The sequence below is a fragment of the Molossus molossus genome, unplaced genomic scaffold, assembly GCF_014108415.1.
Source record: "Molossus molossus isolate mMolMol1 unplaced genomic scaffold, mMolMol1.p scaffold_m16_p_5, whole genome shotgun sequence".
In the NCBI taxonomy this organism is placed as follows: Eukaryota; Metazoa; Chordata; class Mammalia; order Chiroptera; family Molossidae; genus Molossus; species Molossus molossus.
Genome location: NW_023425388.1, coordinates 45792723 through 45936901, shown reverse-complemented (window position 1 = coordinate 45936901; position 144179 = coordinate 45792723). Strand labels below are relative to the sequence as shown.

General features: G+C 36.2%; 2 protein-coding genes and 1 pseudogene across 2 annotated transcripts; 1 reads left to right on the top strand and 2 right to left on the bottom strand.

Annotated features, from left to right (window-relative positions):
• The first annotated feature begins 52757 nt into the window (after positions 1-52757).
• CCDC39 (coiled-coil domain containing 39) lies at positions 52758-105404 on the top strand. The gene is made up of 20 exons (XM_036243417.1): positions 52758-52904; positions 59873-59992; positions 69169-69315; positions 70511-70669; positions 71268-71360; positions 71457-71585; positions 74902-75093; positions 77611-77714; positions 78021-78153; positions 81714-81908; positions 83083-83247; positions 85582-85719; positions 87720-87928; positions 95272-95395; positions 101324-101483; positions 101873-101979; positions 103210-103350; positions 103500-103676; positions 103823-103905; positions 105187-105404. Exons 1-20 carry the CDS (start codon positions 52815-52817, stop codon positions 105338-105340), a joined length of 2820 nt encoding a protein of 939 aa, XP_036099310.1. The 5' UTR covers positions 52758-52814; the 3' UTR covers positions 105341-105404.
• Positions 100717-100814, bottom strand: LOC118617971 (annotated as a pseudogene).
• A 3046-nt stretch (positions 105405-108450) lies between the features above and the next one.
• TTC14 (tetratricopeptide repeat domain 14) lies at positions 108451-118214 on the bottom strand. Its single transcript, XM_036243463.1, has 12 exons — positions 117898-118214; positions 117304-117428; positions 117000-117199; positions 116179-116263; positions 115896-116025; positions 115439-115594; positions 114884-114955; positions 114362-114481; positions 114135-114257; positions 112313-112430; positions 111290-111399; positions 108451-109796 (listed from the first exon to the last, which is right to left on the bottom strand). Exons 1-12 carry the CDS (start codon positions 118056-118058, stop codon positions 108875-108877), a joined length of 2322 nt encoding a protein of 773 aa, XP_036099356.1. The 5' UTR covers positions 118059-118214; the 3' UTR covers positions 108451-108874.
• Between the last annotated feature and the right edge of the window lie 25965 nt (positions 118215-144179).

The window sequence follows — 144179 nt, the reverse complement described above, 5'->3', positions numbered from 1 at the left end:
AGGAAATGCCTACTACATTATGGCCTCCATTGCTGAGGGTTTGTGGAAGTTGATCTAACCAGGCTCATGAAAATATAACAAGCTCCTATAAGATAAAGAAGTGGGTAAGTGTATTAAAAGTATAGGTAATGTTCATGCCAATATAAAAAATGACAAAGGCAGCTACTGTGAAGGCTATGGAATATTTAGCAATAGCGGCTGATTTCATCACTGATTTGTCTCCTTAAGGCAGAGAATGTATTTATAAAAATGTATTGAGTACCTATGCTGTGCAAGGCACTGGACATGAGAAAACACTTAATACACTGACCCCAGTGTAGAGCTCACGGTATGGTGGGCAGTTTGGGGTATAGTCTGGATTACCTCTGATTATTCTCTCACTTTCCCAGCTTACATGTATTAAGATCAGGGGTAAGAACATTCTGCAAAACTTATAATTAATTTGAGCCATTTAGATATACATATATTTATTCGTCTTAATGGCAAAGAGTAGGAAGATAAACCTCTATTGGATATTATAATTTCGTGCATTACTTTTCTTTGATAATTTTGAAATTCAGAGATAGATGTGGGAGAAAAGATATTTTCCTTTTCAACTCATTTATTCTCCCACCCATGTATTCTTTTCTTTACCCTCTATCTGCTAGAGTATAGTGAGAATTATTTTAATTTCTAAAAGGCACTTCTGTGGGAGAGACACAAGAAATGTTACAGTAGAAATAAATTGTTGAAACAGCAGAGTGCCCTCTATAAAGGACACTGAAGTAGCTAATAGTTCCCCTAAGAGATTACCACTGGAGTGGTGTTGTATGAAAGAAAGGTAGCATGAAAGATCATTGCTTCAGTTATTATTAATGGATTGCTATTCCCACAAAGATCATCTGGGGAATGGTTGACTGGTAGCATCAAAGGTAGTTTGTTTAGCTGTGTGACTAATGCCACTGTTTTCAAGGTCTCCTCATGGTGCTTCAATTAGATGGAGTCTGCGGCCGTTAGAGATGCTCTCTTGAACTCTTTGCTGAGTTTCAGGAAAGGAAAACTTTTCCATTAACTGTGAAGTTAAGAAAAAATCCTGCAAAGTTTTTCTTAACTAGATTAGAAACCAGAACCCTGGTAGGCTTTTGTTTAGCTATTTTGCTAAGGGTGTTCTGCTAAGGCCATGCAAAGAATGAATAATTCACATTGAAAACCTTAGCATTTTACTTAAAAGCCTTATTTTCATTTTTGGAAAATGTGACAGCAAGAATTAGTGCTGGCACTTCTGTCTCAATAATGGTAGTGATGTTTAAATGACAACAAATGCATAATTGGACTTACATGCACAGTTATGGACACAAAAATGTCATTACCTATTTTGGTGGAACATTTTATACTTACTCTATAAACAACAAAAATCAGCTTAAGTTGTTTTTATCTATAAGCAATGAATCAATGTGAGAAAATCTTTGACATACTTGGAGAAAAATGCCCTGTTTATTTTTTATTATCTCATTTTGAAAAGATGAAGTTGTTTATTTTAAATAAGATCCTTGATGAGTCCTTCTAAAATAATAGCTAACTCATTTCATACCATTCCTTTGAATATCAATAATTAGAGACCCTCCCCAAATTAGAAGACAGATTAGAGACAAACTGTAGCAGAATAACTCTATGCTTCCCTTCATATATTAAGCTGAAATTGTCTAAGTATTGTACAAGATTTAGAATTTTATGGTGAGAACAGAGAAAGGATATTAAGAAATAACAATGTTGCCCTGGCCGGTTTTCTCAGTGGTTAGGGCGTTGGCCTGGGAACCAAAGAGTTGCAGGTTCGATTCTGATCCCCTGCAGTTCAGTCCACAGCCTTGGGGTGGGTCATGTGGGAGGCAACCGATTGATGTGTCTCTCTCACATCGATGTCTCTCTCTCTCTCCTCTCCTATCTCCTTCCCTCCCAGTCTGTCTGAAGATAAATGGAAAAATAACCTTGGGTGAGGATAAGAAAGAAAGAAAGAAAGAAAGAAAGAAAGAAAGAAAGAAAGAAAGAAAGAAAGAAAGAAAGAAAGAAAGAAAGAAAGAAAGAAAGAAAGAATTACAATGTTGTTGGAAGAAGGGGGTTACTCACTGATTGTACCAGTCATTTTACCCATGGAAAATACAGGATAAAAATATTCTATAACAACAAAGTAGAAATAACTACTCTTCTTTCAATTACTTGCATAGATTTCCATTTTTAGTGTAGGAATAAAATAAATTTAGGTATTAATGAGAATATGGTTATGAGCACAAAGACTTGCTATGAACTCTGTCCTACTTAACCCCAACTGTGAAATCTGGGTACTTCCATGCCTTCTGGAATTTTCTGAGACATATGAAGAGACACAAATGCTCTTATTATTACTTTTTGTCTGCTATTCTCCTAGCATTACACTGTTCTATTTGTTAACTTGAATTTTGTTTCTTTTTTTATTTTAATTTTTTTTCTTTATTGATTTTTAGAAAGAGAGGAAGGGAGAGGGAGAGATAGAAACATCAGTAAGAGAGAACATCAATTGGCTGCCTCCTGCATGCCCCTCACTGGGGATTTGGCCCACAACTTGGGCATGTGCCCTGTCTGAGAATTGAACTGGCAACCTTTTGGTATATGGGTCAACACTCAACCACTGAGCCACATTGGCCAGGCAATTTTGTTTCTTTTTAAAATGTGATACCTTAGTAGGATGTTTTCCCACATGTTACTAACTTTAAAATTTATACACACATTCAACTTCAATGTGGCCATTAAACAATGTCATGTTTCTCTGAAAGATTATTTTAGTCCACCTATTAATTGGAACATATGGATAAACTGAGAATTAAATACATAAAATGACTAGCTCTAGAGATGTTAAGATTTACTTTCCTGTCTTTAGCATCCTTATAAAATTAATCTGTGTTTCATCTTGTAAGGAGAAGAGAGAGAGCAAGAAATTGAGAATCTATTTGAAAAAATAACAACAGAAAAATTTCATAACCTGGTGAAGGAAATATAGATACAAGTCCAAGAAGTGCATAGTCTCGAACAAAATGAGCCCAAAGAGGCCCATTCCAAGACACATTATAATTAAAATACGAAAGGTTAAAGACAAAGAGAGAATCTTAAAAACAGCAAGAGAAAAGGACTCAGTCATCTACAAGGGACCTCCCATAGACTGTCAGCTGGTTTCTCAACAGAAACTTTACAGGCCAGAGGAAGTGGCAAGAAATATTCAAAGCGATGAAAAGCAAAGACCTACAACCAAGATTACTCTACCCAGCAAAGCTATCGTTTAACATCAAAGGACACATAAAGAGCTTCCCAGACAAGAAAAGCGAAAGGAGTTCACCACCAACCCAGTATTACATGAAATGTTACTCTTCTCTAAGAAGAGGAAGAAAAGAAAACATAAAAAATGTGATCAATAAAATGGCAATAAGTACATATTTATCAACAATTAAATCTAAAAACAAAATATACAAACAAGCAGAACAGAAGTGTAATCCTAGATATAGTGAACAGTTTTGACAGTTGCCAGATGGGAGGGTTTTGGGGGAATAGGTGGAAAAGGTGAAGGGATTAAAAAGTACAGATTGGCATGGTGACAGCCACCTGCACCTCCGAGTGCTTGGGAGCTTTAATAATTAAAGCCCTCTGATTAGATTGACAGGGTCTGTCAGAGTGAGCATATGCAGTAGTGTTTTCTGTATTCCTGACAAATTCACTTAATAGCTTCAATTAAACACGTTTCCTGTGTACTGGGGCCAAAGAAGCCAATGTACAGAACAACCACATGGCCGTATTGCCGAGATAAGGGTGGACAAAACACTCTCCATCTGGGCAGGCTGGGCTCCGAGTCAGGAGGCCGGAGAGAAGATGAAAGAGTGCCACAGTCGGAATGCTTTCGTCCCGCCCCCAAATTCATAGGCCGAAATCCTACCCCCAAAGCCGATGGTATTAGAAGGTGGGGCCCCTGGGAGATGACTATGTCATGAGAGTGGAGCCTTCATGAATGGGATTGGGGTTCCTATAAAAGAGCTCCCACAGAGTTCCCCAGTCCCTTCTGCCCTGTGAGGTCACAATGCAAAGTCTTCGACCTGGAAGAAAGCCCTCACCAATGATGCTGGCACCCTGAGCTCGAACTTCCTGCCTCTGAACCCTGAGCTCGAACCCTGAGCAATAAATGTCTGTTGTTCATAAAAAAAAAAAAAAAAAAAAAAGAAGTACAGATTGGTTGTTAGGACTGTAAAGTACAGGATAGGGAATATAGTTAATAACTATGTATGGTGTCATATGGGTGTGAGAGTTATTGGGAGGATCACTTAGTAAGTTATATAATGTCTAAAGACTGGGGTGTACACCTGAAACGAATATAATATAATTTTTAAATAAAAAATTACCAATTATGAAAAGCAATATAATTTAGATTTTTTCCAAGCACTTTTTCTGTTATTTCACCCACCTCATTGAAAATTGAAATTTTTGTTTTCACTAATTATTTCATAAATAAACATGTATTGTGCAACTATTAGTTGTTAATTATATTTAAGTTTATATGCCCTCCCCAAATATTGCCCTGGTTTTCAAATATTTTATCTTCACATTCACTATTGTCACTTTTTACAACGTCATTTCTGTTTGTTTAAAAAAAGACATTGAAATGAAACTAGTACCCTTGATGTAAACAAAAGAATAAATAACTATTGGGGGGGAAAAGGGGGACATCTGTAATATTTTCAACAATAAAAATAAATAAATAAATAAATAAATAAATAAATAAATAAATAAATAAATAACTATCTTTGACTCAGACAGAAAATAAAAAAATAAAGAAAAATAAAACAACTAACTGGAGATGTTAAGATTGATGTCCTGTCTTTAGCATCCTTATAAGATGAATCTGTGTTTTGCTCTTGCAGTGGCTCAACAAGAATGTTGCTGCTACTGCTGGTTATGTGCGATCCTGTTCCTTTCTTAGGCTCAGGTGATTCTCTATTCTTGTTTTTGACCAGGTTGCTCCACTACTAATGAGCCCTCAGTGGTTCTCACATCAAATACCACACACAATTTCTCCAACAGATGGTTCAGTTTAATTTATGTTTATCTCAGATTCTTTCCAGAAATGCAAGCTCTCTTAATGTAGTCCAGAGTAGACTGATGGAACCTAGAGCCCCTGACTTCTGGATTACCACTCCTCTCCACTCATATCTCTGCTTGGCCATTTAATACTCTCATGCCCTTTTTCTACCAAGTTTAACCCCCAGAAAGAACTTTTTTAACTCAACATGGTCTAAATCAGTTATAGTGTTTAAAGGGTTATATGTTTGAAGGACACCCATATTTACTAGCGCTCATAAATTTTAGATAATAAAATTATTCTTCCTTGGTAGAATTTTAGTTCTCAAAAGACATTGGAAAAGATTTTTGGAGGGTGGAGGTATGGGTGAGTCAGGGGTCTTGCCTAGCACACTGAAAAATACTTGCAGTCTCTTACTTTGCTTACTTACAAGATTAGTTCTGGTGAGTCATAACTCCTCTTCTCCAAACCATCTCTCTCCCCACCCTTATACTGAAGATCAGGGAAACTTCCACTAAGAAGCTTTTCTTGATTAGTTTCACCAGCTTCAGCCAGCCTGTTTCAATTCCAGTCGGCTCTTCCACTGCTATCAGGCTGTTGAAGACCTCCCAGGGCCTGGGCCCTCCCACTTTCCCAGGCCCTGTCCCACATCATATCACACCAGAATGCACCGACATCACACGTTAACTATGTTCATACAGTTTGAAAGGATTGGAATACTTTTACAGGCACAATACTCAGCTCTGTGTAAGTTGGTTATTTTAAGATTGATTATGGTGTCTCAGTACCAACTGCGCATTCTCAGAAATTTTTGTGATGAGAAAATTTACCTTACTTTTAAAAATGTAATGAAGTTCAAATGAATATTCAAGTTCAAAGGCAATAAAGGAGACATTAACATGACAGTTGGTGGAAATTTAATTAAGTACTTATTGATTTACTTTTAAAGTTTTTGTGTGTGTGTGTTTTTGACATTTTTTTTCGGGGTCTCGAACGTTTTTACAAGTTTATGGAAAGCTCATGAAATTCATTTTGGTGACTTCTATGTATCAGGCAAAGTGCTAGCAGCTGGAGTTACAAAGTTGAAAAAACAAAATCTCTGCCCTTAAAGAATTCAAGATGTGAGGAAGATATTTAAGTAAATCATACCCATGCAGTGTGAAAAGTGCACTAATTAAAATAGCAATAGGAAGTTGCAGGTGACTGTGACTAACTCGGCCCAGCCCAGTTCTTAGAAGAGGGGACTTTGGAGTTTAGCGATGACTTACCAATGTTTCTATATTGAAGAATCCCTGGCTCAGGATACTTCATGGGGGATTGTCCCATTGATTATTTTTACATCCTATTTCTTAAATAACACAATCTTAAGTTATTCTAATAGAAATCTGGAGCATCTACCAGAATTGGTCTGACATGATTTTCAACCCATTAGGTCATGTTCTGTTTCCAGACACCTCCCCTTCTAGAATAAAGAGAATGTGAACAGCAGAGTGATCCAGTTCATACAATTTCCACAGATAGCCTTGGAGGTCAGTTCTATCATGGTCCCATTATATAGGTGAGGAAATAAAAACTCAGAGAAGGGAAGTTATCTGACTAAAGTTAGGTGGGTACTAAAATGGCAGAGCTGGGATTCAATCTCCCATCTGCCTAATTCCTCAGCCCCTAACCTAACTCCTCTATAGACTGGGACACGGAATAACTCATTCCCAAGTGCACTCCTGTGGCTGCTGCTGTTCCCTAGGTAACTTGTGTGAGCATTTGCTCGTCAATTTACTTCTCTGATGATGAAGTGTAAAAGGACTTTTAAGGTAAACAAAACGAAACAAAAACCAACCTCTCTATTCCCAGGAAGATGTAAAAACTTGTATCAGGAAAAAATAACTCAGAGAGGAAAAAACATTGAGCCCAAAATTATTCCCCAAATACCCTTACTGCTTTTTCATTAGCTTCTGCTATGCAATGAAGTGACAAGCATTTTCATCTTCACCCTATATTTTTGCCTACCTTAGCAAAAAAAATATTGCGCTTGATACATAATTTTTGATAAGGAAAGATTCGTCAGAATAAATAACTATAATGTTTTATATACTTCAATGAATTTTAGAATGGAAGTTAAACAGACAATAGGAGTATTCATATTATAATAACCATTTTTTAACGATCCAATTTTAAGATTTTGTTAGAAGCTGAGAGTAGAACCTATACAAACACTGAGTAAAAGGTACTAATAGCAAAAACTCCTCAGAGCCATGAAGATTAGTCTTTGCTTTAAGTTAGGATAATATTCTGTTAGAAGAGTTCTGATTTTAGTATTATGTAAGCTGTTTTCTTAATACATATCTACCCTCTGCCTAGGTGATATTCGTGAAATAAGGCATAGATAATGCATTTAGTAACACTGAACTGAATCATGCAAAACATAATTTGTGTGCAATTTTGGAGAGTGTAAAATGAAAGTTGTTTTAAATGTAAAAAAAAAAAATCCATAAAAATAAAGCAGTCTAATCTGAGAAAAATTTCAAAAGCTTGTATCATAAAGGAAAACAATTGTGCTGGTACCCTTAATAAGTGCCCCAAAGCGTTCCAGTGCTGTTACATTCTCTAATGATGTTACAGTATGTGGCACATCTCATCTAATCTGTTAGTAAAATCCTAAAGTCACTTATGCCAGTCTCTAATGCAAGCCAAATGAGTCTTTCTAGTAATAAGAAGCTTCGCAAAATTAGTTTTCGTTTTGTAGAAAATTGCCATTGGGGCTGGCACTTTTATCTAAAAATTTCACTCGTGCATAAGCAAAAAACTCATATATTATTTGGTTACATTCCATCAGTATGAGAAATAACATTGTGAGAATTCTATGCATGCTAATGATATATAGAAATCCACCTGCTTTCAGATAAAATGAGTTTAATTTTCTGTTGCCCACTGCCTGGTTGGCCTTTCATAAATTACTTATGCACAGCTATTATTAAAATAGAGGGAAAGCAAATTAGAAAGTCCTCCTATCTCTCCACTGGATTTAGCCAAGGCAGGGCTGTGACAGCTAGAGTCAGCGTTTTTGAAAAAATTCTGCTCTCTTGAAAAATTTTGCATCTCTATACAATTCTATACCACTGTTGTAAACGTTCTGACCTGCCTTCTTACCAAATTAACCTAAATCCTTTCTATTTTCAACATTAATGGAATCCTCTAGAGTCCTGCTGATATATATTAAAATATATTTATTGGTTAATTTGAATTCCAGCATTTTGTACCTCATTTCCAGCACTCCTGTTATATCTGAACAGCTTTGAGCTTTAGCATTAAAAACTTACAAATTAAGATGCACACAGTACTCTTACAATTATCAGATCAAAACAACTTTTATTGGAGCATAGAATGGCAAATTTAACTTTCTGATAAAATAGAAAACGAGGGCTGTCTGCAATAGTTAATTGGATTTCAAAGAGAGTTTTCTAGCTGATTGGAATGGGGGTGTCGTTATTGGTCAATGAATACTTGACCTCTTGGTTTTAAGGACAGATTAAAAGTTTATATTGCTAGAGAATTTTGAAGTTCAAAATTCTCAGTCACTGAAGACTAATTTTCATTAATTATTTTGCTTTATTCAATTATGGTTACAAATTTCTTAGAAAGTATCAGGTGACCATGTCTTTGAAGGCTGAATAAACACTGATGAGGCTCCACTATTTCAATGGCATGGTGTTAGAAGAGTTACCCAAGCACTATTTTGAAAAGCAACTCCAACTTCAGTTCATAGTGAAAAAGATAAATAAAAAAATGCTTTCAAGCCATTTTATAAGATTATGATACAAACAGGTCAATTTTTAAGACAACTGCATCTTGTATGTGGGTGGATGATTACATTCCTCAAAGGGCATTTGAACATAATCCTGGGAAATAAAATATGCTCATCAATTTCTGTTAAGATTTTCACAATGTTTTGACATAAGCTTTGTATATAACTAAATAAAGTTGTTTTTTTTTCTTTGTTTTTGTTTTTTTAAACCTCACCTGAGGACATTTTTCTATTTTTTGTTCAGGTAGAGTGGGAGGGGGAGAGAGGAAGAGAGAGAGAAACATCGATGTGAAAGGGACACATCGAGTGGCTGCCACCCGCACGACCAACCAGGGCCGGGGACAAACTGCATCCGAGGTACATGCCTTTAGCGGGAGCCGAACCCGGGTCTCTCGGGACCGCAGGCCGATGCTCTAACCGCTGAGCCAAACCGGCCAGGGCTTAAATAAAGTTTTAAAAAGATTATTGATAGTATAAGTCATTAATAAAAAAAAAAATGAGAATTTTTGGTGTTGTGTGTGGGGTGAGAGTTGAGTTGGTTGAATGGGGAAAAGAAACACAAACCTTGTTGTTGTTTTTTCTCATCAATGCCCTAAACCCATTTGTCTTACTCTTTGGGAGAAATCTTTCAAACCAATGTAACAAAAATACACTGATTTTCCAACAGAATACCAAACACACTAGATCTAGCAACACAACTTAAAGACATACAAATGATTTTGGAAATCTGCTGCTGTAAGATATCAGAGAAAAATATAATTTTGAGGTCTGTCCACAGAAATTTTCAAATAGTGTTGGGCTTCTCGCCTCCAGGCAAAGTTGAATGACAAAGTGTTTGTTCCCTGAGAGGACTGGATGAGAAATGCTATGTATGTATTCAGGATTGTTCATTCTAAAATTCAGTGTGTAATTTTATGGTCTTATGATGTCTTCAAAATAAGTCTATTCTGAAATTTGCAAGGTAAAATTCACTAGCAATAGTGTTTCACTCAAATGTCTCAAAAAAGACAAGATACAGTCTGAGATCAGTCAACTACTTGAACCATGAGATGTTAATCCTCTGTTTATAAAATACTCAACTAGCTGAAGCTTCTTAGATGTCTTGTTTTTACCTTGGCAATGGTGGTTCAGCCAAGAAATCCCAGGAAAGACAGATACTGTGTGATTACTCCCCAGGCATCTGCATAAAGACTAACACCTGCAGGAAAAGAGAAACATCTATTCTTTTAGGTAGTTTAAGGTATCAGCATGGTTGGCATTGTGTAAACACAGTTTTCTGTCAGTTCTAAGGGTTGAAGACTAGGAAGAAATTTAAATCTAAATAGAAAATAGAGACCTAGCCAGTTTGGCTCAGCAGTAGACCTCGGACTAATGAGTCACAGGTTTGATTCTGGCCAAGGGCACGTACCTGGGTTTCAGTTGCGGTTCGTCCTGGCCCTGGTCGGGGTCATGTGGGAGGCAGCCAGTCGATGTATCCCTCTCACATCGATGTTTTTCTCTCCTTCCCACTCTATCTGAAGATAAATAGAAAAATATCCTCTAGGGAGCATTAAATAAATAAATAAATTGAAAATAGAAAATAAATTATCAGGATAATTCAGGTGAGAGCCAAAATAGATTTTTGCAAATAAACCTATAACATGTTCCTCAAAAATTATAACTTGCTTTGAATCAATTTGTCATTTAATTAATGTTTTTTTTCTCTGTAAATTGCTTGAAAGGGAGCACAAATTGGGTTGTGAAAAGCTAGGAACTTTGAATCTAACTGGCTTAGAACTGAAACTTAGTGATAGCATTACCTAGCTATGTTTTTATGGCTAATTTAAATTCACTTTCTTTATTTATAAAAATGGGATAATACCTTACTCATAGTTTGTTGGGAGGATTGAATAAAATCATGTTTAAAAATGATTGACTTAGTATGTGGGTGCTCAATAAAAAGTAGGCTTTTTTTTTAGTACATTTAATCAGCTATCAGTATGGAAGACTTTAAAAAATGTACTTCAGATCTTATAAACTTTTTGTAGTATTATAGGTATGATTTCTATATATAACTTCCCTATAGTCGATTGCAGGCATGTAAAAATATTTTGTTCTACTTTAGATCTGATATATGTTTTTACACTGTATTGGTATGATCTCTACATGTAACTAGAACTCCTCAATATGTACAACCATGAATGAAGCAGAGAAGGACTTGTTTCTTAAAAGAGGACAGGGACTTTGATAATACAAAAGTTCACAGTACATTCTTAAACAAGAAAATACTTGAGATGCTCATTGTAGAATATTTGGGAAATATAGAACAATATAAATGAAAAAATTAAAATCTCCTTTCTTTCCATATTCCTAAGACATTTGAATATATTGTCTTTCAGCTTATTTCTCTCTATATAGCCATCTTTTAAAAAAACTAAGATAATATTTTTGCTAAGATTTGATACACATTTTATTCATTAACATATTAGTGCTTCCTCATGACAAATATTTTTATAAGCATAATTTTTAATGACTTCAAACTATTTAATTAAATAACCTTCAATAATTTATCTAACAATTTATTATTTTTGGATGCTTATGTTATTTATATTTAGGGCTTCCATATAAATTTGTTGTTGTTACCCTGGCCGGTTTGGCTCAGCGGTTAGAGTGTTGGCCTGCGGTCCGGAGAGACCCTGGTTCAGTTCCCGCTAAGGGCATGTACCTCGGTTGCAGTTTGTCCCTGGCCCTGGTTGGGTTGTGCAGGTGGCAGCTGCTCAATGTGTCCCTTTCACATCGATGTTTCCCTCTCCCTCTCTCCCACTCTATCTGAACAACAACAACACAAAAGATTTTAATTTTTTCATTTATATTGTTCTATATTTCCCAAATATTCTACAATGAGCATCTCAAGTATTTTCTTGTTTAAGAATGTACTGTAAACTTTTGTATTATCAAAGTCCCTGTCCTCTTTTAAGAAACAAGTCCTTCTCTGCTTCATTCATGGTTGTACATATTGAGGAGTTCTAGTTACATGTAGAGATCATACCAAAATTTGTTGTTGTTTTTTGTTAATCCTCACCTGAGGATATTTTTCCATTGATTTTAAGAGAGAATGGAAAGAAAGGAGAGAGAGAGAGAGAGAAACATCGATGTGAGAGAGACATATCCATTGGTTGCCTCCCACACCACCCCTCCATCCATTGGACCAGGGATCGAACCTACTACCTAGACATGCCCTTGACTGCAATTGAACCCTTGACCCTTCAGTCTGCTGGCAGACGTTCTAACTGCTGAGACAAATGGGCTAGGGCTAAATTTTTTAATTTACATAAATTATTGTCTGTATTTCTTGTAATTTTCTTAGGTTAGATAGTTGTCAACAAATATAAACATTTTTGAGGATTTAATGCCAAACTCCAGAAGTGTTGTAGGACTTTATGTTCTCACAAGTGAAATGCGAGATTATCCTTCTCAAATCCCTTTGCATGAGTTGAGCATGTTATTTTCAAAACTTTTGTGAATTTGATAATTGAACATTTTAATTTCTACAAAAAATGTGTAAGTACCAGTTTCATGTAGACCTCATCAGCACTGAACATCAGTACTTTTAACAAACCAAGGTATTTTGGCTAAATTTTTAAAAAATTAAAGGTATGGGGTAGAAGAAATTTTGTTGCTCCTATACACATCTCAATAAAAATTGTTTATATAAATAAAGCAATTCATTAAGAGTTTGGCAATGCAAGGAGACTTGACTTTGGGTGGTGAACAAACAACACAATATATGGATGATGTATTATAGAACTGTATACTTGAAACCTACATAATTTTATTAACCAATGTCACCCCAATGAATTCCATAACAATTATTTTTAAACTTTGGCAATGAAATAAAAACAACATACACACACACACACACACACACACACACACACACACACAAAATGAAAGGTATATGTGTTTTTACTGGTTATTTTTTATTACTAGTAGTTTGAACATTTTTTTTCTATGTTTATTGGAATTTGAGTTGTCATTTTTGGTGAATCACTTTTTATCATTCTTTTATCTTTTTTTGTGTGTGTGTTTGTGTGTTTATCTTTTTCTTATTGACTTATAAGAACTGTTGCATTTATTGTTGGCTTTTTAACATTATGATATTTTAAAAATTATATAGTTTTACATTTTTATACTAAAAATAAATTTTTTCCTTTGTTTATAATGTTATAAATTGTAATACTTTTATAAATATTACTTTCAAATATTTCACTCCTGGACAGTAGAAATATTATTGCTTAAAATTAATTCTATTTTTATAGTTTTATTTTTCCATTTTACACAAACCATCTGAAATGTATTTTTATATTTATTAAGTGACAAGGGTAGTTTCACTTTTTCCATGCAGTAGGCTGCTTTTTCCAGCCTTTCATATCGGATAAGTCTCATGGATTTATGACACTTTCTGACTTACGTTTCAGTTATCTATCAGATCTACTTACTTGTAGGTACCCCTAATATTGTTCTCTTTTGTGCAATACAAATCTTAATTATGTTATCACTATTTTGATAATAATGAAATAACAATTATAATAAATGATAAATATGATGAAAGTGAGAACTATCACTTCAGTCAATTCAATGACTTCTTAGCTAGGTAACTTTGGGTTAGCTACTTACCCCATTTGTGGTAGTAAAGTGAGAAGGATCTATAACACAGGGAGAATACTATGTAGTGACCCTTATGGTTGACTCCCCCACAGGCGTTCCACTCCAACTCTTCAGTGGCTAATTATCATGTTCTGGTCACCTTAACAAAGATTGATTTAGGTAAGTTCCTCTCTAAACCAATTTTGGTCAATAATAAGACTTGAGAAAAGTCTTGCTCAGGGCGTCTTTCATCTTATAGATGGGCAGGAGTAGTTTCTGTCTGTCTGTCTCCTTCTCTCTCTGACATATACACACATTTCCCCTAAACGTGAACAGGGAATTCCATTTCCCTGTCTACAACCAACAATCATTTTGAGATTATGAGACAAACCAGCCAAAGGACCAACGCTGACTCAAAGAGAAAGAAAATCTGAGAAAATAATATGAATTGGAGCCTGGAGCCCTTATTTCCTTTTGTCTGAAACCCACACTATTTCTGCTACGTTACTGTTACTTGCAACTTAAAGTATCCTGATAGGTACATATTACCTCTTCCAAGTTTATGATGATAAGCACCTAAAAGTGTGATTCCATTGTGCTTTAGAACAGTGATTTTCAACCTTTTTCATCTCATGGCACACATACACTAATCACTAAAATTCTGCAGCACACTAAAAATATGTTACATTTTTTGCCAATCTGACCAAGAAAAATTGGTATAATTTTATTCATTCATACTGGACAGCTATTGTTGAGTTGGCTGTTGGCCTTTTTATTATTATTATTATTATTTGACAGTCTAAGGGAAAAGAGGTCTGTGTCCCTGACTAAATAGTCAGGTATTGATGTTCTAAAAATTCTTGTGGCACACAGGTTGAAAATTGTTGCTTTAGAATATCACCAGAAACATGGCAAAACATGGCTGCCATCATTAAGATGACATTAGGTACAAAACTGTTGTTGTCATTATGTATGAGTTAGTTGCTCATACATCTTTATTAGCAAGAAGTGTTTGAGCATGTGGTTTCAATATATTTATTAGATGTATTATTGTACATGTAAATGTGATATATAGATAAGTGTATATTTGATATAATATATGTAAAGTTGCATATTTTATATACGTGATAAAAATTCACAAAATTAGGAAGGAACTAGAAAAAGATAAAGATAAAATAACTAATTTTAAAATAATTATTTTGTTCACTTGTTTATGTTACAGAAACCTCCTTTTCTCCATTAATAGCATTATTATTACTAAATTTATTTACTTTAGAAATATATCTGTGGGATAGCACCCTAAACATTTATCATCTCAGAATAGGTCAACTAACCTTGAGAAGTGGTCTTTATTATTATTTTTTAAATTTATCTTTATTATCAAAAATATTATAGATTTCCCTCCTTTTTTCCCCATCGACACCCTCCTCCTCTCTCCCACCGCCTCCCTGCCTTCACAGCCCTGTTGTCTGTGTCCATTGATTATGCATATATGCATATAAATTCTTTGGTTTAAAAATATCACAACTCTCCTTTAAGTTCAACCACTCTTAAGTACTTTTTGAAGACTCTGCCAGCAAATATTTTTTATGTGGCATTCTTCTAATGCTTACTCCTAATCTAACTTCTGATATTGTAAAGATTCTATTCTTCGAAGTAACATCCGTATGTATATTTAGCTTCGCACACAGGCTGCAATAGGCCATAGTATGGTGAAAGCTTGTTCATGGATTTGGGCTTTCCTATTATCACTCTGCATTGCTAAAATCACACACTTGCCTCAGCCCAACTGACAAACCTTTTATGCCAGTTTGACCAATTAATGGTGTCAATGTTTGCTATATATTAAATACTAGTGGGGCTTATTTTATTCCTTTTTAAGATGTAGGTAAATATAAAGTCATTCATTATCTCTTCCCACAAGTCAGTGGATTGTCTTATCGCTTCTTGGCACGTGAGTGCCCTACATTGGATTTCACTGGTTAGATACCATAGTGAGCCACTAAAAAAGAAAAAAAAGGAGAATTCAAAAAGCCTATATACAAATCTCCCCCCCAAAAAAACAATCAATCATGAAATAACATGTCAAAACAATTGAAAAACAAAAACAAATCCTAAGCAGCAGTATTTTCTAGCAGATAAAAATGTTATGAATGCAGTGGCTCTTGTTTTCCTGGTCACAGTATTGACTACAACCCTTGTAATCACAGTCGTACGCACAAAACAAGAGTAGCTGATGATAACCTGGAAATTGAAGGAAAGCCATGTTAAATCAATGAGATCATTTTTGCTAGTTAAGAGGTAGAACTAGGAATTTATCGTGGTGTAACAAAACCACATAAAGTACTATCTTAAATTCTTTCCATATCAATAGAAAGTCAATAATATCATTTGTTTGTAGAAAAATTCAGCTGGTTTTCAAATAAGGTAAAAACAGTGGCATCTGGGTATTCTGAACTCTTGGCAAATGAGTTGTGTTATACAGCCAAACTGTACTGCTTCCTAAGCACTAAGCCCTCAACAAGCAACCTTTTCTTTCTATTTTAATTTTTCTAGTATGAGTTTCAATCATTTATGTACTAACTAAGCAAATAGCTTCAAGAGTCTTCTGGAGATTGTTACAGAGGGCTCCTCTGAAGTGTTTTAAGACCATTTGACATATCCTTAAATAGTCCACATTGCTGCCCTTTTTGTATTCTTGCTTTGCTTTACGTGATGTTTCTATGTTTTCTTTTACTTCTGTATTTCCACCTGTTAATATACTAAGGTCTGCTTGTAGGAAATATTCTATAGCCCATCTTTACCTTCCTAACCTGCTGCTGCGGTGTCGGCTTTTAAACAAGTTAAAAATGTCCATTAAAGACTAGATTGATTTTGATAAGGTCTCTCTTATGAGCAGTGTGCGTATATTTTTCTGCCTGGATGTTATTTCATACATTCTGATTACTTAATAGTCTTTATTTTGGGGCTTTGCGATTGGTGAGAAGGCTCCAGACCCATGCTGCAGAACAGGAAACCTGCTTGCTACCCAGGCTCACAGCATTTGCTGCTTTTGACTTGATGGCATTAGGATTCTTTCAAAACTATCACATCTCTGTGTTGATTGTTAACCCTTAAATCATGTAAGGATAATTATAATGCATTTTCTGTTATCCCAGCTTATATAAATTTTTTTTCTCAGAATATGAAATTTGGAAAAACATCTTAAGAAATGTCAGGAAAGAATCCTGCACTGAACACCAGTGACACCCTACTGGATTTTTGCAATTCCTTTAAGACCAAATAACAAAGTATTAATTCACTATGAATTGTTTCTTTTTGACTTCTGGAAACTAAGTTATTGCCTAAAATTTTGGCTGAAATAGAATAAGAAGTAAATGAATGAACTATAAAATAAAATAATAAAATAAAATGTATTTATTGTTTATCTCATAACTTTTAAATTATTTGACCATTTACACAAATTAGAGTTGGCAGTGTTCACTTGATATTTGAAGTGCATTTTATAATAGATTATTTTGTTACAATTTTGAAATTATTTAAGACTTTTATTTTGAGAAATGTATCAATCACAGAATGAAGTGCAATACTGCTACAACTTTCTGTACACTTTGTAGTTGACAATTTCCAAAGCATTCCCTCCATAACCTAATTTTTTGAGTTCTCAGAACAATGGCAAGAGTAAAATGGAGCAGGTGTGATACCGATTTTACAGGTAAGAAAACTGAGCCACTTTGAGATGGGGACTAAGGAACCGACCAGGGCCACAGAGTCAGTTTGTAATTGTTAGAACTGGGATGTGAATGCTGAATCTAGTCAGTGCATTTTGCCCTTCAGCATGCTGGTTGAGGGTACAGTTTATAGATCTCCTGATCTGAAAATGAATGCTTCATAAAAACCTGTTGATTGATTGCTTGATAAGGAAGCAAGCCATCTCTAACTGAATTGAGAAGTTGCCGAGGATCTCAGTATAGGGCTGGAGAGGACCTGGCATGTGCCTATGCATTTTCCTTCTCTGTCACTGCGAGGTCCTGTTGCTTTTGTCCATGAAGTGGCTCAGGAATGCTTCCTTCCTGGCAGTGGCTGTAGCTGCTCTATGTAAACCAGCTCACCACTTAACTGAGGGACCACAGAAGAGTGACAACGAGAGACATCTCCTCACTAAACAGGCTGAAAAAATGTTAAAGATTCATAGCTGTAGAAACAGCAGGTCTTTGGTCCCCTACCCATGTGGAAAAAGAAAATTGAAACAAAGTTCCAGTTGTTTAAAGTTCAAAGTTTCAGGACTTCAAAGTTCTGTTGTTTCTTTGACTCTTGGGAGAGGACTTTAGGATGATGTACCACATATCGATATGTACAAAATTTTACAATACCAGTCCTTTGTCCCCAGAAAGCTAATTTCCTTTTTTATGAAGCACAGGACATATCCTAGGAACTTAGCAAAGGGCATGCTACAATATTAAGAATTCTATAATTAATGTTGGCCAGGATTTGAATTTAAATCCTTTACTTTTCAGGATCTAATTAAACTAAGACATTATTGTGAGTGGAATGAGACATTTTCCTGACCAACCGTATATGAAAGGTTTAATGTGTAAGGATTTTATGTTAAAAGTTTAAAACATATTTGGAATAATGCGTTTTCCTTTGAAGTCAGTAAAAGTGAAAAGTTATCTTGCCTTAACATAAAAGGAAATCACCTTTGATAAAAGTGGCCTTATTAGGGCAAATATTATTTTATCTCTTTATAATTCTCAGTAGCTCTAATACACACCACAAGATTGTAAATATAATTATAGACACTACAACAAGATAACTGCTATAGTTTAGCGGCTTTGCATTCTAAAATACTAATTCATTTTAGATCACATTTTTAGCTGTTAAATTGAATTCTTTGGGGAAAAATGTTAATATTTGCAGGTAGCTTAACTGTAAAATTGTAGAGATAATACAATTGTGTTTAATTTCAGGTTTCAGTTCACTATAAATTGTAGCTTAATAACAAACTTTAGGAATGATCCCTGAAAATATAGCATATATCCTAGAAAGTAAGCAATAAGAAAATAATCATCTGTTGATGTTTTCAATGTACTCCAGAAAGAAAATACTATTTATTTCCTGGCAATCATTTTTCCCCTCAGAATTTTAAATTACATGCATTCACAACATTAACATCTCTGATACTTATAACACTTTTTTCTCTAATAATTCAAGTGTTTTATAGCTATTCTTTAATTGCATCTTAACATCACTATATGTGTTTCATTGTATTTTAAACTCACAAATAAATGTTAATTGAGAATGGCTTTATAAAACTTAAACCTAAAAGAGAATTGCATAATATGAAACTATAAAGTGTAAAAATTATAGAAAGATAAACCTCCAAAGATGCCCCTCTTCCATAAAAGAATATTCTTCCAATTTCACAAAAACAAAAATATTACTTGGATTAGTTAAAACCCAACAAATGTTGCATAAAAATTATCAGGCATAAATAAAACAGCTAGAAATGCTACAAAGTAAGCATTCAACTTTTGTGTAAAATAAAAGTGTTTTCATGCTCATACAAGCTTATAGTCTTCTGCCCCACTTCTGTGATCTTAGGAAGAAAGGATCAAGTTCTCTTGCTTTTTTCTCTGTTTCGTCGCAATAGAAATCAGAGATCTTAGGAGAAGGGGACAAGGAGGCAAAGCAAAGGGCAAAGCTAAGGACGAAGTGGACTGAAAGGCAGGCTGAATACATGTTCTCAAATCTGATGTTCTCTGGAGCTGGTTTTTCAATGTCGAGTAGTAGCAGAATTGTCACTCATATCTATATTCTTCCTGAAAATATATATATGACCTATTAATTTTAAGAAGAGTATAACTTTTACAAAGCCCTCAGATTAAGCCCGGGGCACTGAAAGGAATGTATGAGTACTCAGAAATGTTTAAGATTGAACTTGGATCATTTACCTGTGATTGTCATCACCAGCGAATCCTGAAGTTGGATTTCTTGAAACTTACTATTTTTGGTTTCAGCAGCACAGGGGTTAAGTTTCCTTCCAACTTGCCCTCTTCTTAGGAGCTGGGAAAGCAGTTCTCCCAATGCCCAAGTAAGTTATTCAAGACAGCATAAGGCAGAGCTCAAGTTTTTCTGTTGAAGACTTATCACTACTCAAACCATAGGAAATCTAACGAAGGATGGCAAGATGCTTCTCTGCTGCCCTCCCCCACCAAGAGACAGATAAAAATGGAAGATTCACAAAGCAAACTACAGTGTATTATATATATATATATGTGTGTGTGTATATATATATATATACATATATATATGTATCTCATATATATGAGTTTTAAAACCTCACTACTTTGTCTTTTTTGCATGAGCACAAATCGCTTTCAACTTAATGCCAGAGAAAAAGGCAACATTCCCTGTGATGACTTGCTGAAAAGCTCACTGTATTTGTTTGATAATGGATTTTAGTTCATTGTCATGTACTTCACTCTTCATCAGCAGGAGCACTTCAGGGTAAAGAAGTAGGCTTTTACCACACTGGAACAAAAGCTATATAAGAAAAAAAAAAAATCCTGAGCAGATGGAATATTATTTGCATTTGCACAAATAGTGCTTTTTAGCACAATTCATATTACCCCATTGTGAGCTAAAGTAAGCCAGATGTGTCTACAGCAAGCTGCAGACGCAGAATTGGCTTTTTGTTTGTCAGACTCAGAGGTCCCAACCTTATGATATCTTTGTACTTGTATATCCATTAGTTTTATTTCAGTTACTTATCAGGATGGAAAAGAAGAAAATGGCTCTATGTATTTAAGAGGACCATTGCATAGAGGAGCAAATTAACTATTTTTTATTTTCATGAATGAGGATCAAATAGGTTTTAGTTATCTGAATGTCTATCAAGAGGTCTAGATGATGATGAAAAATTAAAAAGCAGAATATACGTGTAACAAAATTCAGTTCTCTGTGATTACATTATATCATCTTTGACATATTTTTAAAGTATCTCTCATGCAAAGTAGACCGACAAATTCTTTGGCATAATTAAAATAGAATTTTACAAATCAGGAAACCAAGGCTCGGAACTGAAGTGATCTGTAGGGAGTGGTACAGAGAGGAGTCCAGTGTCCTAACCATGAATCCAACCCTCTATCTATATATCAACATTTTCTAAAATGTTTTACTTGAGTCAAAAGCTCAACCAGGTTTGATGATTCAGTCTCCAAAAAAGTTAAACTAATTTTTTTTTCAGCCTTTAGGATGTGTTGTGTCTTTCTAAGGGCAGGAAATAATAAGCAGCATTTCCCAATTTACTTGGCTCAGACTCTCTTTATCCACAGTTCATACAAAGGGTCACAGGTTGTGTCGAATGTTTTTTTGCGGATTGCAGCAATGGAGCACTCTTATTGCCTCAACAATGAAAAGACAATGAACATATTTAAAGAAACCATAGGAAAAAAAGCCATGGATGACTCCAAATTCTGGTAGAGATAAAATAAAGGTGTTCAGTTTCATGAAAGGCAGTGAATTATATTTTTAAAGATAACTAGACATGTTTTTTAAAAGTTAACATTCAGCCCTGGCCGGTTTGGCTCAGCGGTTAGAGCGTTGGCCTGCGGTCCGGAGAGACCCGGGTTCGGTTCCCGCTAAGGGCATGTACCTCGGTTGCAGTTTGTCCCCGGCCCTGGTTGGTCGTGCGGGTGGCAGCCACTCGATGTGTCCCTTCACGTCGATGTTTCTCTCTCTCTCTCCCTCCTGCTCTATCTGAACAAAGAATGAAAAAGTGTCCTCGGGTGAGGATAAAAAAAAAATAAATAAATAAAAGTTAACATTCATTTATTTCTTTCCTTATGCAGTTTTATATAAAATAGTGTGCACATTCCTCTATGCTGATAGTTGAATAGTGGCTGTTCTACACTTGTGCTAACCCAGAGTCTAGTGGGTAACCCAAAACACCCTTTTGCTTTTGGAATGCTTTGGTTCATTTGTCTTTGGAACACTTTCATTCATTTGTCCACTTAATTATTCTATGATATGATTGAGCCCCTGCTACATATCAGGCACTATGCTAAGCATTGAGACTATAGAGGGAAATAAGGTGGTGCACTTCTCCTCAAGGAGCTTATGGTCTGGTTAAGGAGAACCAACTAACCAACCAACAAATAAATCTAAATAAGTAAACAAATATATAAAGAAAAAATATATTACACTATATTTCATACCATGTCTTCCTGTAACATACTTTCTGATACTGTGATATACAATGCATGCTTATGATAGGATGCCATAGAAGAAAGTGGAAAGGTATATAAGGAAAGCCTCCTGCAGAAAGAGCTATCTCAGCAAAGACCTGAAGAATAACCAGAGATCAACTACTGTTGGGCACAATGGGAGATGGAGAAAGAAAAAGCATTCTAGACATAGGGACAAGAGGTGAGTGAAAACATGGCATGTTCTAGGGGTTTTGGTGCTAGTGTTCCCATGTGCTGGGGCATAGAGTGTGACCAGGTTAGAGGATATAAGGCTGGAATGCCCAGCCAGTGTGGCTCAGTGGTTGAATATCAACCCATGCACCAGGAGGTCACTGGTTAGATTCCTGGTCAGGGCACATGCCTAGGTTGCGGGCTTGATCCTCAGCAGGGGATGTGCAGGAGGCAGCCAGTCAATATTTCTCTTTCACATCAATGTTTCTATCTCTCTCTCTTTCCCTTCCAGGTATAATTGGAGAAACAAGTAGGCACCACAAAATGAGGCTCTCATGAACTGTGTTGAGGAGCTGAGACTTTATCCATTGAACAGTGGGTATGGGATGCCTCCAAAGGATTTGTACTTCAGGATGATCACTCCACTTGCTGTAAGGACTGAAGGAGAGGGGCAAGGCTGGAAGCACACAGACCAAGGGCTGTGAAAAAACCCAGGAGAAAGATGGTGGCAAACTAAACATAGTAGTGGTGGGGACGAAAAGAAGTGGACAGTTTGAAGAATATCAAGGAGACAACATCTACGGTTCTTAGTGATGGATGACTTGTGTGGACTGAGAAGAGAGAAGACTCTGGATGACTTGCCCGGTTGGGGCATTAGTAAGTTATAGTACTTTACTTTTATTTGGTTTAGGTTATTTCTCTACCCACCAGATAGCAAATGAAAAGAGTGCCTTTAACAGATTTGAAATGATATAAAGTGCCAGGGATATAGATAAATACTTGTCCCTCCCCCAAAAACCTGAGGTTAAAAGGAAAGTTCTTTTTATTATAAAAATAGAAATGTATGTATCTTACTAACTTTTTATGTATAAAGGAAGCATTTTAATTTAGCAAATATGTATAATCTGCAAAAGTAGAAAAAAATAATGTCATCTCTCACTCAGAGATAATTACTCTTACTATTTTAACATACAGATATTTCTGTCTGAATGCTTATTATCTGAATTCAGGAACTGAATTTTGATAGCTTGGAATATTTGTATTTTCTTTCAATCATTTAATGTATACATGTCACAAAATAGTCTTCATATTTCCTTGGCTGGTGTGGCTCAGTTGGTTGGAGCATCCCATATACCAAAAGGTCATGGGGTTGATTCCTGGTCAGGGCACATACCCAGGTTGTGGGTTTGATCCCCAGTTGGGGTGCATGCTGGAGGCAACTGATGTTTGATGTTTTTCTCTCTCCCTCTCTCTTCATCTCCCTATCTCTCTAAAATCAATGAAAACATATCTTTGGGTGAGGATTTTTAAAAAATTATCTTCATATTGTATGTGCAATTGTACCCTGATTTTTAATTTAACATTATGTTGTATACATCACCCTATGTCATGATATAATCTTTAAAATCATGATTGTACTGAAAAGACAATAACCCATGTACTATAATTTATTTAACTATTTCTCTGTTGAAGAACATTAAGGTTATTTTTTCACCATAATAAATACTGTGGCCTAAACATTTTAAAATACAGTATTAACTTTTGATTGTTTCCTTAGGATAAATCCTAGAAGTGAAATTGCTAAATCAAAAGTTACATCTTGAAGTCTCTTAATAAATGATGCCAAATATACTTTATATCAATATTTTGAGTGTTCCCTGTGTTTCCAGAAAACGGTTTAAGTGTTCCCAGAAAGCAGAAACATTTAATAAAATGTCTTTAAATCAGGAATACATAACAGAAAAATGTTAGAGTTAAGGAGAAATATGGCCATTTGCTTTGTTGTTCATTTGAAAGGGGGCAGTAGATATACCTGCCATAATAAAGAAGTGCTTAGTGTCCCTTCACGCCAACTGAACATACATCATTTTTCATGACCCAACAAAGGTGGGGATGGTGAAAGAGATCTAGTATGAAATAAACTCATCATTTTATTATATAGTCAGTGTAGACTATATAATCAATACATAATACATACATAATCAATACATAATCAAATGATACACTTATATACTTCCATCAAGAAAGAGAGTTCTTTGTTTATCTCCCTACTTCTCAGAGAAGCAATGCTTCATCCAGACCCACTCCTTAACTGAATTCCTTTTCCAGGATCTTGAGCAGACAGCTATTTCTTCTCTGCTCTCCCTTCAATAACACCCCTTCATTGCTAAATTATAATGTTCAAAGTGTTAAAAATATGACTTTCATGCTTTTATAAAAATGACTCATAAAAATATAAAATGATACATGGTAAAATTATATTCAGCTCGTTAATCAATGAAGAACTGTTATTTAAATAATTATGACTATGTCAAAGGAGAATTTTAAAGGCAGAGATATGTACAAGTAGTCAAAAATGCTCAAATAAACTTAATAGTAGATGGAAAACTGTTTAATACTCTTTAGAGTAATAAAATGGTATGCTTGCGGTTATCTTTTCTATAGAACTAAAGCTAATTGTATCTCTACTAGACAAATTTTCTTTGTATTGCTATTGCCAAGAATAATTTGCATTACTATCAAGTCTTTTTTTTCTTTTTACAAGTAAACTCCCACCTCTACAGAGCTATAAAATAGCTTTGTCAATAGAAAGTCAATCAGAGGTACACATCCTTAAAAAATCAGATACATCCAGGAGGGTCCCAATAGGACATTCAGTAATGGTTTTGTCTATTTCCAAGTCTCAGATATTTTCCCTGATACAACCATGTTCTCCTTTTTGGTTATAAACATTTTTCATTTTTTCCTGTTGTAAAAATAAAAAATTGTCCTTCTTCTTGTTTCATTTTCAAGTTTCCGCCACCATTTTTTCTTTCCCTTTATCTATCAACTTCTTGCAAAAGTTGTCTCGACTTTCTGCCTTCATATTCCCCCATCTCATTTATGCGTTGATCACTGTAATCTTGTTTGAGTACTCAACATTTCACTAGAATTGCTACTACAAAAATAAGCAAAGTCTTATCTGCCCAATCTTATGCCATATTTGCAAACCTTGTTCTACCAGATCTCTCTAGAGCAGTTGACACTATTCACCACTATACATTTCCTGAAATGCTCTTCTCTCTTTTTTCCAAGTTCCTGTTCTCTCCTGATTATCCTCTGACTTCTCTGAATTCTTACCTACTCATGCGTGAATTTAGCATACATTTCCTGAGTAGCTGTCAGATGCCAGATACTTTATCAGAGAACAGAGATACAAAAATGAGTAAGAGTCTGGGAAGTTGAAATAGATCTATAAACAAATAGTATCTACTATTAGTCTAGTGTTTTTTATGTGCTAGTCACTGTACCAAAGCTTTACAATCTCTCCTTTATTCTCAAAACAATCTTGTGAGGGAGATATTTTCTTCTTCTTTTTTATTTTTACATAGGAGAACATCATGACTCAAAAGAGGTTAGATGATTTGCCAAAGGCCACACAAATAATAGATCATAGAGTGGAAATTCAACCCAAGTCTGTCTAAATCTGAAGTCTGTGTTCTTGTCTCCAATGCAATAGAAGGCAAGTATTATAAGAATATAATAACAATGTTATTATACAAAATTCGAGGGTCCTGGCCCACAGGTTGAAGCATTCAGTTCTATTAGAGGTTGAAGAATGGAAAATCCAACAAAAACTTAAGAAGACATCATGGTTGTGTCATGTCATTACAGATGAATACTCATCTAGAAGGTAGACTAAGTGAAAAGAGCACTCCAGAGGGAAAGAACATGAACGTGTTTTCAAATCGAGAACGTTAATTTTCTGCCATTTTTTATTTCTCACTTAATGAGCTATCTGTGAACAATTTCATTCACTCCAGAGGCTATAAACACTGGTATAGATATAGTAGTCTCAAGCCTATATATTAATTGTGACCTTCCTATGGATCACCAGAACTATATTCTTAACTCATTGGATACCTCCACTTGAATGTTCAACAAGCCCTTTATTTATTTTTATTTTCACTTTATTTTTCAATTACAGTTGACATAAAATATTGTATTAGTTTCAGGTCAACAAGCACCTTGAATAAAACACAATTTGTTTTCTTCAAACAGTGTTTTCTTCTTACATATACAGTACTTAAGTTAACTTGATTTCAGAATTGTCAGATTTCTTACTGTTCCTCAACATTTAAAATTTTTTGAAAAAAATCATTGGGAACTTTTTTTTGTAGTTGTTAATCCTCACTCAAGGATATTTTTTCTATTGATTTTTATAGAGAGTAGAAGGAAGTGGTGAGGGAGAGAGAAATATTGATGTGAGAGACGCACATTGATTGGTTGCCTTCGGCATGCACCTATTGGTCCTCGGGCTGATGCTCTAACCACTGAGCAAAACTGGCCAGGGCTATTGTTTCTCTTTTTAAAATATCTCGAGTCTGTCTTTTTCTTCTATCCTCACTGCTGTTGCCTTAGTACAGGCTTTTTTTATTTCTCACTGAGATTATTGCTTTCTAATGGCACAGAAGCGTTGCCGCTTAGATATGGCCCAGTGAAAAGAATATAGGCTTTTAGAACTGACCAAACCTTTAGACTATCATTTTCAACTCTTAAGACCTAAATAAAATTTTGGAAGTTATTTGAACTATCTGAGTTTTGATATTTTTCCTCTTAAAATGGGAATTATGATATCTACTTTTCAAGGTTATTGTAAAGATTTAATATGGTAATGTGCATAAGTACCTACCACCATGCTTGGTATATAATTGGTGTTCAATAAATATCAGGTCCTTTTGTATTCAGTTACAGAATAAAATACATGAAGTTAGAAAAACAAAAGAAGAGTGATATTGACACTGTCGATCCAGGGTTGACACAACATCCATTGAGGTTTTTTCTTTTACCTCTATTTTTCTAATGTGTTGGCTTCTATTTCACACATGTTTGACGTAATGGCAAGTGACTACTGGCAACTCTGAGTCTACAACCTTTTATTATGTTTTCTAAAAGGATTCATGGGTTAAGTCTGAGGAAATAACAGGTTGGCTCTGCTTGACCATATGTTTACCCATGAGCCAATGGTGTATCCCAAGAAATGCAGCATTAACATTGACCCAACCTTGTGGTTCTGTGAGACAGTGTGATTGACAATCCCACCAAGACCCCCACAGAAGGGAGAGGAAGTTCTCACCAGGAAATGAATACTTTCAGACAAAAAACAATGTGTGCACCATACCTTCCTACCCAATCTCCATGTCTCTAGCATTTCTATCCTGTATATCTTACATGATATAAGATAATTATTTTTCTAAAATGTTAAGTGTCACCCAGCGGGTGTGGCTCAGTGGTTGAGCATCGAACCATGGACCAAGAGGCTTCTGGCTTGATTCCAAGTCAGGGCACATGCCCAGGTTGTGGGCCAGATCCCCAGTGTGGGGCATGCAGGAGATGGCCAATTAATGTTCTTTCTCATTGATGTTTCTATCTCTCCCTCTTCCTTCTCTCTCTCTCTCTAACATCAATAAAGAAAAAAAAAATTTTAATGTTAAGTGTATTATATAACTCTCAAAACCTTAAAAACCTATACGTTGCCTAGAGAATATAGCACATACTTCTTTATAAGGTTTTAAATATGCATACTATCTGACCCAACCCAATCTTTCCTACTGTGTACCACCAATGCCATCTATTCCCTCAACACACATTGACTTCTCTCTCTTCTTTTCTTTGCTTAAACTCTCTTAATTCAAATGATACTTTTCTCCATATACTTTTCAGGATAGCCAATCTGCCTTTCAAGACTGCAATAGAATTCATTCTTTTGGTCTGTCCAGAACTTCTCTTCCTAGAAAACATCTGCTTCTTTCCCATTGCAATGATGTGTTTCTAAAAGCCTTGCCAGTCACAGTAGAGCCCTAGTTCTGGCTACATGACCCAGGACAGACAAACCATCATGCTTGTGGCCACAATGATTGATTTAAGAATGAGGGAGTAACCCAAACTAGGCCAAGTGGAGTGCTTCCTAGATTGAAGGTAGGCAAGAGATATTCTTTCCTTGTGAGTCATTAATTTGGAATGACATTTAGCCCAAAGCTGCCAGTGATCATGTTCCCTAACACAAGGAGAAAGCCCACATGCAGTGGGAGACAATGAGGTCAACATGCAGAAAGAATCAGATAAGAGAGGTGGAGAGACTAAGAGAATCGGGGTGTTCCAGTCCTTGTTCTAATAGTGCCAACCCATAATCTCCTTTTTTCCTTAAAGCACTTTGAATTGAGTCTGTCACTTGAAAGAAATAGTCTTTCAGGTCCACCTTAAATATTTCTTCCTCTAGGCAGCCTTTCTAGCCTGTATCCTTATAGACTTGTTTTATTATACAACTACTGACCCCTTTTTAGAAGGTATAGTTAAGTGTTTACATACTCCATTAGATTCATTCATTCAGTAACATGGCCAAATTTTACTGTGTTTCCGATTATGCTAGAGTATGAGCTTAACTCCTACCACATTCAGCACAGGGCCTGGTACACAGTAGAGTTTCGAAATATATTTTATTAAATTGAATTGTCAAAAATCATTGAAAGAAGGATTTTCTATTCATTGTGCCTAATGAAATGTATTTCTCTTTGCATTCCAAGCTCTGCACTAGTAATAGAACCACAAATAATAAAAAATAATTCACTGAAAAAGTAATTTTTGAAAAAATATGTAAACACAGGAGAACATGAGCTACATTTGAGGCAGAAAAGGTTACAGTTTCAAATAAAGAACTGAAACCATTTCTATGTCTTACCTCTAAATAGCAGGTACAAATTGGTTTATTTGCATTTTCTTGGTTAATTACACATTTTGGAATGATCTTTCCATGTGGAAGTCATTGATAACAGGATCTAATTCCAGAGACCAAAGTGCCATTAGTTTCATTGAATTGAAGTATTTTCAGAGGTTGGAGTCAAAGCCTGGGAATTAGAAATCAAGGGTCTTAATTACATCTTGGTCACAGTTTGGTTGTTTTCTTGGAAGCACACAACCTCAAGAAATTCAAGTGCCTGTAAAATGATGAGAATCTTTGCTTTCTTCAATGTCAGAATTTTATGTAGTTTAATTAAGTATTGCCTGTAAACACCTTTGAATCCTTAAGAGGCTGTGCATTACTTTCTCGAGCCCTTAAATAGAGTGGCTATCTAGCATCATGAACAAATAGGTAAATTAAGGTCTCTTGTCCAGTGGAAAGCAAAGTTTATTTGTTTGTGAAGGAGGCACAGAAACGGGGAAGAAAGCTGACCTGAATTGGGTGCCTACTCTATACAAATTGGGTATTGAGCCAGGCTCTTTACTTATCTTTAATCCTTAGAAATATTTTAATAATGTAATACAATACAATATATTTTATATTATATAATATAAATAATATAATATAATATAATATAATACATTTTGCACATGATGAAACTTAAGGTCACATACCTTAAGAAATTTCCTTCAAGGTCACACAAACAACAAAGGGGTGATGGTCTGTGTTCTGGTCTTTGTAGAATTAATTATGTTGTAAAAGGGCTATGGTTTTGGTTCTGGCAAACTAAGTCATTTACTTATAGCATTTAATAAAAACTAGCCACACATTTGGGGTATCTTTTCAAAAGCAGTACTACACATTTTACTTTTAATTATTGTCAGCATTAAGGGGAACTTTAAACTTCAGAATGTTTTTGCTCTGTTGGAGTGGCTCATCAGTTTAAAAAGTTAGCCCTTGAGTTTGTTTCTAGATGAGACTCTAGGACATCTGTGGGCAGTCATTCCTAAACTACAGATTAGGCATTGGATTCACTTATTGAAAAAAGCAACCCTGGACTCATTTCACGTAGACTCTGAATCTGAAGATTGTGTGTGTGTGTGTGTGTGTGTGTGTGTGTGTGTGTGTGTGTGTGTTTATACTTTCCTCTCTGAGATACAAAGATAATGATCCAAAATGACAGATTTACCTAGGAGGAGACTAAAGCCAGTCCTGTGCAGGTGCATGAGTGTGGGAAACCCTATGAAATTTAGATTCCCTTTAAAGTAACAAGGAGTCCCTAAACTCACTCTCCAGTTGCAGACATTTATAAATTGGCTTCAGAATTGACCTGCTCTTCATATAACCCATTTGGCAGAGACATCACCTGGTCCTGACAGGTTTTCTTCTCTCATCTTGGAGCACGTTCAAGTGAAAACAGCTAACAAAGATGAGGAGACAGCATTCTGGGTGAATATATGAAGCAACTAAAGTCACTCTTTTGACAACAAGCCCAAAACCTTGCCATTAAGGAGCTTGCACCCCTTTCAACCGCCAGATAAGACAGGATAATGCCTTCATGTTTCACTTGGCCAGTTCATAATGTGGCACTCGAAAGGCAGCAAGTCTGTAAAGCTTGTGTCTGCATTATCTGATTTTCCCCACGCTGTCCCTGCTGTCCCCCATTGTGTCAGAAGTGCATTACTTATTGGAGCAGTGAGGCACAACCAACGTGCAGAGTGGGCCTGGGAGGATTATGGTGAGGAGCAGTGAGGCTCAACTAATGTGGGGAGTGGGGAAAGGCAGGGTGACATATAATAACACAAGCTCTGCTTTGACTCACACGACCAAATCTAGTTGAAAAGCCATTTCCAATTTTGGAGTAACAGCTCTATTGGCAAAGACAGTACAAGTTTTCTCAAAGCTGTTTCTTTTGAATTCAGAAGAAACAGTGTTAAAGGATGTAAATACCATTCTCTTAATTTCTTTTCTTGAGAAAGGCGTGTGTGTGTGTGTGTGTGTGCGCGCGCGCGCGCACATGTGTGTTCACTCATTCATTACTTCCTACACGGCATGGAAACATGGAAGAAGTCTCTTTTGGAAATAGCCATAGAGTGCTATGGAATAAAGTGATCTCACTGACATTTTTCTTATCCACAAGACACAGAATTAATCTGATATTATTTTCCCACAGAAACTGGCAGTAGTCAAACAATATAGCATGGGTGTCTGATGAAGATTAGGGTGTATGAAGGCCTGTATCTTGATTTGAGACTGTTAATATGCAAAAGCAAACAGTCTATGGCATCATCAAAATAATCAGTATATAGATTTACTATGGATTTTAGTTATGGATAATAGTTCATAAAATTATTATCAATTAATGTAAGTGTAATAAACACATTGATTATGAAAACTGGTCTTAGAAAACCACAGGGGTCATTTAAAATATTGATAATTTAAGTAGATCTGATCCTAGATGATGCCCTGTTTTTTCTTATCTTCTACTAAGGAAAGTTTTGAATTCTTCAGGTGAGAATGCCACTTAGTGCATGGTAACTTTTACTAGTGAACCTCAAATATACTTTTTAAATGAATATTAAACAATAATAAATAGTAATTATAAAAATAGCTACTACTTACTAACCACTACCTATCCAACATAGTGGTGTTTTACAAACATTGTCTCAACAAATTCTTTCAAAAACCCTATATACTTAGTGTTATTAGTATCCCCATTTTACTGATGAGGAAAATAGAGCCTAAAGAGTTCAAGGTCACACAGCTAAAATACGTGGTATACTTAGGAATAGAACCTATAGAGTCCTGATTCCTGAAACTTGGCTCTTAACCATTACTCTAACCTGGAATCATAAACACCATCAACAGAACCCAGAGCTGTAGTAAGAAATGATAAATGGCTTGTCATTTGATAGATCTAGGGTGAAGTTTTCCAAATCCATAAAATAGGAGTTGTTCACTAGATCACATAAAATCTTTATTAAACCTAAACCTTGAATGTTAACCTAATATCAATAAAGGATGGACCTGGGAGACCCGATTTCCAGTTAAGTTTGTACCATGCATGCTTGTTCATAGAAACTTATATAATGTAAGCAATACTCTATTTTATTACTCTCTACACTGGCATGGAAACATGGAAGAAATCTCTGTTGGAAACAGCCATGGAGTGCTATGGAAAAAAGTGATCTCATTGATATTTTTTCTTGTCCATAAGACACAGAATTCAACCTGATATTCCTTTTCCATAGAAAATGTCAGTTGTCTAATATAGCATAAGTGTCTGATGAGTACTAGGGTGCATGAGTACTAGGTTTCTTTTAAATTATACATTGCTATTTAGAAAAGCATTATACCTTCATTTAAAAAGAAAGAAAAATAGGGAAAGTAGGGAGAAAAAAATCACTCATCCAAGATCTCATTACTCACAGACCGTTATTTACATTGTTCTTATATTCTTCTAATCTGTTTGTGTGCGTGTGTGCTTATATTTAAATTTCCATTTGTAAAATAAAAATTAGATATACCATACTATTTGTTCATTACTGTCTTTTTTTTTGTCAGGATATCAATATATATGACTGTGTAGCCACAACCAAGCTTCACATCTTTTGAATTATAAAACTTTGGGGAAATTGCTTAATTTTAAGTGCCTCAATTTGCTTTTATGTAAAATAGAGATAGTATCTTACGGTGGTTTTGTAAAGGTTCATTTTTAATATGTGAAAAATGCTTAGAGCAGTGCCTGGCACATAGTAAACACTACATAGATGTTCGTTACATGAAAAAAAATTAATACTGGAGCAAAGGATTTGTACCTTTTTAAGGATTATGATACATATTACCAAATTATCTTCCAGAAAGATTCTACCAGTTTATACTCCTAATAGCAGCATGAAAGTGGAGTATCTATTTTACTGCCCAGCGGTGGAATAGTTAAGAGTGTGGGAGGCCAGGTAACGTTATCTGGCCCCATTACCAGTAGCCATGTTATTTTGGAAAAGGTACTAGACCATGCTAAGCTTTACTTTCTTTTGCTGTAAAATGGGACTGGCAACAAGTATCTACTTCATAGGATTATTGTGAAGATGAAATGAAATGATGTAAATTAAGTGCTTAGCACAGTGCCTAGCACAAAAAAACAGACCAATAAGTAGTATTAGTCTGTTTGCAGTTCTTCCATTTTAAAGATGAAGAGAATTAGGACCATGAAGTATGGCATCCATGGCTGAAGCAGTAAAGTAACAGGTCAAAATGACATAGGAAATCCAGTGAGAAAAAGGAAATATCTAGTTCTAGATGATAAATATTTGTGCCTAGCAGATCAATATGGATATCTTTAAAAAATATTGCCAGGATGCCTTCCTGTGGCTAGTGCTCAGCATATATTAATTAATGTCATAGACAATGGGACATAAAGTATGCTCATTAAACCTACCAGTGTGAAGGAGGGAAGAAGTAAACTTCACCCTGAAAGAAAGAACCAAGAATATAAAATTCTACAAGGGAAAGTGATATTTGAAAAGAAAAATCAGTTGCCCAAGTACCAGGTGGGGAATGATGATTATGCTCAAATCAGGCAGGGTTATATTAGCCAGTCTGAGCAAAAAATCCCAACAAAACAAAACAAAAAAAGTATGATGAATGTAACTCCACAGATTAAATTAACCCAGGAGACTTGAGTAGACAGACTGAAAATTGGGTGGTATCCTGTTCTTTATAGGTTCCACTGGTCAGCTTTCTATATGAGCAATGAGTCAGGACTAAGTTTCCTAATAGAGACAGTCTTGCAGAATGTAGGACGTTATTAGAGGAGACCTACAATACCAAATGGCTGGAAAAATAAAAGAACCTAGTATTATTCACTTTGAGAAATTTAAGTTAGACAATTTTTTTTCAAGTACAGTCAAGACTGTCTTAGAGAGGAAAGTTGTTTATTTCACTGGATTTCAAACTGCAGCATGAAAGATTTGTTAGAATGATTCAAAAAATTATTATTTTTGTATGAACTATGAAACATTGCAAATAATTATTAAGAAAATCTATATAATCTCTTCAGAATTCTTTAAAATAGGATATTTTTTGTATTGGTTTCAAATTATTTTAGTGGGTCTTATTTAAAGTCAGGAGAATAGGCTGGGTAGACTCTCAAGTTTCCTTTCTATGATTTGATGATAAAAAAAAAAAAAAAAAAGATTTGATCCCATAAAGATTGCTCTGGCTTCTTTTCTATTGCAAGCTACCCAAGGAACAGCTGTTGCCTTGACAACAAGGGACCTTCTTAGGTTCCTCATATGCTAATAGGAGAACAGCCAATTTTCTTGTTCATAAAAGAAAACTGTTGGTTAATATCTTTCTTTCTCTCTCTTTCTCTCCAGTATGGGCCACTCTTACATGAACCTCGGTGGCAGAGTTAACAGACGATAAGAAAGAGGGTAGAAGGGTAGAATAGTTTGTATTTTCAGAAATCCTCACCGAAACTTGAGAAACTCATTTACAAAGGAGTTTGAAGTAAGGTAATGACACGGGAGTAACAAGAAATCAGCATTCAGTGTACAGGGAAGGAAAACAATGGATAGCACAAAATTCTTAGTCCACAATTGAATACTGGCAGACACACTGAACAGATTCCAAAAGGAAAGACTCAAAAAACATTCATGGTTATCTCAGCACAGGGAGACATCAGCCAGTTTTTCAAACAACTTCCAACTATCTAGGTACATGTATAAAGACATCATCTATTTTTTATTAAACTGAGTAAACTACAGTAAAGCTATATAGATCTAGCTTTACATAGGAGTTATGTGAATTAACACCACAGAACATAGCTGAAGAACAATTACTTCCACACACAATTCACTGAAGTAATAGGTAACAATTAGTCCCGCCAGGGCAAAAACCATGGAATAACCCCTGCCTTCTCCTTTTCTTTCCTGAAATGTAGCCAAATGTAGGCTAAGAAACAGATTGACAGCTGATAAAAGTGCTTTGAGTAAACTTACCCATATATTATGTGGAGCGCTGTAACTCACTGAATAAAAGCAGGCCACCTCTCTGCAGTGTCTCTTAAAGCCTTACCTATTTTTAAAAAGCCAAGTTTCTTAGCCCAGTGGAGTGGTGCTTTTTCCATACAGCAGCATGGAATGTTCAAGCTGCAGCCCCCTACTAGCCTTGTTCTATGCTATGCTTGCATGGATGGTGTGTACATTTTCGTGACAAACACACATTTTCTTGTGTCTTTATCCTACATTTTTATATATATAGTTATATGCTGGGTATGTTTTTTTGTTTTCTGTTTTCACTACACCCCATTAACTTCCAAGAATTTTTGGGGGTATTATTGTTGTTAAAAGATATTTTTCTTCTGAATATAATTTTATTTCATGAAGAATATGAAAAAGTTCAGAAAAAAACAAAACAGGAAATGAAAGATTCTTCGTATTATTTTGAAGAGCAATACTAAAAGCCCAGATAGACATTACCAATATTTCTAAGTGTTAGGACAACGTAAGACAAAATATATACTTCTTGCCTGTTTCTTTCTCTATCTTTCTATGTGCACCAAGGACCTTGGAGAATAAGAACACTCTGATGACAAACATAAACATTCAGGTACTCGTAGGTGTTACCGTACACTCTGATGACTTAAAGAGTGGATGGCCAAGCACATGAGAAAATAGATACGGTTTGAAAAGTTAGGCAAAAACACACAGTTAGATAAAATCATCTAAAGGAGGTTTTGAAAACTTGCTATTTGTGGCACAATAGTGCTAGCAGCATTTGGAGCTAGCTTTTCTCATCCCAACTCACACTGGTCCCAGATATTTCCCACAGAATGAGGAGACCATCCTCTTCATTAGTCCTACTTCTAAACAGTCACAAAGTCTTACCTTCTGCCTCTTCTTTTACTCTCTTGTAGATCCTTGTTACTAATCTCTTTTCTATTCATCTTTCCTATTTAAAATTATTCAATGTATCCCTATTGTGTATAAGAGAATATCTTTGGGACCTGGGACCTTGCAACTTTCCCTGCCTTATCTCGTGCTACTCTCTCAGGCAAAACTACCCTACAAACTCACCCCATTCCCCATTCAGCAGTGGTGAACTACCTGTAATTCCCCACTTCCTTCCATCTCCCAGGCTCAAGACTTTTCACATTATTGACTTCTTATTGTTATTTCCTCTACCTGGAATGCACTCTCACCTCAACTTTTTACCAGGAGCCTTTGTATCTTCATCTTTGAAGTTTCAGGTAAGACCTTATTCTAATGGGGTGTCTCTTCTGGCCCTTATCCCTTCCCACCTAGAGAGAGGCAAGCTTTCCTTGATATTTCTGATAGCTTTGCAATACTGTGTGTACTGGTCCACTTTAGTTAATTTAACAAAGTTCTGGAAGGCAGCATCCTAGTCTATTTTGTTCACTGGTACATGTCCTTATCACTTAGTACAGACAGCATGTCACACATTAGGTGCTCACTGACTATAAATGAATGAATGAATGTTTACTGGGTGCCCAGTTCTGAGAAACAAGTGTTAAATAAGCTAGACACTCTCTGACTTATGTTGCTTACAGTGTAATAGGGAACTCGAAGAGATAAAAAGTGTGAGTGCCATGAAAGTGAAAATATGATGCTAAAGGTAGCACATGTAGGTCAGGGAAGGTTGGGCTAATATGGCAAAAGTGCCCAGGCAGAGGGAACAGATGTCCTAAGGTTTGAAGTGAGGGAGCACTTAAGGAAAAGACATTCATTTAGGCTGGAATTCCCAGTTCAAGGTGAAAGATGAAACTAGGCAGGAAGCAGTTCCAAATCATGAGGACATTATAAGCCGTGGTAGGGATGTCTCCGAGAGCCAGAGAGAGGTTTTTATGGGGAAGGATGATGTGTTGACATTTGAGATTTAGAAAAATCATTTTGTCTAGATGTAGAGATAATATTAGAGAGATCAATTTTGCAGGAAGTTACCAGTTAGGGGCCAGCTTCTGTGGTCAGTTTCTCCACTTGACAGTCAACTCTTTGAGGGAAAAGATAATCACTCTTTAAACTTTGTAACTTAAGGGCTTAGGTCAAATGCAATGTTTCTTTTATGAATGAGGATGTCTACTATTATTATACCTCAAAAAAACAAAAATAATAAGTCACTTTCTTTAAGACGTATTCCTCGTGGCCCATTTAGTGACATCCCACCCTGACTTTGCTTGCAACAGATAAATAAGTTGATTTATATTTTCTTACTTTACCTATTTAAAACTGATTATTTGAATTGTATTTTTGTTTGTTTGTTTGTTTTCATCAAGATATCATTCTTGGATTAAGACCATGGCTTTTTGTAACCTATATAGGAATAACCAATTTAATTCTGCCTTTTTAAGTTTGTTCAAGGACTGGTGAAAGAGTTAATGAAGATATGAATAAAGAAAAGCATAAATGATAAAATAGTCATCTGCAAGGTTACTTCTAACTTCCCTGTATTTGTATTAGAATATAGTCCTTAAAATAATAAATTCACGAAATAAAACCATTTTATTAAGCCTTTGGTCAACAGATCATTAATGCCTATGTTATGTATAGCACTCATCTAAAATTAGTGACTACAGATCTCATTTTTCTTTTGATATAGTCAAAAGAGTGAAAGAATTTTCAAATAATGTGAAAGAACTTTATGAAATTGCATTCGAGTGAACTAAATCAAAATTTAATGCAATAAACTAGTACAGTAATAAAGATGTTCTAATTTTTATATTAGTAATTGATGTCTCCTTATCTTTGATTTATAATTCAATGGCATTTTCAAAGCATTTTGAATTAGTTAGCTAATAATATATTACAAATCTGCAAGATAAAAGGAGGCAAAAATTGATGACTTCTGATTCAGATTATATGTCAAGTTTAGTTGTGTGTATAATAAATAACATAAATGAACTGTTCATAGGTTGCTGGGTGATATGATTATTTGTGCTGTTATTAGAGTCTCTACTTTTCTAAAATTTTCAGTCTTTGATGATTTGCAAAGGAACATTAATTTGTATGCCTATCTTAGTCAATGATTCAAGAACCAACTTTGTTTATAAAATTACCTAAGATTTTTATTTATGTTATCTTAAATGGTTGTTTTACAGGTTAATCTATCCATTACAAACCCAAATTTAAACTTTTATTTTAAATTATTATTGTTATGGTTTCTTCTCAATAATAGCATCTAACAGTGTTTAGAAGAATAAGAGAAACTATGATTTTTGCATTTGGATGTTTTTAATGGCCTGACAGAGTTCTGTGTGACACCAAAGATTTTGTCATTTTAGAGTGGGAATGAGCTGAGAAAAAAAAAAAGACAAATAACTGCTAATAGATTGTTAGGTTGGTATTTTGTCCATAATTATTTCTGAAGGGTTTCCTCCTTAAGTTTGTTTTTAATGTTGCACCCAGAGATTTGGCTCAGATGTCGAATGATGAACTTCATTATAATAGTGAGCCTCGATGGGAATTCTGGCTAAAAAAATAATAATAAGATTTTAAAAAAGAAAAAAAGTCTTCTGTGGTATTTTACATATACAGACATGTAGCACCACCTACTGGATTAGAGTCAATGAATAAAATCTGTAAACTATGTATTTTCATTTGTAAAAGTATGAAACTATGAATATCAAACCTTCTTATAGTATTGGTTTTAGCAATTATTTTGATTTTGAGGATTGTTCTGTTCATCAATAAAAATACTTCGATTAAAAGAGCCCTTTGATTTTGTATCTGGGAAATAGTCACAGAAAATTGTTAGCTGTTATTTAAGGTACCCACCTACAGCAACTGATTTTACAAACGCATGCACGCACACACACACAGGCACACACACACACACACACACACACACACACATTTCATTGTACAAAACTCAGTATTTCTTTTCTTTTTTTTTAAGTAATTAATTCATATTTGTTACCGATGTTTCTCCTTTTTCCCCCACTGATTCCCCCGTCCCCCTCTCCCCACCCTGTGCCCATCTTTGTTGTCCATGTCCATTGTTCATATATACATGCATATATGTTCTGTGGTTTATCTCTCCCCCAACCCCCTCTTCTGGGGATTGTCAGTCTGTACCATACTTCCACGTCTCTGGGACTACCCCGTTCCTCAGACTGTTATGTTCATTATATTCCACAAATAAGTGAGATCATGTGATATTGTCTTTCTCAGCTTGGCTTGTTTGGTTAGGATAATACTTTCCAGGTCCCACCATGTCGTCTCAAAGGATAATAGATCTTTCTTTCTTACAGCTGCATAGTACTCCATTGTGTAGATGTACCACCGCTTTTTTATCCATTCGTCTACTGATGGACATTTGGGTTGTTTCCAGATCTTAGCTATTGTAAATAGTGCTGCTACAAACCTGGGGTACATACATTCTTTCTGATGGGTGTTTCAGCTTCTTAGGGTCTATTCCTAGAAATGGGATCACTGGGTCAAATGGAAGTTCAATTTTTAATTTTTTGAGGTAACACCATATTGTTTTCCATAGTGGCTGCACCAGACTGCATTCCCACCAGCAGTGTACTAGAGTCCCCTTTTCTCCACACCCTCGCCAACACTTGTTGTTTGATGATTTGTTGATGGTGGCCATTCTGACAGGTGTGAGGTGATACCTCATTGTTTTAATTTGCATCTCTCTGATGATTAGTGATGTTAAGCATTACTTCATATGTCTCTTAGCCATTTTTATGTCCTATTTGGAGAAGTGTCTATTTAATTCCTCTGCCCATTTTTTAATTGGGTTCTTTGTCTTTTGTTGAGTTGTATGAGCACTCTATATATTTTGGAAATTAACTCCTTATCTGATATATCATTGGCAATTATGCTCTCCCACACAGTGGTTAGCCTTTCCATTTGGATGATTGCATATTTTTCTGTGCAGAAGCTTTTGAGTTTGATGTAGTCCCATGTGTTCATTTTTTCCTTTGTTTCTCTTGCCTCAGGTGATGTATCAGTGAAAATTCTGCTGTGTATGATGTCTGAAATTCTGTTGCCTAAAGTTTCTTCTAGGATTTTTATGGATTCATGAGTCACATTTAAGCCTTTTATCCATTTTGAGTTTATTCTTGTGTAGGGTGTAAGTTGATGGTCTAGTTTTATTTTTTTGCATGTAGCTGTTCAATTTTCCCAAAACCATTTATTAAAGTGGCTGTCTTTACTCCACTGTATGCTCTTGCCACCTTTGTCAAATATTAATTGAGCATATTGCCTTGGGTCCATTTCTGTGTTCTCAGTTCTGTTCCACTGGTCTATATGCCTGTTCTTGTACCAGTACTAGGCTGTTTTGATTACAGTGGCTTTGTAGTATAACCTGAAATGTGATCCCTCCTACTTTGTTCTTCTTTTTCAAGATTGCTGTGGCTATTTGAATCTATAGCTTGCTTTGGGTAGTATGGACATTTTAATGATGTTAATTCTTCCAATCCATGAACACGGTATGTGCTTCCACTTTTTTATATCTTCCTCTATTTTTTTTTTTTTTTTTAATGACCTGTAGTTTTCTGCGAATAGGTCCTATATTTCTTTGGTTAAGTTTATTCCCAGGTATCTTAATTTTTTTTGCCGTAATGGTAAAAGGGATTGTTTTTTTAGTTTCTCTTTCTGTGAGTTCATCATTGGTATATAAAAATGCCATTGATTTCTTGACGTTAATTTTGTATCCTGCTACTTTGCCAAATTCATTTATTAAGTCTAGTAAATTTTTGATGGAGTCTTTGGGGTTTACTATGTAGTATCATGACATCTGCAAATAATGAGTTTCACTTCCTCCTTTCCAATTTGGATCCCTTTTATTTTTTCTTCCTGCCTGATTGCTGTGGCTAAGACTTCCAATAGTATGTTAAATAAGAGTGGTGAAAGTGGGTATCCTTGCCTTGTTCCTGTTCTTAAGGAATATGCTTTTAGTTTTTGCCCATTGAGTATGATGTTGGCTGTAAGTCTTTCATATATGGCCTTTATTATGTTGAGATATGATCCCTCTATTCCCACATTGCTGAGTGTTTTTATCTGAAATGGGTGCTGGATTTTGTCGAGTGCTTTTCAGCATCTATTGATACAATCAGATGATTTTTATCTTTCATTTTGTTTATGTGGTATATCACATTTATTGATTTGCGAATATTGTACCAGCCTGCATTCCTGGGATGAATTCCACTTGGTCATGGTGAATAATTTTTTTTTATGTATTGCTGGATTCGATTTGCTAGTATTTTGTTCAGGATTTTGGCATCTATGTTCATCAGGGATATTGGTGTGTAGTTTTCTTTTCTTGTAGTGTCTTTTTCTGGTTTTGGAATTAGAATTATGCTGGCCTCATAAAACAAGTTTGAAAGTCATCCTTCTTCTTGAATTTTTTGAAATAGTTTGAGGAGAATGGGTGTTAGTTCTTTGATTGTTCAATAAAATTCCCCTGTGAAGCCGTCCAGGCCTGGGCTTTTGTTTGCTGGGAGAGTCTTGATTACATCTTCAATGTCTTCTGTTGTTATTGGTCTGTTCAAGTTTTCTATCTCTTTCTGGTTCAGTTTTGTGAGACTATGTGTTTCTAGAAATTGGTTCATTTCACTTAGATTGTCGAATTTATTGCTGTATAATTGTTCATAATATTTGTTAACAATTTGTTGTATTTCTGTGGTGTCAGTTATTATTTCTCCTCTTTCATTTCTGATTTTGTGTATTTGGGTTCTCTTTCTTTGTTTCTTGGTGAGTCTAGCTAAGGGTCCATCAATCTTGTTTATCTTTTCAAAGAACCAGCTTTTTGTTTCATTGATCCTATGAATTGTGTTTTTGGTCTCCATGTCATTTATTTCTCTTCTGATCTTTACTATTTCCTTTCTTCTACTTGCTCTGGGGTTATCTTTTTGTTTGCTTTCTAGTTCTTTAAGTTGTGAGGTTAGATATTCTGTTAGAAATTTTTCTTGCCTCTTGAGGTAGGCCTGTAGTGCTATGAACTTCCCTCTCAGAACTGCTTTCACTGCATCCCATAGATTTCATGTTGTTGTGTGTTCATTTTCATTGGTTTCCAGGAAGTTTTTAATTTCTTTCTTGATTTCCATGGTAATCCATTCATTGTTCAATAACATGCTATTTAGCCTCCATGTTTTCAAATGTCATTGCATGTTCTAGTTGCAGTTAATTTCTAGTTGCATGCCATAGTGATCTGAGAAGATGCTAGATATAATTTTAATCTTCTTGAACTTGTAGAGACTTCTTTTGCGTCCTAACATGTGGTCTATCTTTGAGAATGTCCCATAAGCACTTGAAAAGAATGTGAATTCTGCAGTTTTGGGATGTAATTCTCTGTAGATATCTGTTAAATCCATTTGATCTAGCACTTCATTTAGAGTTTATATTTCCTTGTTAATTTTCAGTCTAGAAGATCTATCCAGAGATGTCATCGGAGTGTTGAAGTTCCCTACTATGATTGTATTGCTATCGATTTCTCCTTTGAAGTCCTCCAAAAATTTTGTAATATATGTTGGTGCTCCTATATTGGGTGTATATATGTTTACCAAGGTTGTATCTTCCTGTTGGATAATTAATTTCAATATTATGTAGTGGCCTTCTTTGTCTCTAGTTATGGTCTTCATTTTGAAATCTACTTTATCAGATATGAGTATTGCTACCCCAGACTTTTTTTTGCTTTCCATTTGCTTGGAAGATTTTTTCCATTCCTTCTTTTTCAACCGATGGGAGTCTTTTATTGTGAGGTGGGTCTCTTGTAAACAACATATATGTGAGTCATGCTTTCTTATCCAGTCAGCTACTCTGTGTCTTTTTATCAGAGCATTCACACCATTCACATTTAAGGTGATCACTGATATGTACTTATTTATTGCCATTTTTGTTTAGTGTGGTTCTATTTTTCTTCTTATTACTTCTACTAATTACAGCAGTTCTTTTAGCATATCTTGCAGTGCTGGTTTGGTGTTAATATATTCCCTTAGCCTTTTTTTTTTTGGTCTGGGAAGCTCTTTATTTGACCTTCTATTTTGAATGATAGCCTTGCTGGGTAGAGTAGTCTTGGATTCAGATCCTTGTTTTTCATGACCTTGATTACTTCATGCCACTCCCTTCTGACCTATAGTATTTGTGTTGAGAAGTCAGCTGAGAGCCTTATGGGGTTTCCTTTGTAGGTAACCTGTTGCTTATCTCTTGCTGCATTTAGGATTCTCTCTTTGTCTTAATTATTGGCATTTTAATTACTATGTGTCTTGGTGTGGGCCTGTTTGGGTTCTTTTTACTTGGGGCTCTCTGTGCTTCTTGAACTAGAATGCCTTCTTCCTTCCAAGTTAGGAAAGTTTTCTGTCACTATTTCTTCAAATATATTCTCTAACCCTTTCCCATTTTCTTTCTCTTTGGGGACTCCAATGATGCAAATGTTATTACGTTTCCAGTTGTTCCACAGTTCTCTTAAGCTATCTTCCTGTTTTTTAATTGTTTTTTCCTTTTGGTTTTCTGATTGGTTGATTTTTTTCTACCCTGTCTTCTAATTCACTGATCCGTTTTTCCGCCACCTCTACTCTGCTGGTTAGTCCTTCCAATGTGTTCTTTATTTCTGCTATGTCATTCTTCATTTCCACTTGGTTGGTTTTCAATGTTTCTATATCTTTACTCATGGTGCTGATATCCTTACTCATGCTGTTGAGCTTCCTCAAGATCATGGCTCTGAACTCTACCTCTGATAATTTGCTCAGCTGAATTTCACTGATCTCATCTTTGATTAGAGTTCTCTTGTTCTTTCATTTAGGATTTGTTTCTTTGTTTTACCATTTTGGCTTTCTCAGTGGGTTTTGGAGCCTGCCAAAGTTTCCCTGTGGGTGTTGGTGTTCTTCTGTTTGTGGCTCCTTCTGCTGGGTTCAGATGAGCCTGGGTGGGCCCACATTAAATACCAATGTCAAGTCTTACTTTTCTGGGTAGATTTGCAAGCCCAGGAAAGGTTCAGTTTTTCTCTAGCTTTTTCCTCGTGGCTCAGTGCCTTGGAATGTAGCCCTGGTGTTCTGCCTATGAGGATTTCCAGAGGGTGGGATAGATGCTGGTTGTTAAGGAGCCTCAATTTTTATTTCTTTTCCTCACCTGGAAAGGCTGAATCTCTGAGGAGGGGGCTGCTGCTTTTCTTCACAGCTAGGGGAAGGAGTACACTGGCCATCATCCTTTGTGGCCACAACTCAGCAAAAACTCTGAGTACCTTCCAAATCCTGGGTGTCTCCACAGAGTTCCAGCCCAGTCTGCCCTCCCTCTGCTGTAGCCCCCAGGTGAATGGCTGTGGCTATTTTAGTGCTCTGTCCTGGCTCTCTGGGCTATGGAGAGGGCTTGGTCTTTATTCCCCAAGGGCACTGCTTACATCTAAGATTGCTGCTGTCCATGGGCTCCCAGCCTGCCACTCTCTCACACCTCTGCAGATCCTACCAGTGTCCCTGGTTATATGGTCCTGTCCTGCTGCTTTTCTGTTGCTTTTTTCCAAGGATTTGTCTTTATTTTAGCTATAATTCCCTTTTTAAGTTGGGAGATCATCTGCATTACTTCTATTCACTCTGCCTCCTTTTTCACATCTTCTAAGCCTATCTTGTGTGCAGCTGGGTTGCACAGTCCTTTCTGGTGCCCCTGCATCCTGCAGGTCCCACGGGTAACTGGATCGCACAGTCCCTCTGGGGACCCAGTTCTATGCCTATGTTACGGGCTGCTGGGTCACACAGGCCTCTCTGGTGCTTCAGCACCCCACAGCTCCCATGGGTAACTGGATGGCACAGTCCCTGCTGGGTCGCACAGGCCTCTCTGGTGCTTCAGCACCCCGCAGGACCGTGGGTAACTGGATCGCACAATCTCTGCTGAGTGACACAGGCCTCTCTGGTGCCCCTGCACCCTGTAGTTCCTGCAGGTGGGCAGCTGGATCACACCAGTCTCTCTCAGGCTTGGGCTTCCAACTGCTCTTGTGAGCTACTGAATGCACAGGCTTCTGTGGAGCCCCAGGTCCCACTGCTGGTGGCTGGGGAGTGTTGCTGCCCCATGGGGCTCAACTCCTGCTCAGCTTTTGCTGTATATTTTGGGGATGAGTCTCATCTGCTGGTCTGTGCTTCTGTTGCTTGGGGAAGGATGTCTGCTCCCCAGCCTCTTTTGCTGGGGGTATATCTGGACTCTGATCGGGCTGCTACTGTGGGGGATGGTGCTGGGCTCTGGGCTGTCCGTGGCTTCCGTGACTGGCACCTTGGCAGCTCCACTACTGTGCACCGGTCTGTGTTGACACAGGGGGTTCACTGGTTCGATGGTGCCAGGTACGCTGGTGGGCTCAGATTGCTGGGCCATAGCTGCTCCCACTGCCTTCTCCCAGGGAAGACCCGGGATCTTCCAAAATAGTGGGACCTCCCCATGGCACAGGGAGAAGCGCCCTGGAGGGCAGCTTACTGTGGTAGCCGGCTGCTCCGGTCCACAGCACAGGAACTTTCTGCTCTGCGTCTCTGCACTGCAGGAGTTTGGTCGTCCACCTTCATGTCCACTCACTCTCTCACACACTCACCCTCCTTCCGGTCCTGCCCGCCGCCATCTTCGCCATTTCTTTTCTCCAAACTCAGTATTTCTTACAAGGCAGTGGTTGCCATCAGCAAATAAATTTTGTGAATGTGTATTTCCCAGGAAAGGATATTAGAAAGTCTGTAATTAGGGAGGATTTTTCTCTACTGTTTCTCTGCAATAGAAAATGTTTTATTTAAATATAGTTATGCCCCTCTGTTATCGGGAAAAATAAATCCTTTGGAATTACCCATTCATTAATCCAGCAAGTATTAATCAAGGGATTGGTATGTTTCAACAACAATGATAAAAACAATGAAGAAGGGAAACAGTGATTTCAGAAATATTGCACTGTATTTGGTTGTGAGGTAAATGTTCCTTTGTAAAGACTTAAATCCATTTCTTTCACTATCATGGCCCAACAGAGCAGCCAACTATCTGATACAGCCTTGTGAAATACACAAGGTTGCAAAATGTTGTATGTACTGGTCAATATATTTACCACTAAAAGCATGTTTTGTATAGGTAGTGACATTGTGGAACAAGACAGTTATGAGACTCTTTGACAGTCTTCCAATGAGACTTTTTTTTTATCCTCACCCGAGGACATTTTTTCACTTTTTAGTCAGGTAGAGGGTGAAGGAGAGAGAGAAACATCCATGTTAAAGGGACCCCAATCAGGGCCGGGGACAAACTGCAACTGAGGTACGTGCCCTTAGTGGGGACCAAACCTGGATCTCTCTGGACCGTAGGCCTATGCTCGAACTGCTGAGCCAAATCAGCCAGGGCGAGACTCTTATATCATTATCCAAGTCATTATCTATTTCATAATAAAATGCATTGTCTCAGGATGGAGTGAGTGCCTAATAGAAGTGTAAAGAGCGTTGATTGCATGCTGCTGAAGTGCCTGTTACAGCCAGGGGAAATCTTGGAAGTTTCTTCTAATTTTGAGGTTATATAAATGCTCTGAATCTAGTTATATACAACTGTACTAAGAATGAATTACGTACCATTAAATCTGAGTCCATAGTGATTAAATAATTGAATAAATAAATAAATAAATAAATAAATAAATAAAAAACAGATACTCTTACTTACCGAAAAATTTCAGATAATATAGGAAGATACTCTCTCTGTAGGAGGTAGAGTGTGATCTTGTCACAAACCAGGAAAAACTGAGGAGATATGAAAACAAAATACAATGTGGATCCTGGGATAGAAAAAGAACACAAGTGTACAGACGATAATCTGGAGTTTAGTTTAGAGTAATGTACAATGTTGGCTTCTTTGTTTTGTCAAATTTACCATGGTAATGTGTAATGATAATATTAGAGGAAACTGAATCTGGATTAGGGATATATAGGAACTCTTTGTATTATCTGTACAACTTTTCTGTAAATCAAAAATTACTCTAAAATTAAATTAAATGTATATCTAAAAAAGACTTGTACAAGGATGTTTGTAATAGTTTTATTCATATTTCTCCAGACTAAAATAACCCAGGTGTTCAGCATTAAAGGTATTGATAAACAAAGTGTGTTATATCTATATAGGGGAATACTATTAAGCAATAAAAAGAAATAAACCATTGATACATACCACAATATGAATAAATATAAAAAACATTATGCTGAGTGACATAAAAAAGTATATACTTGTATTAGTCCTGGGTCTAATCAGGAGAAAGAAATCACACAATAATTTAACAGGGAGGGTTGGAATAACAAGCGGTTGGCTGTTAAGAAGTAAAGAAAACTCTAAAGAATGTAGAAATAGCAGATATGAGGAGTACTCATTATCCTCAAAGCTGAGTTAGAGTGCCAAAGGGGGAGCCCCTCTCCTGTCCTCCCAGGACTCACTAAATGGCAGAGAAGTCCTTGTAGTGCCCTTTGAACTTGCTGGAAATCTGTTCTCTATGGTGCTAAGGAAATCTATCAACGGGGAGGTGTCTCCCTGGAGGAACTCTGTTGCAAAACTGCCCAAGTTGGGGTGAAGCTGGGTGCTAAGAAAAGCTGCTCTGTGCTCCAGGAACTGGGAACTGGAGAAGCCCCAAGCACCGTAGGAGCTTGATGCTAGAGAAACTGCCTGTGATGCAGGAGGTGGATGCTGGAGAAGCTGTGCATGCTGAAAAAGCCTTCCAGGTGACCACTCTGGAACCTGGAAGAGAAAAACTTCTTTCCTCTTGCAACGTCTCTCCTGTGACCTCTATTGATAAAGCTTGATGTGCCAACTATCGAAGGAAAAATATGTAAAGGGCCCATACCTGTTTTCACAGAGCAGGCAACATGGTTGAATTTGGAGCTGAGAGGCAATGAATTGTAAAGTAGCACACCATAATACCTTTCCATTTATTTGAAATTTTAAGAGTGAAAACTAATTTATGATAGAGAAAACATCAGAACAGTAGATGCCTCTGAGGTGAGAGTAGGAATTGACTAGAAAGAAGCAAGCGGGAACTTCTTGGAGCAATGGTAATGTTCTAAATCTTGAGTAGTTAAGGTGAACCAGGTGTATGCAGTTGTCAAAACTCAAGATCTATGTATTTCCTTGTATTTAAATTTAGGGTAAAGAATGTAAACAAAGGTAACCATATGCCTGGTGAAGTATTTAGAGGGGAAGTGTATTGATCCATGTAATTTACTTTGAAATGCATCAACAAATAACATGGATTGATGAATAGGTAGACATGTGAATAGTGAAACATTAATGGTAGGATCTAGAAATCATCTATATCAAGAGGATGTTGGTATTCACTGTGAAATTATTTCAACTTTCCTGTATGTGGAAAGCATTTCAAACTTTGATATTGGAAACAAAAGATACCTTATCTGCTGAGGGAGAATGTATTTTAGGGGAACAAGAGTAGAAGTGGGGAGATTGTTGAGGAGGCAATTGCCATATTACAGTGAGAGATGATGCTAGTTTGAGTTGGAGTGGTGGGAGGAGATGGCGAGAGGTAGAATCAATATAGATTGGTGGGTAGAAGTAAGAGCAATGTATTGGAGGTGGGAGGTGAGCAATAGGAAGGAATCAGTAATGACAGCTAGGATTTGATTTTGTACTACAGGATATATGACAGTAGTTCTATGTGGTAGAGAAGAAAGAGATTTGGAATATGTGCAGGATGGAATCAAGAATTCTGTCTTGGACCTACGTATTAGGTATGCAGTTGGATGTAAGGTTGGTGTGCAGAAGAGACATCTTGGCTAGAGAAATAGTAATGGGAGTCATTTAAAAATTATCAGCTATGGTATTTAAAGTCATGAAAATGGATACGATAACCTAGGAACCAAGTGTAAGAAGAGGAGAGGAGAAGAATAGATGGAGCAGCTTTGGGTCTTAAGAAATAGCAACATTAAGAGGTCAACCAGCCTGACCCTGGCCGGTTTGGCTCAGCGGTTGGAGCGTTGACCTGCCGTCCAGAGAGACCCGGGTTCCGTTCCCACTAGTGGCACATACCACGGTTGCAGTTTGTCCCCAGCCCTGGTTGGTTGTGCGAGTGGCAGCCACACGATGTGTCCCTTTCACGTTGATGTTTCTCTCTCTCTATCTCTCTTCCTCTCTCTCCCTCCCACTCTATCTGAGCAAAAAATGGACACTGGAAAAGTGTCCTTAGGTGAGGATAAAAAAAAAAAGAGGTCAACCAGCCTGGCTGATGTGGCTCAGTGGTTGAGCATTGACCCATGCACCAAGAAGTTGCTGGTTCAATTCCTGGTTGGGGCACATACCCAGGTTGTGGGCCAAATCCCCATTATGGGGCATGCAGGAGGTGGCCAGCCGATGTTCTCTCTCATCAATGTTTCTATCTCTCTCTCCCTCTCTCTTCCTCTCTGTAATATCAATAAAGAAAAAAAAATTTAAAAAGAGGTCAACCAGGACAAGATAAAGCAGCAAAGGAGATTGAGAAGGTTAATTGGAAACTGACAGAGAAATAATCATAAAGCCAAGAGAAGAAAGTGTTTTAATGGGGAAAGAATAGCTGAACTGAATGCAGCCCACAGACTGGGTGAATTGATGATGAACATAGTCATTGGCATATGAAGCATACTGATGGCAACAAGAGCAGGTGTGTATGGCAAAATGTACTAAAAATCAAGTTAAAGAAGCAAAGAAACCAAAAAAGATTTGGAAAAATATGATTCATACACAGATTCACAGAAGGAATACTATCTATAATATATAAAGCACTGCAATAATTCAATAAGAAAAGATAACCTAATGGAAAAAAATAGAGAAAGATATGAAAAAGGAATTCTTAGCAGAATAAATATGATGCTAAGTCTGACTTATAATTATAAAATTCTCAATAAACAACAATGAGATACCATATTTTTCTCTTTGGTTGTAAAATATATAATACTTCACAATTTCCAGAATGTGCAAAGATACTGTCATACTCTGTTGGTATGTAAAGATGTTTTGAAAGATAATTTAGTGGTATGTATCAACATAAAATTACTTAAGCCCGTTTTCCATTAATTTTACTTCTAAGAATATGTTCAGCAGAAACTCATACATAGGAGTGCAAGATTATATCTTACTCACCAAACCAAAGACACCACTGATTGAAAGGCGAATCCCAATTTCAGAGATATTACAATGTGAAGATAAGTATAGCATAGAAATGATTAAATACAGTATTATAAAGATGTTCTTTGCAGCATTTTAAAGAGTTAAAATTAGCCCAGTCTGTGTGGTTTAGTGGTTGAATGTTGACCCATGCACTAAGAGGTTGCTGGTTCAATTCCCAGTCAGGGCACAAGTCCAGGCTGTGGGCCCAATCCCCAGTGGGGGGCATGGAGGAGGCAGCAAATCCATGTTCTCTTTCATTGATGTTTTTATCTCTCTCTCCCTCTCCCTTCCTCTCTCTCTAAATATCAATAAAAAAAAATTTTTAAGTTAACATTAATAACACTGAATTTTAAGCTGCTCTTCAAAGATCAAAGATCTAATGTACTGACATGGAAACATGGCCACTATTGTTAAGTGACAAAATAAATTTGCAGAATAATATTTTAATGTGATCCTATTTCTATAGGAAAAAATTAATATGTTAATTTTTAGTTATAGCTTCATTTAAAAAATTCTGGTAGGTTAAACAAAAAACAGTGGCAACTTCTTGGGAATGAGATTGGCCTGGAGGTGAAGGCTACCTTTTACTTTATACATATATGTATTTTCCAATTACAAAAAAATCTCTATGTTTTAGCTTGAACAACCTGATTTGTATAAAGTTAGCTACCTGAGAATGAGATAGAAGAAGGATAGCGTCTGAGCATTTGGGTATTAAGTTGAATATTTCATGGTCAGCGATACGATTGTAAACTTTAGGTTTTCTTCCCAAATGTTTAATGAATTCAAACAGAATTATGATCTAGAAGTTGTAAAATTGTAAGTGGGAACTGGATGATTCAGAATGCTGTGGTGATAAAGGGGATAAGTAGGAACACTATTTTAAGGAAGAAATGTAGAATTTAGAGAATGTATGGAAATTTTGTCTAAAAGTCAACATTGTATAATTGTCATTCTGAAATTCAGAAACTAGAAATCCTTGAGATATGGGAAATGGGACTCTTTGCAGGGATTTGGCTGCCAGACTTCTTATGTCCTTGGGGCCTAGGGGAGTACCCAGCAAAGACAGCTGCAGTCATGCATTTGGCAGCTACAGCTGACACTGAGAGGGTGGATCAACAGAATGGCCAAGCCAGCTGCCTCAGTATTCACATTAGGAATTGGGGTAAGAAATTAGAAAGGGAATATTTAAGACGCATGGATAGTAACAACACTAATGATTTTTAAAAAACTAGCATTCCTATAACAAATCTCAAATATAAATAACCATATGCCATCTTAATATATGCTGGATATTAACATTTTCATTAGTAGTAATGACTAAACTATTGTAAAATAAAAGATAATCTTCTATAAGATTATTGAAACTCTAAAATTCCACTTTTCCATACAGGTCAAAATTCCTTCTACAAGCTGAGTCTTTATTCCCCACCAGCTTGGGAATTTAGGTATTACAGAAGTGGGAAATAAAATGCCTTGCTAATTCTAGTCTTTGGAGACATTTGTAAGTCCATATGATTAAATATATGGAAAACCATGTAAGCACAGAGACAAAGCTACTACAAGAAAATTTCAAAAGTACAGTAACAAATCAATAGTAAAAAGAAATTCTCAGTACAACTGAGGAAATATGAATATGAAATGGTCATTAGATGATACTGAATAACTTTTATGTTATTAGTTAATTGGTTAGATGTGATAATGATATATTTATGTTAGAAAATATTAACGTTAAACATTAGTATTGCATGCTCAAGTTGTTGAGGTGAAATGTCATGATATCTATGATTTATATTAAATGTGCTAGCCGAAGATATTGATGAAGCTAATATGTCAAAATATGAATGTCAAATCAAGATGATGAGTATATGGGAGTTCATTATACCTTGCTATGTATTCTTACATAAACTTATTATAAAATGTTTAACGAAGTACGGGTAAAATAAAATTCAAAAGGACAATAAAGCCCCCCAAAACCCTACAGATAGTTTATTGAATAAGCAAAATTAATTGACGCTTACTATGCGATGGTAGAGGGTATTCCAGCTGAGAACACCCCTCATTGCAGAGAGGGCCTAGCTCAGATAAGGAGATCTGTATCCCAATTTAGGTCCTGCTTACTTTAAGGGCTCCTGCTCAGGTAGCCTCAGTTTATTTATTCAGAAAGTGCAAGGATTAGATTAGTTGATTGTTTTGTCCTTCCCAGTTCTGAGATGTTACACAACAGAGGCTATAAACTCGAATGTCTACCAGTGCCAAGCAAGGAATTCAAATTGTGTTTGCAGTCTAAAGGGGGCGCCTCTTCAACGGATAACGTGGGCTCCGTGTTTCTTAGCCTTTTTTTTTGAGATTAGGAAGAAATACGGATTTTTTAAAATGTGAAATTAAAGATTTGTAAATGTTGATAAATGAAAATGTAAAGTAAAACGAAGGTGTAGAGTGGCGCAGGGGGCACCGCCGAACTGCGCTGCACGTTTGCCGTCTCTGCGCTTCCAGGTCTGCGGTGGCCGGGGAAGTACCGCGGGACAGGCGAGCCTTGTAAAACCGTGAGATTAAAACAGACGATCACAACATCCAGCAGGGATTCTAGGAATGCAATTCTGCTTCAAAATACAAGTTTATTTCAGCCTACGATTTCATCCACGGACGAAACTCAACACGACCATCTGCACTGAAAGCCGGGTTATTATTTTCGTTAGTTCTCTCTTCCGCCGGCGACCCGGCAGTTGCGCAGCTCAGGGCCATTCCCGCCCCTGATTCCACAGCCTCCCACGGCACCGGGGGCCGATCCCCGGCCGCGTTCAGCCGGGAAGTTTGCCGGCGCCTGGAGAACCCCTGGAGGAGCTGCCTGGCATCCCTGGGCGCTCAAGGAGAAAAATGTTGCTCGGCACCTGGCAGGGAATTCTCAACCGGAAGCTGCGCCTCCGGTTCTGAGCGCTTCCTGTTTGGTAACTAAGGACGCGGGACGGTTGCTAGGGCCCCGGAGGCAACTCCACTGAAGCTTTTCTGGAGCCTCGGTGCTGCTAATGGGCCTTATGAAAAGGCGGGTCTTTTCTCCGGACCGGTCCCGTTTGCCATCATGAGTAGCGAGTTTCTGGCAGAGTTGCAGTGGGAGGATGGGTTCGCCATCCCTGTGGCGAACCAGGAGAACAAGATACTGGAGGATCAGGTGAAGAAGGCTGGGGAAGGAGGGGTCTTTGGGGACCGAGGGGGCGCGGCAGGTAAATTTTCTAGTTGGCAGGAATACCTCAATCCTTTTATTTCTTTCATTTCCCTCCCTAACCCCAACTCTTCTCTGTCTAACGCTCCTCCGCACCATCTCTCCTTTCTCCTCACCTTACTGCCCCTTTCTGTACTTCTGAACATTAAAAAATCTATTGAAACGACAACTGATATTCACGACTGTAAAGTCCGAATCTTTACTCCTTCCTCCTCTCCCTCTCGGTGTACTCATTTCCAGCCTCTGGAGCAGAAGAGGAAAGGCTGGTTCGCTGGTTCCCAAGCCCACTTTCCCTTTCCTCGGAATTAAGCGCGTTTTGCAGTGGGACTTCTATGGTTTGCATAGCAACAGTTACTGTGGTGGATGTGTAGACACAAAACACGTTCTGGCGCACATTTCTCCAGAGTTCCGCCTATGGTGTTTAAAGTGGAAAGTGACCCGAAGAAATGTTTTTAAGAGGGTCGTTTTAGTAAGAATGTAAAATGCTCAGCTTTTCAAATGGAGAATTAAGTTGTTGCAGAATGTTGTAAAATAATTTAAGTTGTAAGGAACGTTTTACATCAGCTTGCAACCAGTGCGTAGTAGTTGTTCAAAATGAAATTGCACCCAGCTCAGGAAAATTGAAAAAACCTTCAGCAGTCAATCTCAAGTTCCATCACATGGCAATGTGTTGTGTGGAAGAGAATCCCAGAAGAACAGATGATGATTACACTACTTAGAAATTGGAAGAGGTTTTCTCTCCTCTGAAAAATAAAAATTCTTCACCCTTTCTTCTTTCAAAATATTATTATCTATTTACTCATGCCTAATTTGGATGGCTGCAGTTTTTGTATTTGTTTTCAATGAAGGGCAACGTGAAGGAATATAAGAGATCTAGCACTAAGTACTGAGGCATAATAATATTAGAAGTATCCAGCCCCAGGTTTTGAACCTACTTACCAGCACTGAGCCAGTTTCTTCTTCTGTAAATTGAAGATAAGTAAAATAATCATCTCATAGGTTTGATATACAGCTCTGAAGACATTAAAGTTCCATTCAAATGTTAGTTTTTGGTATTAGTGCCATAATATTCGTCTCACAGGATATCAAATACATATTATATTAGCTATTTAAAAAACATTACAGAGCAATAAAAAAGAAAAATAATGAGGGGGCCATAATTACTTCACCTGAATAAACTCTGACATTAAAAAAGGTAACACTTGTAAATTTAAGATATTCAAACAGAACAGAGGGGTATAAAATAAAAAATATTAAATATTCCCTCCCCAAAGTACCTGCTGTTGACCATAGAAGTGACTACCATGGCATAAACAAATATTTCAGACATCACAGTCTACACTACATAGATAAAAGACAAACAGGAATATTATAAAAATGAAATGCTAATATATGTGCTATTTTTAACATAAACATTTAAATTTAATTGTAGTTACACTTAAGAGAGGAAAAAGAAAGAAATTGTTGAGTTTCAGTTAAGTGTTACTTGATTATGAGATAGTGATAGCTAAAAAATTCCTTTAACATTAAGAAAACCTACACAAGAAAAAAATGAAAAGGTTATTTTTTAAATTATTTGTTCCAATTGTAGACTCCTTGCTCTTTCATCTTTTAAATGAAGAAATTAGCTCTTGTACTTCTTTCCACATTCTTTTATCCCATTTAAAAATAGTGCTTTTATTATTTTTCTATTATCAAAGCTTATTTTCTTTTCATTCTATTCAATGCCTTTAATTTACTACAAATGTTTAGTCTTAGTCTTATACTTAAAATGATTTAATGGTCCTTAATGTAGCCACTTTTACTTACTTTACCTTTTCTTATTTCATTTTTTTAATCCTCACTGGAGGATATATATATATATATATATAAATATATATAATATATATATATATTTGCATTTATCTTCAGATAGAGCAGGAGGGAGAGAGGGAGGAAGAGAGAGAGAGAAACATCGATGTGAGAGACATTGACTGGTTGCTACCCACACAACCCCAACCAGGATGGAAGAACTGCAACTGAGGTACGTGCCCTAAGCGGCAATTGTCCACGGGCTGATGCTCTCACCGCTCAGCCAAACCAGCCAGGGCTTGACTATTTCACTTTGACACATCTTTTGACTGGTTGGGCTCTATATTCATAAGAAAGGCCATTGTACTGTGCTTCTATCTATTTATATCTATCTATCTATCTGTCTGTCTGTCTGTCTGTCTGTCTGTCTGCCTGCCTGCCTGCCTGCCTGCCTGCCTGCCTACCTACCTACCTACCTATTTTTTTATTCTCACCCAAGGACATGCTTACTGATTTTAGAGAGAGGGGAAAGGAGAGAAAGAGAGAGAGAAAGAGATACATTAATGTATTGCCTTCCTGAAGGTACCCTGACCAGAGATCAAACCTGCAACCTAGGTATGTGCCCTGACCAGAATCGAACCTACAGTCTTTTGGTGTATGAGACAGTGCTCCAGCCAACCAAGCCACTCTGACCAGGGCTATACTGTGCTTTTAATTCCTTGCATCTTTGGTTGCCAGTTTGATTCTTGCATTGCCTGCTTTAAGTTTATATCAGATCTTCAAGATACTTTCTCCCTCCCCCACTCTTTCCTGTTGGAGTCCTGTGTTTTCCAGTATGGACAATTTTTCCACTGCCTATTTCCCAACTGTACTTGTTAATTCCCATTTTTATCCTTACAGGTTTGTCACTCTGTCTCCTAGATCACGTAGCTCCTTCTTTCTTGGATTATTGTCTTTTTCTAAATGGAATACTTTCTTGTATCTCCCTAAGAAGGGTGCATGGGAGGTAAATATTCGAATTCAAAAATGTATTTATTTGCTTTCACACTTGATGGTAATTTGGCTGCACAGAAGATTCTAGATGAAATGTAATTTTTCAACAGAATTTGGAAAGTATTTCCCTGCTGTCTTCCAGTAGTATGTAATCCAATATTAGAGTGATTTTCATTTCTTTGTAGGTTACTTTTTTAATCTTTGGAAGTGTTTAGAGTTTTGTTTCATTTTTACAATGCAGTTTTTATTTTGGCTACTATATCAATCATATTTTTAATTTTCAGGTTATTTTCTTGTTGCTTTATTGTAGCACATGGTCTTGTTTTAGGAGTACAATATCATTTCCAATCTCTCTGAGTGTGTGTGTTTGTGTGTGTGTGTGTGTGTGTACATGTGTGTGTATGCATATGTGTGTGTTTTAGTTCCTTTCTTTTGTGTCCTGAATTATCTATTTCTTCTGGGATCTTTTTTTTTTATTTGTTTATCTTGATATCCCTCATATGATGTTAGTTTTCAATAAATATCTGGTGGTCCTTGCATTTATCAAGTGAATGATAAAATCGTAACGATACTATGTGAAGTAAAATAAACTGAACACAAAAGGACAACTAGTGTATCATTCCAGTATGTTATGCCCAGAGTGGGTCTGCCTCAGGCCAGCCTATAGTCTGAGAGTTCTTGACTTTGTGTAGGAAAGATTTTGCAATACAAGTCCAGGTGATTTTGAGAGTATGTTTATTAAAGCTGGGGACAGTGGAACAAAAGAAGGACTCAGGGTAGATGAAGCAACAGGAGAAAGCCTGGGCGGTGCTCCACTTTGGCTCCCTAGGATAGTTATAGGAAAGAAGTGAGCCAAGGTGGGGCTGCTGTTAGCTCACCGGGAAGTGAAGGTCACAGTGACAGAAGTGAGCCAAGGCTGGGCTGCTTTTAGCTCACCGGAAAGTCAGAGAAAAACGAGGCCTTAGAGACAGGATCAGGAGGTAAACCTGGGAAGAGCTGCTGCTGCCTGCTGTTCCCCTGGTTGTAAGTCTTGTGGGGACCCTTAGAGCTTAGGAGGAAGTAAAAAGTTCATGCCCCAGAATGGACATGGGCATGCTCTAGAGTGAGCCCTTGTGCTAGTATCCTTTGTCTTGGAGACTTTATCTCTTTTCTCCAGGTGAGAATCTTAGGGGAAGGTTTTAGCAGAATATTAATTAGCTTTCCAGGTGTGTTTTTAATATGCTGATGTATTAAAATAAGTGTATAGGGGAGTTGGGGATTATTCTTTGGTTTGTTGTACTGTTTTACTTTTATCTTGGGTCTATATGACTTTAATTGGGTTTTATTTGTTCCCCTGACTTTATCCATCCTTGGATTTAGTTCACACAAATGGCATTAATTGGGTCTCTGTTCTTTATTTTCCTGACCAGGGTGATTTAAGCTATGTATTCTCTGGTTAGGGAGGAGAAGTATAAACCATTTGCTCTCAAGTGTCCTTGGTTAGGGAAGATAAGGTCTTGCCATTCACTGACTGGCTGTAAATTGTTCAAATTGTTTGTCCTTGTTTCATTATCTTGTCTCAGTTTCCCCATTCCACTTGCCCAGGAATTTTCCCAGCTTTTTGCTATCCTGCCTCGCTTAGAATAGTCAAATTCATAGAGACACAAAATAGAATGGTGATTTCCAGGGGCTGCGGGGAAGGGAAATGGGGGGTTAGTGTTTAATGGCAGAGTTTTAGTTTGGAAAGATGAAGATTTTCTGGAGATGGATAGTGGTGATGGTTGCACAGCAATGTGAATGCACTTAATGTCACTACTTATGTGCTTTGAAAAATGGTTAAAATGGTAAATTTTCGTTTTATACACTTTATCACACTATTGAAAAAATAGTAATAGAAAATTTATAGGTCACATTCTCTGATTATAAGCCAATAGAATTTGTGTTCATTTAAAAAATAATTTTCTATTGTTAGAGACTGAATGTTTGTGTTTTCCCCTCCCCCTCTCCTCTCCCAATCGTTCGTGTGTTGAAGCTCTAAATCTCAATGTGATGGGATTTGCTGGTGGGCCTTTGGGAGGTAATTAGGTATAGATGAGGTCATGAGGGTGGGGCCTATGATGCTACTAGTGTCCTTTTGGAAGAGAAAGGGAGACCAGAGCTCTCTCTCCTGCGTGTGAGGACACAGAGAGAATGTGGCCAGCTGCAAGTCAGGAAAATAGGCTTAACCAGAATCGAATTGACTGGCACCTTGATCTTGGACTTCCCAGCCTCCAAAACTGTGAGAAATAAATTTCTTTTGTTTAAGCTATTAGTCTGTGGTATTTTATTTTGGCAGTATGCTCTGACTAAGAAATTAATCTTAAATACTTAGGCAAGCTTCTCAGAAATATATTCCTGGTTTACTCTTATATCAAAAGAAAAAAAAAAAAGGAAAGGGAAAAGTCACCAGTTAGAAAACGAAAAGGAGACTACTTTGTACCCGCATTCATAGGAAACAGCCAAACTCTTACTTAGAGAAAATGTATAGCCTTAAATACCTTCATTTTGAATCAGGGTCTTAGTCAGACTGGGTTGCTATAACAAAATACCACAGACTGAGTGATTTAAAAAACAGACATTTATTTCTGACATTTTGGAAGCTACAGTCAAGATCAGGCTGTCAGCATGGTTGGTCTGGTGAGAGCACTCTTCCTGGCATGTACACAGCTGCTTTCTTGCTTTGTTCTCACATGATGAAGAGAGAGCCCCTCTGGACTCTTTTCTTATTATAAGGACACTAATCTCATCATGCATGTCCCACCCTCATGTCCTAATTTAAACCTACTTACCTCCCAAAGCTCCCCTACTCCAGACACCATCACTTTGAGGATTAGGGCTTTAACATATGAATTTGGGGGTGACACAAACATTCAGCCCATAACAATCAGTAAGACAAAAAATAAGAAACTAAGAACTCCTTTTAATAATTAAAAAGAAAAGAACAATAAAGTAAACAAAAGAGGAAATTAAAAATCAAAATTAATAACATACATATTTAATACTTAGTAAGTTTAATAAAATGTAAGATATAACAAATGAGTAAATTAATATTTTTTCTTTCTTCGTTAGTTCAAAATTCAAAATTTTTTATTTGCATTTTGGTGAATTGTGTTGTGTACCTTCTAGGTTATAGCCTCAGCTTTGGGAACCACAACTTAAGACTATAAAGAAGCATATTTTTGTTTTGTTGAGCTTTTATACTGCTTTGAGGGATAACATATTCTAATGGTTCTGAGAATCTGTCTTGTAATTTCCTAAAGTTTTTTTGTTAATTTGTTTTGAATTTACATTGTTTTGCTTCTACTTAGGGTTCTAAATCAAAAACACAAAATATATTAAGAAACAGGTTCTAAGCACATGAGAGTTAGTTCTGTTCTGTTAAGCTTAGCCTTAAATCTACTGTTTTAATTTTAATATTTTGTTAATCCTCACTGAGGATATTTTTCCATTGATTTTTAGATAGAGTAGAAGGGAGGAAGGGATGGAGGGAGGGAGGGATGATGGGAGGGCAGGAGGGAGGGAGGAAGGGAAGGAGGGAGGGGGAGATTGAGAGAGAGAGAGAGAGACTTCGATTGGTTGCCTCCCACATGGATTGAACCTGCAGCCAGGTACTTACCCTTGATTGACAATCAAACCCAAGACCCTTCAGTCCAAGGGCCAGTGCTCTAGCCACTCAGCCAAACTGGCCAGGGTTAAATCTACTGGTTTTCAACAGGTGTTCAGGGAGGAGTTATTATGCCTGGTGTCCTGATATTTTGTTGTTGTTGTTAGGCATTGTTACTATGGTCTTGTTTGATTTAGAGATCTTATTGTTGAATTATGGAATAGAATCTCATTTTTTTCCCCCATTTAAAATGCATTTTCACTGTGAACCTTGCTAATGTTGCAAATCTGAGAGGAATTTCTATTCTGTTTTAATATGGTGCTAATTTTCCCACAATAATCTCCAAATCACACTACCATTTTATAATTGAAAGTGCAATAGATTTTTAAAGTTCAAATGGATATTTAAAAAAGCACAATAAATGAAGATTCAATTTTCTTTTGATTTTACATTCTTAAATACGGTAAAAACTCAGTAGACTTTTACTAACCATCATATTTATTATTCACAGTTGTCAAAGCTGCGGGATGAAAAGTCAAGCTTGCAAGATCAGCTACATGACTTTGAAGATCGAATTAATGCTTTAACTTCTCACTTCAAAAATGTTAAACAAGAGTTCTCATTTACACAGGTATATAATGTTGAAATTCCTGTTGATTATATCATGTGTAGTCATGGAATATTTTCCATTGCATTTACTTTTACAGATATAATAGGGAAATTTAGTACAACTAAGCTATTGTGTACATCACTTTGAATTTGAAAGTAGGGAAAAAAGTCTTTGAGGAGCTTCCTACTGCCACCAAGTTCAAGAAATAATTAATTCATTTGAAAGGAGAAATCATCAGTCAAACATTCTAATATAATGTTAGGCATCAGATTGTATGAGAAAGGGTACAGTGATGAAGTGAGAAATGATGACTTAAGCAGAAACAGACCTAATATAAGACATAATAAGGTTTCTGTCTACTTGTAATTATTCAGCACAACCCACTGGGACCATTTTGAATGGAAGCAAATAGTCCTAACACTCAAGTAGCCCTTAGAGCACCATGATCTCTTAGCATAGTTTAAGAATTTAAATTTATGATAATTCTGAGATAAATGAAAAGTTAGATTATGTTTAGGAGACTATTTAGGGTAACTTGGGAAAGTATAATACATTTTAGAAAATTTATACAAATTAAAATTTAGGATAATTAATTAAAGCATTTGTTGTATGGATAATCTATGCATGTGTAGAACTTTATTCCCTGATGATGCCCAGCAAATCAGTCAGCTCAGCAAATCAGCACTGGAGAGTTTACTAACTTCCATTTCAAACTATTTTTTAAAAATTGCATCTACCACCAGTCAGAAATGAAAGATGCACTAAGTGAAATAAAGAATAATTTATAGGGAATCAATAGTAGAGTAGGTGAAGTTAAGCAAACCATCAATTTGGAATATAAGGAAGCAAAAAACACCCAATCAAAACAGCAAAAAGAAAAAAGAATTAAAAAAAATTAGAATAGTGTAAGGAGTCTCTGGTACAACTTCAAGCATACCAACATTCACATCATGGGGGTGCCAGAAGGAGAGGAGAGGGAGCAAGAAATTGAAAACCTATTTGAAAAAATAATGACAGAAAACTTCCCTAACTTGGTGAAGGAAAAAGACATACAAGTCCAGGAAGCACAGAGAGTCCCAAACAAGTTGAACCCAAAGAGGTCCACACCAAGACACATTATCATCAAAATGCCAAAGGTTAAGAATCTTAAAAGCAGCAAGAGAAAAGCAGTTTGTTACCTACAAAGGAGCTCCCATAAGACTGTCAGCTGATTTCTCAAAAGAAACTTTGCAAGCCGGAAATGAGTGACAAGAGGTATTCAAAGTAATAAAAAGCAATGACCTACAACCAAGATTACTCTATCCTGCAAAGCTATCATTTAGAATCGATGGACATATAAAGAGTTTTCCAGATAAGAAAAAGCTAAAGGAGTTCATCACCATCAAACCAGTATTATATGAAATATTGAAGGGTCTTCTTGAAGGAGAAGATGAACAAAAATATGAACAGTAAAATGGCAATAAATACATATCTATCAACAACTGAATCTACAAACAAAATGAGCAAGCAGAACAGAAACAGACTTATAGACACAGAACTTTTTGTTGCTTGCCAGATGGGAGGGGGCTTGGGGGATGGGTGAAAAAGAAGAAGGAATTAAGAAGTACAAAATTGTTGTTAGACTGATGAACCTCAAAGGGAAGGGGAGAGGGAGGGCAGAAAGAGATAAACCAAAGAACTTCAATGCATATATGCATAACCAATGGACACAGACAATAGTGTGGGGAAGGCAGGAAGGAGATGGGATTGGGGAGAAGGGAATCAATGGAGGAAGAAAGAGGAACATCCGTAATAAAAATGCATCTACCTTTCTTTGAAAAATTATGTAATTTTAAAAAATGAACAAAGTTATGTTTATAATACCAATTTGTTTATTTTTATTTTTTGCTCTTTCCACTCATATTTTTAAATTTCAGCATTTTTATTTCTTCAGTCATTAAAAATAGTTCATTAAGGTAAGGATTATGCATGTTATTTATTAAAAATTTAGACTCATGGATTATCGGTTATAAACATTTTCATCCTAATATATTTTAAAAGATATTTATCTTTTTTTAAAAAATTTAATTTATTTTTGTTACAGATGTTTCTCCTTTTTACCCCACTGATTCTCCCCTCCCCCCCCCCCTCCATCCTCTCCCCAGCTTTGTTGTCCATGTCCGTTGTTCATGCATACATGCATATAAGTTCTGTGGTTTATCTCTCCCCCGCAACCCCTCTTCTGGGGATAGTCAGTCTGTACCCCACTTCCACATCTCTGGGCCTATCCCATTCCTCAGACTGTTATGTTCATTATATTCCACAAATAAGTGAGATCATATGATACTTGTCTTTCTCTCTGTGGCTTGTTTCCCTTAGGATGACACTTTCCAGGTCCCTCCATGTCATCTCAAAGGATAAGAGATCTTTCTTTCTTGTAGCTGCATAGTACTTCATTGTGTATATGTACCAAAGCATTTTTATCCATTCATCTACTGATGGACATTTGGGCTGTTTCCAGATCTTAGCTATTGTAAATAGTGCTGCTACAAACATGGGGGTATATATATTCTTTCTGACTGGTGTATTCTTTCTGACTGGTATATTCTTTCTTTCAGGCTTCTTAGGATATATTCCTAGAAGTGGGATCACTGGGTCAAATGGAAGTTCAATTTTTAATTTTTTAAGGTAACACCATATTGTTTTCCATAGTGGCTGCACCAGTCTGCATTCCCACCAGCAGTGTACTAGAGTCCCTTTTTCTCCACATCCTCGCCAACACTTGTTATTTGATGATTTGTTGATGGCGGCCATTCTGACAGGTGTGAGGTGATACCTCATTGTTGTTTTAATTTGCATCTCTCTGATGATTAGTGATGTTGACATTTATTCATATATCTCTTAGCCATTTGTATGTCCTGTTTGGAGAGGTGTCTATTTAGTTCCTCTGCCCATTTCTTAATTGGGTTCTTTGTGTTCCTTTTGTTGAGTTGTATGAGCACTTTTCAATATATTGGAAATTAATCCCTTATCTGATATATCAGTGGCAATGATACTCTCCCATACAGTGGGTAGCCATTCCATTTTGATGATTGTATTTTGCTGTGCAGAAGCTTTTGAGTTTGATGTAGTCCCATGTGTTCATTTTCTTCTTTGTTTCTGTTGCTTTAGGTGATGTGGCAGTGAAAATTCTGCTGCCTATGATGTCTGAAATTTTGTTGCCTACATTTTCTTATAGGATTTTTATGGATTCATGAATCACATTTAAGTCTTTTATTCATTTTGAGTTTATTCTTGTGTAGGATGTAAGTTGATGGTCTAGTTTCAATTTTTTGCATGTAGCTGTCCAAGTTTTCCAACACCATTTATTAATGTGGCTGTCTTTACTCCACTGTATGCTCTTGCCACCTTTGGCAAATATTAATTGAGCATATTGCCTTGGGTTCATTTCTGGGTTCTCTGTTCTGTTCCACTGGTCTATCTGCCTGTTCTTGTGCCAGTACCAGGCTGTTTTGATTACAGTGGCTTTGTAGTATATCCTGAAATCTGGTAATGTGATCCCTCCTACTTTGTTCTTTTTCAAGATTGCTGTGGCTATTTGAGGTCTTTTTAGGTTTCATATGAACTTTTGAAGTATTTGTTCTAGTTCTGTGAAATATGTCGTTGGTATTTTGATGGGGATTGCATTGAATCTATAGATTGCTTTGGGTAGTATGGACATTTTAATGATGTTAATTCTTCCAATCCATGAACAAGGTATGTGCTTCCATTTTTTTATATCTTCCTCTATTTCTTTTTTCAATGACCTGTGGTTTTCTGCAAATAGGTCCTTTATTTCTTTGGTTAAGTTTATTCCTAGGTATCTTAATTTTTTTGCCACAATGGTAAATGGTATTGTTTTCTTAGTTTCTCTTTCTGAGAGTTCATCATTGGTGTATAAGAATGCCGTTGATTTCTTGACATTAATTTTGTATCCTGCCACTTTTCCAAATTCATTTATTATGTCTAGTAAATTTTTGATGGAGTCTTTGGGGTTTTCTACGTATAGTATCATGTCATCTGCGAATAATGACAGTTTTACTTCCTCCTTTCCAATTTGAATCCCTTTTAGTTTTTCTTCCTGCCTGATTGCTGTGGTTAAGACTTCCAATAGTATGTTAAATAAGAGTGGTGACAGTGGGCATCCCTGTCTTGTTCCTGTTCTTAAGGGAAATGCTTTTAATTTTTTCCCATTGGGTATGATGTTGGCTGTAGGTCTTTCATATATGGCCTTTATTATGTCTATATATGATCCCTCTATTTCCACACTGCTGAGCATTTTTATCAGAAATCGATGCTGGATTTTGTCAACGGCTTTTTCGGCACCCATTGATATGATCATGTGGTTTTTATTTTTCATTTTTTATCACATTTATTGATTTGTATCACATTTATTGATTTGTGAATATTGTACCAGCCTTGCATCCCTAGGATGAATCCCACTTGGTCAAGGTGAATAATTTTTTTGATGTGTTGCTGGATTCGATTTGCTAATATTTTGTTCAGGATTTTGGCATCTATGTTCATCAGGGATATTGGCCTGTAGTTTTCTTTCTTTGTAATATCTTTTTCTGGTTTTGGAATTAGAATTATGCTGGCCTCGTAGAACGAGTTTGTAAGTCTTCCTTCTTCTTGAATTTTTTGAAATAGTTTGAGGAGAATGGGTGTTAGTCCTTTTTTGAATGTTTGATAAAACCCCGTGAAGCCATCCGGGCCTGGGCTTTTGTTTGCTGCGAGAGTCTTGATTACATGTTTAATTTTTTCTGTTGTTATTGGTCTGTTCAAGTTTTCTATCTCTTCCTGGTCCAGTTTTGGGAGACTATGTGTTTCTAGAAATTTGTCCAGTTTGCTTAGATTGTGGAATTTGTTGTCATATAATTTTTCATAGTAGTTGTTAACAATCTTCTGTATTTCTGTGGTATCAGTTGTTACTTTTCCTCTTTCATTTCTGATTTTGTGTATTTGGGTTCTCTCTCTTTGTTTCTTGGTGAGTCTAACTAAGGGTCCATCAATCCTGTTTATCTTTTCGAAAAACCAGCTCTTTTTTTAATTGATCTTTGAATTGTTTTTTTTTGTCTCTGTGTCATTTATTTCTTCTCTGATCTTTGTTAGTTCCTTCCTTCTACTTGCTCTAGGGTTTTCTTTTTGTTTGCTTTCTAGTTCTTTAAGTTGTGAGGTTAGGTAGTCTATTAAAGATTTTTTTTTGCCTGTTGATGTAGGCCTGTAGTGCTATAAACTTCCCTGTCAGAACTGCTTTTGCTGTATCCCATAGGTTTTGTGTTGTTGTGTGTTCATTTTTATTGAATTCCAGGAAATTTTTAATTTCTTCCTTGATCTCCTCATTGACCCATTCATTATTTAATAACATGCTATTTAGCTTCCATATGTTCAAATGTCTTTCCATGTTCTTGTTGCAATTGATTTCTAGTTTCATGCCATCATGATCTGAGAAGATGCTTGATATGATTTCAGTCTTCTTGAACTTGTAGAGACTTAGTTTGTGTCCTAACATGTGGTCTATCTTTGAGAATGTCCCATGTGCACTTGAGAAGAATGTGAATTCTGTAGTTTTGGGGTGTAACTATCTGTAGATATGTATTACATCCATTTGGTCTAGTGCTTCATTTAGAGTCTCTGTTTCCTTGCTAATTTTTTTGTCTAGAGCATCTATCCAGTGATGTTAGCGGGGTGTTGAAGTCCCCTGCTATGATTGTATTGCTATTGATTTCTCCTTTGAAATCTTCCAGAAGATTTTTGATATATTTTGGTGCTCCTATATTGGGTGCATATATGTTTATCAAGGTTATATCTTCCTGTTGGATAGATCCTTTCAATATTATGTAGTGGCCTTCTTTGTCTCTAGTTATGGTCTTCATTTTGAAATCTACTTTTTCAGATATGAGTATTGCTATCCCAGCTTTTTTTTCCTTTCCATTTGCTTAGAAGATTTTTTTCCATCCCTTCACTTTCAACCTATGTGAGTCTTTTATTGTGAGGTGGGTCTCTTGTAAACAACATATAGATGAGTCATGAGTCATGCTTTCTTATCCAATCAATGACTCTGTCTTTTTATCGGAGCATTCCATCCATTTACATTTAAGGTGATTATTGATGTATTTATTTATTGCCATTTTTGTTTTTACTCATTATATTTTTCTTCCTATTTCTCCTGCTAAATACAGCAGTCCTTTTAATATTTCTTGCAGTGCTGGTTTGGTGCTAATATATTCCCTTAGCCTTTTTTTGGTCTGGGAAGCTCTTTATTTGACCTTCTATTTTGAATGATAGCCTTGCTGGGTAGAGTAGTCTTGGAATCAGATCCTTGTTTTTCATGACCTTGATTACCTCCTGCCATTCCCTTCTGGCCTGTAGTGTTTCTGTTGAGAAGTCAGCTGAGAGCCTTATGGGGGTTCCTTTGTAGGTAACCTGTTGCTTATTTCTTGCTGCATTTAGGATTCTCTCTTTGTCTTTAATTTTTGGCATTTTAATTACTATGTGTCTTGGTGTGGGCCTGTTTGGGTTGTTTTTACTTGGGGCTCTCTGTGCTTCTTGAACTTGAATGCCTTCTTCCTTCACCAAATTAGGGGAGTTTTCTGTCACTATTTTTTTGAATATATTCTCTATCCCTTGCTCATTTTCTTCTTCTTCGGGGACTCCTATGGTGCGAATGTTATTATGTTTCTAGTTGTCCCACAGTTCTCTTAAGCTGTCTTCCTGTTTTTTAATTGTTTGTTCTTTAGGTTTTCTGATTGGTTGATTTTTTTCTACCCTGTTTTCAACATTTCTATGTCTTTTCTCATGGTGCTCATGTCCTTACACATGCTTTGAGCTTCCTCAAGATCATGGCTCTGAATTCTAGTTCTGCTAACTTGTTTAACTCATGTTCAGTAGAGGTCTCTTGTTCTTTCATTTGGCTTTTGTTTCTGTGTTTTATTATTTTGGTTATCACAGTGAGCTTTGGAGCCTGCCCAATTTTTCCTGTGGGTGTTGGTATTCTGCTGTTTGTGGCTCCCTCTCCTGGGTTTTAATGAGCCAGGGAGGACCCACGTTACGCACCAATGTCAAGTCTTACTTTCCAGGTTTAAGTTGCTAGCCCATGGAATGGTACAGTTATCCTGTAGCTTTTTGCCTGAAGGCTATCAGTAGAGGTTATCTGAGAAACCTTGGTTTCTGAGTTGACTGAAAAACTTCCTCAGGTGCTCAGTGTAAGGGGATTTCCCGAGGGTGGGGCAGATGCTGGTTGTTAATGGGCCTCAGTTAGCATTTCAATGGCCACTGGGTGGGGTTGAATCTCTGAGGGAGGGGCCTCCGCCTCTCCTGGGAAGGAGTAAGATGACCACAGTCTTGCATGGCTGCAATTTAGCAAAAGCTCTGAGCTCCCTCCAAATCCCGAGTGTCCCCACACAGTTCCAGTCCAGTCTTCCCTCCCTCTGCTGGAGCCCAAGGTAAGTGGCTGCTGCTATTGTAGCCTCTGTCCTGGCTTTGCTCTGTGGTGCCGCTTGGGAGTTTAACCCGAGGGCGCCACTCCCAGGTAAGGCCGCAGCTCCCAGCTAAGGCTGCTACTGACAGCCGAGGCCGCTGCTCACAGCCGAGGCCGCTGCTCACAGCTAAGGCTGCTGCTTACAGCTAAGGCCGCTGCCAACCGTGGTCTCCCAGCCCCTCTCTTGCATCTTCGCAAACCTACCAGGATTGAGTCAGTGTCTCTGGTTATGTGGACCTCCAAGCTGCTTTCCTGTTGCCTTTTCCTGACTATCTGTCTTTATTTTCGTTGTAATTCCAGTTTGGTCCTGGGAGATAGTCTGTGTAACTTCCATTCACTCTGCTGCCATTTTGGAATCCTCTTAGTACCAATTTGTAATTAATATAGATAACCAGTTATTTCATGCTTTAAGAAGTCTTATTAGAAAGTTAAAAATTTAATGAACTTTTAAAAAAATACTCAAGGTTTTAAAATCTGATATGATTAATTAAGAAACTGTTAGGAACAACCTCTTTTCCTCAAGTTATTAAACTACCGAGATGGGAATTTGAGAGACACTCTTTGTAGGTATATTTTATTATAGTCAAATCTCAACTAGGGTAATAGAGACAAAAGACAATGAATTTCCTACAACATTCACAGCTTTAAAATGTAAAAATAATACCAATAGTGATAACTTTAAAGTACTATGAGATCAGTAGTCAACAAGTACCATTTTATTAAGTAAAATATAACACAAGGGCATGTTTGTATATTAATATAGTATAGGAAATATTTATAACCATCAGTGTTTACATAATTATTTAAAAATTATCTCTGTTAATTATGTGATCAATTATATAAACATCCCATTTACCAAGTAGTTTTTAGTCAGTTTTACTTCTTATTTTTAGGTAATGACTTAAATCTTTTTTCAAAACTTAATTAATTAATATTTTACAGTAAGCTAAGGTTAATTAATTTATTTATTTTCTTTATTGCTTTTATAGAGAGAGGAGAAGGGAGAGGGAGAGAGAAATAGAAACATGGATGAGAAAGAACATCAAGTGGCCGCTTCCTGCATGCCCCCCACTGGGGATCTGGCCCACAACCTGGGCATGTGCCCTGACCAAGAATCAAACTGGTGATTGGTAGATGCTCAACCACTGAGCCACACTAGCCAGGCTAAGGTTAATTTATAAGTTAGATCTTTGTAAGTCTAACTTTATAAACTTTGGTTTTCTGCAATTCCCTTAGACCAGTGGTTCTCAACCTTCCTAATGCCACAAGCCTTTAATACAGTTCCTCATGTTGTGGTGAGCCCCAACCATAAAATTATTTTCGTTGCTACTTCTTAACTGTAGTTTTGCTACTGTTAGGTCTTAGGCAACCCTTGTGAAAGGGTTGTTCGACCCCCAAAGGGCTTGAGACCCACAGGTTGAGAACCGCTGCCCTAGATCAACCTAATATCTATAAATTGCTGGCAACAATATTTTCTCCTAGCACATTCCATGAACTAACTCTCTTACAACTAGTAAACAACACTGACTACGCTGAATCACAAGTGTAATGTAGTGTAAGTTTAAGACAAGTAGAATGAATAATATGTAATCTAAGCATTTTGTGGGAACTTTGTTAAGTTTTTGTCTAATGGATTATTATAAATATTTTTTAATATTAAAATTTTAAATGTCTTTCTTTCTTGTATGTTTTTCTATAGTCTCTTTTCAAAGCCAGGGAGCATGAGATTGAAAGTGAAGAACATTTTAGGATCATTGCTGAAAGAGAACTGTGTCGAGTGCAGAAGGAAATCAAACGACTGGAAGATGAGATGGCTTCAATACGGGAAAAGAAAAGTGATAAGGAAGTATGTGATGAAATGCTACTTAAAATTTTGTGCCATTATTCCTGCTTCCCTCACCAAACAAACAATGACTTATTTTTCTGTATGGAAAGGACATTCATTAGTTTCCTGACATTTATGTACATGGTTTTTTTGGACAATAAAAGGCACATGGAGCTGTGATTTGAATGGAACAATGATAGAATATTACATTTATTTTTCCAATATTCATTTACCAAATACTCATTGAGCCTTACTATGTGCAGAGTACCATGTTGGTTGCCTTTTATACAACACTAGACATAATTTATTCATAAGCATGACCTTTTTAAAAGCCACATTAAAAAAATTTCACTTTTAATTTTGAATTTCATTCTTTGCAGGTTGGGGGTCGGAAGGAAGGTATTAATGAGGGAAAAAGGAGAAACATCTGTAACAAAAATAAATTAATTAAAAAAACTTTTACCTTTTATATTGACCTATCAGCTTGTGACTAATATTAAACTGTTGTACCTATTTTTTTCTTTTCCTTAGTTTTTAGTTACTTGACTTGGGTACGCTTTCCAAATTCGATTTTTCTCTTTACATATGTATACGCATATGGAAATGCACACATATGTATGTATACGTATACATACACATACACACATACATATTTTATTACATTTATTTGTATTTGTTTGTATATTCTTCAGTTTTTTAATGAATCTATATTTGTTAAATGAATACATTTACAGAAATATTTTTATCTTCTTAACGGCTATATTTATTTCAATTAGAAGTGCTTCCATAATTTCTGTATAAGAGGCCTCTCTGAGGCAGCAATCTGATTTGAAATGGGGCTGAAAAGGACTTGTCTTGGGCTTGAGTTAGCATATCAAGCACATTATTTTTACTAAGATTGCACATTCACTTGGGGCAGCTATGGTGGAATGACTAATGAGATTGCTTTCAGGGAACCCTAAAGCCTTTGAAAGCAACTGCTATTCTAAACTTTGTATAATCGTTTCTCCTCTATTTTACAACTAAAGAATTAAAATACAAGTATGATAGTTATATAATTAAATGTGTGATATTATATTCATCTGGCAGCCAGGGACAGGATTTCTCTTTTCGTTTTTTATATGTTCTATATAGTATGTAATGTTATGTTTTATTTTAGTTTGTATAGTAAATAATGTTTTGTAATCTTCCCCTACCCCCTCTTTTTGGATACTAGAATAACATATTTAAATTTACTCAAAAATTGGATGGTTTGAAAAGTCAGATGAACTGGGACCAGCAAGCACTGGAGGCCTGGTTAGAAGAATCAGCTCACAAAGACAGTGACGCGCTCACTCTTCAGAAGTATGCACAACAAGATGACAATAAAATTAGGGTGAGAAGTTAGAAATTGTAATGTTAAGTTTTCTCTGAATCTGTAGTGTGTCAACCTTTTTATCTAAATCGAACTTAGATTTAGATAAAATCTAATCATTTTTTTAAATCTACTTGTAATGAAATCTGGTAATACCTTAAAACTATGAAACACACTATTTTTTGATAGACTTAATACCAAATACATTCTTTTAAATGGAAAATTGTTTAATCTTTTTTTCTAATATACTTTAAAATGTATTGAAAGTCAAACTTCAGAGAGAAGGGGGTGGGAAGGCGGGAAGAGATAAACCAAAGAACTTATATGCATAACCAATGGACACAGTATGGTGAAGACAGGACAGGGGAGTGGGGAGGAGGGTGTCAATGGGGGAAAAAGGAGGGACATCTATAATAAAAAAATAAATTAATTTTAAAAAACAATAATTGAGTTTTCATTGCAACCCTTTGAGGTTAAGATATATTATATATACATATATATGTTTTAAATATCAAATAAATGTATATCTATAATATAATAATACTTAATGTGAGATAGGCTAACAGCTTTTAAGTTAATCAAATGATAATCATGAATATTTTTGCATGTGACTACATAGGCACTGACCCTGCAATTAGAAAGACTGACTTTGGAAGGTAATCAGAGAAGAAAGATACTTGACAATGAACTTACAGAGACTCTAAGTGCACAGGTTGGTTTAGGGAAAATTTTTATTTCTTAATTGTCAAAGTAATGTTTGCAAAAGCACTTATAGTCATAGAAATGTTATTTGCTCTCTATTTGACAGTTAGAATTGGATAAAGCAGCACAAGATTTTCGTAAGATTCATAATGAAAGACAAGAACTCATTAAACAGTGGGAAAGCACAATAGAACAAATGCAGAAAAGAGATCAAGACATTGATAACTGTGCCTTGGTAAAGTATTTGTTTAGTCTTTGCAATGTTTAGCTGTATTTATCTCTTTTGTATTTAACTCATTAACTTCAAATGTAAATCACATTGTTATTTGAAAGTCACATTTGTAGGAGATTCAGTAGTTATGGTAAATGTTTTTCAAAGCTGACTCTATCCATTTAGAAATGTGATTTGATGTATATTATTTATGGTAGTATAATGACAGAGACTAGATCCTGCCATCTCTGAAATGTGGAACAGGAGAAAGTTAACAGATAACGTTATTGTAGTGAAACCAATGTCCTACTTACACATGTTTGTTTAAGGTGCCTTGGATTTAACATGTGTGCTATCTGTGCACACAGTTACAGCAGGGAAATGAGCCTCACCGAGAGCCAAGAGACAGGAGGGAGAGAGTCAGGGAAGCATCCAGGACTGCAATCAAGTTTCACTTTTGAATCTGCGACACCAAAACGGGGTAGAATCTTGTAAGGGGAGGAATACCACACTGAATAAATACAGAGCTAGTGTTATCTTTTGCTACTTTCCAAGGTAATTTGGAACTTTTTTGGGAATTCACTAAGAGGTAAAATAGTGGTGAGTAAAAATGGAAGATTAGGGAAAGCTGGGAAAGAGAAGGGATTGAGGAGGAAAGATGACAGATTGAGAAGATGTGGCAACATTCTCAATCTATTCCATGGAAAGGCATTTGGCAAGCAGCTCCGATCACCGAGTTAGAAATTCTGAAATCTGGATGCAGTTTACTTGTTATATGTAACTTGTTACATGAAAATATGTCATTCTTTTACTTTAAATTTCTGTTAGTGACCAACATTTTATCAACAAAATGGCCAGTGCTTCCCTAGGAGGGACAAGGGAGAGCCAATCTTAACTATGAGTTTCTCTTAATTCTTAATGCTGATGCTGGCTTCTCTTTCTTGACTTCTTATTACTTTCAAACATCAAGCCCTAAACTACTTCCCCTGTGTAAATTAAATGTGCCCAATTTAAGACTGCAGTTCCACAATCAAATTCTCATCAACACCACAGTCGAATGGACTCAGCCTGCTGATTTGGCAGAATACACAGCTTGTCATATTCACAGTGCTTCCTTACTCACAGGTTGGTATCTCCTTGCCGTTTGTATTGTAGGAGTCTGGGGAGGGTGCTGAGAAGAGGCTGCACAGGTAGAGGTATGCTTCTAAGTGTTTAACGACTGGCTCCCAATCTGGAGCTTTTCTGATTTCTGTGGTGAAACTAACTGTGTCCGTACTAACATGACTTCACCGGACACAGTGTTGAGGAGATGTGCGAGTCAGTTGTGGTGAGCCAGTGAGAGCCGTTCACACCACCAGAGGATTGAATCCGAGATTGGACCCTTTTGCTCCTTTTCCTCCAAAACAATTCCTGCCTTCTCAGTATCTTCTTGGTGGGAGTCTGACCATAGAATCCTGAAATAAGCTTCTTAAAAGAAACTTTTACATTATTTAGAAATATTTTTCTACTATGCTTTTATTCCAATGTAAAAGCTTTGAGATATTACTTACAAGCATTATGTATATGAAAAGTTAACTGTGAATAGATAGCACTGTTAAATAATGTGAACATTGAAGTAGGTATGAAGGCATTTGATTAAGTAATAGAAAAATGAATATAAGGCAGGAAATTTTAGGATGATCATTTGCCATATGTAAACCTAAAAAGTTTTGACCTGTTCTTTGGTTGAATGAACACAATAGACTTATAGAATACTACAATTATAGAATGTTATTTGTCATAGAGAACGTATCGGAATATTAGATGAAACAAATTAAAAATGTTTTTTTAAATGTAGTACATCTCAAATATATATCCATTTAATATGCTAATATGTATAATTTACATGTAGCATTTCTAAAACTTATTGATTTCAGACCAATATCTCTCCCAATCCCATCTCCTGGGATTAGTTGTTTGGTGGGACCCCATTTTGGAAAACTTGAAAGAAAATGTATTTTAGGGTCAATTTTTCTTCTCCCTCCAATTCATCCATCATATTGCAATAATAATCACTTGTAAAAACTGCATATGATCTTTTTATGCCCCAGCTCTACAATTGCCTTTGTTCCATATTGCTTAAAAGTTGACCCTCTTGCCCTGGCTGGTTTGGCTCAGTGGTTAGAGCGTCGGCCTGTGGTCCAGAGAGACCTGGGTTCGGTTCCTGCTAAGGGCACGTACCTCAGTTGCAGTTTGTCCCCGGCTCTGGTTGGGTCGTGCGGGTGGCAACCACCCGATGTGTCCCTTTCACGTCGATGTTTCTCTCTCTCTCTCTCTCCCTCTCACTCTATCTGAACAAAATATGGAAAAATGTCCTCAGGTGAGGATAAAAAAAAAAGTTGACCCTCTTTAACATGACAATTGAAAAATTGAATTTCTCACCATGGATGGTTTGGCTCAGCACAGCTGTTGGAGTGTTGCTCTGTGGACCAGAGAGTCCCAGGTTTGGTTCCTGCTAGGGCCGCGTACCAAAAAAAAAAAAAAAAAAAATTGAATTTCTCCACAGTTCGGCCCCAACCACTACCTTTTCCAACCACTACCTTTCTAGCCTCACCCCTTTCATCTGTACCCACCCCTTCTTAATATATCCCTATTTTATCTCTGCCCTCCCACCCTGTGCTTTAACCACATGGCAGTTTCTATGCATCTCCATTTATCTTTTTCGGCCTGACTTTAATTAAGCCCCTTAGATAATGCCTTTTAATGATTCCTCTTGGGTGGACCTTATTGAATAAGGCTTATTCTCTTTGTTCCTATAATACTTTGTCCATATCTCAGTTACTACTTCGTATATTCTATCACTTTTGTATAGCCAAGAACAGCAAAAAGCCCAAGTGAGGCATTCCTATTTAAAACCAATAACTAAAATGCTGTTCTCAAAGGATGAAACAAAAAACAAAAAACAAAAAACTGGTCCTGTGAAATATTTGGAAAATTTCATTGAAATTCAACTTTGTATGTGAGAAATAAGTACTTAACACTGTTATATTTTTAGATGTCACCTTTCATTTATATACAATTGCTATTTTCCTCATATCTTTAACAAAGTACCAAGTAGATGAAAGAAAATATAGAGACCTTTAAAAATATGAGCTTATTATATTTGGTGTATAGCATATTGATATTTTGTTTTAATTCATCTAAATATAGTCTCTCTTAAAGAATATTCTCTTAAGAAGTTGTGATAAAATAGAAAACTAAATATAATAATAGAAAAATAAAAACTAAATTCCTTTTAGTTTTTGTTTTGTTCATCATATTAAACATGTATTTAACTTTTTTTGTTTTTTTTCAATCCCAGGTATTAGCAAAGCTAAAGCAGGAAACAAGAGAAAAAGAAAGTTTGGTTAAGGAAAAGATCAAGTTTTTGGAAAGTGAGATTGGAAATAACATTGAGTACGAGAAAAAAATTTCTGTTGCTGATCGTAAAGTTGTAAAATGTAGAATGGAATATCAGCGCCATGAAGCTAATAGAAATCAGCTGAAGGATGAGGTAGGGCAACTAAAAAGTCTGGTTTGTGCATTTGTGACAAATTACTATAAAAATAAGCACAAAGCCTTTCCTTTGATTAAGGAACTGTCTTTTAATTCTTGTTTCATCCCTTCATGTTGTAGAACTTTGAGGATATTCTGATGCAGCCCGATTGAAGGCGTCGGGGTGCCATTCCCATCACAGGTGGTGTTAAGGGCTCCCCCTGGAGTTGGGCAGTGCCTAACATGCCTGTCACACTGGGTCTAGACTGGAAATCATAATTATGTGATAACTGGCAAATGGGAAAATGTGAAAGTGAATATTGATATTAGTGATAACTTGAAGTGTCTTTCCACTGCTACATGTGTATGGTGGTTTAACTCTTCAATTCTCAGTAGGGCTACCTGTTTTAAGTTCAGTTTCTCACCTTGTTAAGGGATACATTTCAGTTTGGTAGTGGGACAATGTAGTGGTCAAATACCTTGAAACAGACTAAGAGAGAAGAAAACTTCTGTTTTGTTCTTCTTTTGCAACATGCATGCTAACTAGATTATTTGATGGGGAGAGGTAGCAACCCTCTTAGTTAGCAATAAAGAGATCTTTATGAAATTTATGTCTTAAGACCATATTATCTGAAGTTAACAGTGTTTAGGTGGGAAATTGGAATATTGTAGAGCATTGTATTCTATAAGTCGTTACGCTTTTTATTTCTGATAAAGAAGGAAAGATATTTCTTCTGCCCAAAGAGAATAATTATAGAAGATCCTAAAAAAAAAAAAGTAAAATAAATGAATTTCTTGCCTAAGTTAAATGTCACTGCTAATAACTCATTTTTAAGCATTTTAAAGTTTAAACTAATTGCATAAAAGAATGCAGGGATTTCTTCATTCATTCATTCATTCATAATTTGTTTATTGAGATATAATTCACATATAATAATTCACCTTTAAAAGTGTACAATTCAATGGTTTTTATTGTATTCACAGAATTGTGCAACCATCACCACCATTTACTTTTGTCAGTCTAAAGAGAACCTCCACACCCATTAGTAATCACTCTCCTTTCCCCTGTCCAACCAGCTCCTGGCAACTATTAATCTACTTCATGTCTATGGATTTGCCTGTTTTGGATATGTCATATAAATGAAATCATATAGTATGAGGCCTTTTGTGTCTGGATTCTTTTACTTACATAATATTTTCAAATAGTACTTTATTCATTTTTTTCCTCCAAATTTTTTTATTATGGTAAAATACACATAGCATAGAATTTACAATCTTAACCATTTTAAGTGTACAATTCATTGTATTAAATACATTCCTAATGTTTTGTTACCATCAGCACCATCTATCTCCATAACTTTTTTTTTTTCTTGTAAAACTGAAACTCTGCCCATCAAATAGTAATTCCTCATTCCTCCCTCCCACCAGCCCCTGGTAACTACCATTCTATTTTGTCGCTATGATTTTGACTACTCTAAGTACCTCATGTAAGTGGAATCATGCAGTATTTTGTGACTGGCTCATTTCACTTAGTATAATGTCCTCAAGATTCATTTATGTTGTGGTATGTGTCAAAATTTGCTTCTGTTTAAAGGCTGGATACCATTCCATTGTATGTATACACCGCATTTTGTTTATCCATCTGTCCATGGGTACTTGGGCTGCTTCCACATTTTAGCTATTGTGAATAATGCTGCTGTGAACATGGGTATACAGTCACCTCAGAATTGCTGGATCGTATAGTAAAATTCTATTTTTAATTTTTTGTGGAACTGTCATACTGTTTTCCACAGGGTTGTATCAACAGGGTTAATTGCTTCACATTCTCACCGATACTAGTTGTATTATTTATTTATTTATTTATTTATTTATTTATTTATTTATTTATTTAATTTTGCTAGTAGCCCTCCTAATGGGTGTGAGGTGGAATTTTATTGTAGTTTTGATTTGTGTTTTCCATGAGCATCTTTTCATGTGGTTTTTGGATATTTATATATCTTCTTTGGAGATTTGTCTATTCAGGCCCTTTGCCTAGTTCTGAATCTTTTGTTGTTGTTATTGAGTTTTACGAGATCTTCGTACATTCTGAATATTAATCCCTTATCACATATTGATTCGCAAATTTTCTCCCATTCCGCCTTTGCTTTTTTGCTGCGTGGATACTGTCTTTTGATGCACAAAAGTTTTAATTTTGATGAAATCCAGTTTGTCTATTTTTTTAATTGTACCCTGTGCCCTTGGTGTTATATCCAAGAAATCATTGTCAAATCCAGTGTTGTGAAGTGTTACTCTAATGTATTTTAAACACATATATGTGGGTCTCTGTAATTTGCCAGTATTATACAAGTCATTTAAAACTTAATATTAGATCAGAAAGAAAAACTGTTAATATGTATAACAGCAAAATGGTTACTTTTCTTTCTGGAAGTGATGAAGGTTAGAAATGAAAGTGTTTCAAATACAACTTTTTGGAAATGAAATTAATTTATAAAATATAGAGTAAATATATTATTTCTTTCTGTTAACTGATGAATAGCTGGATTCTTTAAAAACCACTGTGAATAGAAGTTCCAGTGATTTAGAAGCGCTGAGGAAAAATATTTCCAAAATAAGGAAGGATATTCATGAAGAAACAAAAAGGTAAGAAAAAGATATTTAAATATGTTTATAGTTTTTGACTACTTCTAGAAACATAACATTTGTTTTGTTAAATAAATAACTATACAATTATAACTACTAAATTTAAAAATTTCACAGGTTTTTCATCACAAAGGCTTAGGAGCAATATTTTTATGACATAAATTTGTATTGGTAATAAAATGGTTTATGGTAAAAGTAACCTTCAAGTTATATGAAGAAATCACAGGACAAATTGTTTCTTGTTTGTTTGCATTAAATACCTGTAGACCTGTTTTCTGTTTTTTTTCATCATAAACCCCTCTCTAGGTTACACAAAATAAAAAATTCTAATGAGATTGCAAAAGACAAATTAAAGCAGATAACTGAGAAAACTATGACAGCAGAAGAGAAAGCTACCAATTTGGAAGATATGCTAAAGGAGGAAGACAAAAGTGTAAAGGTAAAGTTCAGTTGCAGTTTTTAAAAAGATCATACAAATTTAGCAATAGCGAATTAATTAGGCTCTTGAGATCAGAGGAATAGGAAGTCTTTTAAGAGGCTCTGCTGTCTGGTGTGATCACATTTGTAATCAGCATGGTTGGTCCTCTTTCTATTGCTTCTGAGGCTCTTGGTGACCTTCTCTCTTCTTAGGTTCCTATTTCTTCATTTGCTCTACTTTCAGCATTTGGTTTTGATGTCTTCTTTTAAAGGCAGCCCTGTACCTTCGATTCCATGCCTTCCTCATGCCTACTGTATCCACATCCTGCTTGGTCTCCATATATATATATATATATGCAAACACACCTTGGAAAGTGCCCTTGTTTTACAACTGATTTCTACATGATTGGCATCTTTTTTGTTTGTGGTCAAATTCCCCCCAATAGTCTACATTCATTACCTGTATTTCTTCACCATCTGCTACCACTATCTTTTCAGCCTCTTATAGTCTGGCATCATTTATCAGTAAGTGGACTCTTAACTTTACTGTACTCTTATCACTTTACTCACCCTACTGGCACCCCCCTTCTACCTTAATCTCTTTGGCATATTGGTAGCATTAAAGCCAATATTTGAGCCCTGGCCAATTTGGCTCAGCGGTTAGAGCGTCGGCCTGCTGTCCAGAGAGACCCGGGTTCAGTTCCTGCTAAGGGTGCGTACCTTGGTTGCAGTTTGTCCCTGGCCCTGGTTGGTTGTGTGGGTGGCAGCCACTCGATGTGTCCCTTTCAAATCGATGTTTCTCTCTCTCTCTCTCTTCCTCTCTCTCCCTCCCACTCTATCTGAACAACAACAACAAAAAGCCGATATTTGAGGAAGTGGAAAAGTTGGTTCACCATTTCCTCTTTGAAAACGTCAAAGTGACTGTGTGACCTGATACTGTAGACACTGCTTCTTGCTTTTATCATTTTTTGTTGTTGTTGTGGGGGCGTGTGGAGTGGGAGGTGGAGTGGAGCGGCAGCTGAAGATGGTAGCAAAATCCCCTATTTGCCAAAGTTTATTTCAAGGAAGGTTTTACCTATATTTAGATAGAATTGGCTTCCTCAGTGTGTTGTATGTTTAAAATTCCTAAGTTATGAAGTCATGAAACAGCATTGACTTTGGTGGTATTTGAGTCTAACATTATTATTTTTTTAAAGTTAATTTTTCCCCCTAAGAACATGATTTCTGTAGCACATGAGATGGGACAATATTAGAACTTATCAGAAATCTGTAAAAACTGTGAAATTCATATGAAATAGACTTTTTGGTGACAGAATGAAAAATTAATTTATGAAGAAATTAGCTGAATTAAAAAAAAATAAGTGTATTGATTGTGCAGGGTTGTGTTCATTTTGATATTTGTAACTGTTGGATTTTGTGTTTTTTTGGAAAAATCCCAACCTTATGTGTTTTTGAGATGTACCGCGTTATTATTCACCACCAGGCACTGACTTGAAATGTCTGCTAGGCAATCTTTGAGAAGGTCCTAGACCCAATGAAAATTGTCCATTATATGAAAATACAATGCATTTTATATGATTATATCAGATTATATTTCTTGATTTGTGAAAATTTAATTGTGCCAGTCACAGATGTCTGTTGTTCTATATTAAGATTCATCGGTTGCCAGTGGGAAATATGCTAATCTGGGTATAAGAGCACAGAGGGAAATTATCTCAGCATTTCAAAACGATAACATCTGTAGTGAGTCAATAGTAAAAAACAAACAAACAAGAAACCCAATAACTTTCAACAAATCATGTCATGATAGATCTGTTTGAAGCCGAGATAGATACATCTGTCGTGAAGCCTTGAGGTCGAGACCGATCTGCCCCCTGAGAAGGGAGCGGTGGGAACGGGGGATTGGTGTCGCCTCCTGTAAGGCTGCACATGGAGGGAGGCCAGCGGGAAACGGGTGTGAGTAAGAGGTAGTGCCGGTAGTGTGTCGGGGCCAGCCCTACAAGAAATGATAGTTACATTTTCCAGAATTTTGCAAGTTGGCTACTAAACATAGCTACTATTAAAAATTACATTATTATACTAAGCGAAATAAGCCAATTGGAGAAAGACAAATAGCACATGATCTCACTTATTTGTGGAATATAATGAACAAGGTGGGCTGATGAATGAAATAGATTCAGAGACATAGAAAGGAGTATGGTTCAGACTGACAGACCTCAGAGTAGGGGGGCAGGGGGTGATGGGTGAGATGAACCAAAGAACTTATATGCATAACCAATGGACATAGACAACAATGCTAGGGGGTGGGGAGATGGGATGGGGAGGAGAGGGTCTAGGGGAGAAAAAGGAGAAACATCTGTAACAAAAATAAATTAACAAAAATTGGAGAAAAAAATTTAAAAATTAAAATTACACTATATAGACTTACAATTATTTTTTTACTTATTTTTATTTTTTTATCCTCACCTGAGGACATTTTTGCATTTATCTTCACATAGAGTGGGAGGGAGAGAAGGAGGAAGAGAGAGAGAGAAACATCAATGTGAGAGAGACACCTGGAGTGGCTGCCACCCTCACGACCTCAACTGGAAGCGGGGACAACTGCAACCAAGGTACGTGCCCTTAGCAGGAACCAAACCCAGGCCTCTCTGGTCCACAGGCCAATGCTCTAACTGCTGAGCCAAACCAACCAGGGCTTACAATTAAATAAATTATATTAAAAACAAAAGTAATAGCCCTAGCTGGTTGCTTAGTGGTTAGAGCATTGGCTCACAGACCAAGTGTCATGGGTTTGATTCTTGGTCAATGACATGGACCTGGGTTGCAGGTTCAATCCCTGGCCCTGGATGGAGTCGTGTGGGAGGCAACCAATATATGTGTCTTTTTCACATCTCTCTCTCCCCCTCTTCCTTCCACTCTATCTAAAAAGTAATAAATACTCAGTACTCATCACTTCCAAATTATTTTACTATGGTCTATGCTTTTAATGTTACTTAAAGATTACTTTGTATAGAGGAAATACTGTGTAATGGTCTACTATTCTGTATCTCTTCCTAACTCTGCATTTAGTGGAATCATTTTAGTAGCTTGAAATTGGCTATAGTGGGAATATTTACACCATGAAAATCTGCCTCTCCCCCCTAATCTCTCATGCACTGGAAAGCTGGTGGTTAAATATTTACCTGCTCACCGGTGGATAGCGCCTCAAAGAAGGTGGGAGATTGAGTGGTGTGACTTCTTCCCTGCAACACCCTCAACACCTCAGTAAACTTTCTGAATTTATGTGCTGTATGTCTCCAACATAGTTTGTTTTCTAAGGAAATCAATGGAATGGCCAAATTCTAAGGCCAGAACTAAGATGACAGATCAAGGTACATGATACAGGAATGGAAAACTACTATTCTAGTCTACTAGAATAGACTAGGAGAAATGTTGGGGATTTGTTGAAATTGTCGAAGGCCTTTATATCTCAAGAGCTAAAATGTTGGGGGTTCATTTATGAGCCCCTAAATGAAAGTGTTTATAAAATAAAATATTTTAAGATATTATAATTTTATTAATTGCTATTATTCTTATCATCAGGAGGTGGAAGTTCAATTGAACATATTGAAAGGTGTGCTGTTTAAGAAAGTTCATGAGTTACAGACTGAGACAATGAGAGAAAAAGCTGTTGTGTCAGAAATCGAAGGGACCCGTTCTTCTCTAAAGCACCTCAACCAACAGTTACATAAGCTGGATTTCGAAACCTTGAAGCAGCAAGAAATTATGTACAGTCAGGTAGATGTTACTCTTACGAATATCTTCCATATTGATTTGTTATAGTTGTGATGGTCAAGATACTGAGTTCTGAGAAAACAAAGATTTCTAAGCACTCTTGCGGGGTAGACAGATATTGAAGATGGGATATCATGTTAGATCAGTAGAAGGGTGAGGGAGCTTACATGCTATTTTTTCTAGGTCTGAAATAAAAAGGTAAGAGGTTAGATGACTCTAGTGAGGGAGAGCCATGCTTTAAAGAAACCTGGGCAATTGAATGTAAAGTAGAACAAAACAAGGAGTTGGACATCTGAAGCCTAGAAAAACTGTATGTTGGTTCTTAGTTGTTCAGACATAGGATTTCCCATCCCCACCCCTAGATTAATAGGTTAAAAGTCTTTTTTCAGTTTTTCCTTATTTCTTTTATTACTTGTTCTTTCTCATTAATTTCTTAATGTCTTCCCTCTCAACATCTTAGTCTCCCCATCCAATACATTTTTAGTTTCTCAAAATTATAGATGCTAAAGTATAACTTTAAAAATAATTAATTAGAAGTTTTGAGTCTTTTATAACAACTTATGACTATAATTTTTTGCATCCCTTAGAAAATGTATCCTCAAAAATTTGTGTCCATGGCCCTGGCCAGTTTGGCTCAGCAGTTGGGGTGTCGGCCTGAGGTCCAGAGAGACCCAGGTTTGGTTCCCGCTGAGGGCATGTACCTCGGTTGCAGTTTGTCCCTGGCCCCGGTTGGGGTCATGTGGGAGGCGGCCATTCGATGTGTCCCTTTCATGTCAATGTTTCTCTCTCTCTCTTCCTCCCACTCTACCTGAACAAAAATGGAAAAATGTCCTCTTGTGAGGATAAAAAAAAAAAATTGTGTCCATGTATATCCAGTGGGTTTACTGAGGTTCCATCATGGTAGTACAATAAAGAGCTCCGTATATGACTTTGTTATATTTTCAGATTACTTATAAATCACTATCATGGACTCTGATTGTTGAAGAATAGGGTGTTGTTTCTCCCTTTAGGGTAAGAAGGATTTTATCCTGTAAATTACTGAAGGCTTAAGATGACTTCAGTAAATGGTGACACCCAGGCTGACTCATAAGAAAGTCTTTACCATATCTTTATAGTTATAGAAATGGCTTTCACCATTTGTTTCTCCTTACTAACTTATTTTTTAAAACTGTAACAGGATTTTCACATACAACAAATGGAACGCCGAATGTCACGGTTGAAGGGAGAAATTGATTCAGAAGAAAAACAAGCTCTTGAAGCAAAAATTGTTGAACTTAAAGGGACATTGGAAGAGAGAAAATCTACATTTGGCCTTTTGGAAACACAGATCAAGAAGCTTCATGTAACTTATCCAAAACACTTTCTATGCCTCAAATATGCTAGTTGTTAGTCATTGTGTTTTAAGAGAACATGTTCCAAAGACTTCACTTTGGATAGATGATTGCCAAGCTGCCCACATATATAACAAATGTATGAACTGTTACCCATATTTTTATCCTGACTATAAAAATGTAACATTACCATTGATTATGCATTTACTATATGCTAAATATATCATATGCCTTTAGTATTTTATTTCACTTAATCCTTATGAATAGGGGAACTTGTGAGGAAGATAATATTATTATTTTACAGATTAAATAACTTGTCCACGGTTATACAGCTAGTACATGGGGAGCTAGGATTTGATCTCTGGTTTATGTGACTTCCAAATACTCTTCAATAGTACATGATTTAAAACATTGATAAATTCCAGTTTTCTATTATACATTTGCTGTAATAACTTGATTGTCCTTTATGTATGAAATAACCTCTAAAAGAAGCTGCTCGTTATGGGTCTTCTATTGTCGTTATTCAAATATTCACTTAGTTATATAATTCAAATAACTCGATTTTGCTAATAAGGTGGAAATATTCTTAATCTTTAGGTATATTAATATGTTTATGGTAATATAAAACTTATGTTAGGAAAACTTATGTAATATGAAACCTGTGTTCAAGTTTAATTGGAGAGTAAGAATGAAGGCATGAGAATATGGACCAGAACAGATGAAACACCAAAGGGTTCAATGTTTTTTAAACAGCTGGGAAGGCCTAGTGATGAGTGTCCTCTAGTGGCTATAAGAAGAATTGCCCTGAATTCCTTTGGGGCTGACAAAGAAAGGGAGTTACCAACTTTTTTTACATTAAAAAATTTTTATTTTATGATGATAAAATTTTGGTGTGGAGTAGTTTGTAGTCTGACGAAATATCTTTCTTTGCTATGTCCTTGGTTTAGTAGAAAAGAGCACATGTTTTGGAATCAGAAAGAATTGGTTTTGAGTGTCAAGTTTATATTACTGCTGTTTTAACTTTTTGGAGCCCTAGTTTACTCATCTATTAAATGGAAAGAATATTTGATATTATTTTAGAGTATTTTAGAGAATTAGAAGCAATTTATGTTGTGACTCAGTGCTTTTTAGCAGGTAATCAGTAAATGGCATTGTTTTAGAGTACAGTATAAGAATACTAATGCTATAGAAACATATGAAGGTAACCTGTGTATCTGAACATGTTTCTCGACCCTGCCTGAATTGTGTCTGTTTTGCTGTGGGGGGATGGTTCTAGTGTTCCCTTTTGGTCGATGGACCCTGGGGCTCTGTCCATCATGCAGTTGGCTAGTGCTTATGCCTATTCTAACTCTGGTTTTAACAGAGAGATGAATAACTTAGTAGAAATGCGAGTGATTTTTTAAAGATATTAAAGCTACTTATTCTTAACGAAGGTTGCTATCAATAGTAGCATGAGGTCGTAAAGTCATTCTGCAGTCCCTCTCCAAAGCTGCTTAATCTCGTATTTTGCGTGAAAGAAACTACTTTCTTCTGGTTGAAATTCATCTTAAACTTAATTATTTTTTGTTCTAAAAGTTAATTTTATGAAAACATATTTAATCAAAAAAATTCCTCTCACTGTCTTGCTGAAATTCTAGGTCTTGATATTCAGAGACGTACAGGCAATGAGAAAAGCAGAGGAGGGAAGGAGGGGGTAGAGAGGAAGTGAGAAAGAGACAGGAGAGGAGGGAGAGAGGAAGAGAAATAGATCTTGGAACTAAAAAGTTTTTGCTTTAGGTACCCAGAGGGGACTAAGCACAAACCTTGTTCTGGGTTCAGGGTAGGGGGAGGGATACAAACTAGTATAAAGTTAGAAAACTAGTATCTGTGTATGTATGATCCATTATGCATCCTATGGAGTTAGATCTTATCTAGCATTTTCCTCTCCAGCAATATGTGATTATATGATGATGATAATAATAATAATAATAATAACTATAATAATACATGAGGTTTCTATATATTAAGTGCTGTTGTGCATACTCCTTACCAGTAATTTATTTAATCCTTACGAGAACCTAAGGAAGTGGGTATTGTTATCGTCTGATTCCAGAGCTTGTACTGTTAACCAAGACACTATGCTTTCTCACACTGTTAATGTTTTTACCTTCTGGGACTTCGGTTGAATCAAATAATGAACCATGTGTTGAACCAAGGCTTTGGTTAGAGTATAAAGAATAAGATTTAAACAAGTCTGGTTATTATTAATATTTAATGGAACATATAATTTAATGTAAGATATTTAATTGTATATATTTAATATTACTATTTAAAAGTATATTTATGAACCTATTTTCTTTTCACAGAATGATCTATACTTTATCAAGAAGTCAAACAGTAAAAATCATGATGAAAAACAGTCCCTCATGACCAAAATAAGTGAACTAAACTTTTTCAATGACAGATCAGAGAAGGAACTTAATAAGGCTCAAGCTTTTAAACAGGTAAAGTAAAATTATATGGGTATATAATATTAAAAACCACATGTTTTCAGGCTGTTTATTGAAAAATTTAATTATTGAATAATTATTGAAAAATTTAAAAATACAACAAATTTTTAAAAAGACAGTAAGTCACTATAATTACTGTACATGAAATAGTGTTAAAGTATATTATTTCCTTCCAGTTTCAAAGAAAATATGCCATCTATCTATCTATCTATCTATCTATCAATCATCTATCTATCTATCTATCTATCTATCTATCTATCTAGTATTTAAAATTTGTTAATGTATTGTACATGTTTCCAAAACATTAAATATTCTATTTTTCTAATTCTCACCCGAGGACATTTTTGCATCCATCTTCAGATAGAGCGGGAGGGAAAGATAGAGAGAAAGAGAAACGTTGATGTGAGAGAGACACATCAAGTGGTTGCCACCCACACAACCCCAACTAGGGCAGGGGACAAACTGCAACCGATGTACGTGGCCTTAGCGGGAACCAAACCCGGGACTCCCTGGTCCACAGGCCGACGCTCTAACCACTGAGCAAAATCGGCCAGGGCAATATTAAATATTCTTTAAAAATATTTTTGAAGTCTTCCTACACTGCATGAAGTTACTATAATTTATTTAGCCATCTCCTAGTTTTTGGATTTATGTTTGTTTCCAATGTTTGACTATTTTAAATAGTATATTATCATGCTTTGTGCACATATATCAGTGTAAAGTTGTTCAGTTAGTTACTTAGGAAAAATCTCTCGCTGTATAACTAAGGTTCAAAAAGAATGAATATATTCAGTGTCTTGAAACTATTTCAAAGCCAAATTGTCTCCTAGATGGTTAAATTAATACTTCAGTAGCAATGTGTAAGCATTCTAGTTTACTTACCACCGCATCAAAGTTGGATCTTATCGTTTATAAAATTATTGTCAGTTTGATGGTCAAACATGATATCTCATTGTTTTTAGTCTGCTTTTTAAAAATTGATAACATTTTGAAACATTTTATGTTTAAACATAAAATTTAAAATATGTTTAAATAAAAATGTTTAAAACATTTTTTATTATACTGTGTTCCATAATTTTTATTTTTGGCTTTCTAGTTTATGTTATTGGCCCATGTTTCCATTAGGAGGTTTATATTTTTATATTGCTTTGCAAAAATCTTCAGATGTAAAAACACTAATTCTATCATAAATAGTGCCAATATTTTTTCATTTGTCTTTAAATTTTTATTCAGTTTTTTACTTTAAAACATTTTAAACATCAAACATTTAAGTGCTTTTCCCTCTATAATTTTTATGCTTAGAAACTTCTTTGTCACACTAAAAATCAAACAAATGCGTTCTATTTCTTGTAACTGCATTGGTTTATGTCATGCATTAAATTTTTTCATTCATCTGGAATTTATTTTTGGTACATATGAAATGTAGGGATATAATCTTTTCTCTCCAAATGAAAAACTATTTTTGAAATACGTAGTAAAAATCTTATATTCTGGAGTGTTTGTTTCTGGGCTTTCTATTCTGAAAATTATCTGTTTGTGTACTATTATTTATCAGCACTCTATTCATGATGGAATTGTTTTAAAATAAAAATTTACTTACATATTACTCCATGAGATGTAGTTTAGAAAATAAAAATGTTCATTCATAGAGCTTTATATATTTTCAGGATATTCTGAGTTTCAATTTCAGGAATAATTTCTTCCTTTCGTTTTTTTTTTTTTTTAGTGAAACTTGAATTTAAGATTGGATTATAATAAAAGACTTGGAATAGCCATAAATTGTTAGTTTTCTTTTTGTTTTTTTAAGTGAAAAGGAAAGAGAGAAAAAACCAGAGTCATGACTCAGAGCAATCTAAATCAATATCTTGGTCAATGGTCAAATTAGTAAAAGTTATATTTTCGAGTTTGACTTTTGTAGCAATAATAAAGAAAAATATTTTGGTTTGGGTATAAAATAATTATTTCAGTATTTGACAATATTGTTATGTTTGTAGGATTTGATGATAGAAGACAATCTTTTAAAACTTGAAGTTAAACGTACTCGTGAAATGCTTCACAGCAAAGCAGAAGAAGTTCTTTCTCTGGAAAAAAGGAAACAGCAATTACACACAGCTATGGAAGAACGAACTGAAGAAATTAAGATTCACAAAACAGTGCTTGCATCACAAATAAGATATGTTGATCAACAACGGCAAATTGTAAGGTAATAATTAGAATTTTCACCCACTGCTAATGAATTTGGAAAACATAAAGGTGATGTCAGAAGAACTGACTGCTCCTTCTACCACCCTGGATGTCCATTGTTTTCTTACTCATTTGAAAAGCCTTTTAATATAATATATAGGACATATTTTAGCCATAAATCTGTGCTTTTTCTTCTCTCTCCTTTGACTAACTCCTCATTCTTTAGATTCTCCCTTTTACATTAAGATCATCAATTGACTTGAAATTGATTTTTTTGTGTGTATTGTGATAAGGGTTTATTAACACGTTTCCCTTATTCCTACCTAATAACTGTTGATTGAAGCAAATGTTCCCTAGAGATTTTGCATATCTTTTATAAGATTTAATCCTTGCTACATGTTATTATTTTTTTTAATGTTACTGTCAGTGTTACCTCCTTTTAAAATATTTCATTTCTGGTTTGTTGCTGGCATATAGAAACACAGTTGATTTCTGTATATTTAGTGTCAAGCAACCTTTCTTCAGCTCTTAATCATTCTAATAATTGATCTAGATTATAACTTCTATGTATTGCACTCAAATCGTTTGCAAATAGCAGTTTTTTGCCTTCCTTTTCAATCTTTATTCCTTTTGTTTTTCTTGTGCTATTGCCCTTATTGTCTAACCTCCAGCTCCCTGCTGAGGAGCAGTGGTAATTTCAGGTGACTGTGTCTTGTGCCTGATCTCACAGGGAACGTTTTCATTGTTTTATTATTAACTATAAAGGTTAGTGTTTTTTGAGATACTCATTACAATATTAAGGGCATTCTCATATATTTTCATTCTTTGCTAAGAGATTGTTTAATCTGAAGTGGATGTTGAATTTTATTATATGCTTTTTTTCTGCATTGGTTGGTATGTTGCTCCTTCAGTTTTTCAATATAATTAAATATATTGATTGAATTTTTTTAAAAAAGTTAAACAACCTTACATTTTTGGTATAAACACAGCTTGTCTATCACATGTTGTATTTTGTATACATCTAATTTTGGGGAGGTAATGTTTTTATACAATTTTTAATCTATGCCTATAATTCTCCCTTTTCTACAGCCCTTGTCAAGTTATAAGGCTATTAAAGTTATGTCTACTTCTACAAAATGATTTTTTTTTAATCCTCACTTGAGGACAATTTTTGCATTTATCTTCAGATAGAGTGGGAAGGAGAGGGGGGGGGAGAGAGAGAGAGAGAGAGAGAGAGAGAGAGAGAGAGAGAGAGAGAGAGAGAGAGAGAGAGAGAGAGAGAAACATCGACGTGAGAGAGACACATTGAGTGGTTGCCACCCACACGACCCCAACCGGGGCCGGGGCCGGGGCCGGGGACAAACTACAACCGAGGTGCATGCCCTTAGCAGACCCAAACCTCTGATCCATGGGCTGACGCTCTAACCAAGCAGCTAAACCGGCCAGGGCCCAAATTATTTTTTGTGTGTTTCTTATTTTGCTGTATTCTGGATAAGTTTGTAAAAGAGTAGGACTTTTCAAAGGCCTCACTGATGAAGCCCCTGGCAGCCTGGAGCTTGGTGAGGAGGATTTTTAGCTGTTGGTTCAGTTTATCTGTTGGTCATAGGACAGTGCAGGTTTTATATTTCTTCTTGAGTCAGATTTGGTGAACTATATATTTCCCTAGGAAACATTTTCCATTTCCTCTAATTTTCGAAATTATTGCCATAAAGTTGTTCGCAATATTTTATTATTTGTTTCACAGTTGCAGAGTTTCTAGCATTTCATTCTCGATTTGAGTTATTTGTGAGTTATCTTTTTTGGGTGGGATAAGTCTCGCAAGTAACAAATTTTATTGCTATTTGAAAATAATCAAATCTTGCTGATTTTTTCCTATTGTGAATTCATTTTCTGTGTTATTAATTGCTGCTCTCACATTTACTACTTTTCCTTCTATTTTCATGGGCTTATTTTGATTTTCTTTTTCTGACTTCTTGAGAAAGATGCTTAGCTAATTAATTTTCAAAATTGAAGGCTAAAGCAGTTCCCTTATATATTACTTTAGCTGCATCCCACACAATTTTTTATAAGGGCCAGATACGAAATACGGGTTTTGCAGGCCATGTGGTCTCTGTTGCAACAACTTAACTCTGCCACTGTGGAGTAAAAGCAGCCATAGACAATATGTGAATAAATGAACGTGGGTGTGGCTATGGATACTGGATTTTGAATTTCATAGAATTTTCATTTTTCATAAAATATAATTTTTCTCATGATTTTTTTCAACTATTGTGTATTTAAAAATGCAAAAGCCATTCTTTGCTTATGAATTGTACTAAATCCGGACGCGGGCAGACACCCTGGCCCTTTATTGCCAAGTAATAATATCCCACTGTGTGCATCTACCCCAATCTATTTGCACATTTGCCTGTTGTTAAACATTGGCACTGTTTCCAGTTTTGGGCTGTCACAGACAAAGCTGCTCTGAACATTTTTTTTTTTTGGTATGAACATATGCTTTCATTTCTCTTGGGTAAATAACTAGAAGTGGAATATCTGGATCCTATGGTAGGTATTTCTTTTTGTCTTTCCATTTTTTTCATTGGTTTTACTGAATTTTGTTTTTCTTTGTTTTCCTCTTTCATTGTTTGGAGGATATATATTCTATTTTCAATTATTTAGTTGGTTATTCTTAAATTCAAAAGAAACTTTAATCTTTGATTTTTCTATGAATACTAAAATTAATTGATTTTATTATTTTTTCCTTCCCCAAAGAGGTTAAGACTCATGACACTTTTTACTGCTGTATTTCCTGTCCTGTCTTTCACATATTGTTGAAATCACTGATTATCATATTAGGTTATTTAGTGTTTTTAATATTATGTCTCTACTTTTAAAAGAACTGTGTTTTTGTTATTGTTGTTGTAAATCCTCATCCAAGGATATTTTTTTTAATTGATTTTTAGAGACACTGTAAGGAAGGGATGGAGGAGGGGGAGAGAAAGAGAGAGAAACATCCATGTGAGAGAGAAACATCAACTGGTTGTCTCCTGTACTTGTTCCCGACCAGGGCCAGGGATCAACCTGCAACCCAGGTATGTGCCTTCGACTGGTAATCAAACCCACGACCCTTTGGGTGCTTGGGCCGACGCTCTCGCCACGGAATCCCACCAGCCAGGGCAAGAACTGCTTTCTTACAACTTGCTTTGAACTATCGAGCCAATTGCCAGCAACAATTTCAGTTTAGCTGTATGTTTTACAGTTTAATATTCTCCATGGATCCTTTGTCATCCTATTGTTTTGGATTTCCATTTCATTTCTCTAGAGTATGTTCTGGAATTTTTTTTCATTATTAATGTTTTCTGAAATTTGCAAGCGCTTGCATGTTTATAACTTATTTATTCTACCCCATATTTGAATTAGTTGAATTTTGAAAGCATTGTTTCATATTCTTCTAGATTATAGTGTTTTTTATGAGAGGTCTGATTTCAAGCTAATTTATTTTATTTTGTAGGGAACTTGGTTTTTGTTTTCTTACTGGAAGCTTGGGGCCATCTTTTTACCTTGGAGTTTTAGAATTTCCCTGTATATGTCTGGGTGTTTTTGTTTTTTTGTTTTTTTTCTTGTTTGACCATTCATGAGCTCTTTCAATTATTACACTGAGGTCTTTCTTCAGGTCAGGAAAATACCTTTCTATTACTTATTTATTTTTTCTCATATCATACTCCATTCTACCCATTTGCTGCTCTTTTTAGTGGGTGTTGGTCTTCTTAAATCTGTCTTCACTTCCAGATTTCTTAACTTTTCTTTCATGTTAAATTTTCTATTCTTTCTATTCCACTTGTTGAGATATTTTCATTCTCTCTCTTCCTATCCCCTTCTCTGTCTCCTCCTTGTTCCTTGCCTCTCTGTCTTCATACCCCTAATTTAGTCTTTTTCTTTACTTGCTATATCAATGTCTCGTCACTATGTTGTATACCTGAAATTAATATTTTATATCAACTATAATTTAAAATTTAAATAAACAAGTAAAATTAAAAAGGGAAAATTATTTGAAAGAACTCTTTTTTCTTCAGTGGTCCTTTCTTTTCATGGCAGCCCAGCCTTGTTTTATGGTACTTTTGGATGCAGTATCTTCTCCTCTTTCAGTGGATACTCACTAGACTACTCTGCAAGCTCTCTCCTATCCCATGCATTATATTTGTTTCTCCTGTGGCTGTTCTGTCATTGCTCGTTTTGTTCTTTTTATTCATGCTGTTAGCTTTCCATAAATGTCGTATAGTCCTAGGCTTTCTGTTATATTTACTTAAAATGCTTAATTAATAATCATGGTGATTGGTATAGTGATCTAGTATGGGTTTCTTCTGTAATTGGGTAGATCTTTCTCCAACAGATCTCGACTCTAAATGGGAGGCTGATTGTAGGCTGTGGGCGAGTCTGTCCCTAAAGGAATTTATTCGGGGGCATGGAGACATAATTCATTCCTGGGTAGAACTGCCTTTCTTTCTTAATTAACCTCCACTGGAATGACATCATGCTCTCTCTCTTTTTTTTCCCAGCTCCAACATAAAATGCTAGAACTTTGGTAATTTGGAAGGTTATCATTGGAGCATAATTAATTCCTGTCAACATCCCTGTATACTTTGAGGGATTAAGGAGAGTGGCTAGATGTTCTGTAGGAAATTCTTTTCAGTTTTATTCATTACCTTGATAATAGCCTAAGATTACTTTTTCTCTTTTTATTTCTTATTCTTGAGTTTAGATTTTCTGCAGACTTCTTTGGTGAAAAATGGCTCTTATTTCTGCACTAATCTGTGTGTATCTTTATTTTTCCTGTCAATAGTATCCCATTTGTTTTTTTTCCATGAAGTCAGAGCCATGATTTGTTGTTGTTTTTTTATCCTCACCCGAGGACATTTTTGCATTTATCTTCAGATAGAGTGGGAAGGAGAGAGGGAGGAAGAGAGAGAGAGAAACATCAGTGTGAGAGAGACACATCGACTGGTTGCCACCCACACGACCCCAACTGGGGCTGGGGACGAACTGCAACTGAGGTACGTGCCCTTAGCGGGAACCGAACCCGGGACTCTCTGGTCTGTGGGCCGATGCTCTAACTGCTGAGCCAAACTGGCCAGGCTGCTGCTGTTGTTGTTTTTCTTATTCTTTTAGTCTTTTCCATTTTAGGAAAAGAGGAGAAATATACTTGTGCTCAGTCCACCATCTTAAGCAGGAAGGCCAACAAGCATTGTCTTTTATAGTCACATAAAGGATGAATAAATGTTTTCTGATGAAATAACAATATCACTTAAAAATAAGCAAAACTGTAACTTCTGATAGTAATATGTTTTACCATCGGTTTCCTTTAGGAGTAGGAGAATAGTAGGCTAAAGATGTCCTTTCACCGTGGTTGGATGGCTCCCTTTCATGTGGTTGTAGCAGGCAAATGTCACCCTCCATATTGCAATACATATATTAGCATTACTAGTATTGTTATAAAATAAGTGTAAAAGTTGTTCATAACATGTAAACTGACTGGAATAAAAGGAAAAATTTAATCAGCAGATTTAAGAATCTAAAACATGTGTTTCTCATGTTTCTGCATACCTTGCAAGGAGAGATACTAAATTTCCTGTTCTGGAATATCTTTAAAAATTTTTTTTGGCCCTGGCTTGTTTGGCTCAGCAGTTAGAGCCTCGGCCTGTGGTCCAGAGAGACCCAGGTTCGGTTCCCGCTAAGGGCATGTACCTCGGTTGCAGTTTGTCCCTGGCCCTGGTTAGTCGTGCGGGTGGCAGCCACTCGATGTGTCCCTTTCACGTCGATGTTTCTCTCTCTCTCTCTCTTCCTCTCTCTCCCTCCCACTCTACCTGAACAAAAAATGGAAAGCTTGGGTGAGGATAAAAAAAAATTTTTTTTTGGTAAAAATCATGTAACAAAATTTACATCTTAACCATATATCAGCATACAGTTTAATGATATTAAGTATATCTACATTGTTGTGCAAAGATCTTCAGAACTTTTTCATCTTGTAAAACTGAAACTCTATACCCAGTAGGCACTAACTCCCCATGTTCCCCTTCTCCCAGTCCTTGTTAATCACCATTCTTTCTGTCTGTATGAATTTGACTACTTTAGATACCTCATGTAGTGGTATTGTACAGTATTTGTCTTTTTGTGGACTGGCTTATTTCACTTAGCATAATGTCCTCAAGGTTTGTTCATGTAACATGGGACAGAATTTCTTTTTTAACACTGAATAATATTCCATTGTATGTATAGACTGCATTTGTTTATCCATTCATCTGTCTATGGACATTTGGGTTGCTTCCACCTGACTATTGTGAATAATGCTGCTTTCAACACTGGTATGTAGATGTCTCTTCAAGAAGCTTCTCTCAATTCTTTTGGGTATATACCCAGAAATAGGATTGCAGGATCATGTGGTACTTCTATTTTTAATTTTCTCTTTTCTATAGTGGTTGCACCATTTTATAGTCTCACCAGCAGTGCCTTAGGAGTTCCAGTTTCTTCATATCCTTGCCAATACTGTATTTTGTTTGTTTCTTTGACAGCAGCCCTCCTAATGGGTTGAGATATGTCATTGTGGTTTTAATTTGCATTAGACTATCATTTTTTAAATCCTTGCCTAAGATACTTTCCATTGATTTGGAGGGAGGGAGGAAGGGGAGAGAGAGAGAGAGAGAGAGATAGATAGATAGATAGAGAGAGAGAGAGAGAAACATCTACATGAGAGATACACATCGACTGGTTGCCTTCCAGGGCTCGGGATTGAATCGCAACCAAGGTACGTGCCCTTGACCGAAACTGAACCCATCACTCTTTGGTCCATGGGCCAATGCTCTAACTGCTGAGCCAAACCGGTCAGGACTAGACTATAATTTAAAAGACATTTGGATAGTGAACAGCCTCAGAATCTAAAGGGAGATCTTCCTCTGGAGCAAAGGTTAGGATTAGGCATGTTTACTTAATTCCTATTATAAAATATTTAGATTACCTAAGCTTCAGATTCCTCTGCTGTGTGTGCAGCATTCATTTGAACCCCTCCTCATCTGCATGGTACTTTGGGAACAAGGGAAACCAATGCAAATAGGAAGCTCATGCCATAAGTGATAAAATGCGTTTTCTATGACCCAAGAGTCTTGGGTCTTCTGCCAGCATCCATGAAACTGTGCAGGCTAACTTGTTACCTTTCATAAAGGGTTAAATCTGAGACCCTTCACACTGAACTATAAAATTGAAAAGTGAAGACATTTAATATGAGTACAGCAGTAACACAAATACAGCTGTCTTCCATAAGAACACTGTAGTCCTTTTGAAAAAGTATTTGCTTTTAGTGTTTAATTATTCTTTTTCTTTCCATATTAGTGCCGAATTTCATGACCGGCTAAATAAAATCGATAAGCTGAAGAACAGATATGAAATTCTTACTGTTGTTATGCTGCCTCCTGAAGGGGAAGAGGAGAAAACACAGGCCTATTATGTAATAAAGGTACTCTCAATCTATTTACAGTTGTGATAGAATGAAGTATCCTTTCTTTGTTAACAACCAAAATGGTATTTTTTTAAACCACGAATTTCAAATTTCATAGCACTCTAGTAACTGTTGCCCTTAATTAGGGCCACAAAACACTAGTTGCTAATGGAAGCACTGAAGCTCTGCTAGTTTTGTACACCTCCCGTCCCTGAGGTCAAAGAGAGGTCTGGACTACTCTTTGACACTTTTGTTTTGGACATTTTTGTGTCACGTCATTTCCCCTAATTTATTCAAGATTCATAATCTCTTTTACCCTGAGACTACTATCACTCTGGGTCTTTAGTACACAGGTGGCAATCTGTTCAACATCTCAGGCTCAAAGCTTTTACTTCACTATAGCCGCCCAGTCATATGGTCGCCCCCTAGACCTTGTCACCTGGTTACACCACTTCTGAAATCTTATACTCCAACTTACCACTGCAATCCTGGTATGGCAGATATCCAGAGGACGAGGGGCTGTCCCTTTGCCTTTATATCAGGTGGGAGACCAATGAGCAGGTGAATCTGCTCTGTTCTTTCTGATGTTTGAGAGTTGTCTGCTATCTCATGATTACCTTTACCTAGTAGCCCATAACGGAAAATGTAGAAGTGATTAGAAATTGGATGTAATTCCCTTCTTGAACACTACTATATATCTTTCCATGTAAAAAATACCCTGAATAGTTGAGATTTCCTTTACAGAGAAGTTTTAGAAATTATTTAAAACACCACAAAGGAGAAATGGAAACTGTAACTTTAACTCATTCTTCTTGTCTCATACATGGATATGAGGGCAGATCTCCCCATTCACATCCTTACAGAGGGGCCCTTGTGGATGCTCTCTCCCTTTTGACTCATACACAATCTTCCAAGTTTCTTTCTGTAGTTCTTTGAGGCTGTCCCTAACACGTACGCTAAGTATAACATCCTGGCACTTTGCCTCAGAAAATTCTACCTAACCAGTATGAGAAATGAATCCCAGCTCTCAAACCCTGTTTATAACTCATCAGTCTGTAGTACCTCAGAGTTCTGCCCAATATTAACAGGACTTCCCTCTTCTTAGGTTTTGAAACTTCCCAAGGGGTGAGGGGTTCAGCTCTACTTAAGTGTTGGGAAGTAGTTAGATGTTGCGATTCCAGTTAGGTTTCTCTACCAAGGGCTTGATGAGTTACCTAAAAGCACTGGTGTTCGTCGCTTTGTCTATATCTTGGTTCTGTCACTGACTAGGTAGGTGACCTTGAAGAAGTTATTTAACCACTTTGGGCCTTAGTTTCCTCACATGCAAAATACAAGAATGATAATATTGTTACTTTTGTTGTGAGAGTGGGAAAATATATATAAAGCCCTGAAGACAGTGCCTGGAACAAAAAGAGCCCTCAATACATGTTAGCTATAATCATTGATATTGCTGTTATTAATAATAATTCACTTCTCGGGAAAACAGGCACATTTTATGAGGAAGAGCCTTCCTTCAGTTCACAGTAAAGGTGCTAAACAAATGCCAGCATGTTAAATGAATCGAGGCTGTCCTACACTTCAGTCTCCTGATACCACACCTCGCCTCCAGGCTCCACAGCTAACCAGTTATCCATGTTTTTTGTGTATAGCATCCTTACATGTTTTATGCATAACACTTCACATGTGCTGCATGTGTAAAGATGAAACTATTTCTTTATAACTTAATGTGTCTTATGTTGAGAAAAACTAACCATGGCCTGAAAATGGGAAAAGCAGTCAGTGGGTGTGCAATGATGCCAATGCATCGTGACACCAGACTTGGCATTTTCTAATGGGCCCTCCGGGGATTTTCGGATTCTGTTGGAAGGTACACCTTTGACAGATTTTCTATTGACTAACCTATTTTATATCCCTGTAGGGACAGATGTTAACTTGTTGAAAACTAATAGTAAAGCATATGATTCTTGTCCACATGCAAATGAATTTTGGCTAGTAGAAATACAATTGACTTATACTCTATAGGAAAGATAACCCAAGCATTATATTTTATTGCCCTAAAAGGTATAGTTTCATATCTGTAAGCAAATTTATTTCAGCATTTCTGACTGTGTGTATATTAAATATGTTCCAATTCTCCTTTTGGACTTGTCTAAACATCTTACAGTTTCCTTCACTGATGAGTTGAATAACATCTTTGATACTTGTTCATTTTGTATTTGTACGAGAATAATTTAACTTTTTGAAAATACTTCAGCAGTTTCACTACTGGAACAAACTTGAACTTGCCAGTTAGAAATTAACTGTCACTTTTGTTTTTGAATGTGATAGATCTAGGATATACATTTAGTCAGCTCAGGATTCTTTCCCTTCCTTATATCCTTTACATTCCCCCCAAGTCCTCTTTCCTGGTGGCCACATATATGTATGTTTATAGCACTGAGGAAGAGGAATTTGCTCAGTGCTAACCACTGTTCTGTGTCCTGCATGTTGTTTCAGGGGTACGTATGACTGAGCCAAATGCTGTCCAAGCCTGGTTGTGTACACACATCACCTCATTCAGTTATGTATTGATTATGACTGTGTTCATGCTAGAGCAGCAGTGTATTAAGTACAAGTCGTTTTGACAGAGATGGAATGGTCCATAATGCCTAAAATATGTATTATCTCGCCCTTTACATGCAGTTTGCTCAGCCCTTATATTAGTTTGCTAGAGCTGCCATAACAAAGTATGACAAACTAGGCAGTTTAAACCATAGAAGTTTATTGTCTCACAGTTCTGGAGGGAGAAGTCGAAGATGAAGGTGTCAGCAGGGTTGGTTCCTTCTGAAGGCTACTGAGGGAGAATCTGTTATGCTTCTGATGGTTTGCTGGCAATCTTTGGTGTTCCTTGGCTTTTATAAGCGTCATCATGCTCTCCACCTACATTTTCACATGGCGCTCTCCTGTCTCTCTTCAGTCTTCCCCCTGTGAATGTGTGTCTATGTCCAAATATCCCATTTTTATAAGGACGCCAGTCGTATGGCATTAGGGCCCACCCTAATGACCTCATGGTAACTGGGCTACATTTGCAGAGCCCCTATTTCCAAATAATGTCACATTCTGAAATATAGGTGATTAGGACTACAAATTTTGGGGGAAAGCAATTCAATTCATAGTCATTATTTTTGGTCCTGCAATAGGGTGTCTATGAGGCACACATGGTTTTGTTTTTCCTTTCACCCACCCTAGTACCTTCTAGTACTTGACTCTTAAGAGCTAGTCTGAAAAATATGATCAGTAACCAATGAAGGGCAGGCATCTTTCAAATCTCATTTCCAAGTTCCTCTTAATCTTTGTAAGGAAACAGTTCAATTCTGACAATTCAATGAAATTGTCCAGTGAAATTGCTAGAGAAAAGTTTTAAAATGTTGAAATAGCCTGGCCAGTGTGGCTCAGTGGACCGAGCATCATCCTATGTACCAAAAGCTCAGGGCACATGACCAGGTTACATGCTCGATCCCCAGTAGGGAGCATGCAGGAGGCAACCCATTGATGCTTCTCTCTCACATCGATGTTTCTATTTCTCTCTCCCTTTCCCTTCCTCTCTCTTAAAAAAAAAAAAAAATCAATAAAAACATCTTTAAAATGTTGACATAAATTTAAATAAAATTTATTTCAATTATCATCTTGTCTAATCTAGGATAAAAGGTATACATTATAGGACCTGGCCAGTGTGGCTCAGTTGGTCGAGCACTGTCCCATGCACCAAAAGGCCACTGGTTTGATTCCCGGTCAGGGCACATGCCCAGGTTGCAGGTTTGATCCCCCATCAGGGTATGTAAGGGATGCAACTGATCAATGTTTCTCTCTCTAAAAAAAATCAATAAAAACATATTTTTTAAAAAAAAGGTATGCACTATATAGGCTCTGATTTAGAGGCAAATGGGATCATTTGTAGACGTTTAAGGTATGTGTGGAATTAGATCAGAAATTTGTATAAACAAATTCAAACCCTTTATTTGACAAATAAACTGAACTCAGAGAAGGGAATTATTTAATGTTACTCAATTCACTAGTAGCACTTTTGCAACTAAAATCTTGCTGTTTTGATTTATTCCAGCTCTCCCACTATACTGTATTTTGAATGAACTCATTGCTATTCTAGACTCAATTTAAAGGAATTAGATTTATCTAAAAACATTTGTTTGCTAAGCTTTTTTACTATGTACTATTTTATTTTTATTAAAAAAAATGTCTTTATTGATTTTTAGAGAGAGAGAGAGGAAGGGAGAGATAGAAACATTGATGTGAGAGAGAAACATCAATTGACTCCTCCTGCACACCCCCTCCTGGGGATTGAGCCCACAACCCAGGCATGTGCCCCAACCAGGAGTTGAACCAGGATCCCCGTACATGGGACTGAGACACACAGGCTGGACTGTACTAATTTTATTATGTAGTATTATGTACTATAATGGTATACATATTTTTGGAACAGAATAAAACAAATACCACAGAAAATGTTAAAAATTGAAACATTACCAAAAATCTTCCAATAGCCATATTCTGATTTAAACACAGTCGATTTTTTATTAAGAATGGGTTTGGGACACTTTTAAATATATGTGCATGCTATCCCCGTGAATCCTTAATTGGAGAAGTTCTTTGGAATTGTTTGGTACAACTCTATAGAGCCTAGTCCAGTGACAGAGGTAAGACGGAAAAAGTCATGAGTATGTCTACTCACTGAGGAGTTTCTGGTTTTCAGCAGTGAGTGAACTTCATTTTTCTACCTAAACTTACCTTTCTCTAATAAAAAAAAAATGTAGTAAAACATACATAAAATTTGCCATTTTAACATTTTTATTTATTTATTTATTTATTTTTATCCTCACCCACATTTTTTGATATTTTGTTCAGATAGAGTGAGAAGGGAGAGAGAGAGAGAAACATCGATGTGAAAGGGACACATCGAGTGGTTGCCACCCACACGACCCAACCAGGGCCGGGGACAAACTGCAACTGAGGTATGTGCCCTTAGCGGGAACTGAACCCAGGTCTCTCGGGACCACAGGCTGACGCTCCAACCACTGAGCCAAACTGGCCAGAGCCCATTTTAACATTTTTAAATGCACCATTCAGTGTTACTAAGTATATTAATATTGTTGTGCAACTAACACGGCTACCCATCTCCAGAACTATTTGCACCTTATGAAACTGAAACTGAAACTGTACCCATTTAACAGTAACTCCCCAGTTCCCCTGCCTCAAACCCTGGTAGTCATCGTTCTACTTTAAGTCTACACAATTTGACCCTCTAGGCACGTCATATAGGTGAAACCATGCAGTATTTTTCCTGTTGAAAATACGGACACTTCACAAATTTGTGTCATTCTTGCGTAGGTGTCATGCTAATCTCTGTACTGTTTCAACTTCAGTTTATGCTATCGAAGTGAGTACTTTCTCTAATTTTAACATTACTAACTGCTAAAAAAATGTTGAAATACTACTTCTAATAAGACATACAAATGTAACTGGGTTGGAAATGATAAGCATTTACTTTCCTGGGTGCACCTTGCCTCATCTCTTTTACTCCTGAGTGCTCCTCAGCCTCTTTCAGGCAGAAATATACATTGTAGTTAATATCTACTTTGAAACCTCCTTCTCATTAACTGTTTCTCTTCCCGGGGAAGTTTATACCTGCTTAACTTTTTGGTAATTTTTTTGGAGATTTTCATGTGAGCTTTGGTTAGTTACTGTTTCCATCATGGTTTTGTATCTTATGTGCTATATGTTGTAGGCCTTGAGGATTTTATGTTCTGAAAATCAAATGAAAGAAATAAATGCTTTATGTGGACCTCAAGGCAAATAGATATTGTTATGAGTTAACTATTTCCTGCCCTGCAAACTGACATTCCCCCTCATGAGAAATACTTTTATTTAATCATTCTATTCTGTATTTTATAGGCTGCTCAAGAGAAAGAAGAACTTCAACGGGAAGGTGACAGTTTGGATGCTAAGATCAACAAAGCTGAAAAAGAAATCTATGCTCTAGAAAACACCTTGCTAGTGCTGAACAGTTGCAACAACAATTACAAACAATCTTTTCAAAAAGTGACTCCAGCTAGTATGTAGAAGCTAACATATTTTAATGACTATGCAATGGAAGCTGTATAGTTATTGTTTAAAAAGAAACACTGTGAGACATGGAAAACAAACATGTACTATGTTTGAGTCAGAACCCCCACCACTTTTTAAATAAGTGCTAAGGTGTTATTTCCATTATTAGTTCTAATGATATAGCATATAACTTCTCTAGGGGGTTCATTCCAAATCTGTAGAAAATAGCATATCAGTGGCTCTGTGTCAACTAAAACATACTATTTTTCAACAAGTAGACATAAGGAATTTAACCTTTCATAAGAAAAAAAATGTTAGTTTAATATATGTAAGACTTTAAGATTGCTTTCTACAGAGTATATTAAATATTTATACTAAAAATTCTTTAAACTCTAGGTGATGAGTATGAACTAAAAATCCAACTAGAAGAACAGAAAAGAGTTGCTGATGAAAAATACAGATTCAAACAAAGACAAATCAGAGAGCTACAGGAAGACATCCAGGTGAATTCTATAGGCTTTAATAATAAGCCCTTAGTAGAATCAATAATCATTATGTCTACTTTTTTGTTATCTTGTACAAAGACAATTTTTTTTTTTTTTTAGAAAAGTAGATAGTAAGAGATAAGTCTCATTTAAATGAGAAGAAATAAGTGATTAAAGCATTCAATAGTTAAGATCCCAGTGGTAAGCACAGGCTGGACTCCTGACCATCACTTGTTAATTAGTTGATGGATCACTGCTAGTTAATTATGATCTCTTCCTCTATCTTTTATTTTCACATAATTTTTTTTTTTTTTTTTTTTTATCCTTACCCGAGGTCTTTTCTCCATTTTTTGTTCAGGTAGAGTGGGAGGGAGAGAGAGGAACAGAGAGAGAGAGAGAAACATCAACGTGAAAGGAACACATGGAGTGGCTGCCACCCGCACGACTGACCAGGGCCGAGGACAAACTGCAACCGAGGTACGCGCCCTTAGCGGGAACCGAACCCCGGTCTCTCTGGACCGCAGGCCAACGCTCTAACCGCTGAGCCAAACCGGCCAGGGCTATTTTCACGTAACTCTTTAAAGATCACCTTAAAGATTGCCTCATAAAACAAATAAAATGGAAAGATGAAAATAATCTAGTACAAAGAAGACACGAAAGCACATCACTGAAAGAGAAAACAATGTGCTTGCTAAGCAAGCTCTACATGAAATTTAGATTTAAAAAAAAATCCTCACCCGAGGATATTTTTCCATTTATCTTCAGATAGAGTGAGAGGGAGGGAGGGAGCGAAACATTGATGTGAGAGAGACACATCAATTGGCTGCCTTCTGTATGTCCCCGACCAGGGCCAGGAACCAAACGCAACGGAGGTACGTGCCCTTGACCGAAATTGAACCTACGACTCTTTGATCCATGGGGGGGCTAACATGTTAACCACTGAGCCAAACTGGCCAGGACTAGATTTTTTTTTTTTTGCTAATAAAGTTGAAGGAAAAAATGAATTGTGAATCTCTTAAAACTGCATTCTTTCAATAGTTATTGAATTGTTTATTTTTCCAAGTACCATAAAAATACTTTCCAGTGGAATTACATATAAAACTTAATCCATTAAACTATTATCTATTTACCAGCAGAATGGATATTATATACAGAAATAAATGAACTAAGATTAATTGAATGCTTGACAAATGGCAAGTAATAAAAGTTATTTTTTATTCTAATATGTTAATACTTTATTTTGTGCAGAGCATGGAAAATACGTTAGAAGTTATAGAACATTTAACAAACAACACCAAAGAAAAACTATTAGAGAAGCAAGCTTATTCACTTCAACTAAGTAGAGAAATTGAGGAGCAGAAGCCAAAATTCGAGAGAGTAACTAAACAGGTATTGATATTTTAAAAAACTGACCTGTCATATTTACATTTTTTGAAGTTCCAAAAGGTAAACCCAAATCCTCCTTCATCCATTAAATAATATTAAGTTAAGTTAAGGAAAAAAGGTTTATATAACAACTGACTACTGTTGACCAACAGTGTGCAAAACTCACCAAGGAAATCCGTCTTTTGAAAGATACAAAAGATGAAACACTGGAAGAAGAAGACATCAAACTTCGTGAATTGAAACAGTTTCACAAGGTCATTGATGGAATGTTAGTTCATGTCACAGAAAATGTTGAGATCCATACTATCCTTCAAATGTACTTTCAACAGGTAGTACCTGTACCTTCCAGTTAAATATAAATATTTCTTAAACATATCATGAAAATAATGTATGGCATTCATCAAAGTGAAATCTAATGAAAAATATTCCACTTCTAAAATGCAGTGGTATTGATTGCTATTGAATCTTCTTCCAGAAAGGTTTAGAACTACCTACAGTCAGTACTAAAGGCAGTCGTCAGAGTCCTAGACGTTCTTCACAGACTTCATCATCAGTAAGGTAAGTGGAAGGTTAAAAACCATGTCCTCAACCCTCCTGGCGGCTTCCCTTAGTGAACCCGCCATGTCACACTGCCCCAGCCGTGGGACCTGCCTGTGCTCTCATCCTTCCCCACATGCCTGTCAGCGGCACAGATGCTGACAGCCGCAGAGCAGCTTCCTTTCCAACCTGTCTGGTGCCACATTTCCATTACAGCAGAGTGCTGTGTGATTGACGACCAGCCATTTCAGTACGATAAAGCAGGGGGAAATTTTAGAGTATATCTAGCATGATCAACCTTGGGGGGGGTGGTGGGGATTTTTAACCATAAAAAGGCAAGTTAAATGTAGAGACATAGAGTGTAATTTTTATGATTAAAACTATCATCAGGGATGTTCAATGAATACTCTTGTGCTTTGCTGACAAAATAAAAATTAACTATCCTAATTTTAAAATTCCCAATTTATTACCTTCAGTGGCCACTTAGTTTTCATTAGGCAATGTAGGGATTTCACAAAGACAAAGGAATGGCCTAAAAGATAAAAAGAACTGTTTCTACATAAACATGGTGGGCAGCCACTTGGACATCCCTGTACTATCATAAGACATTATATATATATATCCGAGGATATGTTTATTGATTTTAGAGAGAAAGGGAAAGAGAGAAACATCGACTGGTTGCCTCCCATATGCACCCCGACCAGGAATCAAACCCACAACCTAGGTATGTGCCCTGACCGGGAATCGAACCCGTGACTGTTTGGTGTAGGAGATCACACTTCAACCAACTGAGCAACCTGGCCAGGGCCAACATATATTTTTTAACTTAGCATTTCAGAATTGTATGGCTAGTAATGATTTTCAAATGATCCACATTTTTCCCCTGTGAACAGGTCTCTCACTCTCTTCTCTTCTCTAACCTATCACTTTAATCACTTTGCCAGCACCCAAGTCCCCATGCCCCTTTTGTTGCCTTTCATGCTTAATGAATTTTGCAAATCTTTAATGTTTAATGACTCTCTCTAAATTAATTAGCCAAAAACATTTTTCTTACAGTCATATTTGTTAAAGTATTTTTCTACTGGTTGGAAACTATTATGGTTCATTACTGTTCTTTTCCTTTAAAAAAAAAAAAAAGTTTCTTGATAATAATGGTCACACTTCAAAATTTATTATTGTATTATTAACATTAGGTACTTTTTGCTCTAATTACTTGTGGGATTATGGTATCTTTCATTATTAATGAGGGGGTTTCTATTAAAATATAAATTTTGAATTAAATTGAATGTTTTTTTCTTCTAGGTCATCTGGGAGTACAAGTACTTCTACTTCTCAGACTTCGATCAAAGTACTAGAGCTAACCTTCCCGCCCTCCTCTTCACCTGGCAGCACTTTTAGGCCAACTAGTACTAGCAGTAGCTCCAGTAATAGTAAAAGCAAAAGGAGCAGCAAGTAAACATTTTAATCTCTCTTTTGAACAAATTATAAACACAAATAACAAAAATTTCACTTTTAAAATAGTAAATTCCAGTCTATGCTTCTGGGTGCTGTATAATGATATATAGAGTTCTACTGAAATCGTGTTAGGCAATGACCAAATTTTATCCAGTGGAAATGTAAAAACTGGTAGTTAAAAAAATAGTCAAGCCAAAGAAATGTTTAATTTTCTTATCCCTTTTCCTATTTTCTTCTGCACAGTGAAGGAAAGTAGTCATACCTGATTTTAAGGCTACATGTTATACAGTCATAGGGAAAATTATATGTTTTTACTGTTATTTTTGTCTGTTATAATAGAAAATAGTTCACTTCATTTTTTCACACTAGCCATGCAACTACACTCAGAATCTTTCAGGAAGAAATTTTTAAAGATTCAAAAAAAGTTTATAACATTACTAAAATTCTCATTTACCCTAGAAGATCCTGATAAATTTACTCTGTTCAAAGAAATAAACTTCCCAGACTTTTGGGGGAGAAATCTGTTAGTTTCTTCTTTGGTATAACTTAAAATTTTTAAACCAAAAAACTGTATTACCTTCACCCCCTCCCCCCGAGAAAACTATTGATGGGAAAGAGGAACAATATACATCAATAAAAATGCAGCTCAAATTTTTAGGGATCACTCTACTCTGATCCTGAAAGAAGTCAAGCACCTCAAAGATTGTGCTCTCAAGACAGACAACCATACATAAAGAATAAGAATGTATTTTCAAAATTTTCTTAATTTAATAAACAATGTAAAGAAAGCTAGGTATGATTTGAATAGAAATTCTATAAACTTAGAGAAGGCAGACCACCAGATATAGAATGTTATTTCAGTTAATACTTCATTACATTTCCCCAGCACTTTGAACTCTTGGAATCCTGTGGAGTATGAGTACTGGTTTTCAAATAAATGTATTAGAATGTAAGTGCTTCAACAAGTATTGTCTCCTTCAAACTTTGGAAAAAATATTTGATAATTTATGGCAATTGTCATTGTTTAGAACTGTCATTTGTAGTTCCTTCTGAAAGGCAGGAGCGGTATTAAGCTCTGGCTGATGCATGAGCATTTATAGGATCTAAAAACGGATTCATCTTGTAGTTGCTTTGTAAGTTTTCCTTTGTCCTATATTACTTTGAACTTAAATATTACATACTGTTCTATGAAGACAGGGATTTTATCTTACTAGCTCTGTGACCTTGGGAAAGTTAGTTCTCTATGCTTTTTTCATTTGTAATACAGGGACAGTAAGAGTTACCTATATCAAACGTTTACCAAAATAATCAGATAATTTATACAAAATGCACATGGCCTGACATGTGGGAACTGCACAGTCATTATTGAGCTACCACCCAGAACCTAGCACAGTATTTGTGGAATGGTTAGGCTCTCTGCCAGCATAGAAGTCTACATTTAACTGTTAAATAAAGTAACAGTTCTAACTTCAGTGTAATAATGCTAAATGATGAGACAAGCAATCAACCTCATCTCCACATCTGGAGTTATCTTACGTCCACGTGTTGTAAGGAATCCAAGGCCCAGCCTGGTATGTACAAACTATAGACATGTTAAGGGAAAAAAAATGAAGATATCACTAGGGATTCTTGTTAAGTATATCCCATTTTGTTTTTTTCTGTGATGGGTTTCTCAAACATATCCTTAGAAATTGGAATGTGTACTCTGCCTAAGTTTACTATATCCCAGTAAAGCAGCTCTGGGGAAGATGAAATTTCTAAATTCAAGCAGGCTGTTGTATAAGTACTATCCTGATTTTTTTGGTACCTGAATGTCACATTAAGCCACAAAGATGCTTTGGGAAATTAGTCTGGTTGCTAGTGATGCTCAAAAAAATTTTATTACATAAAAATGGTGTATGTAAAATTCTAAAGCTGTACTAGAATTCCTAAAAGTCAAGGGCTATATAAAAAAGTTTTTCAACCTTTAAAAACACCACTATGGAGTGAGACTGGAGCTCTGAATACAGAAAAAGAACAAGACTTTTGAGTTTCTTGGTGTAAAGACTAATGCCCACATGACTAATTCCTCCTGCTACAACCTATTGTGTTTGATCTGTTTCTTTCTGTTCCACTGCAAAACTAGTTTTTGCTAATCATTAAGCTCCCATCACTAAAACCTAAAAGTCACAAATAGCACACACCCAATTATACTTAAAGTTTTGGTATTTTACTGTTGGCAAGAATGGTGAGATAGAACAAGGACTGATGTCTATCTCCTCATTAATTCTTAGACCTTTGTAGGTGGACACTCATCTATTCCCCCAACCCACCCATCTGGTGTCATCATGAGTGACAGTCTTAAAGGCCCATTACCATTTGCAGTGTCTAGAATCTTAAATTGGAAAGATTCTAAAGGCTATTATAAATGCAACACCAATTAGTCCTATCTTTATCTCCCTAATACACTATACTGTTTACAATTAAATGGGGAGGATATTTGCAACCTGGGCCCCTTCTTCAGCTCTAGTTGCTGGAATTTATTCTGAGTAACAGGCTCTGTTGGCCTAGTAATTTATTCAGAACCTGAGAAAAGAGGCATCAGGGGAAACGTCAGGGGAGAGGTAGTGTCAAGGAAAAAAAGCAGGATTGTAGGCCAGCTCTACACTATTTAAGAACATGCCCATTGTTTTCCAAACGGAACATCTGCAATACTAGTTTCCTCATTTTCTTTCTTTCTAGAAAAAAATCAGATTTATAGTATACTTTTCTAGAGGATTCTCTTCTATTCTTATCTATTCTTGCCTGAAATGCAGTCTCCAAAGTCTTGCCAATATTGAAAGTTAAAAAATTTCTTAGGGCTATACTGCTAAGCAATAAGGCAGGTAGGTAGGTAGGTAGATAGACAGAAAAAAAGAAATAAGGAAAACAGGCCCCTATTTAATTTCATGGCTTTATTCCTAAGATACTTGTTAAGCTGGTATACAAGTGTTTTTTTATTGACTCAGGTTTTAGAGGCCAATTAGATAAGACAGATAATCTGTCTACCATTTTAAAACAAGTTATATAAAAATTTAATATTTAAACAAATGATAAATATAAAATAGTACTTACAGAACATTTAAATGTATCTCTTTCAAAAGCCGAGGGCTTTTAACAGAAAAAAGAAATAATTTTTGATGAAAACAATCCAAGTGTTCAATACACAAATTTAATTTTCTCTCAAACAGGATAAGGGAGACCCCAGGAATTCTCATACACCATAATACAATGAACAATACTTTGAGAATTATCTTTAAGTGAAGTTTAAATCATCAGAGTAAGAAATACTATACATAATTTATGAAAGCCTACAAATCAAGCTATGAATGGGCACCTACAACTGAAACAAAATATAGTTTGAGAATAGCTAAAAAGCATTTGCTTTCTGCAATCTCTACAAATAAGATAACTTTAGGAGCAGAGATTTCTGCACTGGGCTGTTATAACTAAAAGACCCAAAAACTTTTGACAGCCTTTAGTAAATAGGCTACATAGTGCTGATTCCCTTGGCACATTAATTTTTTTGCTTATTTCCTTTTTCTTTTTCAAATGCAGCTATCTGATTAAATATATTGAGTAAATTTTGAGGTAAATTTTTTTTAACTACACTTTCTGAATGCTCTTTGCTATTTACTTCATCTCTTTCTGAAACCTCTGTTTTAATATCCTCCTCATAATTATATTCTCTTTCATATTCTCTATGATTTTTACTTAATTGACATCTTTGCTCATGTCTACTGAAATCACGTGATCCAGAATAACTACATTTTTTATGTTTTTCGACGGACTTAGAAGAGTGGTCAGAGCCAGCTGGTGAAGTGGAATACCTCATGGAACCTGGCTCCCACTTTCTATAGTGCTCTTTTCTTCCCTCTGCATCTTTTTCACATTTTCTATAACCACAACTTTTTAACTTGTCTTCTGGATTCCTAGAGAAGGAATCTGAGGAATCTCTTCTACTGGAAAAATGTCTTTCATATTTATATGGCTTTTCTGTTTTGCTACTACCTGCCTGAGTTTTATAGCTATTATAAAAGTCTCTTGAATCTTCAGACCTACCTCCAAAATCATCCGGAATTTCAAGTGAAGATGAAGAGAGAGGGCACCTATCTTTCTCTTTTACCTGTTTCTTTTGATATGGTACCCTATCTTGCTTTTCCAGTAGTTTTTCCACTTCTTGTCTTTGGTTAAGAAAAGATGCTGAAGTATTAGCTGGAACTGGGAAGTACTCATCTTTCCTATCCTGATCTATCTGATTTGAGGATGCCTTAGCTGAATGCCTTTTAGAACTTCGAGAAGACTCTGAACGGTTTCTCTTATGTTTCTTATGCCTTTTGTGACCAGAAGAGGAAGAAGATGAAGAAGAAGAAACTGATTCATCACCAGAAGAAACACTTGAAGAGGAAGAAGTTGATTTTCTTCTTTTCTTCTTTAGCCTAAAAAAGTAGTTCATTCATCAGATGTTACATACAAAAATGTTTCTTAATTATCCATAGAGTTTTTAGTTCTATTTTGTTTCCCTTAATGATTTCCTAAAAGCTGTGGCTTAGATAAGCAATTATTATAGTAATCTTAGTTACTGTAAGATCCAATTTTACCATCAAGCACTACTTTTGGGGGAAAAATACTTGTGTAGATAGTTGTCACTCTAAGCAAATCCATTTCTGCTAGACACAGTGACATTTCCAACATTACCTTAAAAAACAAGACCAGCAGAACACATAAAGGAGAAAATTAAAATTTTATATCTGGCTATCTCTAGAACATAGATAATCTCTCCACCTCAGCACTGTTGACATTTTGTTGGGAGTACAGGGTGGTAGTGTGGCATGGAGGGGGGTCCTACAACATTAATGTAGGATGTCTAACAGCACCCCATTCTCTGTTCACTAGATGCCAGTAACATTCCTCCAGTATGACAACCAGGAAAAAACTGCCCCCTGTTGAGACCAACAACTCTATTTCTAAAATACTTCTCCCTAAAATACGATAATTAACATAACATTACAGTAGAACCATGGATCTTGGAACTTAATTCATTCCAGAAGACTGTTCAAAAACCAAATCACTGCCCTGGCCGGTTTGGCTCAGCGGTTAGAGCATTGGAATGCGGTCCAGAGAGACCCGGGTTCGGATCCCGCTAAGGGCGCGTACCTCGGTTGCAGTTTGTCCCCGGCCCTGGTTGGGTCGTGCGGGTGACAACCACTCAATGTGTCCCTTTCACATTGATGTTTCTCTCTCTCTCTTTCTCCCTCCCATTCTATCTGAACAAAAAATGAAAAAATGTCGAGGATAAAAAAAATCAAAAACCAAATCACTTTTTCATTTTATCAGAAATAATGTAAACTGAGTTAATCTGTTCCAGACTACCCAATGATTCTGTTTTAATCTTTCTTATATACAGTACATATCTAATGTACTGTTTAATTTATAAACACTTTAAAAATAAAAAAGACATGAAATGTAAATGAAAATTTAAAAGGAAATAAAAAATTTAATAATAATCAGCAACAAAAGCAAAAACAACAAAATGAAAATATTCGTAGCACAATTTCCTGAGATGTTAACAATGTGAAGTTTAGTAGTACACCGACTCATACTCGTACGTTCTCTCCTTTGTCACCTGAGAGATGCGTGACTGATCATATGGGTATCAGCATGAAGCAGTTGCTAGGTCAAGAACCACACTGTTTGAGATGGGAGATGTTTGGAAACAGGTCTGAAATTCCTTTTTCCTCCCAGATTTCTAGCCTTAGAATTCTACTTTCCTTGATCTCTCACAGAAAAATTTATGGTACTTGTAATTGTTAAGAATAACCGATTATGACTTGAAATACTTTTATATTTTTACTTACTTTGCCTCCATATGGCACCGTGGTTCAACTCAGTAGTTGCTTTAAGTTAAAGAATACTGAATGTTACAGTTTACCTTTTCTCCTCTTTTAAGAGCTTACGCAACTTTTCTGCACTTGTTTCTATTTTCTTTGTTTTCTGCTTTTCTTCTTTTTCAGCTTGTTTTTCTCTTAATTCCAAAGATTTCTTTTAGAACCCAGATATCAAAAAAACCACACATTAAAAATAGCAGAATATGTAAAACCCAGTTTTAAAAAACCACCCCCACCAGAAACCAAATGCCATATATACCCAAATCACCACATATCCAGCATTAAACAAGTATTTTTAACATATAAAAATTAACCATACAGGTGTTTGGCATTAATCATTGGAATAGCCAGAACAGTATTGAGGACCATATTGCAGTTGGTATTCCATGAGAAAAAGGGAAGCCATTGCATTGGTACCCATAACCCAGAGCGCAAGAAAGGGAAAAAATAAATAATTATTATTTTAAAAAATTGAAAAATTTAAACAGGAAACAGATTATATAAATAAAATTCAAATAAATTCCATTAAGGTAATTGAGGGGGGGATCACCATGTTCAAATACAAACCATTTAAAAAATAGCACAGCCCAGTTGGATGCATGATTACATAAGAAATCATTTTCCAGTTTGAGGATGGGGATGAGCAGCACCAGATGTCACAGACACAGCAGCAATGGTCCAATTCAGAAGAAAATGCATGAGAAAACATCATCATCAGTATTACAGGAAAAGACAGTTTAAAACATCTCTCAAAAATATTTTTAGAATTAGCTCAATTATAGTAACATCACTGAATTCTGTAACCACCAGGAAAGTTCACTACAAGGATAGTACTCAAAACCATGTACCAAATTTAGGGAATCAGAATTTTCTCATATGGCTATTTTTACTTTTGAGTACTACAAATAAAAAAGGAGCAATGTCAAACCCAATTAGGAAAAGTTGTATCTAAAAAGAAACTTTTCATAATGCCTTAAATAATCTAGAATAGTTTTCCATAGAAGAAAGTTAACTTTTGGCATTAATTTCAAATATCACTAAATTTCTAAGAGGAAATAAAGAATCACCTGCATATATTTATGAAGCTTCTGCAAAGCATCCTCTGCATCTTTAAATGTCTCATCCAAATCCAAAGCTTTCTTATAGTAACTTTCAGCATTTAAAAATTTTTCTTCTTCTTCTAACCTAAATTTGAGAGGAAGATTTGGCTTTTTTGTAAAAACAAAGTCCTCAAATATACATACAGGTCAGAGGCTTATCTGAGAGAACTTATTAGGAAAAACTGTGTTTAATAAATTATTTTCCAAATTGAACAATACCTAAACCAAGCTTTTTACTACTACTTCTTTGGGAAAGAGACCATGTAAAACCATATTAAAACAAAACCAAACCAAACCAAACTCAGATATAGGGAACAGAATGGTGGTTGCCAGAGGCGGGGGTAGAGGGTGAGTAAAATGGATGAAAGTGGTCAAAAACTGAAAACTTTCAGTTATAAAAATAAATAAGTTGAAAATGTAATGTACAGCATAGTGAGTATAGTTGTATAGTATTGTATATATAAAAGCTGCTAAGAGAAATCTCAATAGTTCTCACCACAATAAAAAAATAATTTGTAATTATGCGTGGCAAAGAATGTTAACCAGACTTATTGTGGTGATCACTTTGCAACATAAACATACAAGGCAGAGCAAAATTAGGTTTACAGTCGTTAGAATAAAAGATAATAAATAATAATACAAGAATAAATTCTGTAGTTCATGTACTCACAACTGTAAACCTACTTTTGCTCTACCCTGTACATTAAACCATTATGTTGTACACCTGAAAGTAATATAATGTTTTATGTCAATTCTATCTCAATTTGAAAACCAAAATAAACTCCAAAGTAAAAACAGGAATCATCTTTGATCAACATTTATGGCTTAGGTAACTAGGTAGGTGGTATTGACACCACTGCATGGCAAAAAGACAACCCATCTAAGTAGGTACCAGCTATCTACCTAGTAAGAAAGTAAAAAGCTGCTCCAATCACTTGGGTCCAAGTAGAAGTTTGTATGAGTTAAAAACAAATACTGCAAAATTTCAAGTTGGAATTCTGGTATGATTATACAAACTGGAATGATCAGACAAATTCATAAAAGAGAAAATTCTATTTTTAAAAATTAACAGCAAAAAGATGATATTAATTATAAACTGGTTTTTAATTATTAAAGCAGGCTGTTTATATAGTACTCATATTTAAAATATTATGTTCCTTCAAAATATATTATAAATTAGACCAGTCTATTAGTCATTAAAGAGTTACAATACAATTACTATGCAAGGTACTACATAAGTTATCTTAGGAGAATAACTTAAGTTATAGGATTTGTTCTTAATGATTTACTTTTCCACTTATTCTGAGTTTGTGCATTTCACTAGGCAGACTAGAGCAATAAACTGAATATAACAGTGAAATCTTATTCATAATTAACAACAGGAGTGCTAAATTCATATTTCTGACATTTTTCTACTAAACCGATAGAATGAATTAGAAATTAAATTCCTCTCTATTAAAATTTCTAGTATATGTCCAGGAAAAGGATATTTACCTAATTCCTTATACCTTTATATCTCTTTGTAATGAGAACAGACATTCAGAACAACAAACTCAAGTCACTAAAATATCTCCAATTAGAACAACAGTAACAAGGAAGAAATTACTACAAAATTTAAAGAAGACTGTACTTTAAAAACCTACTTTTTAAAGTAGGTCTTTTAACCAAAATCAAAACTAAGAGTGTTCTGAATTGAGTTAAAGATGCTACTTCCTTACATTAAGTTCAAGATTTTATAGCAGTTGGCTGAACATTAGATCTGTACTACTGAACAAAATCTGACACTTACTGTCCTCCTCTTTCTACAAGTGTCTGGCAGAGGTATTTTCTTGCATTCCTATGAGTTGGACAGTTTTCCAATGCAAGCTCAAAATCTTCTATTGCTTTGTTCAGACTTCCCTTTGTTGCATATCTAGAAATATAAAACAAAATTAGAAGAATTTATCTTGTGGGCTACTCATAAATCTTCTACATATTCACCTTGTAAATATTCCTTAAAACCTGTGATCCACTTACAATGCTCCACGAGCTACCAAAGCTTCCACATTTTGTTTGTCTATTTCCAGAGCCTTATTGTATTCATTCATGGCATCCACGTGGCGCCCAACCTTAAAATAATCAACTCCAACCTTCACGCTAAAAAGACATTTGGTAAAGCATCACAAACATTTCACAGACTATCCAAACATAATGTTAACACATATAAAATTATAAAGAAAATCTAATTTGGCTAATATTTACTCTTCCATACTCTCTATATACCTAAAAGCATTCTGCCTTTGGAAGTTTTGTAACAAATTTTAGGAATTCCAGACATCAATATACTAATTCTTTTTGAAAAAAAATTATAATGTTGCCTAAAACTTAAGTCTGTTAAGTTTATAGCATAACTCCATTTACAACTACAAGGCTAATGTCAAAAACTCCCTTTAATTCATTTATAAATAAATTTGGTCTTAATGATGACATAAGAATTCTTGTCTTGCCCTAACCTTTCAGGCTAGACAATGCAATTGCTGAAAGACAAAGTCTTCATACCATTTTAAAGCCCAAGATGCAGACTGTTTCTTTCTTAATGCAGAAGCAAAATCGTCTTCAGAGAAATTTTTGCTATTAAAGAAAATAAAAGTCAAACCATATAAATACTTTTTCATAACTATAGTTTACTCTGACAGATAATAAAAACTCAACAGTGAAAAAGTAAATCCCAAGCCAGAAATTTGTATTCCATTTACAAAAAAAAATTCCTGAATTCTCAGGAATAACTATTATTTTAAGAATAATGTGACTTTTCCTTAGCGTATATACAACATTCCTACAAATTTTCTAATTCTTTCTCTATTTGATCACATGTTATACAATCACTGGTAAGAGACTTAGTTCCAGAAGGAGACAGGATCACCTAGTTCATTCAACCTTTGTCATATTGCTGCCATTAGGCTTAGTATACTTGATGCATAGGTCAATGTTCAACCACTGAGCCACACCGGCCGGGCAGGCTTAGTATAGTTGAATATGTCCCTTAGTTATGCAGCTTTTGAGCTCAGTACCATTCACCTTACCCCTTAATAGAGTAACAGTGATTTACTATACCTTTGTAGGCCTCTCATTAAAGATGGTGGGTTAGCTTCATCTATTCCTAGTTTTCCTAGAAGGAATTCAACTACTCCTGGATTAGCAAATCCCAAAGAACTTTGCATGATACTTTCATACGATTCCAAAGAATTGCTATTTAGTTCAACACTCCTCCTTAAAAAAAAAAAATAACATAATTAGTATGTCCCATTTCTGTTTAAGAAATATCATTATCACCTGGACTTTAAATACTCACACCATAATTTTGTTATGGCAATGAAGGTGTGGCAATATCATGATTTGGTTCACCAAGTTTGAAGAAATTTAAGGGTTATAAAAATATAATGAACATACTTTGAAATAAGAGAAATTAAAATTCTACTTTGTTGTCAGAAGTTGGACAAAATTTGCTATTTTTTTTTAGTCAAAAAACTGTTTTGCAATTAACTGTTGTTGAAATAATGTGGATAATTACCTGTAGTACAAAGGAAGCTCTTCAGAACTAATTACACCTAACTTAATACCAGATAGGTGTGGTGGAAGAGATGAGCTATATAGAGATACTGCAAGCTTTTCATGATATCTGTCAATATCCTTGATTCCAGCTTAAAAAAAATAAGAAAACTAAGCTGATTAACAAGGAAATGCAACTTCCCCCCCAAAAAAACCAAACACAAAAAACACTATTCTTATTAAACTACATTTTAAAAACCAAAAATCTGACAATGGTTATTAATTAATATAATAAAATGGATCACCTCGAATGATATCACCAGTTTGGTAATAAGATAAAGGATCCCCATGGTTACTGTGAGAAGGCACATCTCTTAATGGACAAAGAGCCTGCAATGAGAAGTGTTTTTTTGATTCAGTTCAAAAACAAATCTCGTGAAATCTGCAATTAGTTTTAGTAACCAAAGATAAGTATAGATGATAGAACCAAAAGATATTTTTGTTAAAAATGAAATAAAATTTTGTCCAGTAAGTATGAGAATTCCAATGAAAATGAAATGTGAACTCTCCAAAGTTTATGTCTGTTATCAAATCCAGTCTGTGATACCTTCTGCTTTTCTTCCTTTTCATCTGCCTTCATAGACAGCAAATATCAAACCTTTCAAAGTGACACATCATTTCAAATTCAGGACTATTCATCTCAGACAAAGTATCTTATAAGGTACAAATCACATTCAATTACTACAAAGATATAAATAGGCCAACAATTTATTTCTAAGTTATTCACATGCAAGTATTCAATGCCACCAAATATTAAATAAGGACACGTCCAGCTCGAAAAAGCCCCAAATGCCAATCAATCTGATCATACCCACTGATACCTCTTTTCACCCCTGCCAACCAAGGAGACCAAAACACTCCTAAAGCTAGAAATGGAGGAGTAAGTCTATTGCTGCTAGTAATTTTTTAAAAGAAAAAGGTACCTTATTTTTCTTCAGTTAAAATATTTAATTCTCAAAACTGTCAGCAGGGCACACTTAAGCACAACTGGATGCAGACTTAATTCTTACACTGAGATGATTATCAAAACAGAAGCAATCAAATAACTGAAAAGTGATGAACTTACTGTGATTTCCAAGTGGGATATATCTCTCATGATGCCACTGCCTAAACAAATCAACACCATGAAAAACCCAAATTCTCGAATGGAACTAATTCTTCCAATCACTATATCTCCACGCTCAATATCTCGGAAAAATAGCTCTCTGCGATCCATACTAGGTATTTCCATGAATTGCTCTAAAGGTGGCATGACTGCATAAGGATCTGAAAAAATTATTAACAAAATTACTGGCCATAGTTTTGTGCTCTGCTTTAGCTGAAGTATTGTTAAACTAACCACAATCAAAAGGTTTTAAGACTCAACTCACCTTCATTGTCTTCATTAACTTCAGAAGTCGCAGGTACATCTGATTTCCACGAAAGTGCAAAGAGCAGATCTGCTTTTTTGGAAATGAATTTTTGTATTTCAATGTTATCGATTCTCTTCTCTTTTCTAAAATAAGATAAAATAAAATGTATGAAAACTGGTTTATTTGCCAAGCCTTTCAGTACGTCCAAGCTTCTGCTTGCTCATGGCTTTCATCGCCCAAACTAGTTCATCCTGAAGTCCAGCCCGTACATCCTCGGAGCAAAAGTTTTAACCAGAGATTTCCTCACTCGCCAGCCTGAGGGTGAAGGGCAGGGACACTTAAAAAGTGACGCCCGCGGGCCCAGATGCGAAAGCCCAAGGAACTTCCGCTAAAGCACCCGCGCCTCCGCTGGGCAATTACCAGGGAAAGTTCGGCCGCATCCCGCACCGCCCGCCCTCAGGAAGGCGCACCTCCCACCCAGCCCTTCCTAGCGCCCGTCTTCACGTGCTCACGGCCACGCTCCGCTCCTCCTGCACTCATCGCCCGGCTGCGGTACTGCAGCCCCGAGCTGGGTCCCCTCCCCGGTTCGCAGCAGCGCCGCGGACTCATTACCTGCCCGGTGCCGGCTGCTGGGGCGGCGGGCCCCGGGCAGGCTCGGCTGCCGATCCCAGGAGGCTCCGGAAGTGCGGATTGTCCTGCTGCTCGCTACGGAGCAGGGACAGCAAAGACGGCCCGTGGTAATTCAGCGACTGCCGCAGAAGGTCCCGGTCCATGGTTAGAGATTTCAGGACGCCTAGTCCCCGGTTCCGAGCCCACTCGGTAGCAAGGTGGCCCCGGGGGCTGAGCAAGCACCCTGCAAGCCTCCGGAAGCTCACATCGCGGGCGCTCGGTGTTGCCTTCCGGAAGTATTCCCGAGCCGCCCGGGCGTCAGCGCCCAAGCGCGGGTCTCGCGAAATCGAGCGAGACTACGGAGGCCGGAAGGATTGGGCTAAGCAGTTCCTGAGCTAAGGGCTGACTGTGGCTGCGAGGTAGTGACGCGTGTGAGAAGTTTACTTTTTAAAATGTCCGTGGTGTCCTTAGATTGCAACGGCCCGAGCTCTAATCTAGGGTAAATAACAACTCATCCTTCAATTTAGCGAGACGCGTAAGTGCAGCTGCCCCAAACAGGCGAGAACCCCAAACGAGTTACCAAGGTTCTTCCCTCCCAGTGCTCGCTGGAGAAATCGCCACCTCCGTCTCGGGCATAACCACACCAAAACGGCCGGCGTGGGACGCCGCTGATAGGCCAAAGGGCAGAGGAAAGAAGGGACAGGGGCATGTATTAAGACTGGAATTGTGTTCTCCATCCATAGCCCATTCGCTTAGTTATTTTAGCATTAACCTAGAATGGCCTTAATGCCTAGACATACGCATATATGCTTTATTTTTTATTTTATCTAAGTGGCTTCTCAAAATTTAGTGCCCATAACGGTAAGATTTATTTATGGTATTGTGTATACTAAAGTTAATATACAGTACTTACTGGGTAATTCAAGTGATACTCAAAGGTAACTGTGACTTGGGCTTTCCCCCTCTGTTATTGACTGGAGAGCCTAACCAAGTATCTCATATACTCTCATTTAAGAGTTTGAGGAACCAGGCCCAGGGAACTCAGTAAACTGATTAATGTCATCTAGCTGATGAATGGTAGTTAGGATTCTAACTTGATCTTAATAGACTCTTCACAAGCAGAGTTGCTGGAGAGAGTTTACTTATCATATAGAAGGACTAACTTACTCTAACTTTGAGAATAGGTCTTATTTCAATATAGATTTGTCTTATTTCAATAGATTAAGATCTGTACCACTTAACTATGTATAGTTTAGTATAGTTCTCTTGAACAAACATAAATGGTAGCAGTTATTCTGCCCCCCTATCCAGTTACATGTCTTTGGGGAGATCAGGTTGCCTTTCACTGTTTGAGCACCTGGATAAAAGACCCAGCCCAGAATATAGTATATGCTGCCAGACAATTTTGTGAGAAATCCTGGCAAATAGGTGAACAGATTACTGAGACGTGAGAAAATGCAACAAAAAAGAATGTAAATTTAAAAGAATAAATTTCTCCCTGGCTGGGTAGCTCAGTTAGTTAGCACATCATTCCAATATGCTAAGGTTATGTGTTCATTCCTGGTCAGGGCACATACAAAAATCAACCAATGGATGCGTAAATAAGTGGAACAACAATTTGATGTTTCTCTCTCTTCCTTCTTCTTGCTAAAATCAATAAAATAACTTTAAAAAGAGAATAAATTTCAAGCCACTATTGACATATCAGGAAAGTTTAATCAGTGGTACAGACTCATTTGTTTTAGACTCTAAGACTATAGAGAATGACTGTTATTAGGAAAGTGGGTACTGTCATTGAAAAGGAAAGCCGACTACTAACAAGGCACTGAATAGACATTTTGGTTAATAAGATATGTAATTTTAGTTAGAGTTGATCTGTTACTAAGGATCTAATTATCTCTGGAGGGACTGAGAAGCTCAGTCTCTGAAAACCAGATGGTGAACAGTGGCATTTACCTGTCTTGCGAATGCTGCCTTGTGAGGCCATTCTTGAATAGTACCTGCCTTCACCATTATGGGATATGTCTATTTTTCCTAATTCTAACACATTCAACCATCCCCACATACCTTGGCCATCTGAAATTACTGTGGTATGGCCATGAAAATAGGGGAGAGTAGCTGCTTTTAGAGGGTAAGCAGCATTCATCAAGAGTGACATTTATTGAATGCTTGCTGTATACGTAGTTGTGACAGAAAAAATAAATTTCAAGCAGGTGTAATAAAAATTCTGGCTGTTTTTAAATCTGTGGTTAGTACTGGCCTTAAATGGAGATAGTCACAGAAGTTAAGTTCCAGAGGCAACCTTGTTCTTCACATCCCAAATACCACTCCCATATGAGGGGATTAAGCCTTTCACACACTTACAGGTGTATTTGAATTCATTTTCTGCTGGGATAGATACCCTTTCACTTTGAAGAGGATAGAGCACTGGATCTTTGAGGTAAGACCACCACAGGGAGTGAGAAGAGAAAGTGACGGGACTAGTTTTGCTTCTCAGAGAAATCAGTCCTACATATGGGATGTCTCAAGGTGAACATAGAAAGAAAACACCTTTTTCTCACTTCTTGCTATAATTTTTGGCTTACTGATTGACCTTTAAAAAATATTTTATAAATAACTTTTCAGATTAAGCAACATTAATAATTAAGTGAATACTTAATGGGAGGGAAGAGAGGGCAGGACATTGAAGTAGTCAGACTTTGGTGTCTGGATCCTGGGACTATTTTTATTGTGATGTCAAATTCCATTTCTAAATAAACACATGTACATCTTTTAACAAATACGTTCTAGGCCCTAGACATAAAAAGATGAAAAAGCCCACCTAGTTCTTGAGTGGCACAAATATAATAGAGGAGCAGACATAAGAAGAAACAAATATGGCACAGTGGTAAGACTGTTGTTGTACACACCTACTAAGTATTTACTTAGATCCCCCCTTTTTCTTTAATGGGGGATGAGGTATAGTGGGAGTTGATGGGGGTAAGAGAGGAGAGGAAGAAGGAAGTATGTGAATTGCAGGAAGAGGGAGCAATATAATTAAAGAAGTAAAGGTATGAAAAACAAGATGCATTCTGGAGACTGCAAGTGTGAAAGGTGGAAAGGAGTATTTTAGTTATAGACGTATAAGTTACATAAGCTGTCATTTCAGGTAGGTTATAGATTGGTTGGAAGAGACTGCCCTGTCTCCTCTGTGCGAGTACACATACACACACACACACACACACACACACACACACATAAAATGCCTGATTTATTTAGCAAAGAACACAAAAACTTAGCTGAAGCAAGGTAGCCACATAAAGCAGGGCAGAACATATCTCAAAGTAGCTTTTCTTGGATTTCCTAAGTTTCCCAAAATAACATTTACAGCTGTTAGTGACATCAAATGCAAAAGATAAAGTCTATCTGGATCTCAGAAACTTGTATATTACCACTTGAGAAGGACTTACACAAATAATTTATAACTATATAAGAAATATTTGTAGACAGGCTCTTCCTGGTTCTTAACTCGATATACATGATTTCAACAAAGCCTCATCCTCATCTGGGGTAAAGGATGAGATGTGTGTATCAGGAAAGGGCAAATGAACTGATTAAGACCCTAGGGGTATGTTAATAATCCTCCCTTCAATTTTTCTACATTTTTTTAACCTCCCTCTTCTTCTTTTTTTTTTTAAATCCCTGTTTGTTGCTTAAGCTAACTTGAGTAAATTTATGCTTTGGAACCCCAAACATCTTGACTAGTACACCAAGAATCCACCAAACTAATGCCTCTGTTCTTTCTGTTTAAAAAATGAACAAATAGGTATGGTGAGGTGAATAATTTATTCAAAAACTAACTTTAGAATCCACATTATCTTACTATATATCTGGTACTCTTTCTACCATGCCATATGGTTTAGAAGGTCAGTTGAAAGAATGCTCTTTAAGGATGTAGTTATAAATATATGTATGGAACTTATTTTTAAAATATCTATTGTTGGCCTTGGTTGGATAGCTCAGTTGGTTAGAGCATCATCTGGATACGCCAAGGTTGTGAGTTTGATTCCTGGTCAAGGAACATGTAAGGATCAACAATGAATGCATAAATAAATTGATCTCTCTCTCTCTCTCTCTCTGAAATCAATAAAAATATCTATTATTATGTTAACATCTAAAGATATCCTTGAACTTTTTCTCTAAAATGGGTACACTTAATTTCATTCATAAGTACTTGGTGTAAGATGATTAAATTACAGATGTTCTGTGTATAAATTAGTTACCTATGTTCTTTTTAAAGTTCTATTTAGAGTTACCAAGTTTAACCAAGGAATAATGAATACTAAATGGAAAATATGGCTAGATTAGCCAAAAATCTATCTTCATTATTAAAGAAATAATTTAAACTACAAACTCTTCTCATAAGGGTTGGTATATCTTCTTCCAATAGTCTTTGAAGGGATTCCACCACCTTCTCTTCTTATTTTTCATATCAAAGACCAATGCCTCAAGAGAAAAACATGGTCAGTTTAATAATTATCCACTTGAGGGTGCTATAAGATCATGTGGGTATCAAATCTTCTACCGTTTACCAGAAAACCTATTGCCAACTAAACAAGGATTCAAGGATGGGGAATTATATAGAGTCATTTTAAGATAGTTGTGTCTCTAACACCTTCATTTGTTAGTTGGTTGTAAATGTTCTGAGGATATTATTTTAATGTAAATCAGTTCATATTTCATTGTCTAGGATTGATTAGTTCAGTAATTTTTAATTATTTTTTCCGAGAGGAAAGACCACTGTTCAGTTCTAATTGAGGCCAGTTAAGTTCTGAACAGACACAGAGGTGAACACTGCACAACTTCAGTGCAGAGCATGGGTGGGGTTCCTGGTGCACTTACATCACAATCCATGTACAACACAAATGTACATGACACTTTTGGTTTATTTATTTTTATTTTATTTTATTTTATTTTTTTATCCTCACCCAAGGACATTTTATGATATTTTGTTCAGATAGAGTGGGAGGGAGAGAGAGAGAGAAACATCGACGTGTAAGGGACACATCGAATGGTCGCCACCCACACGACCCAATCAGGGCCGAGGACAAACTGCAACCAAGGTACATGCCCTTAGTGGGAACTGAACCTGGGTCTCTCCGTACCGCAGGCCGACGCTCTAACTGCTGAGCCAAACCGGCCAGGGCACATGACACTTTTGGAGATGTACAGTGCTTGACTATATGCAGTGGCCATCTGAATGGCCATTCTCAGCCAGCCATTTTCCCCTTGTTTTTCTTTGTTTACACAAAGGACTTGGAAATAGAAGGAGGATATTTTGGAACAAATCCATTATGATTGTTGAGAAATACAGTTCAAAGATACGTAGTGACTGGCATGGAATAGTCAGTGTGCTTATTTCATGTAATTTGTCATGACTGCTTATAAAGATGCAAACTTACATGCTTCTTAGATTCTCATTTTGTGGCAGTGTTTGAGAATACTGTTGTCAGGGGACATGTCAGGATTATAACCAAGAAAAAGACAGTTTAATTGATAATAAATAGTATATTTTGTTGCTACATTCTGGATTGGTTTGATACCCTTTTTTTTTTTTATCCTCACCCGAGGACATTTTTCCAATTTTTGTTCAGATAGTGTGGAAGGGAGAGAGAGGGGGAGAGAGAGAGAGGGAGAGAGAGAGAGAGAGAGAGAGAGAGAGAGAGAAAGAGAAACATCGTCGTGAAAGGGACACATCAAGTGGCTGCCACCCACATGACCAACTAGGGCCGGGGACAAACTGTAACCGAGGTACGTGCCCTTAGCAGGAACCGAACCCGAGTCTCTCTGGACTGCAGACCGACGCGCTAACCGCTGAGCCAAATCGGCCAGGGCTGATACCCATTTTTTAATGCAGTTTGTACTTTTCTTTGGAAAAGAGTGATTGACCATCTTTTAATTATTAAACAATTACTCCTTTTTATGTTATTGATGGCAGAACCAAAGGAGAATTTCAGAGACTAGAAAAGTATTATTAGTTTAGTATATTGCCCTCCTCCATTGGACAATTAGCATATATGGGTAAAGATTTAACTTTGTTCCTACTCACTTTAGGTATGACATTTGATTATTGGTAGACATAAAGTGGTCAAATTTTCAAATGCAATTGACTTAATGAATGAATTTATTCAGCAAATATTTATTGAGGGTTAGATACTGTTTCAGATGGTAGAAGTAATATAGTAGAAACAAAAATCAAACAAACAAAAAAAACCCACCAAGATTCCTGCCTTCAGGAATCTTATATTCTGGTTGTGTCTGCAGAGAGACAGTACAGAAGATTGGGTGTAGTAGCTTTAAAATAGAATGTTCACAGCAGGTCTCATTGAGAAGATGACATTATAGCAAAAACTTGGAGGAGGTGAAGGAATTAATCATTTAGCCAGTTTGGGAGAAAAGAGTTTCAGGCAGAGGGAACAGTCAGTACAAAGGTCCTAAGGCAGAAAGGTACTTGATGTATTGAGGAACAGCAAGGAAGGCTGTGGCAGAAACAGAGTAAGCACGGAAGTGTGGGGTTTGAAGCATATGGGAGGAACTTGGCTTTTACTCTTAGTGAAATGGGAGTCACTTCAGGATTTTATATGTATTCTCCATATATTACATAATATATACATTTATAAATATACAGATAACTGCTGTTTTTCAAGCAGTTTTCAAAGATTTTTTTAAAACTTTCTTAAAATGAAAACACAATATATAAAACATAACAGAATGATTTTTGTTGAAGCAGTAACAGGAAGATCCTGAGAACCAAATCTATTACACCCCCTCAGCCTATGCACATACTAATAGCTGGAGAAGTACCTTTAAGGAATCTCTCAGACTTGTTAACAGATTACTTTTTGAGACAGGTTTCAATATCATTGATTATGTTCCAGTTTCTTATAATCATATTCTAATCATTTTTCTCTATGTCTATACAGTATTCACTCTGGAATTATATATTTCTCAAACTCTTCAGACACAACGCACGCACTTCTGCTTGTAGCCATTTCCATAGATGGCAATTCTTTTGCATTATGCTTTGATCCTTCCTAATAAATTCATTATAAACCCCTTTATGATGTGGTTTCTACATAGTCTGCCTTATTCTCAACCCTACCCATCAGTCATTGAGATTCAGCTATATATATATAGATTTTTTTTTATATTTTCTAAATACTTCAAGTTTCCCTCTGTTCAGAGTATTTATTTGCTGTTTTCTGATGTCATGTTCCCTCACTTTTATTTTCTTTTTTATCTTCGGGTTTCAGCTTAAAGTTGACCTTTTCTATCTCACAGAACTCCATTTGTTTCCATCATAACAGTTATCATAATTTATTTCCTTATTGATTATCTGTCTTCCCCTCTAAAATATAAGATCCATGAAACAAATGCCCTGTCTTGCTCATGACTCTGTACTCAATAACTAGTTCAGTGCCTAGTACATATTGGGTACTAAATAAATATGTTTGAGTGGATAAATGACAATGTACAATATTAACACATAGATATCACACTTGCTCAGAGTAAGGGATGACACGTATATGTCATATATGTCACATATATGGCGAGCAAGGCTTAATTGACCAGGTTGCATGGAAGGGAACCTGGAGTTTTGGGCAATGGAATCATGTCTTGGCTTGGGAGGTAGTTATGGTAAACAAAACATATAATTTGGAAATTACAGCAACAGACAAAAGGTGGCATTCCAAAAAAGTAGTCCATGTTGTTGGTTCAACTTGGAATAAAAGTGCTTTCCGGACAGTTGCAGGGACCATGGTAACTGGGTGTTGCAAAAGCAGATGAGATGATTTTCTTTTTTAAACTTTAAAGGTATTCTCTTTCCTTGGAACTCAAATATAAGTTAAATTATGTGACAGCGTAAAAAGCAAATGTAATTTTCTCTCTTATTTTTTCTTCTCCCTGGTTTACATTTGTTTTTTGTCTTTTATATTTTGCTAATTGTTGTTGATTTCATTATATCTGGGACAGTCTCTGTGGTGTTCTGTGCATTTAGAACAAGTATCTGCATACTTTGTTACATTAATCAAGATTCTCCAGAGGAAATGGGCTCATATGATTATGGAAGCTGGCAAGTCCAAAATCTGCAGGGTAGGCTGGCAGGTTGTTAACCCAGGAAGAGCTGATGCTCCAAGTCTGAAGGCCATCAGACTGGAAACCCAGGAAGAGCTGATTTTGCAGTTCAAATCTGAAGGCCATCTGCTGGCAGAATTCCCTCTTGCTTCAGAGAGGTTGGTCTATTGTTTTGTTCAGGCCTTCAACTAACTGAACAAGGCCCACCCCCATTGTAGAAGGCATTCTGCTTTACTCAAAATCCACCAATTTAAATGTAAATTTCACCCCAAAATACCCTCTTGGAAACATCCAGAGTAATGTTTGACTACATATCTGGGCACCATGGCCTAGCCAAGGTGACATATAAAATTAACCATCACAATTGTGTTGTACTTTATGCCACATTTTAAAACAATGAAGTTTATTTGGAGTAGTACAACCCATGATGGCAAAGCAGCTGGAAACCATATGATATGAAGAACAGTTGAAAGATGGAATGTTTAGAAATTCTGCGTCATTCAATCCACTGGGTTCCACAGTTGTTCATACCCAGTGTCTTTCTGAGTTGAATCATTGCATCTTACTTATATCAGAGTTGTAATGTGAATTGTAGATATTTCATTGCCTTTTGGTTTGAAATTCCTTTAATTTCAGTTATCAATGGAATTCCTTTTACTTTGCTATCTCCAAGATCTAGAACTTAAGGAGATTTCTTATCTACCATAGTGATTTCTGCAAAATAAATTCCATGTTGAACACTGAGTAAAATAACATCTCCCATTTTGCATGAGTCATTGACTCCAGATGACTTCCCTTTTTGAGCTATAAAATATCTCTCCAAAACCCTAGCAGCTTAGGGCTTTGCTGTTAACCATTTCATGTCCATTTCTGTGGCCGCATTTCAACCCATTCTCCAGTAATAACAAACAAAACAAAACCCCATCATGTCAGGAAAGATTTACTTTGTTTTTGTTTTTGTTGCCAATTTTCTGTGACATTAGACCTTTTGTTAGCTGATGATCCATAATTTATTGTGTTCATTTTCATTGGCATCATGGTGACTAACATAATATGAGAATTGTAATTCATTCATTCACCTGTTTATTGAATATCTATTTGTGCCTGTAGGTGCTGGGAGTTCCATGGTGAACAAGTCATAATAACACCCCCATTGAAAAAAGATAGCATGGATGGTTATTGCTGATGTTTTGTTTTTATCCTGGTAAGTCTTCCTTAATTTTATACCTATGGATTTAGATATGAAGAAAAATGGATTTTTTTATTAGCTTTTATCAGTTCCACAGATAAAAGAATTGGTACCTTTGTTAAAGAATGAAATTCACAATAGTATAGTATAATTTCATAATAATAAATACCATCTCATTGATTATATCCGTATAACTAAAAATCAGCTCTTCTTTCTGGCCAAATTAAGGATACTTCATTTCCTGAACAAAAGAGTCTCTGTAGGACCCTTGGAATTAGCAGCATAGAACTCAATCAATGAAATGTTTATATCATTCACTTGGAAATTTGTGTTATGGAATATTTTGAATTCATGTAATCTTCTTTCCCAGTGTTCATGGAGAGAATTTAATTGTTAGTGTTCTTATGATAGACTCTATTAATAAGATTAAACAAGCCCTGGCTGGTGTTGCTCAGTGGTTAGAGTGTCAGCTGGCGGACTGAAGGGTTGAAGGTTCAATTCCCAGTCAGGAGCACATTAACTAGGTTGCAGGTTGATCCTTGGCCCTGGTGGAGGCTCAAGCAGGAGGCAACAAATTGATGTGTCTCTCTCACAGGATGTTTCTCTCGCTCACTCTCCTGTCTCCCCTTCCACTCTTTCTTTCTTTAAAAAAAATGTTTTTTCCTTTATTAATTTTAGAGGGAGAGAGAGAGAAACATCGATGAGAGAGAACATCAATTGGCCGCCTCCTGCATGTTCCCACTGGAGATTTGACCCACAACCTGGGCATGTGCCCTGAATGGGAATTGAACTGGTGACCTCTTGGTACATGGGTCGATGTTCAGCTACTGAGCCACACTGGCCAGGGATCCCTTGCACTCTATCTAAAAGTCAATGAAAAAAATATCCTCAGGTGAGGATTAAAAAAAAAGATTAAACAAAAATATGTTTTATATAAGAAATACTAAGTAGATTGTTAGCACATTGCTGCTGAAAATCTGGGCAATCTCTGTATTTACTATTTACCTATATGTTTTGCTTTCAAACAGTGATGCCTTTCTTTGTCTCAGAACTCATATGTGAGACTTTCTGGCATGCTTGTCCATTTAGATTGTACACCTATTAAATTTTCCTGAAACTTTATCATAAGTGTTCATTTTAGTTTCTCCTAAGTTCCATTCAAGACCCATGTTCACCTTTTTCTAAGGCTATAACCTTACCATATCCCATCTCAAGTTTTGGAGGAAATCATTAAAATTCTATTAGATCTCCCTCACTTGAGCTTCTGTTTGACCTCTTGTAGTAAAATGTTTCATTTTTCTAAGGTCATTCAGTGTGCAAACCCAGCTCCCTATTTTTTCTTTGACTGAAGGCTCCTATATTTTTAAAATCTGAAATGCTTCAATTTTATTAGAAAAGAAGTTAATTTTTTTGTTGTTGTTCTCCCGGAAATCATTTTTAGATCCCATCTTCCTCTCTCTCAGTAAATTCTCTTTTGTCTTATTTTGTGAATCAATCTTCTAGCCCTCTCTCTCCACATTGCATATCTAAATTATAGTCATTACAGTTGTAATACAATTTGACTCTACACTCTAGTTTACATAATATATGGAAAATGGGGATAAGGTATAACATTATGATTCAGGAATTATTAATTTTTTTCTGGTCTAAATGGTTAAATGGCAATCTCAGTTGAGCATAATTATAGATGGATACTCATTATTTTAGGGGTTTCCATTAATAGTTGCAGTGGAAAAAATCAAAACCCTTGACTTTTACTTGCAGCTGTGACTGATTACCTGGTGTTAGACTAACCCTTCCATAATAAACATCCCCCTCCCCCGTGTCAAAAAACTGGACAAAATATATGAAACAAATATTTTCAAACATTGTACTAGGCAGTACAGGACTGCAGTGTCTGAGAGAAGGTAATTAAGCTAGATATGTCCTACAATTGCCCAGCTTTTTGGCTGGAAGCACTTACTGGTCAATGGTATACAGAGGTGGAACTCAGACAGGACATGGCCACCTCACTGAGCCAAGAAGACAGATATGAGAGTTCAGGGAGGATTAAATAACTGGAATATATGGGGCAGAGGACCAAAGAGGATGAAGCTAATCAGAAAAATAAAGCCATAAATTTGCATAAATGTCCCTTTGAGTAGCTGACTGAATACTAAGCTGTTTATGTATAGGGTGAGACTCTACAAGGACAAAGATCAACCACAGGGAAGTTGTACGCTGAACTACCATCAGAGTTTTACAGGGTTGGGAGATGTTTGAATTTTGACTAAGTAGGGTGTAAAGTCCTGTTGACTCCGGGGGAATTCAATAGGGACTCCCCAAAAGGCTATACTTACAGTTTTAGTCCTAAGAAGGAGGGCTAAAACTAATTTTGGGGTAAAGCCCATTGGAGACTCACCTTAATAAAGTTGAAAAAGAAGCTTCAAAATGATCAAGTTAATCTTCAAGTAAATTAATTTCCTGCCATTACAAATCTCAACTCCTTTTATTAAACACATAAAAATCACTCAAAATTCACTGTCCATTATCCATAAAAAATTACTAGACATGCAAAGAAGCATGAAAATGTGACCCATAGTCAGGTGAAAAATTCATCAATAGAAATAGACCTAGAAATGACAGAGATGATGGGATTAACAGGAAGGACTTTTAAAGCAGCTACTGTAAATAAGTATAAAGATTTAGAGTGGGAATGGAGATATAGGCAAGCAAATAGAGCTTTGACATTTTCTATATAGATTTCTCCCTTGGAATGAATTCTGGAGCAAGTTTTGGGAGAGGAGAATGATGGTAAATACCTTCTTCTCCTCTTTTTCTAGTGGGTTTACTCTCTGTGAATCACCCTTTCTCTCTGGAACCTTGGTAGATTTCCTGAGGTTCACCACACCATAGCAACTGGGGAGGAACGGAGCAAAGAATGTGGAGGGCTGATATGGCATAGCAAGTGCCTGCTGACTTCCCTAAGGATCTTTGTCCAACAGGTGTATAAAAAAATCAGTGAACATTTATTTATCTGTGTCCACAGAACAAAAGGGTCCAGAGAGAAAGAAAGATTCAGCAGACTTGTAGGAGTTTATCAGTCTCCTAGTGGGGTAGAAAGACAACTAAGATGGGGGAATCAGAAGAGGATGCTGTCATATCTCAGTAGATTATCAATACAGTGAGGAAACGTGATCTCCAAGGATACCAGCTTCCAAAAATGAGACCATTTAAAATCCAAAGGGAACAATCCTTCTATGCAGATGTCATAGTGTCATTATTTAAGTCTCCCAGCTCAGTAACAACCAGGGAGGAGGAAGAAGACAAAGGGAAAGCAATCTTAACTAGTACAGGGTTTTCATTTTGGTACATCTCAGTTTGTTTCTAGTTAAGCTAAAAGAAAATGAGTTTCTGTTCCCCAATTGCTTTTCTAAGCATCTAGCTCTAGATTTGTTACTGGATAGTTTTGGAGATGTGCTCATTTCTGTAAAGGAATAAACATGAAGCCAGACTACAAATCTATGAGAAGCTAATGTACTTTGTGTAGGTAAGCAATTTAAAAACTAATATGTAGGTACATAATTGAGAGGAAAGCTAAAAAAGCACAATAGCTAAAAATAAGTATTTTTCTGTATCATTTTAGAGAAGATGTGATGATTAAGTACTTGTATTCTTCATTTTGCTTTATCAGCAAATACACAGCTGCAATAAAAAAAAAAAAAAAAAATCCCAACAACCTCTATTTACCCTATGTGAGCTGAGATAACTGAATCCTGTGTCTGCCCTAAGCAACAGATTTATACTCAGCCTTAATGGTCCCTTGCCACTCACATGGTAAAATTCACTCTTACCTCATCACACTATATTTTTTTGTGAGACAAAGACTTTCATTCCTTCAAGATTTTCTTTTAAAATACCATCTAGTTTTAGGTCACTTGAACTTTGTTAGTTCTCAGTTCCTAAAACAATCTGGGCCTTTCCAGCTTTAAACTCCTGTGACAGCATGTTACTTTGGGTTTCAAAGTCATTTATGTTGGGAAAGAATACTTCCCTTTCAGAGAAAAATATCCCAAAATCTTATTTTTTCATTAACATCAAATTGAGTCACTAATTCATCCTCCTATGCCAATAGTTTGGGAAGAAAATTAAACTAACAACTAAAACAGAAATTGCTTCTCCTTTTTAGGAGTTAGCAACCTGAAGAGAACACTTACATTGTGTTTAGTGCTTGTAGCTCTATAAAGCTAATATAAATTTTAAGAGCACAAGTCAAACTATTGTATAGTGGGAAGTATTATTTATATATATATATATACACACACACACACATACACATATACATATATATATATCAGTGTATCTATATATCTGTATATCTGTGTATCTTTATATGTGTCATGGCCTTTTGACATAAAAATTTGAAATTTTAAAAAATGGTTGAAATTGTTGTCATATTTTTTTAATGTTACTTGGTTAATCCAAACTGGCCGATTCATAAATTCCTGAATATCATGATAATTAGAGCTGAGAAATGAATTGTAATAGGTGCATTTGTTGATTAAAAGGTACGATAAGGCTTAGCTGGTGTGGCTCAATGGTTGAGTGTTGATCCATGAACCAAGAGGTCGCCGATTCGATTCCTGGTCAGGGCACATGCCCAGGTTGTAGGCCTGATCCCCAGTGGGGGGCATGCAGGAGGCACCCAATCAATGTTCTCTCTCATCGATGTTTCTCTCTCTCTCTCCCTCTCCCTTTCTCTCTCTCTAAAATGAATAATAAATAAATAAAGGTACAATAAGGTATGGTTTTCACTTAATGAGAGTGTAGTTTAATAGAAGTGAGCTTTCAACAGTATGCAGTATAAGAAGCCATGACATTTCAGAGGATAGGATTACTGAGGACTATTAGATGAAGAAAGAGGCAGCATGTGCAGAATGCTGGCTATGACTGTAATCTGGGCTTTAGTCCTTGGTACATCACATTCTAATTTTGTGACCTTGGCTAAATATACTGAGACAAGGTTCTCAAAATAAAGATAGTTACTTACCTAACCACTCCACAGAATCACTGGGAAGATGTCTCATACCCTCTACTTTTCCCCATTAAATTACCTCTTTTTTCTTCATTTGCTTCTGACGTATTTTCTAGAATCCATTCTCAGCCATCCTATCTTTTCAATTCTATAAAGGCTCCCAAAGAAACTGCCTGCATGTACCAAAGGCCCCTTAATTCTTACATGTCTGAACACTGAATTGATAATCAGCTTTATTAAACAGAATATGTTTAAGATGATGGTAGAGTTTCCAGTTGTAATTTTCACATGCATAACTTTAATTACCTGTATATTTAAATTAGGAAACTAAAAAATCATTTGGTCATTTTTTAATAAAAATAAATAGCACTCTAGTATCAGCCTATGGGAAAAATTAGAAGAGAAGGAATGGAAAGTGTAAGCAAAGTTTATGAGGACCTGGGCTCTGGAAATAATAGTGGGCATAGCTAGCAGGGCCAGACTAAAGGGGTATGTATCTAAGACAGGTTAGGCACATTTCCTTACCCCACCTTGCTCCCTGTGTTTTGGAACATAGAAGCATTGGGAGAATCTGATCTTTAGAGGTTTGCTAAAATTTCCTTATGAAACCATTTGGCCTTGTGTTTTTTATGGACTTGTGTTTTGGTAAACTATCTCTGTTTCTTCTATAGAAATTAGTTTGTTCAATTCAACTTTCATATTTGCTAAGGTCAATTTTCAGAATGTATATATTTCATCTAGATTCTATATTTTGTTTGTACAGTATTGTGCCTGGCAATCTCTTATTATCATTATTATTATTATTATTTTTAACTTCTTATTTTCCATGGATGTTCTTATTTTTTATTTTGTATATTTGTGCTTCTTTTTTGCTTGAAATGAGTTTACAACTCATTATTTTTGCCATTATTTTAATATTTTCCTCTTTTGGTATTAATTTTTAACTGCTCCCAATTTAAATGTTATATTACTCATGAAGAACTGATATCTTTGTGATTTTAAATAAATCCTGTTCAAGACCATGGAATTAATATTTCTATTAATTCAAATAGATACTTGTTTATTCTCATTCTCTAATATTTTTTTAACTATTTAAAGCTATGATTTCTTCCCTGATCTTTGCTTTAAGTATATCTCATTGATCTTGACATATATTGTTTTATTACCATTATTTTTATAAATCTGAAATTTCAGTTCCACTTTGAGTTGTTTAATAGAGTTATTTAACTTTAGAAAGGCCTATTTATGTTTTCATTTTGTTATTAATTTATATATTTTAATATGAGAGATCAATCTTATTATCATTTCTACTTTATAAAGCTCATTGAGATCTTTCTTGGGACTATAATATAGGGTGTCCCCCAAAAAAGTATACAAAGCTTTGAATAATCATAAAGCCATTGTTCATTAAAATACATTCATTTTCAAAATGTCATAGAATCTACAGACATGCTGTATACATTTCTTGGGGACACCCTGTATATGGTTTATCTTCATGAATGTTTATGTGCTATTAGAACGAAGATACATTTTCTATTTTTGCATGCAAAGTCTGTAATATATTTATAAATTTATTTTATTGGTTATATAGTTTAGTGCCTCTATATCTTTACTTTTTTATATACTTGACTTGTCTTGGACTAACAGTGGTATATTAAAATTGCCTATTATTGTATGATTCTGGTTGTTTCTCCTGGCATTTCTTGTAGTTTCTGCTTTATAAAGTGATTGCTATGAAATTTGGTGTGTGAATATTCAACACTGTTATATTTCCATTGTGATTCGTTTTTCTGCCTAATAACATGTCACTTATTATCTTTTTTAATGCTTCAGGTACTGAATTCTGACTTGTCAGACATTAAGATTACAGGTCCTTCTTTTTGTTTTCATTTTTTGGTATACTTTTGCCCATTTCTTTCTATTTAAACTTGCTGAATTACTTTGTTTTAGAGGTTACTCATATACAACATAGAGTTGGGTTTTGCTCTGTAAGCTAAAGAAACCTTTTCCTTTTAATATATGAGTTAAGCCTGGCGGGTGCAGCTCAGTGGTTGAGCATCAACACTGCACCAAGAGGTCGCCAGTTGGATTCCCAGTCAGGGCACATACCCAGGTTGTGGGCCCAATCCCCAGTAGGGGCATGCAGGAGGCAGCCAGTCAGTGTTCTCTCTCATTGATTTTTTTCTCTCCCTCTCCCTTCCTCTCTCTCTAAAGTCAATAAAGAAAAATATATATGTATATGAGTTAAGTCCATTTGAATTAATATCATTATAGTTTTGGTCTCTGTCATCTACATTTGTATCATGCTTCTGTCTTTTTTTCAATAGTTTTTTGTATTTAGCAAGATTTGCATTTTTGGTTCTAATGATTTCCTTTATACCAATTCTATCAATTTTCTTTTTTTATCCTCACCCGAGGACATTTTTCCATTTTTTTGTTCAGATAGAGTGGGAGGGGGAGAGAGAGAGAAACATCGACGTGAAAGGGACACATCAAGTGGCCGCCACCCGCATGACCCAACCAGGGCCAGGGACAAACTGCAACTGAGGCACGTGCCCTTAGCAGGAACCAAACCCGGGTCTCTCTGGACCACAGACTGATGCTCTAACTGCTGAGCCAAACTGGCCAGGGCTAATTCTACCAATTTTTAAAAAATATATTGCCTTTAGTACCACTTTTTTTATTTAAGCTTCTGTTTAGTTCATGGGTTTCAGATATTTTGATTCTCACCTAATGCCTGTGTTGGTAGGTACATAGAGAACTTGTAATTTAGTCTTAATTTTTGATGTAATTTTGTCTCTTTTTTTTAGTTTCTCTCATTGTTTGGTTAACTGTGTCTTCATATCTTGCTTATTCATTTCTAGACTGAGTTTAAAATTTTATTATGTGTACAATTTATTTTTTAATTGTATTTAATGTATGTTGAAGTGTTAGTTTTTTCTGCTTTGTGTTTGATGTCTTTCTGTCTTTCCATGCAGCTGACACTTTTGATTTCCCTTTATTTTTTGATGAGAAAATTTGAGGTACAGAGAAGTTTAATGATGAGTTTAGGTTCACACTACTAATTAATAAGAGAATGGAGATTGCCTCAGGTCTTTTGATTTCTGACATGGGATCTTCCTGAGCTACACTAAATTTGAAAGTCCTGTCTTACAATGAATAACAGAAGCAAGGCTACTGAGAGACTGAATATACAAATGGGCAAAGGCCAGATCATATATATGAATAGAACTATGACCCATCATCTGCCATAACCTGTCCAGGAAACTACCCTGTTATCTACAATAAGCAGCTCAGGAAGCCAACTTGTTATAAAGCAGACTTGTAGGAAGTCAGACTGCTATTTCTCATAACAGTCAAAGAAACTAGACTATAAACAATCTGTCCCAAATGGCCAGGACTTGTTTAATAACTAACAACTTCCCAAATTTTTTTCTCTGCTTCCAATTTAGGACTAACCAGAGAAAGCCAGATAAGAACCCCTAACCAATCACGTAGCATGCACCACTTCTAGTTAGCCAGCCTATAGCTTTCCCATGCCAATAGCCTCTATTCAAGGCATACATGAAGCCGTCCCTTTTTGCTGCTCACAACTTTCCTACCCTTCTGCCTGCTCTGAGTCTCTGCCAAAATGCAAGTGATAGTAGCTGACTCCTTTCTCTAGCAAACTCTGAATATATGGACTTTGCTTGTTTTAATTTGTTTGGTCTTCATTTATTTTTCCCACTCCTATTACTAATAATCAGGTATTTTCTTCAACACAACTAAAATATGACTCTTTACAGATAGGACAACCTCCCCCTTAACTGTGGACTCGTCTTCATTTCTCATTCTTCTCCTAGCGCATTGAACAGCCAACAGAGGTCTGCTCCTTGTTCCCTAATGTCATTTTTAGGGTCTTTATCTGCCACTGTCCTCCCACTTCTCATATGAAGTTCATATAATCCATTTATGCTACCTTATTCCTGCTTCCAACATTGGTTACTTTCTTTCATGACTCATCCCTGTCTTCATCATGTTTCATGCTTATATTCTCTGACTCTGTGAGTTGTACAATAAGGAATCCACTATTCACATGTGGCTGTTAAGTACTTGAAATGTAGCAACAAAATTGAGATGTGCTGTAAGTATAAAATACAAACTAAATTTTGAAGATGACAAAAGATAAAAAGAATGTAAAATTCTTGATTTTTATATTAATTGCAAATTAAAATTTTGGGTTAAACAATATATTGTTAAAATCAAATTCACATTTAAAAAAATAGTTACTAGAAAATTTGAAATTGTATATGTGGCACACATCATATTTCTATTGGCCAGTGCTGGTATCACCCATCTTTCTCACTTCCTTATTACCTTAAAGTCTGGCTCTCCTGAAACATTACCTTCTACTTTATAAACCTCATTTTTTTGGTCCCCATTTTCATTGGTGATTTTTCTTATGCTTCATGTATCTGAAATCCCCACTTTCTTGGTTATTTTCCTCCCTTGATCTATGTAACTCTGAGCTACTATAGATCTATTCAATTTCTCTGATTACTGTTTCCCTGTCCTTGTCACTGGCTTCTCTTCTTCGTCATACTTTAAAGGTCTTGCCACATGTTTTTTTTTTTTACTCTTTCCTTTCAGATATTTCATTCATTATAATGACGTAATCATTGCGTAACTGAAAGTGATCAAATCACCATCTCCAGGTCTGCCCCCTCTTGTTAGCTGCACTATTGTGTCTGCAGTTATCTGTCAGAGGTTTCAATTTGGACATCCTGTCATTAATTTGAAAATTCCATATCTAAAGTGAAACACATAATTTTACTCTCAACAGAAGTTCTTCTCTTTTCTATTTCTGCTGGTGGTGTAATGATTCTTATCACCCAGCTTGAAACCTCTGAATTAACCTGGACACCTTCCTCTCTCTCATTCTTTCACTCAGGAAGACCTTAAGACTCTTCCTCCCTCATCTCCATTGTTTCCATTTCTTTGCTCTGGTGCCAGAGGTGGATGTTTTCACATGTTGCTCAGACAACTGCTGCTTTCTGAAGCCCGAGTACCTGGGACTATGGCATGGATATGAAACACCAAGGGATAAGTGGGGAGTGATGATGGCCTTTTCCTAATAATTGCTCCAAAGTGATTTATTCACATACTTTTAAAAAATTCTAACAGATAACATTTTAATTTCATGAATAAAATTAGGATGAAAAAGAGGAATTGTTCTTGTAAAGTCACAGGCAACACTCTTTCTTTGGAGGTAAAGAGTTAAATGTAGACATACAGGCAGATAAGACAATGAAAGCACAGTAGGACATCAGAAGAGTTAAAGGAGCCCTATCCCTCAAACCACATTGACTAGGAAATATATTGAAGTCACAGCGTTCTGAAATTCTCTCTGTAGGATACACATTGGCACTGTGAAAAAGGCTATGTGGACACTAAGGCTTTTGCATCACTGACAATATTTTAAACTATTTGATATTTTGTTGCTTTGGATTTTAAGCCCGCCTACCCCTGCACCTTTTTGGATAGAAAAGTAGTTCATAGAGAGATAAAAAAACACTTCATTTCTTTTAATTTCTTCAACACCTTCTATGTGACAATTTTTTGGCCACAGGAAGACACTCCACAATTTTCAAAAATGCAAGGCAGAAAACTGCAAAGAAGCAAAGCATAGAGATTTTTGGGTGGCCCTGTATAGAATTTATTCAAGCAATACAAATAAAATATTAATAAAGTTATACCTGAGTTTGCGCAGGCTGGTCAAAGATGAAAATCCCAAGAGACTGTGTGCCCTGTTCCCATTCCTGTCATTGACACATGACACACTAGGTTTTTTCTTCAAGTTCTATAAAACACTTAATAAAGACAGATTGTTCCTTTCAGTGCATCTCCTCCTGAAGACTTTTGTTTCTTTGTCATTTTGTTATTAAAATCTGTGACATTATTCTGATATTAGTTAAAGGGTCAGTGAATACAGGGGCTAGGCATGGCAAAGACATGTTATAATTTTGATTTCAGGGTACCCAGTCTTGTATTTCTGTTCTCTGATCAGATTCCCATCTGATCATGTTTTCTTTCTTTTCTTAGGAGAGATACTCCTGATACTGGCATCATATACTTCTGTACTCAAACTAGTAGGGTGCATAAATGTAATTTTGAAGAGCTAATTTAAAATGCAGGTTCCAAGTCACCAGTCTCAAAGATGCTGATTCAGTAGGTCTGGGATAAGAATTTAAATTCTAGTTATTAAAATGCAGGATATTATAAGATCATGCTGTGAACAAAACTGGCTTAGTGAATTTAAGGAAATGTGTTTCCTTTCCCAAGTTATGTGTGCTTATTAATTTCCATGTTGTATTTTGGAATATGAGTTGTGTGTCACTGTGCATGGAATTTCAGATATTGAAAAGTATGGAAAATATTTAGGGTCAGAGTAAATAAAAATCTACCAGATATGTGAAGGTTATAGTGACTTAAAGAAAAGTTTTAGAACAGTATTAAAATATTTATTTACTCTAGGCAACTTATATGTGTGTTCTTTTTTTTTTTAACAACTTAAGTAGAAAACATTTAGACAGTCTTATTTGTATAACTCTGTGGAGCTAGGCTGTAGTTATCCAGTGAAGAGATGGGTAGATCCCATTTTTAGTCTCTCATCTTTTTGTTACTTTTGAGGAAAAAAGAAATATTCTTAAGATTGGTCATGAAAGCTTCCTCTTTTTTTATAGTAAAATATGAATAACATAAAATTTACTATTTTAACCATTTTTAAGTGTACAGTTCTGTGGTACTAAGTACATTTATATTGTTATGTAATCCTCACCACCATCTATCTTCAGAACTTTCCATCTTCCCCAACTGAAACTCTGTACTTATTAAACACTAAATCCCCATTCCTCTCTTCCTCCAGCCCCTGACAACAATTATTCCATTTTCTGTCACCGTGAATTTGACTACTCTAAGTGCCTCATATAAACAGACTCATGCAATGTGTGTTCTTCTGTGACTGGCTTATTTCACTTAGTGTAATATCATCAAAGTTCATCCACGGTGTAACATGTGCCAGAATTTCCTTCCTTTTTAGGGCTGAAAGTATCCCATTGTATGTATATATCACACTTAGTTTATCCATTCATCTATTAATGAGCACTTGGGTTGTATCAAATTTTTGACTTTTGTAAATAATGCTACTATGAACATAGGTGTACAGATATCTGTTCAAATAGATAGCCTCTTTTCTAATTTAGGGAAAAAACACTGAAAGTTCATTTCTATGCTTTTTAGATGCATATAGTTTTTTCCATCCTGAGCCAGCTAACCCGTAAAGTGGGTATAATGCTACTCTGGTGCTTACTTCTTTTGTGGAAAGTCTGCTGCATTATTATTTATTTATGTTCTGTTCTGACACAAATAACATACTTGCTCAGCAGACAGTGAAGTCTGCAATTGAAATACTGCTCTGGAATTGGAGTACAGGGTCGCCAGCCAGTGACCTGGAACCAATCCATATAAAGTAGTACCACAGCATACATAATACAGAGGTATGAGAAAAAAATAAAAATACATCAGAGTACCCATTTAACTTTTAGCAGACTTGTTTTGAAGCTCAGCTTTCCCTGTCCTCACTAGAAAGAAACGATGGAAGTCTTATAAGGGATGCAGAACCAAAAGCATTGAGTATAAGGTGGATATGCTTTCAAACAGAGGTAAGACAATAAGAAAGGAAGGCAAAGAGAACCAGAGCCTTTGCTGGGTCATTTGGTTAAGCAGAGGCCTAAGAATGAGGGAATGTTGCTTTGGGGTATCTCCTCTGGGCTGTCTTTCCTGACTCCCCCAGGAAGAATCCTATGACTAGGTCCTCATAACACCTCTCTCCTAGTGTAAAAGGAAATAAAGCACTTTCCTAACCCTCCTGGAGTTTATACTCTGATTATAGAGACGAGGACAGTTTAATACAGCAAAGCAACCAAGAAATAAGAGACCTAATGAACAGCAGAGACAATGATGCTTTAGAGAACCAGGGAGTCTGTATGGCTGACATATTTGAAAGCTTCTCAGGCAAAAGTTAGAAGGGAAAGGGTTTAGCTGGAATTTGAAGAACAGGTGGAGATGAGGAGGGGCTCTCTGAGAGAGATGTTAATTTGTGTAAGTTGTTCAAAGATGGAAGGCAAAACTCAGGCAGATTTATTTTTTTGTCAGGGCTAGAATGTTTTTTCTCAAAAAAAAAAAAAAAAAAGCTGACAGTTTTAAATGCAAGCAGCTCTCCCCTTTATAAACACGTCCACACTTAACAACATTAGAAAAACTTCTTTTCCTTAAGTTTTTAAAGATAACTAGATATCACAGTTTGATGAGATTATCTCTTTTCAAGGACTTGTTATAATGTCAGGAACAATTTAGCCACCTCTTACAACTTTGCAAATTGTGTCAATCTATGTAAAATTTGCAGGTTAAATTCTGAGTACATATCAGTATCCAGTTGGAGTTTGGCAGAACTGGGTCTTTAGATTCATAGATAGCTTCATGCAAAGGTTGCCTGCCAGAGGAGTTAAGAACATGAGACTCCATGACCTTTTATATCTGGAGAACTTATTGGTAGTCTTACAGATTTCCTCTTATCTTTGAATCAGCAATTCTAAAGAGCAGCTTGTAAATGTGCACAATAATTACTCACTAAAGAGCAATAAGAACAAATAACCATTGAGCATTCAATGAAGAGGGAGTTTACACATTTCCCTAAAGTAATTAACATTTCTTTTTCTGGTTTTGTTTAAATTTTGTTCTTACCTAAATTGCCTTAATGAAATAGCTAACCTTAGTGAAATAGTTTAAAATAAGAGTCTCTAGAATTGGATATTTCTTGATTAAGTGCTGGAAACACTGAGGTTAATTAGACCAAAACTGTCTCTGAAGCTGGTAAGTACAGATCAGTGGTCCTGACAGTTTCCAAGCAAGTCTTTCTCACGTCTCACATTAGGCCTGGATTTTAAGACATGGAGAACCACGCCATTACCCTGGAGCTTCATTTGTACCTGTAAGTTTATAAAAACAAAACACACAGAGGGTTCATGACTTGGAAGCATTATCCTGAGTTGGGAGAACTTCATTCTCATCTTGCTGTAGAAACAGCTAGTACAAGTTGCGTCACTTCAAGTGGAGCTGAGGTGAGGCATCATAGAAATGTTCTGGAAGTCTAGCCTTGTGGTTAAGAAAAAGCAAGAATTTCAAGAAATTAAATGTCCATAACCTCTGAACCAGAAGGTGTCAAACTAAAAGAGATCTATATATACTCCTATCATCCCCAAAGCACATCTTTTACAAATTCAGTGGCTCTCAACCTTTTGACCACTTTCCAATGGAATAAGAACTTGGAGGAAAATATGGCATCTCTGTTAACCTCACCTCTCTATCCTTCACTCCTCACCCCAGAAGTGAATTTCATATAACTGTTTTAACAATTGAAGTGTGAGGTCTGGCTGGTGTGGCTCACTGGTTGAGCATCGACCCATGCACCAAGAGGTCGCTGGTTCAATTCCCAGTGAGGGCACATGCCCAGGTTGTGGGCCTGATCTGCAGTGGGGGGTGTGCAGGAGGTAGTCAATCAGTGTTCTCTCTCATTGGTGTTTCTATCTTTCTCTACCTTTCCCTTCCTCTCTCTCTAAAATCAATAAAGAAAAAAAAGTGTGAGTGATTCATATTAGAACCCCATTTCATGTTTGCCTTAAAGACCTGTCAGTGCAAAGTCATAGACCCAAAATACTGCAGGTATAAACATAACATCATTATAAACAGTAGGGTAATCAAACAGCCATCAACAAACTGCATTGGTAACTTTGATGCTAAATAAAATATTCTTGGTGATTAAAAACCAAGAATTGAAGCAATCAACAATCAGAAGCAATTCATTCATTGAGCCCACAAATGTATACTAAACACCTACAATGTTTCAGAGATCCTAAGGACTGGGTATATAGTAGTGAAAAACCAGACGACCACTGATTTTATAGTTTATAATCTAGTGGGAGTGACAGACTTTAAACACATTAATTCCAGTTATGGAAAATGGTATGCAATGAAAGTACATCATGTTATGGTTATGATAGTGTATAATGCCCATGAAGTAATTTGGGGGATACAGCATATAATCTTTGTAAAAGCTAAAAAGGCTAAGATGGGAAAAATTCTAGTGCTGGATCAGTTTTAGTTTTTATAACTACATTTTAGAAATGCTTAATAAATCATTTAGTAGGTTACCAGTAAGTAGGCTCACATGTACATAACAGTAAGTCTATGGCATTTCATGTTATTTAGCCCATACAATAAAAGAAGAAACTCACAATTTTAATTGGATACTATCAGGAGGGAACCTTGTAGCTACAAAGGTACCAAAGACCACCTTTTAAGAATTATCAGCCTATCTTTTTTACAGCTGCATAATACTCCATTGTGTATATGTACCACAGCTTTTTTATCCATTCCTCTACTGATGGACACTTGGGCTGTTCCCAGATCTTAGCTATTATAAATAGTGCTTCTATGAACATGGGGGTACATATATTCTTTCTGATGGGTTTTTCAGGCTTCTTAGGGTATATTCCTAGAAGTGGGATCACTGAGTCAAATGGCAATTCAATTTTTAATTTTTTGAGGTAACACCATAGTGTTTTCTATAGTGGCTGCACCAGTCTGCATTCCCACCAGCAATGTACTAGAGTCTCCCTTTCTCCACACCCTCACCAACACTTGTTGTTTGATGATTTGTTGATGGTGACCATTCTGACAGGTGTGAGGTGATACCTCATTGTTGTTTTAATTTGCATCTCTCTGATGATTAGTGATGTTGAGTATTTCTTCATATGTCTCTTATCTTTTGAGACGACATAGAGGGACCTGTAGAATATTATCCTAAGCAAAACAAGCCAAGCAGAGAAAGACAAATATCACATGTTCTCACTTATTTGTGGACTATAATGAACATAACAGTCTGAGGAATGGGGTAGACCCAGAGACGTGGAAGTAGGGTGTAGACTGACAATCCTCAGAAGAGGGGGTTGGAGGGGAGGGAAGAGATAAACCACAGAACTTATATGCATGCACGCATAACCGATGGGCATGGACAAAAAAGCTGGGGTTGGGGTGGGGGGGATGGGGAGGAGGATGTCAATGGGGAAAAAGGAGAAACATCTGTAACAAAAATAAATTAATTAAAACAAATAAACGAATAAAAGTCCAAATTAGAAGAACAAAAACAAAAAATTATCAGCCTAGACCAAGAATTAGTAAATTGCCATCTGTTTTTGTATGGCCAGTGAGCTAAGGATGGTTTTTACATTTTTAAATGGTTGAAAAATAAATAAAAAGATAAATAATATTTTTTGAGATGTAAATTATGTAAAATTCAAATTTTAGTGTCCACGAATAAAGGTTAATTGGGACACAGCCACGCTCTTTCTTTTATGTATTGTCTATGGCTGGTTTTGTGCTACAAACACAGAGCTGAGTAATTGTGACAGAGAACTTATGACCTACAAAGCTTGAATGTTACTATCTGGACTTTTACAGAAAAAGTTTGCTGGCCCCTGCCCCAGACTATAACAATTTAAATGACTCTCTTTTATGACATCACCAGTTCTCAATGTTGCAACTTTTCTTTTTGTTGTTGTTAATCCTCACCACAGGATATTTTTCCATGGGTTTTTAGATAGAGTGGAGGGGATGGAGAGAGAGGAATATCGATGTGAGAGAGACAAATCGATTGGTTGCCTCCTGCATGACCCTGACCAGGGCAGGAATTGAACCTGACCCAGGTATGTGCCCTTGACTAAGAATTGAACCCAAGACCCTTCAGTCCTCGAGCCGACACTCTAATCACTGAGCCAAAGTGGCTGGGGCACAACTTTTCTTAAAAGGTCTTAGAATAAGATACCTGGAATAATTACCAGAATATTTGTGGTGATTAATAATATGTGTCAG

Excerpts from the sequence above, each read along its gene's own strand:
- TTC14 (XM_036243463.1), bottom strand. The coding sequence starts at position 118,058 with ATGGACCGGGACCTTCTGCGGCAGTCGCTGAATTACCACGGGCCGTCT. Across the intron at positions 117,200-117,303 it reads AGTTAATGAAGACAATGAAG|ATCCTTATGCAGTCATGCCA; the intron begins GTGAGTTGAGTC and ends TAATTTTTTCAG. Across the intron at positions 109,797-111,289 it reads CTCTTAAAAGAGGAGAAAAG|GCTAAAGAAGAAAAGAAGAA; the intron begins GTAAACTGTAAC and ends CTACTTTTTTAG.
- CCDC39 (XM_036243417.1), top strand. The coding sequence starts at position 52,815 with ATGAGTAGCGAGTTTCTGGCAGAGTTGCAGTGGGAGGATGGGTTCGCC. Across the intron at positions 59,993-69,168 it reads AAGAGTTCTCATTTACACAG|TCTCTTTTCAAAGCCAGGGA; the intron begins GTATATAATGTT and ends GTTTTTCTATAG. Across the intron at positions 83,248-85,581 it reads CACAGATCAAGAAGCTTCAT|AATGATCTATACTTTATCAA; the intron begins GTAACTTATCCA and ends TTCTTTTCACAG.